The sequence below is a fragment of the Mobula hypostoma genome, chromosome 2 (genome assembly GCF_963921235.1).
Source record: "Mobula hypostoma chromosome 2, sMobHyp1.1, whole genome shotgun sequence".
Lineage (NCBI taxonomy): Eukaryota > Metazoa > Chordata > Chondrichthyes > Myliobatiformes > Myliobatidae > Mobula > Mobula hypostoma.
In genome coordinates this window covers 210,030,617-210,132,537 of record NC_086098.1, presented here as the reverse complement: position 1 = coordinate 210,132,537, position 101,921 = coordinate 210,030,617, and the positions used below count along the sequence as shown (strand labels likewise).

At 39.3% G+C, this 101,921-nt stretch overlaps 2 protein-coding genes across 5 annotated transcripts; one reads left to right on the top strand and one right to left on the bottom strand.

Moving 5' to 3' along the window:
* The first annotated feature begins 7,047 nt into the window (after window positions 1-7,047).
* Window positions 7,048-45,007, top strand: adnpb (activity-dependent neuroprotector homeobox b). Its single transcript, XM_063041465.1, has 5 exons — window positions 7,048-7,508; window positions 32,291-32,337; window positions 34,612-34,724; window positions 39,036-39,128; window positions 40,255-45,007. Exons 3-5 carry the CDS (start codon window positions 34,617-34,619, stop codon window positions 43,936-43,938), a joined length of 3,885 nt encoding a protein of 1,294 aa, XP_062897535.1. The 5' UTR covers window positions 7,048-7,508; window positions 32,291-32,337; window positions 34,612-34,616; the 3' UTR covers window positions 43,939-45,007.
* On the bottom strand, window positions 24,657-96,167 carry LOC134342844 (uncharacterized). Of its 4 annotated transcripts, none has more exons than XM_063041467.1 (5): window positions 95,653-96,167; window positions 71,331-71,402; window positions 61,019-61,120; window positions 57,382-57,513; window positions 24,657-29,966 (listed from the first exon to the last, which is right to left on the bottom strand). In XM_063041467.1, the coding sequence occupies exons 1-5, from the start codon at window positions 96,094-96,096 to the stop codon at window positions 29,811-29,813; spliced, it is 906 nt and encodes a 301-aa protein (XP_062897537.1). In that variant the 5' UTR covers window positions 96,097-96,167; the 3' UTR covers window positions 24,657-29,810. The 4 variants fall into 4 exon arrangements, with proteins under 4 accessions (XP_062897537.1, XP_062897538.1, XP_062897540.1 ...); XM_063041468.1 differs by having other exon boundaries at window positions 61,046-61,120; XM_063041470.1 differs by lacking the exon at window positions 24,657-29,966 and adding an exon at window positions 51,536-57,091.
* Window positions 96,168-101,921: the final 5,754 nt, after the last annotated feature.

Genomic DNA, 101,921 nt, shown 5'->3' with positions numbered 1-101,921 from the left:
CTAAAGGAATTATCTAAAATTCTCACAAAGATAAATTAAAATGTACCAATATCTATATATTCATGCAAATACATTATTTTCTATACTGACAGATCCCATTTGGGTATAGGTTTTACATGTTTCACTTTTGTGTCAATAGCCTCAATAATTCTATCTCTAGAATTTTGTATCCCTCTAGATTAGTAGTTCCCAAACTCTTGTGGGCTACCACCCCCTTGTCTCCAAGACCACATTCCCAGCACCCCCTCTCTCTTTTCAGCCATTACATTAAAACTATAAAGAATTTTGATTTACAACACACAGTGAAAGAAAATAGGAACTGGAAATTCAAAGTAGTGAAAAATAATTGCAAATATTATTCAAATATATTTAAAGCTACAAATAAAATAGTTCCATCAACAATTTAAGTGTGCATTATTAGTCCAACTATTTATTACTTCACTGGGTTTTCACCTTTTCAATGAGATAGATGGCCTTGGTGCTGTGAGATCAGCTTCTCATTGTCAGACTGAATGTCAGAAGCAGTCTCTGATCCCCTCATCCAGTAATTTCCAGTCTGTTTTGTCGATTTGCTAGAAGCTGGACAACTGCACTGAAATCGTGTTCTACTAAATATGATGTGAGAAAGGTAATAAAGAATATTTTGACTTTTTTCCACAGTGCAGGACAGAGATTTCTTTCTGCAACCAAAAGTCTTGATATGGTTTTTTGAACATCAGCTTCAGCTCAAAGTAACTTTGTAGTAAGATCAGTTCATCCTTCATCCTTCCTGTTAACTCCTCATTGCAGCTGTTTAGAAATAGATTTATTGCCCAATCTAGAATATAGATCGAGATAAAATCCTGAAAACACTCTGACCATGTCTTTATGCAGCTTACCCAGGTAGGCACGGTCTACTTGAAGATCATCATTTGGTATTCTTTCTTTCTCTCTTCCAACTCGAAGATGCTTGGAAATTAGAGAAGCATGTAAAAATGTCTCAGGCAGTTTCCTTTTGAAAGCCATCTGACTTCTGTGTGCAACAGCAAGCGTTCAAATTCTTTCTCAATACAAATCTCTCAAAATAGTTGAGAATTGAGAGGGTGGGACTTGATTTTATTTGATGCTGTGATAACAGTATTTAATGATTTGGGCAGCCGATCGCTGAGGTTTTTTTTTGCAACAAGGTGTTGTTTCTGAATTACACAGTGAACAGTAAATACGTTAGGTACAGCTTTCTCAAGAATATAATAACCCCACAGTGGCATCCTGTCGTTACTGGTGCCCAGTCTGTTGCACAAGCAAGAATGGTGTTGAGCGGAATGTCCTTCTCTTTGAATGATTGCTCTTTCCTTCATATCTGTTTCTAGTCATCTTGCAAATAACTTTTGAACCATGCTTTCATCTTTTATAAAGCAAACACAGCCAAAAAGCAAAGATTTGTTGCCTGGCAAAGTTGACAAATCCAACTCCAAAGCAAATTCTGGTGTCCTAGGTATGTTGCACAGTAATGTCTTCCACATTCTCAGACATTTCATCTATTTGTCTTTGAACTGAGTTGTCACTGAGTGGAATTGCTTTAATTATTTGGTTGGTGACTTATGCAAAACTGTACTCAGAACTTCCCTTACTGCTGGCAGAATCAGTTCTCCAATTGGGCTTTCCAGATTTAGCAATGAACAATGAAAAGTTGTGTGAAGCATGCAAACCATCACCGTTTTGTTATGAAGCACTAGCAAAAATGCTTTAAAGTGTTTTCCATTTCAGAAAATGTTCATGCAGTGGCTGAAAATAAGCCAAGTTCTTGTTTGCTTTATCAGAGTATGTTCTCTTCACATGTTTAATGACAATCATTGGCTTCACTGCCTGATTTGGAAAACTTACTAATACAACAGACAAATTGGCTGCTGTTTGCATGGTGCTGGTAGAAATCAGTATTACAAATACTCCACTCTATACTGTGCACACTTACTTTCATTTGGTTTGCTTCATTTTTATTACAGATTAATAGAAAATCCAGTTTTGTCATGGATTAATGACTACCGTCAATCATCTATTGTTTAAATCCAACCTCAAGCGCTGCGGTCAATAAAGGATGAAGTTATGATGTTACAATAGCTCAGGCAAAACCTGACTGCATGAAGGTACATAAAATGGGCAATGATAGCTCATTTGGGCTTTGGACTGCAGAAATGTGGTAAAGACCATTTAAAAGGACCGATTCTGAACTTTACCCCATTGAACACCATAAGCTAATTTGGAGGAATTGCGTAGCTGAAACATGCTAGCTAATAAAGTAGTGAATAGCAATAATGCACAGGCTGGGCCAAGAAATAACACTATTTCTGCAGTCCAGAATTCTTATGATATACCAAATACAGAAGCATCACATTGCTTTTCAACAACAATAACATGCTTTGAGCAAAGTCTAAGAGAATGGTGATTCGCAAGGGATGAGGTGATTACGTGATCATTGTACTCAAGTAGGAGACACTGAGGAGAAAATGAATATAATAGGTAATTAATTTTGTAAATAAAGCCTGTAAACTCTCAGCTGCCTCTCTCCCCGCCCCCGCCCCCAGCGCACCCTTTGTCTTTTCACTCCCTTATAATCTCCCACTGCCCCCACTGGACCGAATTTTTAAGAGTCATTCAGGAGAGCTTGCTCTCAGGGTTATCTCAATACCTTAATAATTGGTAGAAGGAAATCCAGTGGGTGTTTTACTTGGTTTTTACTTCAGTTGAAGAAATTTCTAGTCCTAGTTCCTAGTCTTTAATTGACATCTTCATTAACGAGACTCTGATTGTGATGGGAATGTAAACTAGCATTCTTACTTTTTGTGTAATTACAGGTTGACAAGTTTGTCTAAAATTGGTATGGGTTTTACTTTCAATAGGACATGCTTTGCACTTGCTGATTTATGCATGTTTGCATACAAAATGTCATATTTTTGAGTTCATTCTTTTAAATAGGATCCAAAAATGTTAACCTTCTAACTTCGCATTATTTCAGGTTATTTGTGAAAATTACACGGGTATGTTGATTGCATAGTCTCATTGAGAATTGCATTTTAAGTTCATGTAATTGATCTATGCTGTGATGTACAGTCGTGTTTATATGAATTGTAACATCAAGACATGATATATTTCAACTTATGTTAAGATGTGTAAAAGTTTCTTTCCTTAGTGAATTCGTGCTCCTTTTGGTTTTGTCTAAACAAAATGATTTTCTTTAACTAGATTCTTACACATTTGACCAGATACTGATCTGTTGAAAATAACTATTCTTGGACCTGTTATATACACTTGAATTGTGGTGAGTAAACAAATTATCAGTCAACAAATACCAAATTCTTTCAGACTTTTATGAGAGATATTTCCAACTGTCATGACTTTGCAAGTACTTATTCGATGGCTAACCTCTGTGCTGCCTTTCCACTAAGATTGTGAAAGGTGTGACTTTTTGTTCCAGTGGAGTAAGCAGACAACATAAAACTAAGATAACTTTCACCTTTAGCCACAATGCATGCATGCCTCATGTTGATTTAAATCTTTATTGTAACCTATTTTGAATGACCATGTAAAAGCAATGTTTATTTGTATATCTGTTGAAGATTTCAAGGCATGGTTGTCCAAATATATTCTAAGTAATGTTTTACTTAATCAATGAAAACACTGTGTTTAGAACAACTGTTTATTCCTAAAGTTCTGGATCTAAATGCACACAAATAAAATCTTTAGAAAGCCAGAAGTTGTATTTTTATCAGTTTTCACATCTTCTCTATTCTAAACCAGCTTTTCAAGCAATGGATCATATTTGAAGTGTGGTCATTATCATGCAAGTGAAAGTGTAAGCAATTTATACCCAAATGGAAGAGTAAATAACTACTTTTATTTGGAGTGTGGGATTTGGAATTCAGAACTAGCCAACAGGTCCTTGCTTTAAAATGCCAACTGAAGGGCAGCACCCCTTAAATTCTCTTAAAGCATCCATGTAAAACATGGTAATTCTAACATCTGTAGCTTTGTGACTCATGAGACAAACATGCTAAATTTGGGTTGGAAGTTTAATTAACAATTCATTTAGACTTCTGGGTTTGCTCACAAAGATGTGACTGTAGAACTTGCTCACTCTTTAAATGAGAATTGCAATGTGACGCCTGTGAAGCTAATAAAATGAACAAAGGGCATCAAGGAATTGATTAAATTCAGATTTTGATATAATGTTAACAGTTCATCCCAAAAGTACTGAGCTTAGAAATTACCTTAGCAATTGTCTTAAAACATTAATATTGATTGCATTACACTAGGCATGATTAGGACAACAGCAAGCAAAGTATAAAGCAAAGCATCTTGCCAGCGTGCCTCCATTTAATATTTTACTTAGAACAAATTAAGTTGAGATTAGAAATACTTATTCAAATCACTATAACACATAGTCAATGATTCTGTGTCCTTAAAACCAAAATGGGACATCTAATTATATACTAATCAAAACTACAATTCTGCAAAAGCATCAATATAATAAAGAAGACTAGATGTGTTGTACAAAATGGTGGTATATGAGTGCAGTGAGCATGAATAATCTTTCAAGCTAAGTTTCTGATCTTCCTTCATACAATAATTTGGGCAGTGGTTCATCAGGTAAGCTCAAAATTTTCTGAATAAAGAAGGATAAATACAAAACAATAGCCTTCTAATGTCATAGCCATTTGGAATCACCATAGATAAGTTGCTTGTTATCTTCAAATGTAAATAATCATGCCATCTGATCTTAGGTAAACATTTGTATCTTAAGGCCTTCCATTTTCTTTTCCGCTCTTTTTTAAAGAAAGCTAGCTTTGTAAAAAAAATAGTTTGCTCCAGTTGTTACTCTAATCTTTGAAACTATTAATTTGTTTACTTGGATGTTTACAGACGTTACCCTTGTTGGCATAAATGTGGTACAAATTTGATGTTGACACAATAATCCCATGCTTTGTATTTAACAATAAAATAGTAATTTTGTATTGCACAGGGAATGTAAATAAGTAAATGGTTCGTTTTAAGCTAAAGTGATTTGTGCATTGCTATTTTTCATCAGCTTTATTTGAAGATTCAACAGCGCTAACACTTTGCTTTGACCCAGAGTAATTTGAGATGAATATGGATGCAAAATCTGTCACTGGGCCTGAATGTCAGGTTGTAGACCTGATTCCAGATATGAGCCTAGGAAGATATTGTACAAATGGCTCTGGTATCTTCATTCTAGACAAAATGAAATCTAGCATTTCATTTGTCTTATAGATACCTAGATTGGTAAATAATTTTGGCTTTGGACTTTTGGGTTCAAATATTTTTTAAACAAAAAGATGTAAATATCATCAATGTTCAGAGAAGTGAAATTTTTAAGTGAATTATATCCAGTGAAATGAGATGTTTATATTTCTTGCTGGTATCCAAAGGAGACAAAACCAACGGTTGTCAGATTTGGAGATTTGTGGTATATTTAGTCTTTTTGTTTTTAGGAAAGTGAATAGATCATCTGAACCAACTCAAACATGAGGAATTCTGTAGATGCTGGAAATTCAAGCTACACACATCAAAGTCGACTGTACCTCTTCGTAGAGATGCTGCCTGGCCTGCTGCGTTCACCAGCAACTTTGATGTATGTAATCTGAACCAACTCAATAGGTTTGCCTTATTGGTAAAATTTAGGCATACCATATATTTGAGGAATAAAAATAAAGACATTGGATCACTGATTAAAGTCTCATTTGAAAAATTGGGTATTGGTGGTTCTATGTTTTAAAAGCAAATGAAAATGTAATTTGGAGGCAAATTGACATTTGAATAATCAATAATCTACAATTCATTTATTTTATGTATGAGGTACCTTTCTGAGATAAGACAGAAAATGATGGTAATACTTAGCAGGGCAAGCAGCATCTGTGGAGAGGAAAGCAGATTGGACTTCTCTGGCTTCATCATTTTCTATTGGTGTAAAATCAGATTTTTTGTTGTGATTGATTATGTTCAGGTTCCAACTACAATAATATTCATATTTGAAAAATTTCACAATTATATAATTGTCACATCACATTCACTATATCTCTTTGTTCAAATACATTAAGTTAAAAAAATTGGTTCTTGTTGAAAGTTGTGGTTGCCAGCTCATGATCTATATGATCAGAGATGTTGACCACTTGTTTAACCATGTTATGCAACTCAGAGTTAGTGAAACCTTACATTGTCTGATTTCTCACTGCACCAGTGTCAAGCTGCACGAATGTTGGGCTTTCATGTTGAATTGAATGGTTAGGTGCTTTAAGCTTCATCTTTTCACATCAAAGTTCAAAAATAAATTTATTATCAAAGTACATATGTCACCATATACAACCCTGAGATTAATTTTCTTGCAGACACACTCAATAAATCCATAATAGAATGACAACCCTAATGAAACAAACATGAAGAAACCTAATTCTGCAACCCTTCTGCCATCTTTGTGAGTAAGTTATTCACTAACATATAGCATGTCACGTGGCTCAAGTAAACTTAGCAGTGGGAAGCATCAGCATCATATTCTTGGTTTGTCACTTGCAACCTCCTGGTGTAACAAAATGGATGACTTCCCACCACCATCTCGGAAAGTAGTGCTGGAGCAGGCGGGAGGCGCAGTGATAACCCAAGTGCTGAATCAGGTTGTGTGCACATATGTGTGCTCCGGTCTGTGACTGCACGCTTAGCAGATGGAGGCGCCAGATGCCCTAGTTCGCACCTGCGCAGTGGCCTGCCCCGCCAGCAACTGGAGGGCGGGTGAGATGTAGCGCCCCTACTGGCTGGTCAATGAGCCTCGTTTTCACGCGCCTGGCAAGAATTCTCGCGAGAATACATTCAGGGTGCTTATGCAACATGAACTATTCCTATTGTTACATCAATGTCCCCCCTGTTAACCACTTCTGGAAAAAGTGGGATTGCTAATGGTGGGTAATAGCCTCGAAGTTTGGAGGAATTGCCCTGAAAGTAATACTCAACTCTGCTCTCTATTGGACAATAGTCCCCTATGCAAATGAGGCATACACGTCACTTCCGTTCTTTCTCGGTCGCCATTTTGGCCAGGGAAGGCTCTGTGAATTATTGTCGAAGAGAGAGTGAATTTTCGCCCCCCTCTTCCCCCTCGCCGGCTGCGCCTCAGAAAGTTGTTGGTCTGGAAGAATAGTTCGCTCGATCGGCTTGAGGTTTTCTCTCTCTTTTTAAAATTCCTGCAGCCGCTAGGTCCGGCAGCGTTCAGTTGTCTTTTCTCTCTCCTCCCCCCTCCCCACCTCTCTCTTTCTCTCTCTGCCTCTCAGTAAAGAGCTCCCTCTTCCAGTAGGCGCTGGAAGCACCGCCGCCCGGGCTCGATGTAAGGAGGGTGAAGCGGCGGCAGCAGGAGGAGGGAGGCCCTTTGTTTGCGGCTCGCGCTTCTTCTCACTGCTGCCGGTCCGGCCGGCCGGCTCGCTGGCGCTTAACTGAACAATTAAAACTAAATCTCAAACAAAACCACAAAGGTGAGATCGTTTATCTTTTCTACTAGCAAGTTTGATATAAAACCGAGATTTTTGTGAACACAAAATAGTCCAAGAGGAGAAATGGGGGAAAACCCAAACCGATTTTTAAATGTTTTTTTTCAAAAAAGCTGGAACGATGTGTGCGATGCATACAAGTAGTTCTCCTTTATCTTTAGCACTTTGAGGACAAAGATGAATCGACCTGAGGTAGAGATCTAGCTGCAGCGATTGCTTTATCCTATTTTGTATGCTGCCTTTTCGCACGATTAAAAAATGCATTAATGCCCGGATTTAATTTTCCAAATGCACAATTTGTTAGCAAACATCATTTGTACTGATCAATCATTTATAATTGTCAATCATTTGTGTTTACTGTTGTTCTAAGTTAGGTGGGGATTCGGAGATTAGTATAATTTACTATGTATCGATTTGATGTATATATGATAGGTCAAGTCACCCAATCGATGTTAGTCTTACCATTCTTAATCGTGGATTGCAATATTACCTAAAAGCTGGAGTGATAAGGTATTTTAGTCTTTTCTTAAAGGTGGCTCCTGTGTTTCGAGTTTTTTTTCTACGGATAAATTAGTTCAGTTAATTTTGAGCTCCCTCAAAATCAGCGTTATTCCAGGCGTTCAAAATATAAAATAGTAATTGTTACCTCTTACTCTCTGAGCATCAGTCGTGAATCTGATCGAACATTTGTTTACACGTTTGCTCAATACCTTTTCTAGTGCTCTATGGTCTTTAGACAGCATGTTCAACCAATCCAGACAGAAAGGAACGCCCTAGACAGAAGACGGGGTGGATGGAAACTGTGATTTAATTTATTTGTTAATTTACATATAAGTATTCACGTGAGTTCACCTCGGTGACAGTTCTGCATATTTTATGATGCTGATAATATTAGGGATGGGATAAATTGCAGATGATAATGTTAAAATGTGCACCTCTGGACTGGTTGCCGGCTGTGACGTTGCTGTAAAATGGCGCGAGTACTGATCCACTGCAGACCTGAATAGATTTAGGGATCCTCAGTTCTGTAATTGCTTAAGTAGGAAATGTTTAGCACGTGTTCTTTGGAGAAATCGTATCGTGATCCAACCCGTTATCAGGTTTAGTATGATGCAGAATTCAGGATCGGTGTTAAGGGAAAGACATTTAGAACTCTTGTGCATCAAATAAAATAGTTCATTTTTTTTACTGGTTCTTGGAGTTGTTTTCAAATCCATTTCAATTATACTGTATTTTTATGTAATCTGATGGTATAACAATAATTTCCATTGCGAGCACAGCTGCCTCCACCCTTATTGTTATGCAGCCATGCAGAAAAGAAAATCAATACTCGGTGCAGCAGGAGGCGCTCTTCTGAAGCTGGTTTTGAGGCTCCAGATGCAGGATAAGGAGTTATTAGTGAAAAAAAATGATTGTGAGGAAAGGGTTGACGCTCCCAATACAGCGCCACCTGTAGCTTAAATGGCGAAAATAGTGACTGAATACTTAGGGTTACAAATAAAGCACACTCTTGACATGTGGATTGCAGCAATACGGTTAATTCAATAAAACCTCACCAGAAATGTTTTCACTGTTCCAGTTTCGGGGACTCATAGTGATTTACTTATGGCCAAGCACCATATTGAATGTATCCATAAAATTGACACCTTGTTTTTAACTGGATCCATTTGATGACAATCAGTGCGAGGCAAATATGCATTGGTGGAAAATGATATAAGTAATTCATTTTGAATTTACAGAGTAACAACTTGCTTGAACTCAGTCAAGCTGTTTGGTTGCTCCCATTGTCTAGTTAAGGATCATTTGAGTTGGATGTTTCAAAAGATGCCTTGTCCTTTTAAATGTAGTGATTTGAGATATTGGTAGTAATCAAATATTCTGTCCCTGTATATAGCCACAGTTAACCTTCGAATGTATAGGAGCAAAAAAAAATTACTTTGATAATCCTGTGTGTTACACAAATACGACTGATCTTCTCATCTATTTGTCAGAGGATCAACTGTAGGCTTGGTTATTTCAATTTTGAATCATTTGTCAACTTTTTGTCATAAACTAATTTTGTTGACTGTAAAGGTGTTGCATTGTTTTAAAAAAAATACAGAATATAGCATAAAGTAGATGTGATCTAATAAATTGTGCAGAACAAGATGTCTTAAACTGTATTCGATATGGTTATAGGGAGAAGTTGACATATTACAATTGTCCATCAATATTTAGAAACAGGAATGCCTCCACCCCTCAACCAATGAAATAATAGGAAATGTTCCATTAATGCCTGACTCAGAAGAGCTGACCATGGCCATACATTGGCCATCAAAATTATATGCTACTTGTCTATGTGTATATTTCAGTTGTGCATTTGCCCAACCAAAAACCATTGAGCTACTAGCAGCCCCAGGGAATTGTGAGGATCGTGGTTATTTTGTTGCTATGTTGCAATTTGTGATGGTAGAACACATTTTCCAAAAATACAATTAATCCAGTCTAAGCACGAGAGATTCTGCAGTTGCTGGAAATCCCTTGCAGTACACACAGAATACTGGAGAAACTCAGCAGGTCAGGCAGCATCTGTTTAAATGAATAAACTGTCAAACTTTTGGGCCGAGACCCTTCAGGATTGGGAAGGAAGGGGGAAAATGGCAGAATAAGAAGGTGGGGGAGGAGGATGAAGTAACAAGCTGGGAGGTGATGGGTGGAAAAGGTAACGAGCTAGAGAAGAAGGAATCTGAAAGAGGAGAGTGAATCATGAGAGGAAGGGTAGATAGAGGAGCCCTGGGGATGTGATAGGCAGTTGAGCAGAAATGGTATGAGACCAGAGTGGGGAATCGAAGAACTGGAAAAGGAGAGGGATAGAATTATCTGAAGTTGGAGAAATCAATGTTCGTGCCATGAGATTGGAGGCTACCTAGATGGAATAGGAGGTGTTACTCCTCTAGCCTGAAAGTGGCCTCGTGGCAGAAGAAGAGGTCATAGACCAACAAATCGGAACTCATAGGGATTAAAGTGGTTGGCCATCAGGAAATGCTGCTTTTTGTGGATGGAGCAGAGGTCGTATTGCTTATAATTTACTACTAAAAATTTTTCTGGATTCTTCTCCCATATTATTTCCTTTATCTTTATTTGTATTCCACAACATTATTTTATCTTGATTTGTGAAACTGCAGGAATTTATAGTGGTTCTGAGCTTTTTAATGACAACTGACTGAAGTGATAGAATGAAAGAAGTTTGTGCTTAATAATTAGCATTAATTGGAGGTTGCCAAAGAAGTGACGTGATTGACTTTTGAGATTTTCATTCATTAGATGTGGATATGGCAATGAGATTTCATCCTGACTAAAATTGTTAGTATTCCAAGGGTTGCGCAAATGAATGTAATGGACTTTTTATGATCCCAGCTCTTTTAAATTCCAAAATTAAACACATTTATCATGTGAGTACTAAATTTCTAACCATTATCTTTGGCTCAGATAAAGACTTAGATTAAGTTTCCCTTGTGTACAATGTTCTCTTGGACTATAGTGGCAATCCTTGTGGAAATGATATCCCTTAAAATGAAATTGTGTTTTTTTTCTCTTACAAGAGGGAAAGGTTGAGGTAATACTTCAAGTATCAGTGAATTCAAGGTGTAGAGTTGGCTTGTGAAGATGTAATACATGAGTTTTTACAGATCTGATTAGATGAATCAATGTCAATATGTCATACTTTTCAGAGGTTCATTTAAAAAAAAGTCTTGATTGATCCATTGAATTATTCCAGTGCAGCTTAGCTCATTACATTGGCAGCAGTATTCATGTGAGTCCGGGCTGTTAATATCTTTGAAATACGGAAGACTACATTTGTGAAAATAAACAAAATAACGATGAAGTCATTTATTGGTTTCCATTTTGCATATTGCATGGGTTGTAGACTTCACCATAACATTTGGTTGAATTTAAAGTCCTCAAAAGAAATGAAAGCTTATTTGGCATATTCTCAGTACAGATAGTGATTGTCACTAAATTATTGAACTTGAGGTCAGTACTTTATCTTCCTATGCTAAAACTTAGTATTTTTCATTGATTTGAAAGTGAGTAGCCAAAGATTTAAATTGGATATTTGTGGGAAAGCTTTGCCTACACTTAGAAAGTTACTAAGAAACATCCTGAGAAGGTGCTATGTACACTATTCCCAGAAATGTTGAAGACTTTATTAATTTGAGCATAATCTTCATGACAAATCACTACAAAGCATAAATCAAGAATGTAAGTGAAATGTAATAATCTAAGTCAGCCATTGCAAAGCGTCCAGTGGCATCTTTGCTATATGCTACATGTATTTTAAAGCTGTCCTAACTGCTTTAGAAAGGAGTGGGAAGATTTTTGGTTAATTTCTTCATTCATTGCATTTAGTAGTTTTGCATGTGCATATATGGGAAAGATTGAGATTGTGTTTAGCTCATGTTTCTGCTCTTGATCTGCTAAATCCTAAAGGAAGATTGCAGTATACGGAGCTTGATGAAGTTAAAAACAGCCTTTGCTCTAATGCCCCTTGGTTTATTTCCTGATAGGCTGATCATCTGTCATGATGCCAAAGGATTACTTCAAATGAGTCCCTATCACTTCTTTAATCGGTCCTTTTGAGGTAGTGATGCGACCGTTAGAAGAGACTTCATCTCGTGTGTGAGGCATTGAAGGAGAAACGGTGTTAGAAACTGGCAATGATAAGGGGTGTGGCATGCAGATATCTGATAAAATAGCTGAAAATATGCATTGTAAATTGGGCACCATGGTAGCATAGGGGTTAGCACAACACTATTACAGCTCGGGTTGTTCTTGGACTTCTGAGTTCAATTCTGGTGCTATCTATAAGGAGTCTGTACATTCTCCCTACGGAATGCATGCGTTTTCTCCGAGTGTTCTGGTTTCCTTCCACATTTCAAAGATGTGCCAGGTAAGTTAAGTTGGTCATTGTAAATTAATCCTGTGATTAGATATGGGTTAATTAGGGTTGTTGGGGTTTGATGGGGCAGTGTAGCTCGAAGGCCTACTCCACACTCTATTGATGATAAATTAAAAATATTTTAATATTACCTAATTTAAAGAAAACCTAAATTACCTGAAGGAGGAGGACACAGCTGTAGTGTGAAATGTACAGGTGATTCAAAACCTTGGCCTTGTTGCCTTTTATTTTATATGCCTCGAGTTAAAATACATTGTTTTGAGGTACAGTTCTTATGCTTTTGTAAATTGAATATGCCACATAAGTTGCAAATTGGCGTACCTGGTGCTGTGGAGCAGGAATCATTTTGTGCTCATGTTGCCAGTGCGATGTTAAGAATTTATACTTGAGAGCTCACGTTATGACTGCCTTCATAGAACAGTCTCAGAAAACTTATAATACTGTGAGAAGAATGTTTTGATTCATTGTTGCTGTCCTGTGTAATTCCACCTTTTGGATCTAGGCTCTTTCCTTCGTCTCTTATCCTTCATAATGATGTACATCTCAAATACATATCCCTTGGCCTTATGTTTACAAAAGCAAGATCCCGAGTTATTTGACCTTCCCTCATTTTCCAGTTCTGGCTAAGTATTTGTAAAGTTTCTTTTACACTCTTGTGTGCAGTCATCTCTTTCTTGTAATGTAATAAAAACTATATGGTACCCAAAGCTGTAGTTCAGCAAGAGTTATATACAGTTCTAGCATCTATATTTAAAGCTTCAGCTATTAAAGAAAATGAAGCATTTTTGATCAGTTCATTAACCAACCTGTCCTGTTACCTCTATAAATCTGCAGATCTTAGCTCCAGGATTCTAACACACCATTTTGTCCCATGTTCCACCACACCATTTTGTTTCCTGTTTGTCTTTTGTCTGCCTTTCAAAGTGCACTATCTTGCATTTCTCCAGATTACATTCCATATGCCACTTTTCTGCTCAATTGATTAGACTACCGCTATCTTGGAGTCTAAAATGATCCTCCTCACTTTAATATCTATCCATACTGCCTATATTTTATTTGTAAATTATTGTACGTTACGTAAAGAACAATACCTTTTTTGTCACAAAACGTCAACTACTTTTAAATTTTCAAGTGTACTCTATAGTTTTAGACTTGGCAAATTTAAAGTTTAATCTATAGATTTAATTATAAGCCCCTAATTTTTAGTTATAAATTATCATCAAATCAATTATTTCTCTAAAACTCCCAACTTGTGGAAACTGTTCGATATGCATGAGCTCCCATAATGTTACTAAATTCAAAAGTCTGGTGTACAGACTTACATTTGTGATTATGATGAGCAGAACTAGCTTCCTTTCTCAACTTCTAGTAATTTTTTTCAGACCTTGGGGCTTTTGGTGCCATTTATTACAATACTTGGAGATCTGAAGGTAGATAGGTCACCTGGGTAATATAGACTACACCCCAAGTTTCTGAAAGAGGTAGCTGAAGAGAGTGTGGAGACATTAGTGACCTTTCCAAAAAAAAGGATTCTGGAATGGGTCTGGAAGATTGCACTCCACTCTAAAAAAGGAGGGAGACAAAGAAAAAAAGGAAATTACAGGCCAGTTAGCCTGTCTTCAGTGGTTAGTAAGACAGTAGAGTCCATTATTAAGGATGAAGTTTTGCGGTACTTGGAGGCGCATGATAGAATAGGCCAAAGTCGGCATGGTTTCCTTCCTTAAGGGGTGTCCTTTCCTGACTTACCTGTTAGGATTCTTTTGAGGAAATAACAGGCAAAATAGACAAGGGAGAATCGATGGATGTTGCTTACTTGGATTTTCAGAAGACCTTTGACAAAGTGTCACACATGAGGCTACTTAATAAGGTAAGAGCCCATTGTATTCCAAGAAAGATACCATCATGGGCAGAAGATTGGTTGACTGGCAGGAAACAAAGATTGGAAATAAAGGGAGTCTTAATTGGCTACTGCTCTGGCTAGTGGTGTTCCACAGGGATGACTACTTTTCTCATTGCATCAGTGATTTGGAGGACGGAATTTATGGCTTTGTGGCCAAATGCAGATGATATAAAATTAGGTGGAGGGGCATTTGGTGTTAAGGATGCAGGAAGTCTGCAGAAGGACTGACACTAGGAGGATGGGAAAAGAAGTGGCAGATGAATACAGTGTAGGGAAGAAGGAATAAAGGCATATACTAAATAGGGAGCGAATTCAGAAATCAGAGATGCAAGGGACTTCAGAATCTGACTGCAGGTTTCCATAAAGATTAATTTACAAGGTGAGTCGGTGGTACAGAAGGCAAATGCAATGTTTTAGCATTCATTTTGAGAGGACTGGAATGTAAAAGCAAGGATGCAGTGCCAAGGCTTTATAAAGCATTTGTCAGTTACAGTATTATGAATGGTTTTGGGCCCTTATCTAAGAAAGCATGTGCTGGTATTGGAGAAGTTCATGAGAATGAAAGGGTTTATATAATAGTGTTTGATGGCCCTGGGCCTGTACTCGCTAGTGTTTAGAAGGGGGGGGGTGATCTCACTGAAACCTATTGAATATTGAAAGGCCTAGATAGAGTGGATGTTTCCAATATTGGGAACAGCTTCAGAATTGAAGGATAACCCTTTAAAATAGAGATGAGGATTAATTTATTTAGCCAGAGGGTGGTGAATTTGTGGAATTCATTGCTGCAGACGGCTGTGGAGGCCAAATAATTGGGAATATTTAAAGTGTAAGTTCATATGTTCCTGATTAGTAAGGCCATCAAAGATTATGTGGAGAATGGCATTGCAATAGAAAATAAATCAGCCATTATTGAATAGCAGAGATGACTTGATGGGTCAAATGGGATTTTATCACTATATTGAGCGATTTCTCTGTATTTTCTAATTTATGGACATCTATTTAAATGGAATCTATTCATTACCCGGGACTCGCTGCGAGGAGGAGGAGGATTAATGGTCCAGTTAATTTATAGTGAAAATATGTGTGTGTAATTATTGATTTTTCATCTGAGTTTGTCCCTATTCTAATCACTTTTTGGCAAGTGAGATTCTGCTTTGGGGGTAAAATTGAAGATGATTTTTTAAACTGCTAACTGATAAAAAGAATTCTGAAAGAAGGGAGGTGGATCTATAACTTCAAAATTATTGAGGTAACATACAAAACAGGAAATTGTACTGCAGGAATTATTAATTTCTGAGATCATCCTGGGTTACAAGCATCTGCCCTGTGGATAACAATACATATGAATGAATGCACATAATGTAAAATTAATTTCAAAAAACTCATATGTGTTTTCATTCTTTCCTAAGAATGTAGAATGAGCTCATCTCTTTTAGCTAATGTCCATTTTGAGCTTTTCAATACAATACTGTGGCAGTGTGGTTACCATATTGAGTAACTTTGTGACTTAGTCTGTCATTAGGTAGGGCCACACCTAGAATGTAGACTGGTGGTGCACAACTTTCGCAGGAGAGACCACCTTGACAATAAAAATCGCATCTGAAACTTGGATGATGTTTCAATTTAACCATACATAGCCAGAAACTGATAATGTTTAGATAACAGAATTTTTGTTCATTAACAGATTTAGTTTTTGGCCAAATGGCTACTGAATAGACCAATAATGGTTTCATTTTGTTAAAGAAAAATACTGCTAATTGGGACATATTTTGTGTAGCTTCCTAAAATCAGTTTTGATCTACATCAGCTATAAGACTTCATGGCCAAGAAACTAATCACAAGGAATTGGCATACCACAGGTTAAAACTACATAATGTGTTGATCAATTTTGCTTGTGTTTCTGTGTTACTGCTAGATATAAATGAGGTATGAACATTTCAGTGCAACTATTTTGTACATTTTAATGTTAGTTTTGGTGTTCAGCTGAAGCACATAATACCTAGCCTCAAAATGAGTGCTATACAAAAGTCAAAACACATCCCCTAATCTCACAGGCAGATCATATCAAGACCACCAAACAAGCCTGAGTAAATGCCTGAAAAAATGTAGAAACACGTTGGTACAGTGGCATGCAAAAGTTTGGGCACCCCGGTCAAAATTTCTGTTACTGTGAATAGCTAAACAAGTAAAAGATGACCTGATTTCCAAAAGGCATAACGTTAAAGATGACACATTTCTTTAATACTTTAAACAAGATTACTTTTTTATTTCCATCTTTTACAGTTTCAAAATAACAAAAAAGGAAAAGGGCCTGATGCAAAAGTTTGGGCACCCTGCATGGTCAGTACTTAGTAGCACCCCCACTTGGCAAGTATCACAGCTTGTAAGTGCTTTCTGTAGCCAGCTAAGAGTCTTACAATTCTTGTTAGGGGGATTTTTGCCCATTCTTCCTTGCAAAAGGCTTCTAGTTCTGTGAGGTTCTTGGGCTGTCTTGCATGCACTGCTCTTTTGAGGTCTATCCACAGATTTTCGATGATGTTTAAGTCGGGGGACTGTGAGGGCCATGGCAAAACCTTCAGCTTGCGCCTCTTGAGGTAGTCCATTGTGGATTTTGAGGTGTGTTTAGGATCATTATCCTGTTGTAGAAGCCATCCTCTTTTCATCATCAGCTTTTTTTTACAGATGGTGTGATGTTTGCTTCCAGAATTTGCTGGTATTTAATTGAATTCATTCTTCCCTCTACCAGTAAATGTTCCCCGTGCCACTGGCTGCAACACAAGCCCAAAGCATGATCGATCCACCCCTGTGCTTAACAGTTGGGGAGGTGTTCTTTTCATGAAATTCTGCACTTTTTTTTTCTCCAAACATACCGTTGCTCATTGCAGCTAAAAAGTTCTATTTTTAACTTCATCAGTCCACAGGACTTGTTTCCAAAATGCATCGGGCTTGTTTAGATGTTCCTTTGCAAACTTCTGATGCTGAATTTTGTGGTGAGGACGCAGGAAGGGTTTTCTTCTGATGACTCTGCCATGAAGGTCATATTTGTGCGGGTGTCGCTGCACAGTAGAACAGTGCACCACCATTCCAGAGTCCGCTAAATCTTCCTGAAGGTCTTTTGCAGTCAGATGGGGGTTTTGATTTGCCTTTCTAGCAATCCCATGAGCAGTTCTCTTGGAAAGTTTTCTTGGTCTTCCAGACCTCAACTTGACCTCCACCGTTCCTGTTAACTGCCATTTCCTAATTACATTACGAACTGAGGAAATGCCTACCTGAAAATGCTTTGCTATCTCCTTATAGCCTTCTCCTGCTTTGTGGGTGTCATTTATTTTAATTTTCAGAGTGCTAGGCAGCTGTTTAGAGGACCCCATGGCTGCTGATTGTTGGGACAGGGTTTGAGGAGTCAGGGTATTTATAAAGCTTTGACATTTGCATCATCTGGCCTTTCCTGATGATGACTGTGAACAAGCCATAGCCCTAACAAGCTAATTAAGGTCCGAGACCTTGGTAAAAGTTATTTGAGAGCTCAAAGCTCTTGGGATGCCCAAACTTTTGCATGGTGTTCCCTTCCTTTTTCTCACTCTAAGATTGTACAAAACAAAAATAATACACTAATCTTGCTTAAAATGTTGAAAAGAATGTTTCATCTTTAACTTTATGACTTCTGGAGATCAGTTCATCTCTACTCACTTAACTATTCACAGTAACAGAAATTTTGACCGGGGTGCCCAAACTTTTGCATGCCATTGTATGTTTATCACAGGAGAAATTCATATTTTAAAAAAACTGGGGAAAGACTAATAATATAAAAACTGGTGAGGACTATAGCATGTAATTTCCAAGGAGGTGTCAAAAGGCATGTGGCCTCTTTGAATTCTTGCATTTTTGAAAACAAAATGTTCATTCTAGGGATATGTGCATAAGTCACTTATTAAAAAAAATAGATTCCCAGGTTTTATTTGAGTTTGCAATGCATTAGTGAGCAATAATGCATTACATGTGTTGTGTCTTGATAAAGGCAGTGTATTCCAATTCTTTGGTATAGTATGAGCCGAAGTTGGCCTTGCATGGTTATTCCCTGTCACGTGCTGTTTGCACTAGAACTGCATTCTGTGAACTGGTTAAAAATCCTGTGGAGTTCCTCTGTGCCCTCCCCACTCACCCATTGCCTGAGAGGATTATGCCATTCTTCTTTCTTAGCATGCACTAATTCCATTCTGAAAGAATTCTGGTTATATTGTGTTGTGAGTTCTAAGGGCTAATTCTTGAAGTTGACTGTGTGGAAAACTATTACGTGAGATATTCAACTTGGACATTTCTTTTGCTTGTGTAAGTACTTGGAAGTGCTTTGGGATTGGTGGTGTTGCATTTTTTTAGGGCTTTTGGGTGCATTTAAAGGGATTGTTAATGGCTGAAGAAAAAAAATGCATTCATTTCTATCCACATTTCAGCAATAATTCTAATGTGCATTAATTTATCTCCTAACCCTGCCTTCAACTTTTTTTTTGAACACTGGAATCTGGAATATTTGGCCATAAACCATATCGAAATGAGGCTGAACTTACCAAGTAACTTTCTTTTTATGCGGTATTTTACATCCTAACCTGCATATCTTTATTAGTTTTACAAGTTGAGAGATTTTTGTTTGATTCAGCAAACTTAAAAATGGATTGACAAGGTTAGCAGCCACTAAACATGTGCTGGCCTATTGCTAGAGCTTGTAAAATCACAGGAGACCATCCAGTCCATTGATTCTGTGCTGACTTGAATGATATACTTATTCCCGTTCATTTGCTCTTTTCCAATATTCACTGTACATCATGTTCTCTACAGTGCCATTTCAATTCCCCTTTGAAAGTCTTGACAGCTTCCATCATCTTTCTAAGATTTTACTGCAAATCTATTTTGTTTTCTATTAAGCAAAACTCTGTATACCTCACATCCTTAGCTATAAATTTAAGACTTTTTTGTTGAAATAATCACTTGAGGGACAGTTTTCTTCCGTAAGATTCAGTCAGTCTGCTTAAACAATTTTCCTAGCATTTCCAACATGTCTATAAATGTTGTGGTTGCTGGATTATGATTGGCTGGCAAGATGTGCTGTGCCCTCTGTATGTGATTGTTAGAAACTTAAATGTGTAGTTGCATTTTGTTAGCTTTGAGCATTTAAAATTCAACGCTCATGTAGAAAGCAGCTGAGCTGATGAATGGAACTTGGTCAATCTGGTGCTTTTTGGCATGTTGAATTTGGATAAAGCTGGAAAGAAGCATTAGACAATAGGTGCAGAAGTAGACCATTCGGCCCTTCGAGCCTGCACCGCCATTCTGAGATTATGGCTGATCATCTACTATCAATACCCAGTTCCTGCCTTGTCCCCATAACCCTTGATTCCCCTATCCATAAGATACCTATCTAGCTCCTTCTTGAAAGCATCCAGAGAATTGGCCTCCACTGCCTTCTGAGGCAGCGTGTTCCACACCTCCACAACTCTCTGGGAGAAGAAGTTCCTCCTCAACTCTGTCCTAAATGACCTACCCCTTATTCTTAAACCATACCCTCTGGTACTGGACTCTCCCAGCATCTGGAACATATTTCCTGCCTCTATCTTGTCCAATCCCTTAATAATCTTATATGTCTCAATCAGATCCCCCCTCAATCTCCTTAATTCCAGCGTATACAAGCCCAGTCTCTCTAACCTCTCTGCGTAGAACAGTCCGGACATCCCAGGAATTAACCTAGTGAACCTATGCTGCACCTCCTCCACAGCCAGGATGTCCTTCCTTAACCCTGGAGACCAAAACTGCACACAATACTCCAGGTGTGGTCTCACCAGGGCCCTGTACAAATGCAAAAGGATTTTCTTGCTCTTGTACTCAATTCCCTTTGTAATAAAGGCCAACATTCCATTAGCCTTCTTCACTGCCTGCTGCACTTGTTCATTCACCTTCAGAGACTGATGAACAAGTACTCCTAGATCTCTTTGTATTTCTCCCTTACCTAACTCCACACCATTCAGAAAAAATCTGCCTTCCTGTTCTTGCTCCCAAAGTGAATAACCTCACACTTATTCACATTAAACGCCATCTGCCAAGTTTCTGCCCACTCACCCAGCCTATCCAAGTCACGTTGAATTCTCCTAACATCCTCATCACATGTCACACTGCCACCCAGCTTAGTATCATCAGCAAACTTGCTGATGTTATTCACAATGCCTTTAAAATCATTGACGTAAATCGTAAACAGCTGTGGCCCCAATACCGAGCCCTGTGGCACCCCACTAGTCACCACCTGCCATTTCGAGAAACACCCATTCACTGCTACCCTTTGCTTTCTATCTGCCAACCAGTTTTCTATCCATGTCAATATCCTCGCCCCCAATGCCATGAGCTCTGATTTTACTCACCAATCTCCTATGTGGTACCTTATCAAATGCCTTCTGAAAGTCAAGGTACACCACATCCACTGGATCTCCCGCGTCTATCTTCCTGGTTACATCCTCGAAAAATTCCAATAGATTAGACAAGCATGATTTGCCCTTGGTAAATCCATGCTGGCTCGGCCCAATCCTATCACTGCTATCAAGATATGCCGCTATTTCGTCTTTAATAATGGACTCTAGCATCTTCCCCACTACTGATGTTAGGCTAACAGGGTGATAGTTCTCTGTTTTCTCCCTCCCTCCTTTCTTAAAAAGTGGGATAACGTTAGCCATTCGCCAATCCTCAGGAACTGATCCTGAATCTAAGGAACATTGGAAAATGGTCACCAATGCATCTGCAATTTCCAGAGCCACCTCCTTTACTACCCTAGGATGCAGACCACCTGGACCTGGGATTTGTTAGCCTTCAGTTCCATCAGTCTACTCATCGCCATTTCCTTCCTAATGTCAATCTATTTCAGTTCCTCTGTTACCCTATGTCCTTGGCCCATCCATATATCTGGGAGATTGCTTGTGTCTTCCCAAGTGAAGACAAATCCAAAATACTTACTAAATTCGTCTGCCATTTCTCTGTTTCCCATAACAATTTCTCCCAATTCATTCTTCAAGGGCCCAACATTGTTCTTAACTATCTTCCTTCTCTTCACATACCTAAAAAAAAACTTTTGCTATCCTCCTTTATATTCCTAGCTAGTTTGCGTTCATACCTCATTTTTTCTCCCCGTATTGCCTTTTTAGTTAAGTTCTGTTGCTCCTTAAAGATTTCCCAATCATCCGTCTTCCCACTCACCTTAGCTCTGTTATACTTCTTTTTTAATGCTATGCTATGTCTGACTTCCTTTGTCAACCACTGTGGCCACTTTCCCCCCTTTGAATCCTTCCTTCTCCAGGGGATGAACTGATTTTGCACCTTGTGCATTATTCCCAAGAATACCTGCCATTGCTGTTCCACTGTCTTTTCTGCTAGGATATCCGACCAGTCAACTTTGGCCAACTCCTCCCTCATGGCTCCATAGTCTCTTTTGTTCAACTGCAATACTGACACTTCTGATCTGCCCTTATCCCTCTCAACTTGCAGATAAAAACTTATCATATTATGGTCACTACCTCCTAATGGCTCCTTTACTTCAAGATCACTTATCAAATCCTGTTCATTGCACAACACTAAATCCAAAATAGCCTTATCCCTGGTCGGCCCTTGTACAAGCTGCTCCAAAAATGCATCCCGTAGGCACTGTACAAACTCCCTATCCTGGGGTCCAGTACCAACCTGATTTTCCCAGTTCACCTGTATGTTGAAATCCCCCATAACTACTGCGACATTTCCTTTGCCACATGCCATTGTTAACTCCCTATTCAACTTGCACCCAATATCCATGCTACTATTTGGGGGCCTGTAGCTAACACCTATTAGGGTCTTTTTGCCCTTACTGTTCCTCAGTTCTATCCACACTGACTCTACTTCTCCTGATTGTATGTCCCCCCTTGCAAGGGACTGAATCTCATTCCTCACCAACAGGGCCACCCCACCCCCTCTGCCCACCTTTCTGTCCCTTCAATAGCACGTATACCCTTGTACATTCAATTCCCATGTCTGAGCCCCTTGCAGCCATGTCTCCGTTATCCCATCAACATCATAGTTACCCATTCGCACCTGAGCTTCAAGCTCATCCGCCTTATTTCTGACACTTAGTGCATTCAGATATAGAATTTTTAACCCATTTCTCCTCTCTTTGTTTAAATCGCTGCCTATTGTGCATAACCCAACTCCCCAAACTCTCACCGGGCTATACGCCCCTTGAATTTTGTTGTCCTTATTAAATTTACTTACTCTTTCTGCACACTTAACTCCATGCTCCGTCAGACCATCCCTCTGCACATGTATCCTCCTTATTACTCGTTCCGCCTCACCTTTCTCTACTTCACACTTAATATTCCGGAACCGTGTAGTCCTCACCTGTCCTTTATACTTCATCTCGCTATCCTCTCTCACATTCTGGATCCCTGCCCCCTGCAAATTTAGTTTAAACCCCCCCTAGCAGCACTAGCAAACTTTCCTGCAAGAATGTTAGTACCCCTCCAGTTCAGGTGTAAACCATCCCGTCGGAACAGATCCCACCTTCCCTGGAACAAAGCCCAATTATCTAAAAACTTGAAGGCCTCCTTCCTGCACCATCCTCTCAGCCACGTATTGATCTGTATAATCCTTCTGTTCCTCGCCTCATTCGCACGTGGCACAGGGAGCAATCCTGAGATTCTTACCCTGGAGGTCCTACCCTTCAGCTTGGCACCTAACTCCCTGAACTCACTACGCAGGACCCCCTCGCTCTTCCTACCCACGTCGTTGGTCCCTACATGGACCACAACATCTGGATTCTTGCCCTCCCTCTTGAGAATAACCTGCACCCCATCTGAGATGTCCCGGACTCCGGCACCAGGGAGGCAACATACCATCCGAGACTCCCGATCTCCCCCACAAAATCTCCTATCTGCCCCCCTGACTATAGAATCCCCTATCACTACCGCTGTCCTCTCTTCCCTCCTCCCCTTCTGAGTCGAGGGTCCAACCTCAGTGCCAGAGACAGGACCACTGCAACTTGTTCCTGGTAGGTCATCCCCACCAACAGTATCCAAAACGGTATACTTATTGTTGATGGGAATGGCCACAGGGGTGCTCTGCACTCTCTGCCTGCTCCCCCTCCATCTCCTGACAGTCACCCAGTTGCCTATCTCCAATCTTTGCGGTGTGACTACCTCCCGATAACTCTTATCTATCTCTGTCTCTGCCTCCCGAATGATCCATAGTTCATCCAGCTCCAGCTCCAATTCCCTAACTCGCTCTGATTGGAGCTGCAGCTGGATGCACCTTCTGCAGGTGTGGTCATCGGGGACAACTGCGTTGATCCTGACCTCCCACATACTGCATACGGAGCACACCACTGCTCTGACTATCTCCCCCATTACTTGATACCAAATTAATCAGAATAAATGAAAAAGTACCTACCGACCTTACCTTTTTCCCTCAGCAAGCACGTACTCAGGCTCACTGATTACCTCTCACCGAAGACCTCCTACGCCGAAGCCCACTGAGCCAAAGCCCAGCACTCTGCTCCCGCGCACTCCACTGCCCGCACCTGAAAGTGGGCCTCTTTTTAAACGCCGCGCTCGCCGCTGTTGTCACCCGCGCCTTCGCAGTGGGCGTTATGCTGGTTGGATGAAACCAACAGGTAAGATCTTGAATTGCAGTGTCGTTAATCCACTGTACATATATGGCAATGTTTTGTGGGCAGCCGGCATAACTACAATTTCTACTGAATGCACTTTTTACGGACTACGATGGTTGCAATCTGCAACCTGTAGTTTCCCTTTAGGGGTGTGCTTCCAAATCATCTGCTCTTGTGGTATCCTGAAAGATTCGGCAAACTGGACTCTTGAAAATACAGATATGTTGGCCATTGCTGGAGCGGGTTTCATTCCTGATTGTAGCAGTGGAACCTGGACTTGAGAGCAAAAAATGAACTGGTCAGTTGATTTAAGAGCTGAGCCAGATTTTTAAAAAATCAAGGGCAGAGGACAACCAGTGTTTAACTCCTTAATCTGTGTCAGCCAGGATCTCTCACCTGAACCCATCGTGTCCCCTCACTACTACCATCAGGTGAGAGGTGCAAGAGCCTTGACTAGCCACACTCACCTCTGTGCTGAACTGGTTTCGTGGCTGTGCGCTCACTTTCCAGGACTCTGGTACGGTTTGTGTTTTTTTACTTTTTTTATTTTTTCCGCACTTTAGATGTTTAATGGTCTTTGTTGTGGGGTTTTTGTGAGTCATATTATGTTTTGTGGCTGCCTGCAAGAAGAGAAATCTCAAGGTTGTATATGGTATTGTATAGATACTTTGATAGTAAATGTACTTTGAAATTTAATTATCAGAGATCTGGTTTGTTCACCATATGTACTTGATACATCACTGTTCTTTTAGGAAAGTTGATGTGAACAGTAAAATAGACAGAAATCTCTTGGTGCTTGTGATCAGTTTCTAATTCAGGGGCTTATTTCCATGATTTTCCTGTGGAGGAAGCCATTTATAATTGAGCACCCAGATGAAATGCAGGCAGTCATGGAGAGAACGTAAAACTTCTTACAGGCAGCAGTGGGTATTGTAAAGCAATTGCTAACCACTATGCTACCATGCCACCCCGTGAATATTAAAATCATTTTGAGTGTGAAAATGAAGATTTGGAAGGTGCAGTCGTTGAAAGCATTATATGAAAGTCCATTATCTACACTAGGGGTCTCTGCAGATCTTGTTCACTTAGTCAATCAGAAGAACACACACTGGATATATTCTTCTGTCAATAGCTATTAGGAACCAAAACGCCATTTTATATTATTATAGTAGTAGTGGTAATGTTCTAATTTATTCTGTCTTCCATTGAAAGACATAATTTGTTACTCAGTTAAATGGTAGTTTTTTTTATATATAACTAACTATTCCCATGAAACTTTGGCTAATTTGGGCAACTGCTTAACTGCTACAAATCTCCAGATTGCTGCCTGATGTAGTAATGTAGCAATGCAAATTATCACATTTTCAATCATGCTTTTCTGTCAGGTGGTAAAAGTGCAAAATCACATATCTTTATGTTTATACACATATAAGTGTGCAATTGGATTTTTTTATCTATAAATTATAATAGTGCAGCTGAATCTTTGAAACGTAGCTTATGTTTTAAATGTTTATTTGTGTTTCTGTTTAATTATTAGAGATGTATTTAAATTTTGGAAGTGCTTTTTCATTTATGTTATTTAAATGTTGAAGAATGAATAAAACTGCAATAGTGAAATCCTTTGTAAAGCCACTTACCATGTGCCTAATTTTAAAGTGAGATCAGTACACTCATCAAGTACAACTTGGTGAAATTAAGGTTTGTCACTATTATGAAGATATAGCGATATTCCTTAGTTTTATAAGAATGACTTGGTCTCCACAGATGCTGCTAGACCTCCTGAATTCCTCCAGCCCTTTGTATTTTTGTCACTCATATTGAGTTGTATTCTGAGGTGAAGTTTCTTGCAGTCCATAACCACTGTTGTACTCTTTATTTTAGAAATCTATTATAGTAACATGCAGTTTTGCAATTGGTGAAGGAATTTGTCTCAAATTATAGATAATTTCAAGAGGTTTTTTTTGCAGGGAGGGAAAGATGGTTCTTAACAACTTCAGAATTTGGTTTTGAACATTACACAGTACTGTTTGTCATTTTGAAAGTCTTTTGAGAATAACTGAAGTTTAAAATTCTCTGAATCTGGAACGTGCCTGCTTTTAGAATAAACTAAAGCGTGCTGGAAAATGTGATTTGATTTGCTTATAGAAGGTATTATTAGGGAAGGTTTACTAAGAAGAGGGTCAGTGGTGTGCTAATATAATGCTAAGGATCAGAAAGTCATCTGAATTTTACATGGAATGTTGTATGGGTAATGACCTATAATATGCTGAAATTTAGAGTGTGGTGCCTAAGTTAATGGGTAATTTGAGCAAGTGGTATGGGGAAGTTGGCATTCTTACCAAGGTGAAAGTAAGGCAGTATTGTCAATCACAACATTGCTGTAAGATTAAGAGATAATACGCTTAATGTCCAGTTAGTGAGTTGTTAATGCCACAGTTAGCAAGAGTAAAATTTTGTAGCAATGTCTGAAGCCGATTACTGTATAGTAGGAGCAATTTTATTTCTCATGAAAGCTGGATGATTGCTGTAGAAGAATCGAAAGTTTGTTTAAAAAATAGTAAAAGCTGAAACCGCTATTGTTGAAATAATAGCACAAGTCTCTAACATAGTTTTGACAAGTTAGAAGGGTGGAATGAAAAACTATCTGAAGATGTTAATTTTGCTCAAGTCTAGAAGTCAGATGAAGAAGCTTTTCCATAACCTCACGTTAAGCTTCATTTGAATGAGGAACCATTAGCAGTAGGTCAGCGTGGAAACTGGGTGGAGAATTAAGGTGACAGGAAATTTGAAACTTGGCGTCACTCTTGTTGACTTAAATGGGAGTCTTTTGCAAAATAGTGTACCTGTTTCTTGTTACCTTGACAGAGGAGGTCACATGATGGATATTGAAATGAGATCACTAAATTGGAAAAGTACAGTTAAATTACTTCACCTGGAAATAGTGGTTGGATCCTTGGAAGGTAGAAATGGAAGAGGATAAAGCATGCATTTTGCATCTTCTGTATTTGCTTGTGAAGGTGTTAGGAAAACAGCTGTATAGGGTTGGTGTTGCTGAGTGCCATCGAGTTGCCATCAACTCATGGTGACCCCATAGATAAGTGTAGTTGTCCATAGGGTTTTCGTGGCAAGATATGGAAGGCCTTTTTTCCACGTGGATGCTGCTGCTGCCCAGGTTGGGACCTAGCCAGATTCGAACTCAGGTCCATCTCTCCCAAAAACCAGTGCTGATGCCACTGTACCAAGTTTGTTACGCTACTCTGGGGTTGTGAAAAAATGGAGAGTGAAGAGATTTTCATAAGATATTCTGCTACATTTCAAAAACTGTTTGAACAGTGCTGATCTGCAGTATTGTTCTAAAAAGTGAAGCAGTTTGAACACACCTACTGAAGAAAATGAGTTCCAAGTAACATTGTTGATTTGTAGCTTGTAACATTGAAGCTTATAGAACTTTAGTTTTTAAAATGACCTGTGTAATTTTTCATGATTATTGAAATGAATATTGCAGAATTAAACAAGATTTGGGAATCTTTTGGATCTTTAGTTCTGATTGATGTATGACATTCCTCTTTTAGAAAATAATTTTGTTGTTGATTATTAGTAAATAGTGTTTGGTTTATCACAAACAAGAGAAAATCTGCAGATGCTGGAAATCTAAGCAACACACACAAAATGCTAGAGGAACTCAGCATTTTTCGTGAGTGTTTGGTTTATGATTTTAATGACATGGGACAGCGTTAAACCCAGAGCAGGTGTTCCCAACCTTTTTTATGCTATGGACTCATGCTATTATCCGGGTGGCTCGTGAATCCCAGGTCAGGAACCCCTAGTCTAGAGTATGTACACTATAAAAGCATTCTCATCAGTTCCTTGCTGCACTCTTGTTTCTTCTGACACCAGCACTAATTGAGGAAATTATTCCTCCCAGATCTGATGGAATGGTGTAATTCTACATGACAGTCAGTGCCAGCTTGATACTGCTTGTCATGTAATTGCAGTCTTGATGGCAAACCCAAGAAGGTGTGTGCTGCCAGTGAGATGTTGAGTTCTATCTCAGTGGCAGTGTAAATTGAACTGAAATCCAAAAAGGCTCAGGAAAAAACAATTTGGGTTGGCCAAACTGTAGATGATACTCAGAAAAGTATGTTTACAATGCTGCAATCTACAATCTGAATTGAGGCATAGATGAATTATTACCTTGTGACTGCAACTATTGTTGCTTATTAAAAGTCTATATTTAGGTTCACAATGAAGAAAGACATCACAGATAATGAATGGGTGCTTACTGAAATTCAAGCATGTTTTTAAAATCAGTAAGCAATTTTTAAATGTCTTGAATGTTATATCCTCAAGTTTAATTTTCCAGTTTATGAAGCTGCTTGGACATTTATATCACTTTTAAATGTGGCTTCTGGTACTGCACGTCTCGTTGAAGCTTGTGTATGTGATGTATTAGTTTTAATGTAGAGGGAGAAGCTTTGGCCTATTAAATATGCCAAATCTGATTTTACAGCATTTTATTTTTATATTGCTAAGCAATCCACTGAAGGCTCCTATGTATGGATATATTTTCCCTTATACACAAATTGTTTGCTAATCAAATTCTGGTACAGCATTTTATTCTAATTTCAACCTGCTCCTGCTTTTAATGAGATGGTGTTTATGACATGAACTAGTTTATAATGGAACAAGTTGTATGTAGAATCATACTTCAGTTTGCACCCTTAAATAGGTCTTCCATAACATTTTCATGCTTTGTTTTTTAAGAAAGTACTAACAATGTTTTAGTCAGGTAATAAGTAATTCATAAGTTGCAAGAGGTCTGCCTCTTTATGAATTGCACACAATAGCAACATATTAAAGTAATGCATAGGAATGATGGCGTAGTGCTTCAAAATATCAAATTTACTTTCAATTTGAGCCCAGATATATTAGGGGTTAAATGTCGGACAGTTGTGTTGGTTGAGCCATTGAGTTAAGGACAATTTTAATGGCTGAAACACTTAGAATTTATACCTAAAGCTCAGTTATTTAGACTACTTAACGAAAAATGTTGCTCAGTGGCTTGATACAGTTGAGGGTGACGGGAAAAGAAAAATTGTGCACTGAACTAATGTCTGTTAGAGGTTTTTTTAGTGATTTCCAGTATAGACTAGTTTAATTTATTTGAATTATATTGGTAGCTTCATTGGTTAATTGTCTTTCAACTAAAGTTGTAATAAATGCATAAGATGGAATCTTTGTTAGACACTATATGGGTCAAGAAGAATGCTTTCCCCATAATCTTGTGAACAGGGTATTGTGATCATTAGATTTTGAGTGTTGCTATATAACCGTTTGTTTAATCATATGTTGATGGTTAACATCTGATAATTGTACCTCACCTTCATCGAGCTCATATGCAAACTTGGCTCGTCATCTGGCTCAGCTAAAAGCCACTGAACTCAGCAGTGAGAAGGCCACTTTTCCTGACAATGAACATTTAGGTCAGTATGATTTGGGTTCAACCAAACAGGAATGTTGAGATGTTTTGATTAACAGAACCCCTATTTGAGCAATGCTGTGTAAATACTGCCTATACACAATTATCCGTCTGCAAGAAGTAACAGATTGTGCACCGCATACAATTATAAAGAAACTGTATTTGCTAATTTCAGCTTTATCAAACAGTTATTAAGAGGGAAAAAAAGAGTCCGTTACAATTAAACCAGTCTAAATATGCAGATCGTTGGAGCCCACATTGTCCAAAAGCTGGTTATGACCATTACTCAGGGCACTAAATCTGATCAATCACCGGTAGAATTTTTCATCTTGGGCTTCTTCATCTCGCAAAGTACTGTTGCAAGCACGTCTTCCCGTTGGATCGAATCCTATGGCCACCTCTCTCGATCTTCTGTCTCCCCAGCTCTCTCCAGAACTTTCTCCCAATTCCACCATCCTGATTGGCTGACACAAAGTTCATGAGTTGAACATCATAGCCTGTTATCTTTAGCTGAAACCCAGACATTCTAAAAGCAGGTTACATTGCTTTTACAGAAAGCTATTAAATGAAATGCCCTATAGGATTAGCAGTAAAAATCTTAATCGGGGAATTACATTCTCCTCCCACCAAAAATATTCATGTCCTCATGACTTTGATATTTATCAAATTTTACATAATTATGGAATGCTTAACTTAATTACAATTTTTTGTACAGTTGAGTCACTTCCATGAGTTATAAGGTCTTGAGAGGTTCAAAGTTCCTCGGTCAGAGAGTTTGGAATTCTATTCCAGTGCCACCTGTAAGGAGTTTATATGTTCTCCCCTTGATCCGTCTGGGTTTCTCAGGATATGATGGTTTCCTGCCACAGTCCAAAGATGTACGAGTTTGTAGCTTAATACCAATATACCATAGAGAGCATTCTGACAGGCTGCATCATTATCTGGTATGGTAGTGGTGGGCTACTGCACAGGATCAAAAGAAGCTACAGAAAGTTGTAAATCTAGTTAGCTCCATCGTGGATACTTGCCTCCGTAGTATCCAAGACATCTTTAAGAAGTGATACCTCAGAAAGGCAGCGTTCATTATTAAGAACTCCCATCGCCCATGATATACCCTCTTCTTGTTACCGTCAGGAAGGAAGGACAGAAGCCTAAAGGCACACACTTGCGATTCAGGAACTGTTTCTCTCCCTCTGCCATCCTAAGTGGACATTGAACCCATGAACACTAGCTCACTTCTATTATTTCTGTTTTGCACAATTTTTAATTTAACTATATGTATTTTTTTTACTGTAATTGATTTACTTATTTCTTTTCTATGTTATCATGTATTCCATTGTATTGTTACCACTAAGTTAACAAATTTCATGACATGTTGATGATATTAAAGCTGATTCTCTTGTTGTTTCTGAACTGGTTGTTTTAAATTGCCCTGTGTTTATGCTAGTGTTAGATAGGTGGGTTGCTGGGTGGTGGGCTTGTTGGGCTGGAAGGGCCTGTTCTGCACTGTATCTGTAAATAAAATAAAAAGAAACAAAAATGCAATCTCGTGGAATACACAGAAGCAGTATTTTCATTTTGTTTGAACATGGATCTATTCTGTTCCTGTAAGAATGTGTTATATGTAGAATTTGCAGCAACAAAAATTAGGGGCTGCCCAATTGTTGTTGATTAGTGTTTAACTGATATAAGATTATCTGCATAGATGTCCAAGTTTGTTGCTAGTTTAGACAATATCACTCCGCTTATCGAAATGTCTCAGCGTTACTTTGAGCTGCTGGTTAAAATTCTAGTCCCCACTGGGAGTTGTAGTGCATCCAAAAACATGCTAATAACCCTGATTGCTGCCCTGTGTGAGCAAAGTAGATCAAAAAGATCCCTTGCCTCATGTAACTCTGCCAAGTAGATTAGTCAGTTATTAATCGTCGTTCAGTTGGTGGCTAAGGCCTTGTGTCCTTGCTGAGATGCTAGCCAGCTGCATGTAATGTTGCCTTGAGTAGTGTGCCTCATTTGCTGATTTCTCCAGATAGAGGCAGTATTTCTCTACCAAATAGGAAAACCAAAACCTGAATATGTGAGTAGGTTTCCAGGCCCATCTCCAGTATCAAAATATCTGTTGTCTTAATCATATCCACACCGATTGTAGAAAAAACATTAAAGTGATTAGTTATTAGTTACTTTCTATGTTCGTGTGATGCTGTGTATCAATCACCCAAAGCCAGATCCTAAAGTGAAAAAAAATGGTTAAAAGGAACAGTCCTAGAGCCATGGTGTGAACTGGACACCTTCTCATTGCAATGGTGAAGCTTTAGCAAAGCAAGAGCTAGTCTTGGTTTGGTCCTGAATCTTACTATTGGATTAAATAAAACTCTTCTATAAAAGTACATGGATAAAATTTCAAGCACATTCCCAAGAAGCATTATTGAGTATAATTGACAAAATTTTAGAATTCCTTTATCTCCATCTGATAACCTTTGATGAATATATTTTCATCATGGCCTTGAGTAACTTTGGAGAATACATCCATTCCCTATTTTACATAATTTTTAAAATATCAGGTGTACAATCTTAACTACCTAATGAGTGCACCAAAAATGTTTATTGTGAAGCACCTCTTGTAACTGTACCAATTGGCCAATAACAATGTCTCAAATTAGTTCCATGTGCCCATTTTAATGATACGTTATGCATTTCATTCTTATACATTTTTGTACAGTGGATTAGTTTGTTTCTCAGTTTGTGCTTTTTTTTGTTTTAATAATCTAAAGTTGTGTTTTATTTTCTACAGAGATCCACTTCATCAATAAGCTGTTAAATCTGGGGACAAAAGTTCAGGTGAGATGTTTTATTTAACAAATTGGAGTATTAACTTAAACCTTTTGCTGATCCAGGTATATGACATTTAATAAAATATCCTCCACTTGAAGCATTAAGTACTACATCTACTGGTACTGTATTTAGGTAAGGGGATCAAAATTGTGCACAGTATTCCAGGTGTGGCCTTACTAACAGCTTTGTAATATTAGGCCTAAGTACCTTCAGATCCTTAACTACTTTTTAAACCTTTCTGCTAACTTGGTGATTCTGTTGTATGAAAAGATGTGCTCTTTTTTTAAAAAGAGTTCTCAAAATTAATTTCTCTAATTTTTTTTTAGTATTGTTAGTCAGTTATTCTGTTTCCTAATCAATTTAAGGTGCTCTCTTTTTTTATTGTGTATTTGATTTATGGGCCTCACCAGTGCTTAGGCTTCATGTAGCCTAAGAAACTAACATTTGATGCAATATTTTTGTGCTATGTTTCATTGCTTTGCTGATTAATCTCAAAAGATTTGAACATTGACTAGGCATCAGTACTGAACCTTCATTTTTAAATCTCAAAGCCTTATGAAAGGTTAAGTGGGACACACTTGCAAATAATTTAAGCGTGTATTGCTTCAATTTCTTTGTCCTTGAGGCTTGTATTTAGAATAAGGTTGCAAGTTGTTTGTAAGTGTGTTGAGGGAAATCCTAAAATGAATTGTAATTTTTTTAGAATGTGCAAATGTTACCAGGTTTTACTTCCCGTTATATTCTGTGACTTAACCAAACAGAAATAAGTAGTTAATATTTAAAAACGCAAACAACAGGAATTCTGCAGATGCTGGAAATTCAAGCAACACATAAAAGTTGCTGGTGAACGCAGCAGGCCAGGCAGCATCTCTAGGAAGAGGTGCAGTCGACGTTTCAGGCCGAGACCCTTCGTCAGGACGAAGGGTCAACTGCACCTCTTCCTAGAGATGCTGCCTGGCCTGCTGCGTTCACCAGCAACTTTTATGTGTGTTGCTTGAGTTAATATTTAAATGTGTGTTTGGCTAGAAATTTGTGTTCCTTTATAGATTTTTAGCTAAGTTAGTTGAAAGCACAGCATGATTAATTCTAGCCTTTAACTTTCATGATGCCCACAATTACTGATTTACCTTTAACTATTCCAGAAGCTAAAATTCTTTTTAAAAACTACATTGTGATTCTATTTAGTTTTATGATATGAGGTGTTCTTTTTTTATAAAGATAGCATTATCAAAAGGGCACATAAGGAGCATGAAGCAGGAAAAAGCTGTTTAGACCATGAAGTGCACTTCTATCAGGCAGAACTACAGAATATCCCTCTATCGTATATTTCTGCAACTTGAATCATAAGCAGCTGTTGTTTGATGCACTTGGTCCTTTCTGCATCACAGAACAATTGTGTGCAATTTTGCTTTCAATTCTGTGGTGAAAATACTGTGAGCCACCTTTGCAATGTATAAGAAAAACAGAACAGTGATAAGTTTCCTGCTTTTTTTCTTGACAGACACAGTGCCTCTGCTTAGAACTACATTCCAGCAGTGTAACTGAGATGAAAAAGTCATTGCAGGCATGGAGTTCTTTCAGTATTGTGTTTCACAACATATCAGAAGTTCCCAAAAATGTAAATTGCATTCATGCCATAGTGGTGTCATAGCTGGGTTCGTTTCCATTTAATTCCACCCTGTCAGAATTCATCAGTGTTGTTCAATTTTTTATTCCTGGCCTTTATTCAGCTGAGTTTGATCAGTGTGCAGGTGGAGTGAGCTGACAACTTATGAGATGATGTTAATTCTTTGAAATTTTGAAAATAGTTGGTGGAATGGGATTTTAAGAATTTAAAGAAATTATGCACAGCAGAGAAAGCAAATGAGGATAAACAAACATATTACCTTCATTCTTTTAAACGCAAACAACAGGAATTCTGCAGATGCTGGAAATTCAAACAACATACATCAAAGTTGCTGGTGAACGCAGCAGGCCAAGCAGCATCTATAGGAAGAGGCGCAGTCGACGTTTCAGGCCGAGACCCTTCGTCAGGACTAACTGAAGGAATAGTCCTGACGAAGGGTCTCGGCCTGAAACGTCGACTGCGCCTCTTCCTATAGATGCTGCTTGGCCTGCTGCGTTCACCAGCAACTTTGATGTATGTTACCTTCATTCTTTTGGTAGCTTACTTGGGTTTGCTTAATGATTAAGAATGTCCTGGGTAAGTCATATCATACTTAATGGTATCTGGAAAATACTCCCGTCAGGGTTTACTTCTGCTCTTTTTGGTTTGAACAGAAACTATGTACCAGCTTCCTGTTAACAACCTTGCAAATCTAAGAAAAGCTCGTAAAACGGTGAAAAAGATCCTTACAGATATTGGATTGGACTATTGTAAAGATCATATAGAGGTAAGTAAAAATTAATTTTTGGAAGGGGTGAACTGGATGGATTGAAATCTCATTGCATCTTGTTTAAACTATCCTTTTGTTAGCTTCTTGAAATGTATTGTAAGTATACAATAATCTAAAATTCACTCTCCCAAGATGCAGAAGGTAAGCTGATGTGGGAAGATAGTTAACCTGACATGATTAATGATACTCTTAACTAATTTCATTATCAAAGTACATATGACTTTACTGTCTTGAGATTCATTTTCTTGCAGGCATTTACAGGAAAATAAAGAAGTACAATAGAATTTATATATAAAGACTGACAAACACCCTATTTGTGAAAGAAGACAAATGGTGCAAAAAAATGCCAAGTTGTTGCCTCCTTTGATTCTTCCACCAACAGTGGTGCCATCAGCAAACTTACATATAGTATTGGAGCTGTACTTAGCTACACAGTCATGGGTATACAGTGAGGCAAGTAGGGGACTAAGCATATAGCCTCATGGTGCACCTGTGCTGATAGCGATTGTGGAAGAGATGTTGGCTAAGAATCTACAACTGAGGAAATTGCGGATCCAGTTCCACCCACATCTTGGAGTTAAGTGATTAGTGTTAAGGGATCGATTAGTGCTGAATGCTGAGCTGTAGTCAATGAAGAGCATTCTGATGTATGCATCTTCATTGTTCAGGTGTTCCAGAACTGAGTGAAAGGCCAATGAAATGGCATCTGCTGTAGTACCTGTTATGATTGTACTCAAGTTAGAGCGGTTCTAAGTCACTCCTTCGCCTGGAGTTGATGTGCTTCATCACCAGCAACTCAGGGCACTTTATCATAATTAATTTAAGTGTTATTGGACAAGAGCTGTGGAGGCAGATTACCACATTCTTCTTGGGCTCTGGTACGATTGATGGCTGCTTGAAGCAAGTGGGCTGCGGGATTGTCAAAGTAAGAGATGCTTTCTTCTTGTTGATGCCATCGGGAAAAAGGTACAGGAGCCTCAGGACTCACACCACCAGGTTTAGGAATAGTTACTACCCCTGAACCATCAAGCTCTTGAACCAAAAGGGATACTTTCACTTGCCCATCACTAAAATGTTCCCACAACCAACAGACACTTGTAAGAATTCTTTATCTTGTGTTCTTGATATTTGTTGTTTATTTATTTCTTTTTGTGTTTGCACAGTTTGTTGTCTTTTGCAGTCTGGTTGTCCACTCAAGTTGAAGAGATCTTTCATTGGTTCTGTTATGGTTATTGTGCTATAGATTTATTGAGTGTGCCCTCAAGAAAATGAATTTTAGGGTTATATGTGGTGATGTATATGTGCTTTGATAATTTACTGGAAGTCAGTAAGCACGCTGGCCACTTGAGTCACACAGATCTTCAGTATTTAGCCAGGTACACTATCTATGCCAGATGCATTCTGTGGGTTCACCTTCCTGAAGGATACTCTCAAATCAGCCTCAGAGACTGAAATCACAGGGTCATCGGGGGCTGTGTGGGGTTTATGAAGGTGCCTCCACACCTGTTAGTCAAAGCAAGCAGAAAAAACATTGAGCTCATATGGGAGTGAAATTCTATCATTTTATGTTGCTTGATTTTGCTTTGTATGAACTGATGGCATTCAGTCACAGCTGTCAGGCATCCTTCTGTGATGCAAGTTCAGAAGAAACTCTTCTAGATTAGGTTATACTTGATACTAGCATAATATAATGTGCCTGGAGGTTTTCTCTGTTCTGTGATGTCATTTGTCGATAATTTATATTCTTTTAGGTAGAATAGTATTCTTGCCTTCCTAAACTAAATCAATGGGCACGTGCATTAACTTTTGTGTTTGTTAATTTTGGCTTTGGGGGTTGGGAAACACATTATTAGAACATAGTTTCTGTAGATTTTTAATTGGGGTGTTGGTAAATTTCTGTGAGCTCCCCTTTACCTGAAATGCCAACTGCTCAGTTTTGCAAATACTCCCTGACCTGCTGAAGTTATAACCAGCATATTTCATTTTCATCTCAGATTATTCACAATCTGTAATACAATATTTTCAGAAGAATGTAGCTTGTTTTTGACATTGGTTTGTCTTTTTAACGTCTTAATATTTGTTAAAGCTAATTGAGTCTGAACCAGGATAAATAGAATACTTATGAATCTGATACATTGTGAAGGTATTTAAATTTGGTCATTTGATAAGATCATTTTTCCTGCTTTAATTTAAGAGTTTCCGTGATGTACCACGAAAAACACTGCAAAACAGAATTTGTCTTGAGCCTAGAATAAGAAGCTAATCTTAATCTCCTTCCTAATTGGTTTTGTATATGCACTAAGGTATATCTTACTTTAACCACTCTCTCAACATAGCACTGCCCTTGGCTGCCCCCTCAATGACCTTTACTTCTTTACTTCTGTGTCAGTTTAACTATGACTGTCTTAAAACTTGCAATCAGGGATTTTCAATTAAGACTTTTGGAAAAGGTTGAATTTAATGAAGAGCACCATAATGAATTTATTGAAGTTATATTGTGTTTGACTAACCTGTTTGATAGCCCATATAAAAGGCTAGATAACGTGATCAATGCCCATGGAATTAAAGGGTCAGTGATAGCCTTGTTAGGAAATTAGCTTAAAGGTAAAGTATGAGTAAATAGCTGTTTTTCAGAATAGAGGATAATGGACAGTAGATATAGAACATGAATAGGAGGATAATTACCAAATGTTGATGTGGGAATTAGTTTTTTTTTGACATAAATGAGTTGGGAGTGGATATCCAGATAAAATTTCAAATAGTGCAGAACTTGGCATTACATTAAATTGTGAGGGGGACAGATACAGCCTGCAAAAAGATATGTGGTCAGAACACGGAGATGGCACATGAAATTTAATAGAACGAAGCACTATGGTTTAGCAGAAAGAATGAGACAATATATACCAAATGACAGAGTTCTTGAATGAATACGCAATTGTAAGTGGCTTGGCATATTGAGGGAGTGGTTAGTGAAGCTTATGGCAAAGAAGACAAAAGCAGGGAAGTTGTATAAGATCCTACAGGTTGTATGGTGACCCTGTGTAAGATACTGGTTTGGTCCAACTAGAGGTTGCATCCTATTTTTAGCACAAGAGTTTAGGAAGGATATTGAAAGTCCAAGACAATGTCTATTTAAAAAAAATTGGATTAGTTCCAGGCATGAGGTATATTAGCTGTTGAAGTTAAGATGCTCTCCTTAGGGCAAAGGAGGTTGGAAAGAAATTTGAAGATGTGTAAAAACATTATTTTTAATAGGGCAAGTAGAAGGTGATTTAAAAGGTAGAAAGTAATGGCTCACCAGCAGGTGCCTCAAAGCCGAAGTATTACAGATTTATAATTTGGTCAGTAGGTATAATAGGATCCTTTATAAGATAACTGGTTAAGATAATTTGTAGAAATAAGACCTATGAGCAAAAATGGGCTATTCAGCCCATTGAGTCTGTCTGCCATTCCATCGTGGCTGATTTATTATCCCTCTCAACTCTGTTATCCTGCCTTCTACCCATAACCTTTGACACCCTTACTAATCAAGAACCTATCAACCTCCAATTTAAGTATGCCCAGTGATTTACACTGCATAGCTGTATGTAGCAATGAATTCCACAGATTCACCACCCTCTTCACTAAAGAAGTTCCTCCTCATCTGTGTTCCAAAAGGGCGTCCTGTGTTCTGAGGCTGTGCCCTCTAGACCGAGACTCTTCTCTTCCCACCCCCCCCACCCCTGACTATAGGTAACCTCCTCTCCATGTTCACTCTATTTAGATGTCACCTTTTAGGTGGATACCCTGGCTGTCAGTGAAACAAGGTTTTCAAGGTTTTAGACAAATACCTGAAAAATTAAAGAATTTACAGTTGAGGCCAGTTATCTACTTGTGTGAGGGGGTAGAAGTAAAATTGTCTTTTGCAAAGTGGGTAGTTATGATCTGGTACTTAGTGCTCATAAAAGTTATGAAAAAAAAACACACAGGGTTTTGCTTAGTGTATAAGATTGACACCAGAGGGAACACAATTTGCCAGAGAATGGAATTGCCAGTAGTGCTCTGTTTGTTTAAATAATCACTTCTGATGTTAAAGTAATTGAATGATTCTGCATTGAACATCCTATTATTGGAAAAAGCTACTGAAGGTTTTATACACTTAATAACGTATCACTTTGCTGCTTAGTTCTAAGTGATTTGTGATTGAAACTACTTATGTTGAAAAGGGAGAAAAGGTTTTTTAGGAAGTTTCAGAACTTTTTATGATTAATATATTGAATGCTAGTATTACTCTTAATTTTTCATATGCAACAAAAAATGTTCTTACAGGATTTCAAGCAGTTTGAACCAAATGACTTTTATCTAAAGAACACTACATGGGATGATGTCTCACTTTGGGACCCTTCTTCTACAAAACTACAGGTTTGTTTGATTTCAAAAAGGTTATATCTAATTATCAGGAAGAGCTTTTTTACTACATTGTAACAGGAAATACTTGTTCTTGATGATTTGGCAAATGTAAGTTGGTAAATCCACTGTGATTAAAGATTTCATTTATTTATGCTGGCTGGTATACTGTATGGTGTTGGTGCGTGGCCAAGTGGTTAAGGCGTTCGTCTAGTGATTTGAAGGTTGCTAGTTCAGCCTTGGCTGAGGCAGCGTGTGTGTCCTTGAGCAAGGCACTTAACCACACATTGCTCTGCGATGACACAGGTGCCAAGCTGAATGGGTCCTAATGCCCTTCCCTTGGACAACATCGGTGGCGTGGAGAGGGGAGGCTTGCAGCGTGGACAACTGCTGGTCTTCCATATGACCTTGCCCAGGCCTGCACCCTGGAAACTTTCCAATGCGAAAATCCATGGTCTCGTGAGACTAACGGATGCCTATATACTGTATGAAATTAAAATTATGGGAGCCATTTTGTGGTAAAGTAAGAGATTATTGAAAAGGTGGAGTGAAAATTTTTTTTTCTCTCCTAAATTTAGTTTCCAAAACAAGCAGTCTAAATTTGGTGTAATAGCATTTGGTGTAATGAACTATCATATGAGCTGTTAGTTTTTTCATGCAATGAATTAACACTCAAGATCGATAAAACACTTTGATTAACCAAAAGGTGAAGTATTTTGGATGAAAATTATTGTACATTTGTGTAGAGAAATGCTCAGGCTATAATTCAAGAATGCAACATAGTTACAAATCAATATTGATTCCTCTCTAGATATGAATTGTGATTAAATGCAGTTGATAAATTTGTTCAGGTGCCTCCAGCCTTCTCATTAACTGGACTATCAGCCAGCTTGTAAATTTGAAATTAGTGTGTTACTACTAGTGTAGTTACTAAAACTATGCCATGGCTGAATAGAATGCTACATAATTGATTCAGAGTAGATTCTGGCATTACATTTCAAAATAAAACTTGTCATATGCATAATATCGGATAAATTATACAATACCCTACTGTTATATTTATATTTACTTCATGGGTAAGCTTAGATTGCTTTTTATTGCAAAATAGCTGAACAATTATCCTTTTTTTTTTCATTTTCAGGATTATCGTACAAAGCCATTTTGTTGCAGCGCTTGTCCATTTGCATCCAAATTTTTTTCTGCCTACAAAAGCCACTTCAGAAATGTTCATAGTGAAGATTTTGAAAACAAAATACTTATTAATTGCCCTTATTGCCCCTACAATGCTGACAGAAAGACCCTGGAAACTCATATCAAGATATTTCATGTCCCTCTCTGGAAAGTACCTAGTGGAGGCAAGAATGCACACCATGAAAAGTCAAAGCAGGATAGCAATCTTAAACTGAAACATGCTGATAGCGTGGAACAAGCAGTTTATTACTGTAAGAAGTGTACTTACCGAGATCCGCTTTATGATGTTGTCCGGAAACATATTTACAGAGAACATTTTCAGCATGTGGCAGCTCCTTATGTGGCAAGAACAGGAGACAAGTCAGTGAATGGAACGTTTTCTGCCACTAACGGAAGAGAGGATGGGACTGTGCACTGTAAACGTTGTCTCTTCATACCCAAAACTTATGAAGCCTTGGTTCAGCATGTTATTGAAGACCATGAACGAATAGGATACCAAGTAACAGCAATGATAGGGCATACAAATGTGGTTGTTCCAAGATCAAAACCTTTGATGCTGATAGCACCAAAACCACATGACAAGGCTTTAACTGCTGGAAATTATCAGAGTGTGAAAACTTCAATGCAGCAGAATATGAATCGCGTATCCATGTCCAAAAACGCACAGAATTCTGCTGTTAATCTTATGTCAGGTAGTGGTCGTCTGCCACCAAAATATGCTGTTTCATCAATGGCACATAACTATCCTTTGGGTCAACAAATGAGGCTCCCACTGCCAGGTGGTTTACCAGTTCCTCTTCAGCAGCGATCACAGACGGTAAAACAATTAATCTCTGGTGGCAATGGGCGTCAATATGGAGTTGGTGCTGGTGAACAGAGGCGACCATCTCAGATGCAATATAATGTTCAAGCGGGTAGCTTGACTGGGAACAGTGGATCCAGTCAATTATCAATGAAACAGTCACAGTTCAGTATTTCTCAAGCACAAAGGATGCAAGGATTATCTACTTCAGCGGTGAAGTCATTAGCTTCACCAACAGGCTTGAGTAATTCTGCTAGTCAGAGTCCTGCATTAGCTGGGTCTGCTGCTCAGAAGTGGAAGATTTGTACAATGTGTAATGAGCTTTTCCCAGAAAGTGTATATAGCATACACTTTGAGAAGGAGCATAAAGCTGAAAAGATCCAGGCAGTAGCTAATTACATTCAGAAGATCAATAGCTTCACAAGCAAATGTCTCTACTGTAACCGTTATTTACCTAGTGAAACGCTGCTTAACCATATGCTTATACATGGACTCTCGTGTCCTTATTGCCGGTCCACTTTCAATGATGTTGAAAAGATGGCTGAACATGTAAGAATCCTTCATATTGATGAAGAAGTGGGACCCAAGACTGAATCAACATTAACTTTTGATTTGTCTACACAGAAAGGTAGTCGCAGTAATATACAGCTCCATGTTACTACATACAGTACCTCTGAGAGTGCCTCTGTGGAGAATACAAATTATCGATCCCAGAATCAGAACTTGGCTTTTAGAAAGCCAGAAGGGCAGCTGCAGCAGCCAAAACCACAAGTGAAATCTAAAATAAAGCCAGATTTGAATTCTATTTCTCAAACTCAATTACCCTATAAAAATGATGTTGGCAAAACCCTTTGTCCCTTGTGCTTCTCTATTTTGAAGGGTCCAATATCTGATGCTTTGGCACACCACTTGAGGGAACGACATCAAGTGATACAAACAATTCATCCAGTGGAAAAAAAGCTTACCTATAAATGCATTCATTGTTTGGGAGTCTACACAAGTAACATGACAGCCTCTACCATAACATTGCATTTGGTGCACTGTAGAGGTGTTGGAAAAGCACAAAATGGTCAGGATCGAAGTCTTGCTCATGCTAAGGTAACTCATTCACCAAGTGTAATGCCTATGAAGCGAGAATATGAGTATGAATATGGGGACTTTGCTTTAATGAAAAAAAGGAAATTGGATGGTGAGGAAGCTGTTCAGAGCTTTACCTTGGGAGAGGATAAACCAGAGGAGCCTGTAGTTTTAGCTATCGATCCCAAGGGGTATGAGGATGAGTCCTATGAGGCCAGAAAAATGTTCCTCACAAACTATTTTAACAAGCAACCTTATCCAAGCAGAAGAGAAATTGAAAAGTTGGCAGCTGGCTTATGGTTATGGAAATCGGATATTGCTTCCCACTTCAGCAATAAGAGGAAGAAATGTGTTCGAGATTGTGAGAAGTTCAGGCCCAAGGTACTGCTTGGATTTAACATGATGGAGATGCGAAAAGTAAAGCATAACATGGACTTTGGGCCTACTTGGAATATGCTAAATAACAAAGAAATAGATGGTAAGGAACCTGCTACTTTAAAGCCAAGCATGGAAAAAGTAAATCAGAAACTGGAGAAGGGGAGAAGAGGTTTAAGTCTGGGGTCTGAAAAAGTGGAGGGAACTATTTTAGATTTGAGCTCCCAGATGGAGGAAAATTCTAATCCAAACTTGGGAAAGATGAAAGGAAAAGCTGTGAACCAGCGTTCAGAAAACCTGGAGGGCAATGCTTTAGACTTGAGCACTCAGGTGGATGAAAGACCTTCAAACACCAGCTCTGCAGTGGTGGAGGGTACACCATTGGATTTGAGTGCTCAGATGGTGGAGGAAAGTCCTTCAATCAAGAGCACTGAGATGGTAGAAGAAAGCCCTTCAAATATGAGTTCTGAGATGGTGGCAGAGAGTCCTTCAAATGTAAGTTCTGATATGGTGGAGGGAAGTGCTTTGGATTTGAGTTCCCAGATGGTGGAGAAGAGCCCTTCAAGTATGAGTGCCGAGATGGTAGAGGAGAGCCCATCTAATATGAGTGCTGAGATGGCAGAAGCAAGCCCTTCAAATATGAGTCCAGACAATATGGAGGAAAATGCTTCAAATACTTGTGGTGGTGAAGATTTGTCATCAAGTGAAATGAGTGGTTTGCAGAGTAGGGAAGAAACTTCTGAAATGGTTCCTGAAGATTTAAATAACGAATTTCGAAAGCCTGCATTTACAGAAAATGTATCATTGGGGTTGAAGGATGATGTTTCAAATATGGATGAAGAGTATCCTGAACAATCTTCTGAATCAAAAGATAAGGAATCAGAAAGTGAAGATTCAGAGGATCTTTCTGAATGCAAAGAAGCTGGTTCACCAGCTGAGGATGGACTTGTATCTCCACAAGCATCTGATCAAGAAGATGTTTCATCTGAGTTGAAGCAAGAATTTTGGATCAAACGACCATGGACAGATGATGTATCCCAAAGTGAAGAGGAGGAGGAGCCCCCTCGGACCTCTGAAACAAAAGCTGCATTGGAAAATGATGAGCAAAATTGGGGAGGGGGGCCACGTGAATGGAGTGGAGCACAGTTCCAAAATGAAGGAGAAAAGTGGGCCAAAGAACGGCCCGAGTGGAAAAATGTTTCGCCAGAAAATGAAAGTTTGTCTAATCCATTGTTAGAATGGCAAGGTAACACAGCAGATAGTGAAGGTGAGGAGCTTGATCAGCTCCTCGATCAGTCAAATGATGGTCTTTCTGATAATGTGGCAGAACCTGTTTGTGGATCTTCATCAGGTGTTGGGTTAAGTAGTCAACCTGCATAAAGTTTGACTTATTATGGAGCTTTGCTGTGAATTGTGTGCAGTATCTGAAAATGAAAAAAGCCAGTGTATAAAATCTGAAGGACTATTCAAAGGTACAGAATTACAGATGGGGGTTGGGGGGCAGTAAAATGCAACTGGTTTTGTTGCATTTTGCCCTCAGGTTGCTCTACAGTTGTACAAAAGTGGCATTGTAATTTACTTTCTAAATGTTTTCTCATTTACCTATGGTAGTGAAAGGCCAACATGTACTTACTGGTTAACAGTGTACTGTACTATAGATTTCAATAAGACCTTTAAGTTTGTTATATTCATTTACTCAGTCTGCGTAGCTGGAATGTATATTTCTACAGTTTTAGAGCCATTCTAAGTGAAGCTTATCGTATAGGTCTTGTGTACTTGTTCTAGATTTACTGTATGATTCACCTTTTTTTAGTGCCCCTGCTGTCAAATAAATGCAGCATTTAGTTCACTTGATAACTGCTTGAAGGAGGTTGTGCTGTAGTGTCTGTCAACATTATTATAAAACTAGTTTTTATTGCACATATCCTTATACAACTTTGGTAGCATTTGGCCAGTAGCTTACTGAACATAATAACTGGCCTTACTGTAATATGGCAAATTGCTGTTTAATGTATCCTTTGCTCCAATATTGATGGTTACTGGCATTTCAAATGTTAATGCATTTTTAAAGTCTCCCTTCAGCCTAAATTACTTACAGAATTAGGAATGAAATTCATAATATGCTGATTTGACTGATTTGTGTTTGGATCAGCGCACATGGTGAATTGGGTAAAACATGGCAAATATTTAGAAATGCCTACTTTTGCCTATTTCAAGGTTATATGTTAGGGATAAAAACACCATTATGGTGTTTGTATACATTGTATCATCTATGTAATAGTGTCTGTGTAGTAAATTTCATTTTTGTGATCTTTATTTTCCTTTGTACTTTTCATTTACACTTATGGAAAATAAAATGCTTTATCGTACTCTATTGTGTATGATATTTACATGCATTTTTACATTATGTACTTGACATAGTGGACAGTTTTAAATAAAATGCAGTCCCTATATGAGTTTCATAAAGACCATTTAATGAAATTCAACAATATTTTAAACTTAAAACTTAAATACAGGCTGTTTTGTAAGTTCACTAATAGATATGTTTTGTAATCATTCTTGAATCATTTTGAAGCTATAAATATTAGGCAGAAATTACTACTTTTTGTTTTTGGTCAGGGTGCACCTTGAATTACTGCTGCACCTTGGTTATGTTTTATAAATTTAGTGTTTGTGCATTCAGAGTATGCTGTGAGCTTTAATTGTTTGTGTAGTTTCTTCATGACTAATTAGTTGTAATGATTCAGTAATCCAGTGGCTATGTAAATCTCCATTGAAGTTGGATTACATGCATGGATAAATGTTAATGCATTAATTTGTACTTCAGTTCTGAAGATAACACCTTAACTCAAGTCAGATTAGGAATCTGGATTCCACTTTTTTCAGGTTCTACTAAGATGTTGAACTGCATCTTTATTCCATGTTATTGAAACTGTAAAAGCTATTTAATTTCAGATAACCCTTTCAATTTAACAGAAACCAGATTGTTTTTTGGCCGAACTATTCTTGTTTATGAATAAGTTTTTGCAAGGGAAAGTTTGAAGAATCCTGACAAAATTCAGAAATTAAGCAACCTTACTTATTTATGGACTAATGTTATTCCTGGTAAAGATGTGTACTGCTGTAATGGTAGCATTTACTGCTCATACTTATCTGTCCTTGAGCTGCATAGCTTGGTGAGCTAGCTGTATGGGTATTGGTCTAAATTTCTTCTTAGGCTATTTTCTTTACCTAAATGGGTTTGGTTTCAATCTCATTAGTAATTCAGAAAGATTTGTCTAACCATAGGAATTTAAATTCCCAGCTACAGTATTGAAAACTGAAGTTGCTAGGTCAGTAGTCAAGGCTTAAAGATTATATTTCTGAAAAAAATGTAAATGTAGTCTGCACTTGATGGATATGTTGGTTTTTGGGACTACTTCCAAACTGATAATATGGGGGTTTCTCTCTTTATAAACAATTTAGTAAGAAAGTGAAGTTCAAAATGTGATTACAGTGCATATTTACAGATTTAAATGGCTGAAGATTTACACTTGTAAGTTGTCCTAATTCTCGTGCACTTGGTGACATTCATTTTATGTGTCACAGTGCATTGAGTCGTGTTGTTATGCAGGACACGTAGTATATTAGTTGTTAAAAAAAAACTTAAGTGCTGTATTTTGTGGGGTTTTCTGTATGTTCTGATAATACATTTGTAAACTTCATTTTCTAATCACGAGCAATGCTATTTAGAATGTTTAATGTTGGCTGACTGCTTTGGGGGATAGAATCGGTATAATTGCTAGTATCAAAGTCTCTTTAAGCTCAATTGCTAACATATTGTCTTCTGACTCAAAAATTGCAGTTCCAGATTTTTTTGAAGCATCAAGGAATAGGTCTAATTGCAAAGAATCATCATGGGCTTGAGAGGCTTGAATGTGCACTAAATATATGATTGAGGAAGCAGTGTTTCTGAAATGATTTCTTAGAATGCTAGGCAGTATGTTACTTTCCTACATAACCTTACAAAAAATTTGTCACGTACATCTAAACATACAGTGAAATGCATCATATATGTCTGTGTGCTGGGCAGCCTGCAAGTGTTGCTGACACCAACGTCGCATTCTCACTACTTCATAATCCTGACTTGTATGGCTTTGGAATGCGAGGGAGAAACTGGAACACTCAAAGCAAACCCATGTAGCCGTGTGCAGAATGTACAAAGTACTTGCAGACAGGAATTGAACACCGATCTAGTACTGTAAAGCATTTCACTAACTGCTATAATATAGTGCAGCCTATAATAGGTTTAAATTATTCTGGAAATCAGCCATAGGGCAGGCAACAATGAGAATCTTTAAAAAATATATCTTGGTTTGGTGCTGCAATCCAACTCCTTTTGCTGTAATAAGTACAAAGAGTTGAAGTCAAAAATTGAATATAATTTCTTTGGAATTTTTTTGACATTCTTTTAGTTAGCTATAGCAAAGGATATTATACTAGGATCAGTTTTTAAAAATCTCTTTTTTAAAACTTCCTTACAGGCTTGCAAATGGTTCTATTTAGCATAGTAGCAATTAATTTGCCCTGGAGCTGAAGCTTGATTTTGTGTTTGGTTCCACCATTTTTATAAAACTAATGAAATTGAAAGTGGAATTTCTATCTTTGGTATCATTTACAGTTGAAGCTCCTCAGTCTTTTGAGCTGGTTTAGTTAATGGCAGTCAAGTTGTATGCGCACTGGCCAGAGTTTGTGTTAGTGTCACGGACTTTACAAGAACACTGTGAAATTAGGATGAAAATGCTGTACCTATTTGAATGCATAGAATAAACCCCAAAGCTTCATATAGCTGCTCTAGTATCTTGAAGGGAAAGGGTATTTGAGCTGGCCGATTTTTATCCAAGTTATTCAAATCTTGGACATTCAAAAGTCCTATTCCCCAGTTGAGGCAATAAACTGTATATATTGTATATACTGTAGTATAAGAGGCAAACTTTAATCTTATCAAGTTATGCCATCCATAATCACAAACCAAAAATAGATTAATCATTCTGTTGTGCATATTATATATTGGCCTTGACACCATTTTCCTGTTAGGCCTCCATACCCTGTTTTCCAAAGTTTTAAAGTCTACTGCGCTTCCATGACTCAAATTCAAAAAGATTGGTGAGAAGAATTTTTTTTTTACTTTGCCATGTGGTGAGACTATAACCCTTAGTGCTAACTTCCTATGGCAGGTAAACGTTCTGTGGCATCTACTTATCTAACCATCTTAGAGCTTGTAGGTGTCACAAGGTCATCTTCTATGCTTTTATTTTTCAGAATGTAAGGTCAATCTGTTTAATATTTTCTCATAAGGATGGATTTGTGGCAGGTGTCAGTAGGCATTGTATCTTCTCAGACAAAATGTCAACTCATCAGAAATGAAGAATTATATTTAATTGCTAGATTTGGAAACATTCCTGATTTTTTTTTTAAATAATGGCATCCCACTATATGTCAGTTGGTTGTCCTTTGCATCCTTTGGTACTAAATAGAACTACCTGGTGCTTCCAAAATATTTTTTCACGTCTGATCAAACTGCTAGCATCATATCTTGCCTGCGTGGATGCATATTCTTGGGCACAGGGAATGAGAATCATGGGTTGACAATAATGCAGAAGGAGTAGAATTCAAAACAATTCCCAGGAGGCAATATCAGCAACATGCCCAGATTTCAAAGGTCCATATTTTTGTGCTGGTAGTGGAGCTAGTCTTTGCTGATGAAATCTATTGTATTTCTCAACACCTGCAACATGAAAGATCTGGTCAGATAATGATCCTGCCTACTTTTTTCCCATGGCTATCAGGATAAGGATACAAGAGCTGTGATCACTTGTAAGTGCTCAGAAGTAACTTTTTATTGGAAGTCATGCCTGCAGTTCCAATCAAAAGCTCTTATTTATGTTCCCATGTGATGTTTGTAATTTGATTTCAATGGGTGTGGTGTATTAAGAATAATAAATTATTCTAGGAATATGTGATTGAAAGTATGGCAGTAGTGAAGATGACTGAATTTGGGATAAAGCGTTAGGCTGAAGTCTTTGATATCTTCTTCCATCCTGGTGGTTTCCTGTGAAGTGAGCTATCCAGTACATTTTATCAAGATGGTTGGATGTGGTTACTAGTCCCTCTGAGAAAAAAAATCATCTTGATTGCTAAGGAAGTAGAAATAGTGCATGGTTTTGACTGAAAATGTCAACAATTCCTTGTGCAGACACTGCTTGACTCAGTTCGTCCAGCAGCTCATTGTTGCTCCAGAGATAACTTGTCTTCTCCACTGAGTGTGCTTACTTCAACAACAACTGCAAATAAATAATAGTACTGAGGTTTAAAAGTGTTGGTTACCTTTTGCATATTTCCTAATAACTTGTGTGCTGGTCTTAGTTTTGATTACATCTCTTTGTATCTCCCTTTAAAACCTCAGAACTTTACAGCACAGGAAAGGACCTTCAGTCTATGATGTTGAATCAAAAGACCATAAAACATAGGAGCAGAGTTAGGTGATTTGGCCATCGAGTCTTTATTATCCCTGTCAACCCCATTAGGGCCTTCTGCCCATAACTTTTGACCCCCTTGCTAATTAAGACCCTGTTAAACTCCACTTTAAGTACACCCAATGATGACCTCCACGGCCAAAATTCTTGTCTCTCTTCTGAAGACCTTTGATTCTAGGCTGTGCCTTCTAGTCCTAAACTCCCTCACTATAGGTTACATACTCTTCATGTCCACTCTATCTAGGTCTTTAAATATTCAATTCAATGTGATTTCTCTCCTCATTCTTTTAAACTGCAATGAGTACAGGCCCAGAGCCTTCAAAAGCTTCTCATATGTTAACCTTCTCATTCCCTGGATTATGCATCACTGTTAGCTACTGGTGAAGTGCCTGATGATGAGAGAGAAAAACCTGGGAATTAAAGTCTAGTGACTGGGGGCAGAGGAGATTTTGAGGGATTAGATAAGCGTATATGGAAAGCTTGGCGCTGATTCACTTTTTTTTATGGGAGATCATAATCTCACAAATATGAAATTTTCTTTTTAAGTAATCTTCCTGCCTGTACATGAACCATATCCATTCCCTGGATATTCTTATGCCAAAAGAACATCTGCAGGCATCCTGACCTCTGCAAGGGACTGGCAGCTGAAGTTCCCCAACCATATCGCAGCCACCACCCTGCGACCAGACATTGCCCTTGTGTCTGGGTCTACTAAGCAAGTGGTGCTGCTGGAGCTGACAGTCCCATGGGAAGATAGCTTGGAAGAGGCCTTTGAAAGGAAGCTTTCCAAGTACGCAGGACTGGTCAGCAACTGTCAGCAGGCTGGATGGAGAGTGAGGTGTCTCCCAGTAGAGGTTGGTTGTAGGGGATTCACAGCCCGTTCCTTAGTTAGAGCCTTCAGCATTTTGGGCATCAAGGGAGAGAGGAAGAGGAGAGCCATCTGGCCACAAGCTGGGGTCTGATCAGCCCCGGCTGGGTCACCTGGAGGAGGTTGTATGATGTTGAAAGACCCGAAACATCTGACGATTCCGGGAACATCACTGAAGATGTGTCCAGAAGCATCAGTAGATGTATGTACACAGCATACCCATCTGAACACGTCTTGAATTTGCTCCTACAGTCACACTTGGCAGCATATTTCCAGGCACTTAATGCTCACTTTTTTTTTTAAAACTTGCGCTGAACATCCCCTGTATACTTCCCCTCATTTTTAGCCCACTTGTATTTGAAATTTTCAAGTCTAAGGGGGAAAAGATTCTAATTGTTTTTACCTGGTCTATTCTCTTTAATTTTATGATCTATTATCAGCTCTCTCCTCAGCATATAATTTATTTTTTATCCATTCCAGATACTGTGTGGAATAGACCTTTCTGGCCCGTTGAGCTGTGCTGCCCAGCAATCCCCCTCAATTTAATCCTAACCTAATCATGGGAAGATATACAATAGGCAATTAACCTACTAAATGGTAACCTCTATTTATAGTTCGTATCATCTAATCCGGGCATCATTTTGATAAACCTCTTCTGAATCCTCTCCAAAGCATTCCTCTGTAATGAAGCAACGAACAGCATGCAGAACTCCAAATTTTTATACAACTGCAACCTGAACCTATCAACAGTCAGCTTTATTATCACTGACATATGCCATTGAAATTTGTGGTAGTAGTATTGTACAAGACATAAAAGTTACTCTAAGTTACAAAAAATACTTGGTGCAAAAGAGGAATAGAGGTACTGTTTGTGGACTTTATAAAAATATGGTGGAAAACATTTTGAGTGTGTGTCTTTAGGCTCCTGTACCACCTCCCTGGGCCAGCTGGCGGTGTAGTGGCATCAACACCGGATTTCAAGGCAGATGGTCCTGAGTTCAAATCCAGCCGGGACCCAACCTGGGCAGCAGCAGTATCTGCGTGGAAAAATGCCTGGCAATCTGCTTCTGTATCTTGCCATGAAAACCCTAAGGACCACGAGGTCACGAAGAGTCGGACAAGACTTAATGACTGAACAACAAACCACCTTCCTAAACGTAATAATGAAAAGGCTGTGTGTTAGATGGTGAGAGTCCTTAATGAGGATGCCCCAGCACTGAAGGCAAACAGGCCGTATGCTATTTTTTTTTCAATTTACTTGTGTTGTCACTTTCAGGGAGCTGGAGACTAGGACTCCAAGATAACTTTGTACTTCAGTGGTTTATCCAGCCATTATATATTTGTGTTCCTTTTACATTTGCCAGGATTAAACTTCATTTGTCATTTTTCTGCCCAATAACTAACTGATGCATATCCTGCTGTATCCTTTGACAAACTTCACTGAAACTCCACAGGTCTTTTTGCAAACTTATTTTATCCTTGATAAAAACTGATTAATCCAAAATCATAATTACCTATTTGCTGTTCCTTTCCATTATATATATATATATATATATATATAAATTAAAATTACTCATGACCTGTACAACTCCCCCTTTCCTCTAATTTGTATATCATTGTTCTGGATCTGTTTGCATTAAACATGGAGTTATAGTGGAGTTGTATGTATACTGACCTGCACTGCATTTCAAATTTGTGTTCATTGTTCTGTTATGTATTCAATTCTAGCTAGATACATATGTCAAGGGACAACTTTTCAAACCCTGATTGAGTCCAAAGTATGCCCTTGATTTCTTTCTCATCAGTGTAACTGTTTCAAGATTGTTTTTTTGACATTCTTCGGTACACAAGTCTAAAGGGGAACAAAATGATTGTTGCTCTGGATCTGACAACGTAAAAAAACAAATCAGCATAAAGAAATACATGAAAATACGATAAATGTGAATACATAAGAATAGTCTACATACATACACTGACACATAAGGTGACTGACAGGAAATGGCTTAATAGGTGGAGATGTTGATCAGCCTGATGGCTTTTCTGAATGGTGGTATTGTAGATGCTGTGTAGCTTCTTTCCTGATGGAGGTGGGACAGTCCAAGAGCAGGGTTCATATATACTTTGATGCAGTTTTGCTCCCCTACCTTAATGTTAAAAGACAATAAGATACTGAAAGACTGCTAATTATCTAAAGCTACTGCCTTCATTAACAGAAACTCAATTTCAACCCTTTTCGCAGCTCAACCAAATCATTTGCCATTTGAAGCAAAATAATAACTACTTACCTCAGAGTTCCTTTAAAAATATATACTGTCTTTGGCTAATGTGCTGCTTGAACTTCCATTCAACCTTAATTACCTGCAAACTTGATTTTAAATGCTGCTCTTCAATATCATCTTAAAAATGTCTGGTTTTATCCTATCGATAGTAATTGATATTACTAGATATTCTGCATGAAAAGCAGAATCAAATATCGCTGTGATGATTGTACGCTCTGGTATCAATTGGTGACTATAAAGTATAAAAAGTATTCTTTATATATTGTTTATCAAGGCATGTTTCCTTGACACTTGGATCTCGCCTCAAGAAAATAAAACCTGTATCATGTTAACATTTATTATTTCTGAAAATGCAAGCAACCTGTTCCAAATTTTTTTCTCCAGTTCTGAAGTTTTCTTTCAGCTATCTCACTTTTTCCCTTGTGTGTACAATTGTTCCTCCACTAACCAATTCTTTATGCACCTCTTTTATCAGAAAATACCTTGTAGGATTATTCTACAATTGAATGGATGGAAAATCATATGGCAAAAGTATTTAGTTTAATACAATTACTGAGAGTCACACAGCTGAATTTTAAGGCATTGTAATTAGAAGTATCAATGATAAAAATATACTTTCTAATGGTGGGTCAGAGATTAGTGAAGAAAATCAGAATCTAGTGGTAAATGCTACTGTTTGCTAATTTGATGGATATTTAATAGCTTCAAATACTTTCATTCTGAATTGGCATGCTTGCTTTGGTAATTCAATATCAAAGTCTTAGAAAAAAAAACTCCAGTCCTTTCATAGTGTGCTTCAGTGTGTCATTCTTTAGCTGTTATTAAAGTATGCAGCAAAATTATCAACATTTCAACATGCAAATGCAGTTGAAATTCTCTGCAGTAAGATAAAAATAACTAACTTTTTGATTTGGCAATTACACAATGATCAGTAATTGCAACGGAAAATTAAATTTCAGAGAATTAAAAAAGACACTTAAAGGTTGATCTATAAGTATCACAGCTCACACTGTGCAATTTATCGAGCAGGGAGTATCACCAAATGTGCTTGAGTACATATTCCCAAAAAAAACTGCATTGAAGAACAAGGTGAATAACTGCATATAAGATGGGCTAAGTGTTATAAGATGTTTTATCTTGGCAATTTTGTACAATTGAATAATCCTTTATTGCAGTCTCTCCTCCAGTCAAGGAATTGTGTAGTGACGGCATGAAATTACAGAAGTCAAGCAAGTCTCATCTCAACCTAACTAATGGCTCATACTGGATACACCAATCTAATATGGCATATTTCTTTTTGTCTTTAGTTAACCAGGAATGTTGCGACTGAAAATCATTTCACAGTGCATCTTGTGCTGCTTTATGGGTGGGTGATTTTGAAACTGCTATTTTGAGATAAATGCCAATAGTATGATTACAGTCCACAGATTTTTTAGTCAAAAGTTAACCTTTCATAGCCAAAGGAGTATTTATCTGAAAAGTTACCTTTCAAAAAATTTCGTTGAACATTTCCAATTCTAAATGGTTCTAATTGGTGCCAATCCAAATATATATAGGAATCCATTAAACATTGATAATTTTGTATCAGCATTGAAATAGTTTGACACTTGAATGTTGTGATAGCTGGACTAGAACTGATGTTGGCTGTAAAGATTCTTATTAAGTCACTACATGACAGTGCTGGTCAAAAACACATCTTTTAAAGTGGCCATTCAAACTTGTGGTTAGTAATTAACGTGAATCAAATAGATTTAATTTGGTGGCATGGTTTGAAACAAAACCTAAAGCCAATATAAATTCTTAGTTCTCTGCTATAAATTTCAGGAGACAAATTCAAGTTCATATGTGATCAGATTTCTCTTTAATATGAATGCATGTAGTAATATGTGGCTTACTAGAGTCTAATCTTGTATGAATTATTCTGAGAATTGCATGGACACTTGATTAAAAACTAAAATTAGGGAAACTTTAAATTGGCTGTAGATGGGTATATTAAATTTTAAAAATTAAGTACAAACATCCTGTTGGTATGTGACTGATACATAGGCCAAACATCTTAGTTTATGCTAGTTAGAAATCCATGCACAATGTAGTAAATTAACAATACACTAGTATAATTCTAAATAACTGGAGTCACTGTAAAAATATATAATAAATCAATATTTGTTTTTGGTAAATGCAATAATGAAGTCTTTCAGATGAAATGAAGTACCACAAAGTATTAAAAAGCTGCACAAAATCCAGTATCCATAATGAGTCTTTGACAGTTCCGTTGAGCAGTTTACAACAGTGTAAAGTAACAGCTCCAGTAGATGAGTACCAATACACTAATATATAATTTTAATGTAGGTAAATCTTGGTGCATCTTTAAAAGTAAATTTTTCAATCTAATTGACAGCTAATAATTTAAAACTAAAAATACATAAGTGTAAAAAAATGCCAAATGTACAATTCTTACAAGCTAGTGAAGGACATTGGTTATGCTGGATTGATAATAGCAAATGAGAAGAATAAGGGGCAATTTGGAATGAATTACAAAAATACAACTCATACTCTGTAGTCCTATACTCTTACTCTCACCACTCGTTGCTATAACATAAAATAATTGTTCTATTAATTTCTATGCAAACATAGTTGACATTTCACAAACAGCTATTTTGCAAAGTAACATATCTCTCACCCAATCTATTTCAGAGATGCTAGCAAAAGGTTTGCTCTGCAAAACTATGTAGAAAACAAATTACCTTCAAAGTCTGTAAACATTTTGAGTGAAAAGCTGTTCTGAATTCATACAAATGGCAATTTCAATCTGACAAGCATTCAAAGTTTAATAAACTGATGCTCTAATTCATACTAGAACTGGGTGAAGGATGAAAGGTGAAATGTTTAAGGGGAACAGGGTGGTGAGAATGTGGAACAAGCTGCCAATGGAAGAGGTGGTTGCGAGTTCAATTTCAACATTTAAGAGTTTTGGATAAGTACGTGGAGGACTATGATCTGGGTGCAGGTCGACAGGGCAAGGTAGAATTACAGTTCGGTTCTGACTAGATGGGCCGAAGGGGTCCTTGTGTGGCTGTAATGTTCTATAACTTAATGAAGTTTACCTGGGAGGCTGAATTTATACAAATGTAACATTGTGCATGGCTAGATCGTATCACTTATCAATAGAAATACAACTTGCCAAATGCAACTGCCTATGGTTGCTTCACTTTACAGAAAGAAAAAGAGGTGCTTTCTGTATGTCTGTACTGCTGGGCAAGAACTGTGTACAGTTAACAGGAAGTGTGCTTTAACAGATAATTTAAATGCAGTTTCCGTGATGTAAAACTGTTCCTATTAATGCCTTGCAGAAGATAAAACCTTGGAGAATTGGTACTAAAAGGGTCTAGTTTTGGTTCGAAAGCCTGCACAAAATGAGTCACTTACTCGTTCTTTTTATTATCCACAAATTCTTAAGCATTTCATTTCTTCTACTCTATTCTTATGTTGATTTTAAAACTCCGGGCATTGTAAGCTTTACATCCTATAACAGGAAGTGTTATTTTTGGATGCGAAAAATGGCAGTTGACCTTTTTCTAGCAAATAAAATGCCTAATTTCCCATGACAGGAAAAGTGCTATATTCATAAGCATGAAATAATCAAGTCAAGTGAATATTAAATCAGTACTTGGTATTTAAGCATAGATGTGAAAACCAGTGTGGCTTTTAAGACCTATGACATGAAGGTGCACATGCTACCAATTTAGATTCACGTTCATAATATGGTTAACTGTTCATTGAATTATCACATGGGAAGTTATATACCAAAAAGCATAATATTAAGTTGCCTTGGCCAATGGAACAGCTGTGAGATTTTAGTGTGTTGTTGGAACTACAACTCCAGGCATTACAGGTTGAGTACCCCTTATCCAAAATGTTTGGGGCTGGAAATATTTAAGATTTTGGAATATATAATGAGATAGTTTGGGATCGCTATCATTTCCAACTCTGCATCTATATGCTACTGGTAAGCAGACTTTGTCTTACACTTGTGCACTTACACATATGTACTGATACACCTGTTCAGCACATCAAGGTTTTCATCAGTGACAATCTTGGCAAATTCATCAATTTCTCTGTCCTGTGGTGCAGACACTTTTATCTCAAATCTTTAAAAATTAAATGCCATGCCCTTCCATAAATTTCTGCAACCAACCTGCTGAATATTCACAATTATCTTCAATTTTCAGTTCAAGATAAATCTTTGTTTCATGATCAACATGCATTCACTCCAAAGTTGACAAATCCACTCTTTCAGGACACAATTGAGATCTTCATTTTTTGCTTTATGCTGTTTTTTCTACTTTATCATTAACTTCTGTTCATTACATATGTAAAATCACTTCTCAGAACTGTCCGTGGTGCGCAGAGACCTCCGTATCGCCGAGGAAACTTCCCAGTGCCTTATGGAATTTCGCATTTGTGACATCACGTCAGCACTCGATAACATTTTGGAATTTCGGATAAGGGGTACTCAGCCTGTATTATTTCATTAATAACCTACAATTTTCAAGTAAGACAACCCTAGAGTTTCTTCATGCAAGTCCCTTTGTACTTTGAGTTAGTTCATAGGATATCTCCACGGTTGCAATGAAGCACTTTACAGCTTTCGTCCAAGTAGAACTTAGTGACACAAACTGTAGAAAACTTGCAGTAATGCCAGGTTCTTCACGTTAACGTAAATAGTTTCCTCTTAGGCAAGAGCAACAAAATTACCCTCACTCGTTTGGTTTAAAGAATGTCCTGTTGTGATTTGCAGGAAAATAGGCTTCAGTTCGGTATAGGTTGGGTAGCTCATATGTGAAATTCTGCTGGCTGATACAGTTACGTTTCTTCTAGAAGAGGAAAAATCGTGTTACAGTTTGGACAAAATGTCAGCTGTAGCGCATGGAATGTTTCTTCCCTTATAGAAGCTAATGCACTGTGCAGGCTTCTATTGCATACTTATCACAAAACTATTTCGGGATTAGTCAGTTACCACCAATTTATCCCACCGCCAGAAAAAAGTTCAAATGAACCAAAGACATTTTCCCTTAAAAATGTTGATAGTGAACAGGTGACTGTTAAACAAATTTATAAATAAAATTTTCATGTTTATGTATGGCTTTGTGCTTTTACTTACATTCAAAAACGGTGCATTGATTGAATGAAGGAATCTGCAAACACCCCGAGACACGTTGCCAGAGTCTTTTTCTGCCTGAATCACTTGTTCCTCCAGCATAGTTGCACTCTGTTCAACCATCTTCACAAAAATCTGACAAAGATAAACTTGTGGGTACTGTAAGACATTTAAGGCTAAGAATCTAATATTTTTCACCTAAAAGCTGTATCTGGCTTTAATGTTGCTTTTGATTTCGGAAAATCTGAAAGGGAGTTAAAGTAAATCCCATCAATGCAAAATGATCAGTACAGAAGAGGGTATAAACTAATTAAACATAACAAAGGATTCCACCCAATTTATGGATTTGCAGACATAAAGGAAGCTACTGCTAGAAGTCTGTCTAAATATCCACTATGCTCAACTCTTCCACTGTGAATTATGCATTAACCCGAAAGTTAGCAAGACAGACTAACTTGCCACCTTCAGAAATAAATGCCTTTGTTTTAAGTGGATGGGCCCTTAGTTTTAAACAGTGTCCACCTCTTGGTTACAATTACTCCACAAAAGGAAACTTGCTCTTCACACTGATCCTGTCCAAGAATCCTCAGGAAATAGCCTGGAAGGTTTGCCAAACTAATATGTGGAATGGGCAAGCTGTCTTGGAGAAAGGTGGATAGGCTGAGTTTATATTCACTGGAGGCCAGAAAAAAGAGATTTGGCTGAACTTTACAAATGTGGAATGTTTCTATTTGAGAATCGAGAATCATAAGTAATTTACTTAAGAGAAGTAATGTTTTCTGAGGTTAGTCTTTCAAACTTCCTTCCAAGGCAAATTGAAGCAGACATTGAATATTTTTAAGGTACAGTAGTGGATAGTTGATAAATAGGGGGTAAAGGGTTACCATGGAATGCAATGAGATTACAAATAATTATTAAACAATTCCATAGTCTTTAATAAACAGGCTGAAGGACTGTGGCTTACATCAGCTAATTTGTACGTATAATACGTTTGAGGCTGCATGAACTTGCTGCTATCACCAAATCAGAAAGCAGAAGGCAACACCTACCCCTTGGAACAAATAAGCAAGCAAGCCACACAGACTTGGAAGATCTGAAATAATCTCACCATGCTTACAAAAACATTAATGGACAATATGAGGAAATGCAGGAAGTTCCCTGTTTTCTTTAGTCAAATTGTACTTCTGATCTATTTCATCGTAAGGCAAGATGGGACTAATTGAAGGTATGGGGAATCTAAGCATGGCTGGGTTTATTAAAGAGATGAAATTCTTCTAAAGGCCAAAAGCTTTTTTTATCTATTATAAAATGGCCTACTGACAATGTTCAGGCATTTTTGTCCCTAACTTTGGTCATGTGTACAGTCTAATGGCCTCACCTGAGATATCAGAACCCTTAAAACAAGTGTGGAAGCATATCGCCCTTGAACTTGAGGGATTGAAATGATTTTCATCTTAAGATAATGAAAGCTGTGATTTGTCTTACAAGATGCCAAAGGTTGCCAGTCATTTCCAAATGTAAGTCTTCAAAAAATGTTAACTTAGAACTAGTTGACTCCAATTTCATTACACTACCATTTTAAAGATTACTGCCTGAAAACATCCATTTCATTAAAGTTCTTAAATTATACAGATTTTAACATAACATCTTTAAAAGTCTTTTTAATTGTTCACAATGTATATTACATGGTGTTAATGAACTCTGGAATTGTAGATGATGCTTAAGATCTCATTTGTAATTTAAAAAATGGAAGGGATCTATGGACACCCTGATATTAGAATTTAAAGCAATAAAATCACTAAATCACTTAAGGATATTAGGATTTTTATTAGAATGTATTAGAGTTTTTTTCCAACTGGCAACCTATTATCGATTATCAGCTATTATAATCCCATCCAAGTAGCAATCAGGCATGTTGCCAGGAGAAAATAAAACTCGCTCTGATCTCCTTTGAACTTTGTACCCCTGCCTTTTGTCCATTTTTGCATTCTGAGGAATGTAAAGTTCCACTGCAGAGTCTATTGGAAATTAGTGCACATTTTGCAGTAATTATTTCAATTCAATTTATAGAAATATCCAACAACCTCAGATGCATTCCTACCACAAAGCATCAAACCAAATTCATTATTTGAAATTATTGCATAAGAAAAATAGGGCCCATTTTTTGGAATCTAATCAAGTAAAGAGATAACAAAAGCAGTCATGGGACTAACGGAGCAGTCCAAAGTCCTATACATAACATTATTGATGCTGATAGGGTGATACAGTAGTGTTGCAGTTAGCATAATGCTTTACAGTACCAGTGACCTGGGTTTAATTCCCACTGCTATTTGTAAGGAGTTTGTACATTCTCCCTGTGACTCTGTGGATTTCCTGCAGGTGCTTAAGTTTCATCCCACTGTCCAAAGATGCACCAGTTGATGGAATAATTGGTCATTGTAAACTGGCCTGTGATTAGGCTAAGGTTAAATAGGGGGTTGCTGGGCAGCATTGCTGGAAGGGCTTATTCTGCGCTATATTTCATATTAATATTACAAGGTTTTCTGTTTTGCAAGAAGGCAGCTGGACATTAATGGAAAGGCCTGATTAACAGGGTATATAATGTAGTTCGAGTTGAAATGTTAATCACAAACTTGGGTGGTTTCTGTTAGTTTTACCCATAAGTCTGTCTAATTTACAGACTTGGATTTCTTTTGTACAGAAGGGAGTCTAGATTAGTTTAGTAAGATGATAGTATCAAAGTAGGGATTTGGGTTGAGGGAAGGGGGAATAAAAAGGATAAATCCAGTGTAACAGGCCAGCATACTGGGCAAATTCAAATTTCTAATCACAGAAGTCTTTCTAAAAGTGTGTCAGGGAGAGAGAGTGGAGGATGGGAAATGGACAGCAAAAGAAAACAGAAGCATTCCTATCTCATCTGCCACACGAATGCACTTCTAACTACTGCTAGTATTGCCTCAGTTCAATGTGAATATTTTTACAACTGATCAGGTGCAACCCACTTGTTTCTGTGACTAAAATTTCAGCTGGAGTTACCTCATTAGCAATTACATGATGAATTGAGAGAATGGAATGATGTATATTGCTTAGTTTTTGCAACTGTTTCTCCAAAATGACAAGGATGCTCAGTTGTTTAAATATATTCAAGTTTGATACTGATAGATTTGTGGACATTTCAAGAATCAAAGAATAAAGGAATATTGAACTATGGAGAATAACCTCTTATTTGATTGAGGAACTAAATTCAAGACCTAATAGCTGCCTCCTGTTTCTTGTTATTGTATGCTATAAAGGACTTAAAGAGCAGAGGCAATCCTTTAGAAAAGCAAACCATCATCAGAATCCATTTAACATAGTTTTGTTTTCCGATTCAAGTTTGTCATTGTGCATGCTTCATAAATCAACCAACATGAGTGAGTCTTAAAAATTGAAGAGTTATTTGCAATAATATTGTCTGAGTCATATTGTGTCCTATCTAAACAAGGCTATCAACAACCCAGAATAGAGAACATGGAAGTGTAACAATCATCTAAATATGGTATTCCTAACCCATGTAAGAGTCATGTGAGAAGTCGTCAATCCATTTCAGATTCTGAATTCTAATATTGTATCACAACATTACTTAAAAATCGTTACAAACCTCCATTTTATCAATCTTAGAATATACCTTCTTCATTTCTAGTGCCTTGACCTTCAGTTTTGGTATACTTTCATCCAAAATTTGAGAGGAGTCATTTCGAATCTGAGAAATAAAGAAAATAACTGATTGTGTACAGGTAATCTAGCTATGGAATATTTTTATAAAATCGATACATAAAAATCTATTCTTTTGAAGTCTTTGTTCCCATTAGTTAATTTCTTCATTCAAATTAATGCCCCATGGCCTCTCAAGTTCTGAGCACCTCTTATACATAATCACGCAATGGAGGTTTCTAGCTGGCTCATTTTCAATAGCACATGCTTTGCAGACAGTAAAATGACACACTTACTTTCTAATGTTCTAGTCTAGTCTATAACTTACTCTGTACACTGATCACCAATTTCCAATGTGCAGCCTATAAGACATTTGCTCCTTAAAAATTAGAAAGATTCATTTCATGTTATTCTGTGCAAGGTACATTGGGATTATTGGCAGAAATTACACAAAGGTAGCAGTATGTGTCACCTAAAAAAATGCTTGCACCTCATATGAAACTAGAGAATAAAGTGGTATGGATTTGTTTTTTAAAATGCTTGAAGATGAAGCAAACTGTGCCAGCTACAGATCAAGTAACAAACTGCAGTGCCTGTCCACATCTAAATGCAGTGATCAAGAAGATTGGATGTTAACCACATGCAGCCAGAATGTCTGAGCTGCCCTCTTTATACAATACAATATCCACATATCTACAATATGTTGGGTATTTACTCAGTAAATATTCCAGAAAATGTTTGGGTTTGTCCTTCAAGTGCAAATAATTTTTAATATTTTAGTCTTATCAAACTTATGGGCACTGCTATTTTATTTTCACAGGTGGAGGTTCATTCCCTCAAATGCCAATTATTGTTAGTGATTTTTATTTTCCTTATACAGTATTATATTCTTAGAACTACTTTTACATTGAATAAAATATACCAAGTATTAGCTCCTGATTTAAACACTATACATCTCACCAAGGATTCTTCAATTTGATTGGTTAAATTGGTATATTTTGGCTTTTGCTGCTCACATGATCTAGACCCCAAATGAACGGTTCTGCAGCATTTTGACTGTTTAGTAATACTCTTCAGTGAATGCACAATCCAGACTCTTTTATGTTACTTGATTTATGCCAAGATGTTTTATAGGGAAACTACAGTATTTAAGTGTGTGTACACTCTGGGCAATTATACACCTTAAAAAAAAGTCAGATTAAGTCGGCACAATTAGGTGTGGCATCCTGTTTGATGCAAAACTCAACTGGAAGACATTGTAACTTTCCAAAGAGATACTTTGCCTCCACAGATGCTACTTGACCCACTAGGTTCTTCCAGCAGATTATTTTTGCTCCATATCTCATCATCTGTGGTCTCTCGTCAGCACTGTACATTCCCATAAGAATAGGAGTATACAAACATTCAAGATAGTGATGTGAATGTGAATATCACCAATCCTGTACAGATTAAATATCAGCAAATGTTTTTAAATCTTTAATACAATCCAGGACTTACGTTTCAAGATTGTTTAATAAGATCATAAGACATAGGAGCAGAATTAGGCCATTCCGTCCACTGAGTGGCTCCGCCATTATCTATTATCCCTCTCAACTCCATTCTCCAGCCTTTTCCCCTTAACCTTTGATGCCCTGTTTAATCAAGAACCTCTCAACCTCTCCTTTAAATATGCTCAATGACTTGGCCTCCATAGCCAACCATGGCAAAGAATTCCACAGATTCACCACCCTCTGGCTAAACAAATTCCTTCTCATCTCTGTTCTAAATGGACATACCTCTATTCTGAGGCTGTGCCCTCTGGCACTAGACTCACCCACTATAAAAAATACCCTCTCCACATCCACTCTATTTAGGCCTTTTAGTATTTGATAGGTTTCAATAAGATTTCCTTTCATTCTTCTAAACTCGATTGAGTACAGATTCAGAGCCATCAAACATTCCTCATATTGTTAACACTTTCATTCCTGGGATCATTCTCATGAACTTCCTCTGGATCCTCTCCAGTGCGAGAACATCTTTTCAAAAGTTTTAAGTTCTTAGATAAGGGGCCCAAAACTGCTCACAATACTCCAAGTGCAGTCTGACCAATGCCTTATAAAACCTCAACATTACATCCTTGCTTCTGTATTCCAGTCCACTTGAAATGAATGCTTACATTGTATTTGCCTTCCTTACCAACGACTCAAGATTGAAGACTACCTTTAGGGAATTCTGCACGAGGACTCCTAAGTCCCTCTGCACCTCCGATTTTTCAATTTTCTCCCCATTTACAAAAGTCCAAACCTTTATTCCTTCTATCAAAGCGTACACTTCCCTATGCTGTATTCCATCTGCTACTTTTCTGCCCATTCTCCAAAACACCCTAAGTCCTGCAGACATCCTGCTTCCTCAACACTACCTGCCCCTCCACCTATCTTTGTATCATCCACAAGTGTGACCATAAAGTCATCAAATCCATCATCCAAATCATTGACATATAATGTGAAAAGAAGTGGTCCCAACACTGACCTCTGTGAAACACCATTAGTCACTGCAACCAACCAGACAAGGCCCCCTTTATTCCCACTCTTCGCCTCCTAACACTCAGGCAATCTTCTATCTGTGCTAGTATCTTTCCTGTAATCCCATGGGCCCTTATATTGTTCAGCAGCCTCATGTATGGAACCTTGTCAAACGCCTTCTGAAAATCTAAATAAGCAACATCCATTGACGATTCTTTGTCTTTCCAGCCACTGAAGTCAGGCTAACTGACTTGTAACTTCCTGTCTTCTAATTCCCTCCTTCTTAAAGACTGGATTGACATTTGCATTTTCCATTCCTTTGGAATCATTCAAGTCTAGTAATTCTTGAAACATCATTATTAATGCCTCCATAATCTCGTCAGCTACCTATTTTGGAATTCTGGGGTGTACTCCATCTGGTCCAGATGACTTATCTACCTTCACACTTTTCAACTTTCCAAGCACCTTCTCCTTAGTAACAGCAACAGTGCTCATTTCTGCCACCTGACACTCTCACATTTCTAGCATTGTTAAAAGTCTCCTAAAGTGAAGACTCACTTAAAATACTTAAAAGTTTGTCCAGCATTTCTTTGTACCCCATTACTATCTCTCCACTGCTATTTTCCAAGTTGTCCAATGTCCACTCTCATCTCTGTTTTACTCTTTACATATCCAAAAAATCTTTTTGCATCCTCTTTTATATTATTGCCCAGCTTACCTTCTTATTTCATCTTTTTTCTATGACTTTTTTAGAAGCCTTATGTTGGTTTTTAAAAGCTTCCCAATCGTCTACCTTCCCACTATTTTTTTGCTATATTATACACCCTTTTTGTTTTTATGCTATCTTTGACTTCCCTTGTAAAACCCTTGTTAACCACAGTTGTCCCAACCTCCCTTCAGAATACTTCATCTTTGGGATGCATCTATCCTCCGCCTTCTGAATTGCTCTCAGAAACTACAGCCACTGCTGTACCACCATCATCTCTGCTAGTGTCTCCTTCTAATTAACTTTGGCCAGCTCCTCTCTCATGTCTCTGTAATTCACTTTACTCCACTGTAATACTAGTACATCTGATTTTAGCTTCTCAAACCGCAGATTGAATTCTATCAAATTATGATCACTGTCTCCTATTGGTTCCTTTATCCTAAGCTCCCTAATAACACCTAATCCAGAATTACTGTTCCCCTAATGGGCTCAAACACAAGCTGCTCTACAAAGCCATCTCATGTGCATTGGTCAAATCCCACCCCCTGCCCCGGGATCCAGTACTAGCCTGATTTACCCAATCTACCCACATTGAAATTCCCTACGACTATCGCAACATTGCCCTTTTTAAAATGCCTTTTCTATCTCCAGTTGTAATTTGTAGCCCACATGCTTGCTACTGGTTGCAAACGTGTATATATGCAGTTTCCTAACTCTATCCACAACAATTTTACATCTTCTGCTACTACGTTACCTCTTTCAATTTCATTTTTTACTAACAGAACCACCCCACCCTTTCTGCCTACCTGCCTATCCTTTTGGTTCAAAGTATATCCTTGTATAATAAGCTCCCAACTATGATCTTCTTGCAGCCATGACTCAGCAATGCCCACAGCATCATACCTGCCAATCTCTAACTGCGTGCATTCAAATATAACATCTTCAGTCCTGTATTCATCACCCTTTTCTATTTTGGCCCCCTGTTACACTTTAACTCATCGTACTGACTGTAATTTTGCCTTATCATCTGCCTGTCCTTTCTCACAGTCTCACTATATTGCATACGATTGCATACCACTGCCCCATACTCAGCCTCATCACTCCAGTTCTCATCCCCAAAAGATGCAGCAAAGCTGCCCGCAAGGTTTTTGTCCCTCGAGTTCAGGTGTAACCCGTCTTTTTTTTTTGTACAGTTCACATCTTCCCCAGAAGAGACCCCAATGATCCAGAAACCTGAAATCATACATTCATCAGCCTATACATCCTATTCTTACCCTCAGTGGGACAAAGCACAAGCAGCAAACTAGAGATTACTACCCTGAGGTCCTGCTTTTCAGCTTTCTACCTAACTCCGATATTCTCTCTTCAGGACCTCCTCCCTTTTTCTACCTACGTCATTGGTACCAATATGTACCATGACTTCTGGCTGTTCACCCTCACTCCTTAGAATGTTGTGAACCCGATCTGAGACATTCCTGACCCTGGTACCTGGGAAGCAACATACCATCTGGTATCTCTTTCACTGCCACAGAATCTTCTGTCCGCTCCTCTAATGATGGAATTCCCTATCACTATTGCACTCCTCTTCTCCTACCTTCCCTTCCAAGCCACAGAGCCAGACTTAGTACCAGTGATCAAGTCACTGTGGATTCCCACTGGTAGGGCATTCCCCTCCAACGGTATCGAAAGGGGTACACTTCTTCTTATTTTATTTCCTCTCTCTGCCAGATTATGTACTGTATTGCATTGAACTGCTGCTGTTAAGTTAACAAATTTCATGTCACATGCTGGTAATAATAAACCTGATTCTGATTCTGATTATTGAGGGAAATGGCCACAGGACTACTCTGAACTGGTTGTCTATTCCCATTCCCTTTCCTAACAGTCAACTAGGTACCTGCCTCGTGCAACTTAGGGGTGACTATCTTCCTGCAGCCCCCATCCCTCACCTCCTCATTTTCCCATAAGAGCCAATGGTCATCTAGTTGCAGCTCCAGTTCCTTGACACGTTCTCTAAGGAGCTGCAGCTCAGTGCACTTCATGTAAATGCAGTTATCAGGGAGACTGGAGGTTTCCCAAAGTTCCTACATCTCACACAAGGAACATACCACAAACTCTGGACCAATTCTCAGCACACTATATACTAACAGAAAACAAAAACTTCCTCAGACCCTCCACCTGTGCTTGCCTAAGCATGTTGGGGCAAAGCCTGACCACTCTAATACTGTCCACTCACAGAACTACTGCTCCACTTACATCTCGCTTCTTTTTATTGGCCCCTGCTGAGTGCCTAATAGATCATTATCATTTCAGTCTGCCAAAAAGTCCCAAAAGCACCCAGACTCTTTTTAAACCTCGTTGTGTCACCAACAAACGACCACTGTACATAAGGAGACTGACAGGAAGTAATAAAATAATGGGGGTGTGGAGGGGTGGGATTATTGATCAGCTTTATTGTTTGGGGAAAGTAAATATTTTTGAGTCTGCTGATCCTGGTGCGGATGCTAAATATCCTCCTCCTTGATGGGAGTCAGATAAGCAGTCCATGAGCAGGGTAGTGGGATCCTTCATGATGTTGCTGGCCCTTTTCCGGCTCCTTTCTGTATATATCTCACTACTTCACTACCCATTGTAGAGCCTTCCTGTCCACCGCAGTGCAATTTTCATACCGTGCAGTGATGCAGCATGTTAGAATCCTCTCTACTCTGCAGCTGTAGAATGACATGAGTATAGATGTGCATAGCTCATCTTTCTTCAGAAAGAAGAGCTGTTGGTGTGCTTTCTTGACTGAATAACATGTTCTGGGACCATGAGAAGTTGTGTGAGATGTGCACTGTCAGAAGTTTGAAACTGCTTGTAGTTCCCACTGCAGTGTCACAGATGTAATGAGTGGTGGGAGATCTCCTGAAGTCAATACCATCTCCTTTGTCTTGTTGACATTGAGGAAGAGGTTGTTTGCCTGGCACCAAGCCTTGAGCTCTTCCACCAATGTGCAAAATAAACATAATCCTCTGCTGTAAATAAGTCCATAAGATATTGGAGTAAAATTAGGCCACTCAATCCATCAAGTTTGCTCTGCCATTTGCTTATGGCCTATCCATTTCAATCAACCACATTCTCCTGCTTTATCCCTGTAACATTTCACACTTGACTTAGCAAGAATCTATCAACCTCCGCCTTAAATACACTCAAAGACCTGGCCTCCACAGCCACCTTTGGCAATTAATTCTACAGATTCACCATCCTCTGGCTAAAGAAATTCCTCCATCTCCATTCTAAGTGGACATCCCTCTATTCCGAGGTTGTGCCCTCTGATCCTAGACTCCCCCTCTATAGGGAACATCCTCTGCACATCCACTCTCTCTAGGCCTTTCAAAATTCGATAGGGTTCAATGAGATTCCCCCTAAATTCCAGTCAGTATAGGCCCAGAACCAAACCAAACACTCCTCTTATAATAAGTCTTTCAATCCCGGAATCATTTTTATGAACCTCCTTTGAACCCTCTCCAATGTTACCACCTCTTCTTAGATAAGGGGCCCAAAACTGCTCTCAATACTCTGAGGCCTGAACAGAGCCTTATAAAGTCTCAGCATTATATCTTTGCTTTTATATTCTAGTCCTCTCAAAATAAATGCTAACATTGCATTTGACTTTCTCACCACTGACTCAACCTGCAAGTTAACCTTTAGAGAACCCTGCACGAGGACTTAAAAGTCCTTTTGCACCTCGGATTTTTGGATTTTCTCCGTTTAGAAAATAATCAAAGCTTTTACTCCTTCTACCAAAGATGTGATGATACACTTTCCTACACTATATTCAACCTGCCACATGTCTGCCCATTGTCCTAATCTGTTTAAATCCTTCCACATCATTCCTGCTTCCTCAATACTACCTGCCCCTCCAGCTATCTTTGCATCGTCTGCAAACTTGGCCACAAAGCCATCAATTCCATCATCCAAATCATTGACATACAATGTGAAAAGAAGTGGTCCTAACACTGACCCCTGCAGAACACCACCAGTCACTGGCAGCCAATGAGAAAAGATTCGCTTTATTCCTACTCTTTGTCTCTTGCTAATCAGCCAATGATCTATATAAGCTAGTATCTTTCCTGTAATACCATGGGTTCTTATCTTGCTAAGCAGCCTCATATCTGGCACCTTGACAAAGGCCTTTTCAAAATCCAAATAAAAATATCCACTGATTATTCTTTCACTATCCTGCTTGTCATGTCCTCAAGGTTTACCCTTAAGGAAACGATGCTGACTTCGGCTCATTTTATCATGTGCCTTCAAGTATCCCGAAACCTCATCTTTAAAGATCGACTGCAACATCTTCCCAACCACTGAGGTCAGGCTAACTGGTCTATAATTTCCTTTCTTCTGTCTCGTTCCCTTCTCGAAGAGTGGAATGAAATTTGCAATTTTTCAGTCCTCCAGAACCATGCCAGAATCTAGTGATTCTTCAAAGATCATTACAATGCCACCACAATCTCTTTAAGCTACCTCATTCAGAATCCTGTGGTGTAGTCCTTCTGGTCCAGCTGACTTATTTACCTTCAGACCGTTCAGCTTCCCAAGCACCTTCTTCCTAGTAATAGCAACTGCACTCACTTCTCCCTGACACTCTCTAACTTCCGGCATACTCTAGTGTCTTCCACAGTGAAGACTGATGCAAGATACTTATTCAGTTCATTCGCCATTTTCTTGTCCTCCATTAGCACCTCTCCAGTTAATTTATATTTATTTATTGAGATACAGAGCAGAATAGGCTGTTCCAGCCCTTCAAGCCATGCCATCCAGCAATCCACCGAATTAATCCCACCCTAAGCACAGGACAATTTGCAATGACCAATTAACCTACTAGACTATGGGAGGAAACCGGTGTACCCGGAGGAAACCCTCATGGTCACAGGGAGAACATACAAACTTCTTACATAAAGGGGAGGGAAATGAACCTGGGTCACCAGTACCGTAAAGTGTTTTGCTAACCACTATGCTGCCATGCCACCATTCACGGCAGACTGATACCTACTCTCACCTCTCTTTTCATATAAATAAAAACTTTGGTATCCTCTTTGATATTATTGGCTAGCTTACCTTCATATATCATCTTTTCGCTCCTTATGGCTTTTTTGGTAGCCTTCTGTTGGTTTTTAAAAGCTTTTCAATCCTCTAACTTCCCATTAATTTTAGCTCTATTATAAGCCCTCTCTTTGGCTTTAATGTTGTTTTTGACTTCCCTTGTCAGCAATAGTTGTGTCATCCTGCCTTTAGAATACTCCTTCTTCTTTGGGATACATATATCCTGTGTCTTCTGAATTGCTCCAAGAAATTCCAGCCATTGCTGCTCTGCCGTTATTCCTGCTAGTGGACCCTTCCAATCAATTTTGGCTAGCTCCTCTCTCATGCCTCTGTAATTTTCTTTACTCCAATGTGATACTGATACATTTGACTTTAGTTTCTCTCTCTCAAATTGCAGGGTGAATTCTATCAGATTATGATCACTGTCTCATCAGGTTTCCTTTACCTCAAGCACCCTAAATCAAATCCGGTTCATTACACACCACCCTATCCAGAATAGCGAATCCCCTAGTGGGCTTAACCACAAACTGCTCTAAAAAGCTATTTCATAGGCATTCTACAAATTCTCGAGGGATCCAAAATCAGCACCAACCTGATCTTCCCAATCCATATTGAAGTCCCCCATGATTATTATAACATTGCCCTGTTGACATGAATTTTCTACCTCCTGTTGTAATTTGTAGCCCACATCCTGGATGTGCTTGAGGGCCTGTATATAACTCTCTGCAGGGTCTTTTGCCATTTGTAGTTTCTTAATGCTATCCACAATGATTCTACATCTTCTGATCCTATATCACCTCCATTTTTTTTACCAACAGAACCACCGCACTCCCTTTGCCGACTTACCTGTCCTTCAGATGCAATGTGTATTCTTGGATGTTAAACTCCCAACTATAATCTCCTTTCAGCTACGACTCAGTGATGCCCACAACATCAAACCTGCCAATCTATAACTGCGCTACAAGAAAATCTACCTTATTTTGTATACAGCACACATTCAAATATAACATCTCCAGTCTTGTATTCATCACCCTTTTCAATTTTGTCCGTTAAACTGCAACTCATCCCACTGACTACAATTTTGCCCTACAATCTGCCTGTCCTTCCTGACAGTCTCACTACACGCTGCCTCTGCTTGTATACCAACTGTCCAATCCTCAGCTCTATCATTGTTTCCTATCCCCCGCCAAAATTAGTTTAACACCACCACCCCCCCAACCCTGCCCGCAAGGATATTGGTTCCCCCTCAGGTTCAGGTGTTTAAAGATTAAAGTCTGTCACGAGCCTTGTGGGCCAAAAGGCCAGTGCTTATGCCGGTTTTCGTGGTGTGAAGCAACTGAGAGTACGAGACTGCCCCCGCCCCCCCCCCCGGATAGGACGCCAGTCTATTGCGAGGTTAACCCCCAGCAATTTTCCCCGTACCCATTCTCAGCTGGGTAGACTAATTGCCTTGCTCAAGGACACACACTCTGCCTCGGCTGAGTCTCGAACCCACGACCTTCAGATCGCTAGTCCAACGCCCTAACCACTTGGCCACGTGCCACATAGGTTCAGGTGTAACCTGCCCTTTTTAAACAAGCCATACCTTTCCCAGAAGTGATCCATAAATCTGAAACTTTGCCCCCTACACCAATTCTTTAACCACACATTCATCTGCCAAATTATCCTATTCTTACCTCCACTGGCAAGTGACACAGGCATCAAACCAGAGATTACTACCCTGAAGGTCCTGATTTTCAACTTCCTACCTAGGATTCTAACTTCTCTCTTCAGGACCTCCTCCCTTTTCCTACCTATGTCATTGGTGCCAATATGTACCAAAACCTCTGGCGGCTCACCATGTCCTTTTAGAATGCCCTTCTTTATAATTATATAATGTAATTACCCTTCTAAAATTGGGGTGAATAAATTGGCATATTCTACAATTCTACTACATTTGGTTTAAAAGGTGTTGTTGTAAAATGTACCATGTCAAGCATTCCACAAAATTCATCCAATCGAATTAACATTTCTTCAATGCTCTCCGTAAGTTCCTTAGCCTACACATGGAAAAACACAAACTGTAAAAATCAATTGGTATTATTCAAACAGCAGGAAGTTCTATGTGCTCAAACTAACAATTTTCAACCAATCTTATCAAACTATGCAAAATCATTCAGATTTATGTAGAATAGTTTACATATTATTCTCTGAAATGGTGGAAGAGGCAGAAACAATTAACGCATTTAGAAATTCCATGGAGACACACACAATATGTCATACAAGGCTACAGAACAACTGCCAAGAAGCATGATAACACTAAGCTTTCTCAGACAGAATGGACAAAATAGTCACACTAACCACTTGCTCTGCTGTAAATTTTGATAATTATGTAAAGAAATTAAAGAATGTGAAGAACTCTGTAATGTAAAGACATCAGTGTTAAATAAATCTACATAATTCACACATTCATTTTAACTTACAATTCAATTTTAATTATTTTAGCCATGCAATAAAAAAGGACTTATTCCAAATAAATTAAGAATTTAATAACCGCATTATCCAAAGCAGACTTTAAACTTACATGGACTAAATTATTAAAGATTTTCACAGTTTAAATTATGCATTTTTTCAGTCTGCAGTAATTAACAAGTATCAATGCCCTGATTTACTTTATTATTTTTCTAATGATACAAGAACATCCCCATGCCAAACATTTAGGCTCAAAATGAGTGAAAAAGCATTCAATAGTCTTACAGTAGCAGGGTGGAAGCTGTCATTGACCTTACGTGGCAAAGCACAGCTCTAATACCATATTCAAGTTTGCTGAAAACAATGCTGTTGTGGGCTGAATCAAAGGCACTGATGAATCAGCATATGAGGGAAATTGAAAATTTGGCTGAGTGGTGTCATAACAACATCCTCTCACTCAGTGTCAGCAAGACCAAGGAACTGATTGTAGACTTCAGAAGGAAACCAGAGGTCCATGAGCCAATCCTCTTTGGAGGATCAGAGGTGGAGAGGGTCAGCAACTTTAAATTCCTGGGTGTTACTATTTCAGAGGATCTGTTCTGGACCCAACATGTAAGTACCATTGCACAGCAGCACCTCTACTTAGGAGTCTTTGGAGATAAGGCATGACATCAAAAACTTTGACAAACTTCCATAGATGTGCAGTGGAGAGTATATTGACTGGCTGCATCACAGCCTGGTATGGAAACACCAATGCTTTTGAACAGAAAATCTTACAAGAGGTTGTGGATTCAGCCCAGTAGATCATGTGTAAAGCCCTCCCAACCATTGAGCACATCAACATGAAATACTGTCGTAGGAAAGCAGCATCCATCATCAGAGATCCCCTACTACCCAGGCCATGCTCTTTACTCACTGTTGTCATCAGATATAAGGTACAAGAGCCTCAGGACTCTACCACCAGGTTCAAAAACAGTTACTACCCCACAATCATCAGACTCGTGAACAAAAGGGGTAACTACACTCACGTGCCTATCCACTGAGATGTTCCCATAACCAGCGATCTCACTTTAAGGACTCTATATTGTTATCTCATGTTCTCATTACTTATTGCTATTTTTTTATATTTGCATTTGGACAGTTTGTTGTCTTCTGTACGCCAGTTGATCTTTCATTGATCCTGTTATAGTTACTATTTTATACATTTGCTGAGTATGCCAGCAGGAAGGTGCATCTCAGGGTTGTATATGTTGACATATATGTATTTTGATAATAAAATTTACTTTGACTTTTGTGATAAGGTGTGTTTTTAATGCATCTGAGTGCCCCCTTCATTAATGATTTTTTTATTTCAAAGGTATTAAAATAATCAGGAACATGCAAATAGATATGACACTTAAATCTAGTCCTGACAAACAATTCTATATATTTTCAATTAGTTATAGAACGGAGATTGGATTGTGTGGGAGAAGTTGGGGGCAGTGATGGAAAGAGGAAGGCTAATTTGGCCAAAACTGCATGCTAGTTTAAAAATATTTGAAAACAGAAATGCAAAGAGGGATTCAAAAAAGCAGAACCAATATAGTTTTACCAGACCAGGTACTGAAACTGCCATTAATTTGTTACAATATACTCTTGGTGGTTATTTTATTAAATACACCTGCACGTTAATGCAAATATCTACTCAGCCAATTATGTGAAAGCAACTGAATGCGCAAAAGCATGCAGACGTGTCAAGAGATTCAGTTGTTGTTCAGACCAAACATCAGAAAAGGGAAGGAATGTGATCTAAGTGACTGACGGTGGAATGATTGTTGGTGCCAGACAAGGTGATTTGAGTACCGCAGCAACTGCTGATATCTTGGGATTTTCACTCACAGAACTGCCACTTGCTGTATGTTTTGTAGAGTTAACAGAGAACAGTGCTACAGACAAAAAAAAATCCAGCGAGTGGCAGTTCTGTGAGTGAAAATGCCTTGTTAGTAAGAGAATCAGAGAAGTATGGCCAGACTTGTTCAAGCTGACAGAAAGGCAACAGTAACTCAATTATCCAAGTGTAACAGAAGTGGAGTGCAGAAGATCACCTCTAAACACACATCACATTAAACGTTGAAGTGGATGGGCTACAGCAGCAGAAGATCACACCGGGTTCCACTCCCGTACCTAAGAAAGAGTCCACTAAGTAGATATAGAATATGATAATTTGTTGTGGCTGCATAGGTACAAGTGGGATAGTCTGGTTTCCTCTCATATCCCAATATATGCCGGTAGGTAAATTGACTTTGTAAATTATCCCTTAGTTAGCTAAATAAAAATTAAAGGAAAATTAAATGAATAAACAAGCAAGATTAAAGTGCACGGGGGTGGAGGTGGGGGTAAATGTGATTGTTCTGTTGAAAGCTAGTATGGATCTATAACCTCCTGTGTTGTGGCTAGCAAGTTCTTCAGCCAATCAAGTTAATTTAACAAGAGAAACAAGTAAATCTGATTAATATTATTCAGTTAAATGCTATTCTAGGGTTTCACAAGATAGGCTGTTACAATAATCTGAAGTTGTGCCCCAGTTATACCAAGGTGCCCATTGTAAGTTATCATATCTATTGTGTAAGAAATTCCTCTTTTCTAGCCTTTTGACCGTAAATTCATAACCACAGGAACAGAATTAGGCCATTCGGCCCTTTGAGTCCTTTCTGACATTTGATTATGCCTAATTTATCCCCTCTCTATGCCATTCACCTGTCTTCTCCCTGTAATCTTTGTCACCATTACAAATCAAGAACTTATGAACCTCCACTTTAAATATACCTAATGAATTGTCCTCCACAGCTATATGCAGCAATGCATTCAACAGATTCACCACCCTCTGAATGAAGAAATTCCTACTGATCTTTGTTCTAAAGAGACTTCCTTTTATTTTGAGGCTGTGCCCTCTAGTCCTAGACTCTACCACTATTAAAAACACTCTCACCACATCCACTCTATCTAGGCCCTTCAATATTTAATAGGTTTCAATGAGATTCCCCATCCTTCTTCTAAACTCCAGTGAGTATAGGCTTAGAGCCAGCAAATCCTCCTCATACCCTTTCATCCCAAGAACATTCTTGTGAAAATCTTCTGGATCCTCTCCAATGCCAGCACATGCTATCTTGGATAGTGGGCTCAAAACAGCTCACAATATTCCAAGTGCGGTGTGACCAATACTTCATGAAGCCTCAGCATTACATCCTTGCTTTTATATTCTAGCTCTCTTGAAATGAATGCTAAAATTGAATTAGCCTTCTTTACTTCAATCCACTGACTCAACCTACAAGTTAACCTTTAGGGAATCTTGAACAAGGAACCCCAAATCCCTTTGCATCTTCGATTTCTAAATGTGCTCCCCATTTGGAAAATAAGTTTATGCCTTTACTCCTTCTAGCAAAGTGCATGACCATACACTGTATACCATCTCCCAATTTGTCTAACACCTTCTACAGACTCCGTGCTTCCTCAACATTACCTTCCCCTCCAGCTGTCTTTGCATCTTCCACAAACATGGCCACAGAGCCATCCATTCTATCATCCAGATCATTACATGTAACATGGAAAGTAGTGGACCCAACACTGACCCTGCTGAACACCACTAGTCACTGGCAGCCAATCAGAAAAAGCCCCCTTTTCATCCCACTCTTTACACTCTGCCAACCAACCAATCTTCTGTCCATGCTAGTATCTTTCCTGTAATACCATGCGCTCTTATCTACTGACTGTCTTTTGTCGATCCTGCCTGTTATTTCCTCAAAGAATTCCAACTGATTTGTAATACCATGCTGACTTTGACCTATTTTATCAAATGCCTCCTGAAACCTCATTCTCAATAATGGACTATAAAATCTTGCGATCCACTGAAGTCAGGCTAACTGGCCTATAATTTCCTGTCCTTTGCCTCCTTCACTTGGTTGTGCAAGTTCTGCTTTCCCTATAACACAGGTCAGTGCAGCACGGGAACAGGCCCTTAGGTCCATAGTGCTTCTCCGGATGCTCTGGTTTTCTCCCACACCACAAAGCTGTATGGATTGGTAGGTTAAGCAGACACTGTAAATAGCCCCTGGTCCTTCCAGGAAGGTGATGGGAAGTGGGGGGAGGGGCATGCAGATTAAAAGAGGAAGGGAGAGAGGAAAAATAAGTGAGATGTATGTCGGATTGGTGTAAATGGATTACTGATGGTTGGTGCATTGGCACAGACCCATTCAGCTAAAGGGCCTGTTTCCATGCTATTCCATTTTATGGCTTAGTGAATGAGGAACATTGAGTAAGAAAGGTTGAGAAAGTAGTCTATGATTTCACACAACCTAGCTTGACCCAGTCCACAATTTTTTTGGGTTAGAATTGATGTTTACAGATTATTGTGCGGCACACTACGCAACAATTTAGCATCCAGAGAAACACTGATCACCTTCTCTGTTTATTTCAAAAGTGTAAATAACCAACAATGGGCCCTATGGGTGAGAATAGGGGCACAACTACAGATGACCAGCTGAAAACCCCGGAAAAACATTCAGCTGATTATCTTTTGATTTACCCCCAGTATGTCTCCCCCACCCCACCACAGAAAGCCAGAGAAATTAAAAAAAAATTTTAATTAAAATTTCCTTGGAAAATAGAAATGTAATATTCACATCAACTGATGGAAATCTCTGCTCCAAAACCACTCAAAATATAGCAGTTCCATTTAGGAAGGCACTGACCTCGAGTGCTGACAATGGGAGATTGTAGAGGCGAGGTAAAAACAGTGAGAGAAGTATATAAATTAGATTAGATTCAACTTTATTGTCATTGTGCCAAGTACAGATACAAAGTCAACGAAATGCAGTTAGCATCTGACCAGAAATGTAAAGAATAGTGTTATTTACAAAATAACTGCGGATAAAAAGAAAGTGCTACAGCACATAAATATAAAAGTACTGAAACAGTACAAAATGGGTGCAAAACTGCTTAGCGCTATGATGTGATCGCAAATACCTACCATAAATCTCAAATTACCCACCAACCCAAGTGCCACTTGCCCCACCCATGCAGAATCTTCAGCATCTTAAACCCCATAGAACTGGAGAAGCAAAGTTAGCCAGATCCTGAGAGACACAGGAGAGATTGCAGATGCTGGAGATCTGCAGCAACACACACAATGCTGGAGAAACTCAGCAGATAGGCAGAATCTATGGAGGGAAACAAAGAAATTAAGAAAACCTACAGCACAATACAGGCCCTTCGGCCCACAAAGTTGTGCCGAACATGTCCCTACCTTAGAAATTACTAGGCTTACCTATAGCCCTCTATTTTCCTAAGCTCCATGTATCTATCCAAAAGTCACTTTAAAGACCCTATCGTATCCGCCTCCACCACCGTTGCCAGCAGCCCATTCCACGCACTCACCACTCTCTGCGTAAAAAAACATACCCCTGACATCTCCTCTGTACCTACTTCCCAGCACCTTAAATCTGTGTCCTCTTGTGGCAACCGTTTCAGCCCTGGGAAAAAGCCTCTGACTATCCACACGATCAATGCCTCTCATCATCTTAAACACCTCTGTCAGGTCACCAAAATGAACAGTCATTGTTTCAGGTTGAGACCCTTCATCAGAACTGCGTGCATTGCTCCTGATAAGAATCAAAGTTATTATCACTGACATTTGTTTGATGTTATGTTTGTGGCAGTGACAAGACATAAAAAATTACTATAAATTACAATAACAAATAGAGTGCAAAACAGGAGTAGGGAAGTGGTGTTCATGGACCATTCAGAAATCTCATGCTGGAGGGGAAGAAGCTGTTTCTAACATGTTGAGTGTGCATCTTCAGACTCCTCTGATGGTAGTAATGACAAGGGTCATATCCTGGATGATGAAGGATCCTTATTAATGGATGCTGCCTTCTTGAGACACTGCCTCTTGAAGAGGTCCTTGATGGTCGGGCGGCTGATGGAGCTGGCAAAATCTACAACCCTCTGCAGCCTCTTTAAATCCTGTGCATTGGAGACTCCATATAAGGCAGTGATGCGACCAGTCAGAAGGCTCTCCACCGTACACCTGTTGAAATTTGCTTGTCTTTGGTGACATATCAAATCTCTTGAAACGCCTAAGAAAGTAGAGCTGCTGGCACGCCTTCTTCACGATTGCATCAATGATACCCTAAGATAATGACACCCAGCTGCTCACCCTTTCTACAGCTGACCCGTTTTCTCCCAACTTTCCATTCCACAATCAATTCTTTGGTTTTGCTGATGCTGAGTACAAGGTTGCTGTTGCGACACCACTCAACCTATCTATCTCCTGTACGCGTCGTCGTTGCCATCTGAGATCCTGCTAATGGCAGTGGTGTCAGCCGTAAACTGATAGATGCTGTTTGAGCTACGCATAGCCACACTATGCTGAAAGAGTACAGCAGTGGAATAAGCAAACGAGAAGATGTTACTATTGATCTTCCGGTGAGGAAGTTGAAGATCCAGTTGCAAAGGCAAGTAAAGAGGCCCAGATAATGAAGCTTGTTATTTAGTACTGAGGGGATGATTGTATTGAGAGACTGCCTGAGGAGATTTCTAGTCATAATTTTAAATATTACTTAAAGCTACAGAAAAGATGTTCTTTTAAGACCAGGCCCATTACAGTCACAAAGGCATGGTAAACTCAAAAGGACAGGCAGATGAATAAGGTATGCTACCATACTAGAAGCATCTGAATAAGTGGCTGTTGCTTAGGAATCTATGCTCAAGGGATCATGCTAAGAAAAACAAAAGCTAGATTCAAAGATACCAGCAGCTGTACTCAAATCAAACATTCATTAGATCTCAATAAATTTATGCTGCAAAAATTTCATGTTATACCAGTGAAGAACCCATACAGAGTCCTGTTGATAAATTCCCTTTTGCCACTGATAATATCATAACAGTGTACAGTTTTGGTCACCCTGTTATAGGAAAGATGTGGTTAATCTAGAAAGGGTGCAGAAAAGATTTACGAGGATATTGCCAGGACAAGAGAGCCGAGTTGTAGGGCAAGGTTAGCCGGGCTAGGTCTTTATTGCTTGGAACGTAGGCGAATGACAGCTGACCTTATAGAAATGTTTAGAATTATTATGAAGAACACAGATAAGGTGGATGGTAACAGGCTTTTCCCCAGGGTAAAAGGGTCTAAAATTAGGGGACACAGATTTAGGGTGAGAGGTGAAAGATTTAAAAGGGCCAACTTTTTCACGCAGTGGGTGATGAGAATCTGGAACAAGTTGACAGACGAAGTGTTTAAGGCAGAAAAAATAGTATACAGTCGCCCCTCCTTATCAGCAGGTTCCACATCCGCAGGTTCAACCAACTGCTGATCGAAAATACTGTACAAGTATCCCCCGCTATCCGAAAGTAGAGTGTTCCTGTGAAACCTTTCGTAAGCCGAATCCAAAAAATAACCTACCGAATAACACATAAAACCTAAAATAACACTAACATATAGTAAAAGCAGGAATGATACGCTACTAGCAGAACCAATAGTAACATAGGCAGCTTTCAAGATTCCTTCTCTCTGCATGTAAATAGTACAAACGGTGGTCGCAGGCAAGTTCAACACACGCACAATGTCTTTATATCGTTCACCACGATCAAAACGCTTAATTACGTCCAGTTTTACGCTAAGCGTAACACCCTTATAAGCTCTCTTAGGCTTTTCTGATACCTTAGGACAAATCTTGCTAACGGATGCACAAAATAAATCGAGATAAAGCACTCTCGTTGCTCGGGGTGCGCGCTGCCCCTATAACGGACCGCTGCAAAACAAACGCTGAACGCTATTTTCGCCTTTCGTAACACCCTTATGAGCTCTTAGGCTTTTATATAAGGGACTTGAGCATCCACAAATTTTGGTATCCACGGGGGGTGGGGGGGGGTCCTGGAACCAATCTCCCGCGGATACAGTGGGCCAACTGTAATTTAAGAAACACTTGGACGGGAGGGCTTAGGAGCATATTAGGACTAAATGGCTGGGCAACATGGTGGACATGTTCTATGACTCCAATCTAATGTGATATATATATATATATAAGCATTGTGACTCTTGGGAGCTGAATGTCCAAGATTACACATTGTATCGGAGGGATAGGAAGGTAGGCAGAGGGCAAGGTGTGGCTTTACTGGTAAAGAATGGCATCAAATCAGCAGAAAGATGTGACATAGGACGGAAGATGTTGAATCCTTGTGGGTTGAGAAACTGCAAGAGTAAAGGACCCTGATGGCAATTATATACAGGCCTCCCAACAGTGGCTGGGAGGCAGACCACAGATTACAACAGGAAATAGAAAAAATGTGTCAGAAGGGCAATGTTATGACAGTCATGGGAGATTTTAACATGCAGGTCGATTGGGAAAATCAGGTTGGTAATGGATATCTCAAGAGAGTGAGTTTTGCATAAGAGATGGCTTTTAGAACAGTTTGTCATTGAGCCTACTAGGGGATCAGCTGTACTGGATTGGGCATTATATAATGAACCAGAGGCAATTAGGGAACTTAAGGTAAAAGAACCCTTTGGAACCAGTGATCACAATATGGTTGAGTTCAACTTAAAATCTGATAGGGAGAAAGTACAGTCTGACATAGCAGTATTTCAGTGGCATAGGAGAAATTATAGTGGTATGAGAGAGGAGCTGGCCAAAGTAAATTGGAAGGAGCTGCTGGCAGGAATATCAGCAGAACAGCAATGGCGTGTGTTTCTGGGAAAAATAAGGAAGGCGCAGGACATGTGTATTCCAAAAGTGAAGAAATACATGTAGCAAAATAGTACAACCATGACTGACAAAGGAAGTCAAAGCTAATGTAAAAACAAAAGAGAGGGCATACAACAAAGCAAAAATTAGTGGGAAGATAGAGTGAAAAGTTTTTTAAAAAACCTACAGAGAGCAAATAAAAGAATTATTAGAAGGAAAAAGGTGAAATATGAAAGCAAGCTAGCAAATACTATCTAAGTGGATAGTAAAAGCTTTTTCACCTACGTAAAAAAAGTAAAAGAGATGAGAGTGGATATAGGACTGCTAGAAAATGAAGCAGGAAGGGAGTAGATATATTAACACTGCTTATTCAGCTTATCTTTGTGCCGGTTTCCATGTTGGAATAAGGGGAGGGACCTGCTTGTTTTATGTAGTTTTACAATGCTGTATGCCGCACTGGGATTTAATTGCAGAGAATGTTCTAAATATTTCTGTTATTATAAGGGTTGGTGTCATATGTTCAGCTTCAGGTGCGGACATTGGATAACTCTCCCCAGCCCTAACAGCATTTAACGGTATTATATTGTTTGTGTTACATATTTTCTCGGAGAGAGGGTTTGTGATAATTCTGTAATGTTAGTTACCTGCCCAGCAGCTCCTTTTGGGATGGAAATGGGGAACTATGTGTCTGGTTTAGGGAGACACGAAGGGGGGTGGGTTAGGGTGTGTGTTGCTCTTGTTTATGGCTCAGACATGGTTTTTTTTGTGTATGTTGTGTTCTTATGAGGCTGCCAGCTATTTTGCATTGTTTACTATGTTTGTGTTCAACTCTAATAACCTCTTTTTTATTCTCATATGCAGAGGCCTTGCAGTAGAATGCAGCTGGGGGGTAAATATATTACAATAGTCTCGTGGAATTTTAAGGGCCTTGGTCATGTTGTTAAGAGGGATAAAGTTTTTAGACATCTCAAATCTCTATCTGCAGATGTGATTTACTTCTCATGCCCATGATGTGGCTATCCTCTTTAGGAAAAATATTCCATTTCAACTCACTTCCATGACCACAGATCCTTTTGGCAGGTTTATTATGATCTCTGGCACCATTAATTCGTTTCCGCTAACCTTCCTTAATATTTATTGTCCAAACACAGACGAGCCAAATTTTTTTAGGAAAGTTTCTGATTTACTTCCGGATGCCAGTAATTCAAATATAGTAATTGGCGGTGACTTGAATTGCTACCAAGATCCATATTTAGATAGATTGTCCTCCCGCCCGCCCTCAAATATCGTGTCAGTGTAGGTCCTAAATAATTTGATTAAATCTAGGAATTTAGTAGATATTTGGCGAGTTCAACATCTCACCGACAAGGATTATTTTTATTATTCTCACGTTCATAAATCTTATAGTAGAATAGACTATTTTTTGGTTGACTCTCATTTAATATTTTGTGTTACCAATACAAAATATCATAATAGATTAATTTCTGACCATAGCCCCTTGACAATGTCCCTAAATCTCTCCCCTTCCAAACAAATCTATTCCTGGCATCTTAACCCCTCCCTACTCACCAATAAGAAATTTATAGAAAATATCACCACCAGATTAAAAGATTTTATAGAAATTAACGATAAACACGAGGTGTCAGATTCCACACTCTGGGAGACATTAAAAGTTGTAATTCGTGGGTATATAATTTCATATGAATCTGCTGCTAAGAGGGAGAGAGAAGGGTGATTATTAGAGATTGAGAATACTCTCCCAACCCTCGAAGCGACATACCAAGCTTCGAAATCCTCTGAAGATAATAAAATAATGAAGCTTAAATATGAGTACAATTGTATCTTAGGTTATAATAAATAACCTCCTCTTAAAATTAAGACAAAAGCATTTCGAAATGGGGGTCAAGCCTGAGGGGCTCCTGGTGCGGCAACTCAGGGGCGCCCAGGCCCTAAGGTCAATTCATTGCATTAGATCGAGGGCGGGTAACCTGTTAACTAACCCCAAGGAGATAAATGACTGTTTTAAAGAATTTTAGTGAACTCTACACTTCTAAATGCAATGCCACTCAATCTGACTTGAATGTCTTCTTTGATTCTTTTGTAATGCCGAAACTTAGTGACGCTGCTAGGGAGGACTTAGATTGTCCACATCACATGATTTGTACCAGCAGGCCAACCTCCAGAGCACCATACAACATCAAAAGATGTAAGCATTCTGCAGGCTGCTCGGGATTGGAAAATGGATGTGGACTTGGAAAAAAAGCTTGTGTTTCCCCTAGACATCGCGGCTACAACACTCTGGCCAGACATGGTCCTGTGGTCCACAACAGCCAAGCTGGCATATGTTGTGGAATTGACAGTACCATGGGAAGATGGTGTCAAAGAAGCTTATGAGAGGAAAAAGACCAAGTACTCTGAACTGGCAACTGAAGCTGCCCAAAATGGCTGGAAGACCAAGATTTTCCCTGTAGAAGTGGGATGCAGGGGACTCGTTGCTACATCTACGACCAGTCTACTGAAGAAGATGGGGGTGAGGGGTCACTCCCTCCAACAAGCAATCAAGTCCTCGTCAAACGCAGCAGAAGAAAGCAGCAATTGGATTTAGATTAAAAGGAAAGACAACAACTGGGCTGCAAGATATGACAGGAGGGTATGGAACTGAGGGGGGTGTATCTGGGACGCCAGGTAGCACCGTTGAGCCCTCTGGAGACGTCGTGGGCTTATCAACGAAACGTCAAAAAAGGAGGGTGCCCACCTGATGACCCCGATGACGTACCTACCCTCCCTCCTTGTCACTACTCGAAGCCCACTGCCAACATCAAGGGTGCCAACTTACCATAGGGATTGAAACATCAAGACCTAGTAGCTCTACTCTACTGACTTCACATTGGAAGAAATAACTTCTGCCATTAAGTCATTTCCGTCTGGCAAGGCTGCTGGGCCAGATGGATTTGGCTGTGAATTTTATAAGAAATTCTGTGATATCCTTGCCCCACTTCTCCTAAGAATAATATCTTGCTCTAAGAGAGATAAAGCCTTGCCTAGAACATTGTATGAGGCTAACATTTCCCTCATTTTAAAGAAAGGCAAAGAGGAAACAGACCCGGCCAGCCCATTGCACTCCAGAATTTTGATAGAAAGGTAATTACTAAAATGCTGGCTAACCGACTAAATAAGCATTGTCAGCTATCATTCATCCTGATCAGACAGGATTTTTCCCGGATAGGTTCTCTTTTTCCAATGTCTGATGCCTCCTTAATACTATGTATGCTGATCATGGGAAAGCTAGTGGGGCAGCAATTTTGTCCTTGGTGCACAGAAGGCTTCTGACCAGATTGAGTGGCCTTACATGTTTGAGTCACTGGACCGGTTTGGGTTCGGGGAGTCATCTGTATCTTGCGTAAAACTGACATACGCTAGCCCAATGTGTTCTATTATAACTAATGGTGACAAGTCAACTCTGTTTCCCCTACACCATTCAGTTCAGCAGGGGTGCCCTCTCTCGCCGGCCCTTTTTGCCGTCGCGGTAGAGCCCCTTGCCCTAAAAATAAGAAGTCACCCAAATATTCTGGGTTTGAAAGTGGGAGGTATTGAAACACTTATTAGTTTATATGCTGACGATGTGATACTCTACTTACAAAACTCAGAAAAGTCAGTCCCTCTTCTTCTAGATTTAATCACCTCTTTTGGCAGACTGTCGGGATACTCAATCAATTGGACAAAAAGTGACCTTGTGCCCCTTTCCAACGACTACACGCGGGGTATTTTGGAAAGTGTCCCTTTCAAAGTAGTTAAAGATCACTCTACTTATCTTGGCTTGGTAATCCCCAAAGATCCTAAATTAATATTTAAATTAAACTTTGCAGAGTTTATTTCAAAACTTAAACAGAATATAGGAAGTTGGGAAACCCTACCTCTGTCCATATTGGTCGTATAAATTCAATTAAAATGGCTTCCCTTCCTAGGTTTCTCTATCTTTGTCAAAATCTCCCCATTTTTCTTACATCAGCCTTCTTTAAAGAATTGGACTCCATAATATTGTCTTATAACTGGAATTATAAGAATCACAGGATTTTGAAAATTCATTTACAAAAGCCCAAGTCTGAAGGAGGGCTAGGACTACCTGTATTTAGACACTATTATTGGGCTGTCAGTGCTAGGGCTTTAATGTTTTGGCAACAGGGGGCTCTGGATAACCTAGCCCCTCGGACTTCCTTGTGGCTATGTATGGAGTCTAACTCTGTTGTTAAGTTCTCCTTGGCAGCCATGCTGTTCTCTAGTTAGAGAAGCCTGGGACTTCAAAAAGTTTGAGTTTTGTTTTGAAAAATTCCGTCAGAATTCTAAATCAGATTAGGAGCATTCTAGGTTTACCAGAGACCTCTGCACAAACACCAATCTGTTTCAATCACTTCTTTTTACTCTCATGGTCAGATAAAACCTACCATGCTTGGAGGGAGAAGGGTCCAGTTTCTATTGAAGAACTGTACATAGAGGGATGGGTTGCAACATTTAGTCTGCTGAAAGAGAAATCTGAGCTGCCTCATTCGCACTTTTTTCGTTATTTACAAATTAGACACTACTTTCAATCTAAGATTTGTAATTTTGAAATCCTTCCAGGGAAACATTTTTTGATACTTTAAAGAACCCTCCAGGCATCTCGTTTCTAAGTTTGTACATTTGTTTGATAATTGCACTGTAACGTCCACTGTGAAGATTACAGACACCTGGAGAGAGGAGTTGGGCATTGAATTATCTGAAGCTGCCTGGGACAAGTGTTTGTCTATGATACAGGCTTGCTTTGTTAACAGCAGACACCAACTGATCCAGTTTAAAGTTGTCCACCGTCTCCATTACTCTAAACATAGATTGCACAGGATTTACCCTTCTGTCTCGCCAATGTGTGATAGATGCCAAGGGACAGAGGCCACACTGTCACACACCTTTTGGTTTTGTCCATTACTGACTGGATTCTGGTCCAAAATATTCGACTGGTACTCAAAGTCCTATAAAAGATCCTTCCCCTTGGTAGCTGGTCTCACTATATTTGGCTGCTCGCAACCTACTATTTGTTTCCCTGCAGCCATACAACAGTCCCTGATGCTGGGGATGATTGCTGCCAAAAGACTAACCTTGAGGGAATGGAAATCACTCTCTCCCCTTTCCTTTCGGAGATGGATGGCTGATACGATCTCAGTCATACAGATGGAGAAACTCAGGTTCTTGAGAACCAATTCAATTAAAAAATTTTTGGCTATCTGGGATCCATTTCTGGCCTACATGGACGAGGCCGGGGGCGGATGAGCGATTTCCCCCCAGCTGATTTCTCATGGCCCTCATTTGAGATTTAATGTTTAGTATTTTTGAGCAGTTTGTACAATAGGCATTCCTCTAATGTTATGTCCCCTTTTTTTTTTGCTTATTTCATTTTTACACATGTCTGAGCTGTATGTTCTTGTTGATTTCATTGTTTTTTTTAAATTTTGAAAATAAAGTATTAAAAAAATCATTGGACTCTGGTATGGTGCCAAAGGACTGGAAAACCGCAAATGTCACTCCATTCTTCAAGAAAGGAGGAAGCAGCAGAAAGGAAATTATAGAATAGTTAGCCTGACCTCAGGTTGGGAAGATGTTAGAGTCAATTGTCAAGGACGAGGTGATGGAGTACTTGGTGACACAGGACAAGATAGGACAAAGTCAGCATGGAAAATCCTGAGTGACGAACCTGTTGGAATTCTTGAGGAAGTTACAAGTAGGATCAATAAAGGGGATGCAGCGGATGTTGTATACTTGGGACTTTCAGAAGGCCTTTGATAAGATGCCACAGATGAGACTGCTAACCAAGTTAACAGCCTGTGGTATTACAGGAAAATTGCTAAGATGGTTAGAGCATTGGCTGATTGGAAGAAGGCAGTGAGTGGGAATAAAAGGATCCTTTCCTGGTTGGCTGCCAGTGACTAGCGGTGTTCCGCAGTGGTCAGTGCTGGGACCACTTCTTTTTATGCTGTATATAAATGATATAGATGATGAAATAGATGGCTTTGTTGCCAAGTTTGCAGATGACACGAAGATTGGTGGAGGGGCAGTAGTATTGTGGAAACGGGTAGGATGCAGAAGGACTTATACAGATTAAGAGAATAGGCAAGGAAGTGGCAAATGAAATATAACGTTGGAAAAAGCATGGTCATGCACTTTGGTAGTAGGAATAAATGTGCGGACTATTTTCTAAACGTGAGAAAATCCAAAGTCAGAGATGCAAAGGGACTTGGGAGTCCTTGTGCAGAACACCCTAAAGTTAACTTGCAGGTTGAGTTGGTGGTGAGGAAGGCAAATGCAATGTTAGCATTCATTTCAAGAGGTCTAGAATACAAGAGCGGGGATGCGATGCTGAGGCCTCACCTTGAGTATTGTGTACCGCTTTAGGCTCCTCATCTTAGAAGAGATGTGCTGGCATTGGAGAGGGTCCAGAGGAGGTTCACAAGGATGATTCCAGGAATGAAAGGGTTATCATACGAGGAACGTTTGATGGCTCTGGGTCAGTACTCACTGGAATTTAGAAGGATGGGGGGGGGGATCTCATTGAAACCTTTCGAATGTTGAAAGGACTAGGCAGAGTAGATGTGGAATGGATGTTTCACATGGTGGGAGAGTCTTGGACAAGAGGACACAGCCTCAAGATAGAGGAGCATCATTCAAAACAGAAATGTGGAGAAATTTCTTTAGCCAAAGGGTGGTGAATTTGTTGCCACATGCCGCTGTGGAGGCCAGGTCATTGGGTGTACTTAAGGCAGAGATTGATAGATTCTTGATTCAACATGGCATCAAAGGTTACAGGAAGAAGGCTGGGAAATGGGGAGCAGCTATGATTGAACGGTGCAGCAGGCTCAATGGGCCAAATGGCTTACTTCTGCTTCTATGTCTTATGGTCTAAAAAGAGCAATTTAAGTTAGTCCCACTTACCATCCCTCCATCCACAGATCTAGATCATCTCTCTCAGATTCGCATTGGGTACCTTTTAAATGCAGGAAGATCACAGCCTCCAACTCTTTCAGATAGATTTCCAGATTACCAACAAGCAATGGCTAAAGAAAGATTTCCTCAACTGATCTTTAATCCTTCCAACAATTAATTTAATTCTTCAAGTGACACCAAACCATCTCACTGCTGATTTGTGCTTCCAATTCATCACCTATGCCTCTATTAATTTTGTGTAACTCCATCAACTCTCCCATTGTTTGTTATTACAAAGAAAACTGCACTAACCTGTCCAGTCTCTCCTCATAATTCCAGCCATGGCAACATTCTCCTAAATCTCCTCTGCACCCTACTCAGTGCAATCACATCCCTCCAGTAATAGTGATCAGATTGTAAAATGTAAAATCCATACAGGTTACCTAAAATACAGTACCCTCATCAATGCTTTCTCAAAAAGTTCAATTGTTAGGAAGGTGGTGTAGCTCCTGAAAGTCTATAATTAACATATACCATTCCATATTTGATTTGTACTGACGATCAGAATTCTTCCAATAATTTACCCATTGCCTAAGTGCTGTGGTCAGTCTTCTCCTTTCATTGATAAATCGTATTCACTAACTTCCAGTCCACTCACATCCCACCTGAAAGCAAAGTGGATTAGAAATGACTGTGGGAGTCTGCTTTATTTCCTCTGAAGTATTTTTATTTTTAAAAAATCTGGGATGCACTTTATTCAGGTATGACAATTTAACCATTCCATGAGATCTAGATTTCTTAAAATACCCTCTAAATATTTTACCAAAAACTTCACATTCTTTCTCAATGCCAAATCTGAATCATTCCCAGTTTTTGGTGCAGGTACAAACGAAGTAATCATTTAGAACTATGAATATGACTTTACTTCACCAGAGGCCTGCCTTTTGGTCTCTAATGGGATTTTCACCCTCCTCTCACAAAAATACCTAAATGTCTCTTTTACCTGCCAATATTTTTCACGCACCCACTTTGTCTTCTGTTCTACCATTCTAATTTACATTAGATCTTCTGTATTCCTCTATTTCTTCTGCAGCATTGAGCGCTTGATATTTATAGTAATTTTTCCTCATTTTGCTCTATCCTACTGTCTATATTCCTCAACATCCATGATTGGTGAGTAAGAGTCTAAATTTGGGAGCATTCTATTTTCTATTGTTAGTAACATATTTGGTCAGAATATTACTATCTTCTTGAAAGTCTCCCACATTCCCATCACTAACTCATGCTAAAATACCTGCTACCAGTACATTTTTACCAAATTACATCTCAGCCTGTTAGAAATAACCTTAACCTAATTTTGGAACTTTATTGCTGGTTTCAGCTTGTCTTTTTCCAGAACTATACTAAAATGGACAATGATCAAAACAACTATTGCTTCCAAAAATGTTCTTCCACTTGTCCAGGTTCATTCATTAAAATCAAATCTATGAAAGCTACATCTTTTACTACTCATGCTACATATCAATATATAAAGTTCTCCAGAATTTTGTGCGTTCTGCACTTTTCAGTTATACAGTCCTGGTTACAAATGTTGAAATCCTCTGTTATACTGCACTTCGCAGAAAACCTGTCAACATGTTTGCTCTTCAACTCAACCCATACAGCTTCAGTCTTGAGCATTCTAACATGTCCCTGTATCCAACGTTGTTACATTACTTAACTTGACCATTTTGTTGAGAATTCTTGTAACTAGGAAGTATTTAGCTATCTGTCCTACCCACCTTCAAGTTATATTTCAATAATTATCACAATACCACACTCCCATCTATCCGTACTCCAAAATCACTGCATTTCCAAAACCTCTCACAGAGGTACCTCTTGCTTCCAACTTCAGATCTATAGTTGTTGAGGCCGATGCAAAATCTGTAGATGCTGCTACAAGTGAGCAGATGGTGCTTGAAGCAGCAGCTAGGTTGATAGGCAGGGCAGGGCGCTTCTTCCACTTTTTATATTGGGCTTGTATGAAAACCTACTTACTGATCAAATCCTCCTGCTCCATTTTTAACACTCATGGACTGATCAAGAGCAGGAGATAGCTAAGATTTTTAATGTCTCTATCTCCTCAGTGTTTACCTCAAGAAATGAGAATAGTAGCGAGATCTTACAATTATGTTAATTTTGAGGAAGGAGTTATTTGCAGCTTTGAAGTGCATTAAGGAAGCCAAATCCACAGGGTCTGACCAAGTACAAGGGCCTCTGGGAAGCAATCCCAGAGGCCCTTGTAGAGACACTTGCTTTATCATTAGCCACTGGTGATGTTCCAGAAGACTGGAAAATAGCTAATGTTGTTCCATTTTTCAAGAAGTGTAGCAAATATAGGCTAAGGAATATGAGCCATTGAACTTAACTTCAGTTGTAAGCAGTTACTAGAGGGAATTCTGAGGTGCAAGATCTAACATCAGTTTGATAGTCAAGGCCTAATCAGGAATAGTCAGCATGGTTTTGTTCATAGGAGGACATGTCTGATAAATCTTCTAGGTTTCTCAAAGAAAGGGGATACATGAAGATAGGTCTGTGGATGTCACCTACATGAATTTTAGTAAGGCCATTAACAAGGTCCCATGTGGAAGACTGATCTAGAAGGTTAGGTTGTATGGGATTCAGGGAAAGCTAGCAAGGTGGATTCAGAAGTGGCTCAATGATAGTAAACAGAAAGTGATGGTTGAAAGTTTATTCTCCAGCTGGAGGCCTGTGACTGGTGGGTGCCCCAGGAGTCAGTGTTGGGAACTCTTGTTATTTATGCTAATGACCTGGATATGAATGCCTGTGGCACAATTAGCAAGTTTGTTGATGATACTAAATTTGGGGGGAAGAGGATCTTATAATAATTAAGTTGATTACAATGAAATGCAAAGAGATGTTGATCAGCAATGTTCCTCTAAATTTTTTATAGCTGCATGGACCAACCATTGCCCTGAGCAGGAAATTTTTGCATTATATAATTTTTCCAAGTGCCTGAAAAGTGCATGACACTTTAAAAAAAACATTATATAAAATAAAATTATAACTGCATGTCAAAAAAGGCTATGTGCGTGGGAGCATTTCAGTTACAGTACAGCCGTGCACCCACACAGCTTACAGAGAACAGTGTTGGTTAGTTAGGGAGACGAGCTGAGAAATGACAAATGGAGTTCAACTCAGATAAATGCGAGCTGATGCATTTTGGACAGTCAAACTAGAGTAGGATTTATACAGTGAACAGCAGGACACTGACAAACGCTACAAACAAGAGACCTGGGTGTACAAGTCCACAGTTCTTGAAAGTTACTGAGCAAGTAAACAGGGTGATAAAGTAGGCATTTTGCTGGCTTTCAGCAGTCAGGGCATCTGGCTTAGAAGTATGTTGCATGCATTGCTGAGGCTGCACTTGGAATATTATACACGGTTTTGGTCACCTGACTATAATAAAGACATTATCAAGCTGGAGAGCGTGCAGAATAGATCTGAGGATGCTACCCGAGTTACAGGGAGAGATTGACCACAATGGATATTTAGTCCCCGGAGCATCAGAGAATGACGGATGATCTCATCAAACTTTATAAACTTATGAGGTGAATGGATAAAGTCCACGGTTATCATCTTCTCCCCCAGGTGGGGGAGCCCAAAACTAGAGGGCACAGATACAAGATAAGACGGGAGAGATTTAAAAGAGACCCGAGAGGTAACCTGATAGGGCAGTAAATACCTGGAATGTGTGCAAGAGGAAGTGGTTGCAAATGCAATATTTAAGAGGCATTTGTGCAGGTACATGGAGGGGAGGGTCTTGGAGGATTATGGGCCGAATGTAGGCAAATAGGACTAGCCAAAAGGATGCTGTGGTTGGCATGAACCAGTTGGTCCGAATGGCCTGTTTCCACACTGTATTACTCTGTGATTCGCTGGGCCAGGATTCTCCTTGTCTGATCAGTGGGGATGTCAATGTGTTCAGAGATGATTCTTGATTCATTTGTCTTGCCACGACAACACAATGTCCACTTCTGGCATCTGATGCTGGCTGTAAGTAATGTGACACTTAGCATAATTATAACCCCATGCTGAGGGTGCTGAACCTGAGAGAGAAAGTTGACATTAGCTCAATTATCCTGCTAGTGGACTTGGAGGAGACAATATTGGCACCATCACTTTGGTGTTCAGACTCTTTGCTCAGGCATATAGGAAGGCAGACTTTATTGTTGCCTACAAGATTGTTGCTGGGTTTGCAGGCTTAATCTTCACACTCTTTTATTGACCAAATAACTAAAGGTTTGGTTGGCTTCGTTGACATCCACCTTCCCTGAAAGTCCAGATTTCCAGAATTTCTTAGACTGAAGTTTTTATGGGAAGGAGTCATGTTGTACAGCAGACACAACTTAGTAGAGAACTTTGCAGATGTTAAGTGCAAGGCCATTCTCTTCTATAGCTCATTGAATGAGATGATAATGAATTAGAACTCAGTCTCAAACATACTGAAAGTAAGCTGGACCTCAGAATTAGAATCAGGTTTAATATCACCAGCATTCTGTATGTCATGAAATTCGTTGTTTTGTGGCAGCAGTACATTGCAATACATAGTATACATTAAACTATACATTACAATAAAATATATATAATAAAAATACATTAAATAAGTAGTGCAAAAAGAGAGAAAAAAATATACTGAGGAAGTGTTCATGGGTTAGTTGTCTCCAGAAATCTGATGACACAGGGGAAAAAGCTGTGACTGAAATGTTGAGTGCGTGTCTTCAGGTTCCTTACCTCCTCCTTAATGGTGGTAATGAGAAGAGGGCAAGTCCTGGGTGATGGGGGTTCTGAATCATTGATGCCACCTTATTGAGGCATTGCCTTTTGAAGGTGTCCTGGATGATGGGGAGGTTAGCCCATGATGAAGCAGGCTGAGTTTACAACTTTTCTGCAGCTTTTTCTAATCTTGGGCAGTGGCCACTCCATATCAGACAGTGATGCAACCGGTTAGAATGATCTCCAAAGTACATCTGTAGAAATTTGTGAGCATCTTTGGTGACATATCAACTCCCCTCAAATTCTTAATGAAATACAGCCACTAGAGTGCCTTCTTTGTAATTGCATCAACATGTTGGGCCCAGAATAGATCCTCAGAGTGTTGACACCCAGGAACTTGAAACTACTCACCCTTTACACATCTAATCCCCCGATGAGGACTGGTGTGTGTTCCCTCGACTTACACTTCCTGAAATCCACAATCAATTCCTTGGTCTTAACGACATTGAGTGCAAGGTTGTTGCTGTGATTCCACTCAACCAACTGATCTATCTCACTCCTGTGTGCCTCCACATCAGCATATGAAATTCTGCCAGCAATAGTTATATTGTTAGCAAATTTATAGCTGCCATTTGAGCTGTGCCTAGCCATACAGTCATGGGTGTAGAGAGAGTAGAGCAGTGGGCTAAGCACGCATCGCACCAGTGTTGACTGTCAATGAGGAGATGTTATTTCCAATCTGCACAGAGTGTGGTTTTTTGGTGAGAAAGTCAAGGATCCAAGAGGGAGGAATAGAGGTCCAGGCTTTTGAGCTTTTTAAGAAGAACTGAAGGCATGATTGTGTTGAAAGAACTGTATACCTTGGTTCCACATGGAGACCAAAGATTGCAGACTTTCCTACTTCTATAAAGAAGCTCCAGTCCACCAATTATGATACAAATTAAAGTGAAAATGAGTGTTGTGGAGCCACTGGTTCAGATTGTGGCTTGTATGCCATCATGGAGCAAGACAGAGACGAATTTCTGCTCTCAACCAAATCTAAGAAAGCAGCTTTACAGATATAACTAGAACATGGTTTTCTTTTTACTATTTTTTAAATCAGCCACTTGTTTCTTCTGATTTCCAAATCCTTACAATGACTCTTCCAGACTCATTTACTAAACCACCACTTTAAACATCTAATTTTGCCTTTCTCCCTCTGAAATTGCTGTCAGGGTTCCATATCTCCAGCAAACAAGTCCCCACCAGTAAACATCCCTTCAAGAAAATGGTGTTTTGCCCTACCACCTTTAGAACTGGTCAAAATTCTCTCACCATCCCCCTACTTCTGCACTCACTAGGATGTGACACCAGTCGTACCTGTAATTGGAAGATTAACAACTTTGAGATCCTACTTTTAAATCTCATCCATAACACTCTGTACTTAACATTGTCATACTATCTAACTGTACCCATAAGGACCACATCTCTGGCTGTCCATCCTTCTAACTCAGAATGATCGACAGCTTCTCAGTGATATCCTTAACCTTAGTAGCAGGGAGGCAACATTCCATCTTAGAGTCATATCTGAGGTCATTCAAATACCATTCTGCCCTTCCAGCTACTGAATGCCCCAACTTGATACCTCAACTCCCACATACCACATCCAGCAGTCATCTAAGGAGCTGTTGCCTTCTCCACTATAGAGGCAAACACCCACTGGAGGGTGTGATATACTTAGACTGTACCTGTCGGTCTTCTTTGGCTGCTTGCAAATGTTTAGACTTCAGGTTGACTATCTCCTGAAACATATCAGATAATGCTCAAGGTCTGAAATCTATACTTGGCACCACTTTCTGCCCACAGAAGAGCATTCTATATTTTCAACCGGGCACAGGATGTGCTTTCAACATGAAACACAGAAACATAGAAAACCTACAACACAATACAGGCCTTTCGCCCACAATACTGGGCCGAACATGTACTTACTTTAGAGCTTACCTAGGGATACCCATAGCCCTCTATTTTTCTAAGCGCCAGGCACCTATCCAAGAGTCTCTTAAAAGACCCTATTGTATCCACCCCCACCACCGTTGCCAGCAGCCCATTCCGCGCACTCACCACTCTGCGTAAAAAAATTTACCCCTGACATCTCTTCTGTACCTACTTCCAAGCACCTTAAAACTGTGCCCTCTTGTGTTAACCATTTCAGTCCTGGGAAAAAAGCCTCTGACTAGCCACATAATCAATGCCTCTCATCATCTTATACACCTCTATCAGGTCACCTCTCATCCTCCGTCGCTCCAAGGAGAAAAGGCCAAGTTCACTCAAACTATTCTCATAAGGCATGCTCCCCAATCCAGGCAACATCCTTGTAAATCTCCTCTGCACCCTTTCTATAGTTTCCACATCCTTCCTGCAGTGAGGTGACAGAACTGAGCACAGTACTCCAAGTGGGGTCTGACCAGGGTCCTATATAGCTGCAGCATTACCTCGCGGCTGTACCATTTCTCTCCTTGTTATAATAATGGAAAAATCTAACAGCTCAGGCCAATGCTCAATAGGTGATCTTTTTAAAATAAAAAATGCTTTATTAATTAAAAGTTATTTTCAATCAATAAATATCTTTTCAGAAAATCTCCTTGCTTTTCACTCTATTGGAGCTAGACTCTGTGTTTGAAGAATTAATTACAACAAATTTCAAGTGTGGGACAGACTATTCCCTCCATATCTCTAGAGGCTAGACTGCTGCTCTTACAAAGCTTTTGTGTTGGTTTCAGCAACCTTCAATGTATTTCTTAGAAAGTATCCCTGCTGCCTGAAAAATGACAGTTGGTAGTGTTTCTTTACAAACCTATTGTCGCACTGCAACACCAACACGTTTCAGGCAGACCAAATTGATCATCCAGCAGTACTTGACATTCATCTTGGTAAACCTAGTGCTGGGATTGTGCTTGTTGGTATACTCAAGGATACGTGTATCAACGTCAATCGTCCTGGTTGAGGAAATCTTGAAAGCTTCTTCCAGTGGTCGTGAGTGCCTCACTGTCCAAGATGAGCTCTCCACCGTTTTATTTATTTGCAATGATAACACCTCAAATATTCAATTAAATTGGGCAGCATGAAGTTTCAATGAAAATGATTTCAAACATCAATTCACCTCTCTCTCCACAGATGCTCCCTGATTTGTATATTGCCAAAACCTTGTTTTTAAGATACCCAGCTTCCCCACTGTTTTGCCTGATGTTAAACATAAAGCAAGCAAGTTCGAGATGATGATTACTTTAAAACCCTGCAATTTATACAAGAGGTTTGCTATACTGACAACTTGTTAAAATAGTGATTAAAACAATGGTTAAAATATGGCGTTATCTGCATCAGGCCAAACTGAGCGGGTCCAGTCCGACCAACGTACCTCTCGACAGGGATCAACTTTCAGACTCGCCGACAGCATCTGCGCGTCCTGTTGCACCACCCAGCTCTGCATCTTCCCGGCCGGCGGGTGTGACCCTAGGATCCCCCTCCGCCCGGCCGACGGATTCAACTCCGAGCTCCCGCTCCCCCCGGCCACTGAATCTGACCCCAGGCTGTCGTTGCTCCCCACCGGCAGGTCGGACTGCGGGCTCCTAAGGGCCAACGATTCCAGCCCCAGGCTCCTGCTCCTATCGGCCGATGGGTCCGACCTCAGGCTCTCACTGCCCTCGACAGGCGGCTCCGAGCCAGCTCGCTCCGAACCGGGGTTCCCGCTGCCCTCGGCAGGCGGCTCCGAACCGGGGTTCCCGCTGCCCTCGGCAGGCGGGTCCGACCCGACTGGCTCCGACTCCGAACTCATGTTCTCTCCGGCCACTCTCACCTCCATCCTGCGCAATCTCCCCGCTTTTCTGCCGGTTACCTCGGCGACGGCACGATCACCTCAACTTGGCGCTAGTACCCGATGCGCAACCCTGCAAATGTCTCGTATCTACCTCCCAGGCTGCAGGCGGCGCTAACACCGGCCGTATGGGGGCGGGGGAAGGGGAAGGGGGCACCAGCAGCCATTGATTCAAGTTCAACAACGATGCAGCAGATTTTCAGTGAGCAGTACACAGTTTCTCTGGCTGGAGTAAAACAATCCAACCCCAAAATTGCGGCCATAATTAATAGCCTGGTTAAGTCACTAAGTTCCACAGGAAAATAAATACGTTTTGACTGTAATATTTATAAATTGCAACAACCTTGAACTTCTATCGATATAAATAGAAGGAAGTTTAAGTCGTCACCACTTGCCAAAGAAGAACACTTAGAACTAACCAAAGCATTAAGGTAAATGGGAATAAAAAATACAAAAAAAAAACAAACTTAACATTCACAAGGCCATGCGACAGTCTCAGGAAAACTGCACCAACACCTCGGGTCTGAGGCCTTTAATCAAAAATGCTTGGGGTAAATACTTATTTAAGACGGAGAGCTCCGAGGATTAGATATTTAAAAGGGGCAGGAAGGGAAGTAAATGAGGTGAGGATTGGTATTACTAATCAGGGATAGTATCAGAGTTGCAGAAAGGTAGGATTTCGTGGTGGGAACATCTACTGAGTCAGTGTGGGTGGAATGTCAGAAACAAGAAGGGTGCTATTCTATTCACTGAGGAAGGAGTGTCACAGGTGATTTAATTTTAGAGTTTTTATGAGTTATAATATGTAACAATAAGTTATATCTGTGTATATACTGTACATATGTATAGTTATATAACATATATCTTAGTTTTTCGAGAAATTTACTAGGACATTTGATGAAGGCAAGGCAATGGATGTTGTCTACAAGGCCTTTGTCAAGGTCCTACGTGGGAGGTTGGTCAAGAAGGTTCAGTCACTTAGCATTCCAAGATGAGGTAGTAAATGGAATTAGATATCGGCTTTGCAGGAGAGGCCAGAGTGGTAGTAGATGGTCGCTTCTCTCACTGGAGGCCTGTGACTAGTGGTGTGCTACAAGGATCGGTGCTCGATCCTTTGTTGTTTGCCATCTATATTAGATTAGATTTAACTTTATTGTCATTGTGCCGAGTACGGATACAAAGCCAATGAAATGCAGTTAGCATCTGACCAGAAATGCAAAGAATAGTGTTATTTACAAAATAACTGTGAATAAAGTGTAAGTCCTACAACACACAAATATAAAAGTACTGAGACAGTACAATACGGATGCAATACTGCTTAGTGCTGTGATGTGAGGTTCAGCAGGGTCACAGCCTCAGGGAAGAAGCTCCTTCTGTGCCTGCTGGTGTGGGAGCGGAGGCTCCTGTAGTGCCTACCGGATGGGAGGAGAGTAAACAGTCCATGGTTAGGGTGAGATGCATCCTTGATAATGCTTTTTGCCCTGCCCAGGTAGCGTTTATGGTAGATGTTCTCAATGGTGGGTAATTGGGTGCCGATAATCAGCTGGGCAGTTTTTGCCACACGCTGGAGTGCTTTGTGGTCCAATATGGTACAATTGCCATACCACACCAAGATGCAGTTGGTGAGTATGCTCTCAATGGTACAGCAGTAAAAGTTCGTCAGTATTCTGGGACAGAGGTGAGCTTTCTTGATGCTCCGCAGGAAATAGAGGCGCTGTTGTACCTTTTTGATCAGAATGGAGGAGTTCAGGGACCAGGTGAGATCCTCGGAAATGTGGACGATAATGTGGTAAACTAGATCAGCAAATTTGCAATGTCACCAAGATTGTGGGTGTAGTGGACAGTGAGGAAAACTGTCGAGGCTTGCAGCGGGATCTTGACCAAGTGGAAAACTGGCAGATGGAATTTAACACAGACAAATGTAAGATGTTGCATTTTGTGAGGACCAACCAGGGTGGGTCTTACACGGTGCATAGTAGGGCTCTAAAAAGTGTGCCAGAACAGAGGGATCGGGGAAACAGATCCATAATTCCTTGAAAGTGGCGTCAGTAGATAGGATTGTAAAGAAAGATTTGGCACATTGGCCTTCAAAGATCGATGTATTGAGTACAGGAGTTGGAATGTACATTGAAATTGTATAAGATGTTGGTGAGGTCTGCTTTAGAGTACTGTGTGCAGTTTTGGTCACCTTCTTGCAGGAAAAATGTACAGTGCCTATAAAAAGTAGGCACTGCCCCCTGGAAGTTTTCATGTTTTATTGTTTTACAACATTGAATCACAGTGGATTTATTTTGGCCTTTTTGACACAAAAAGACTCTGCGTCAAAATAAAAACAAAATGAAAACAATTTTCTACAATGAGAGGCATTGATCATGTGGATAGTCAGAGGCTTTTTCCCAGGGCTGAAATGTCTAGCACGAGAGGGCATAGTTTTAAGGTGCTTGGAAGTAGGTGCAGAGGAGATGTCAGGGGTAAGTTTTTTACGTAGAGAGTGGTGAGTGTGTGGAATGGGCTGCCGGCGACAGTGGTGGAGGTGGATATGATAGGGTCTTTTAAGAGACTCCTGGATGGATACATGGAGCTTAGAAAAATAGAGGGCTATGGGTAAGCCTAGTTAGTTATAAGGTAAGGACATGTTTGGCACAGCTTTGTGGGTCGAAGGGCCTGATTTGTGTTGTAGGTTTTCTATGTTTCTAAAGTGATCTAAATTAATTACAAATATAAAACACAAAATAATTGATTGCATAATTACTCACCACCTTCAAGTCAGTATTTAGTAGATATACCTTTGGTAGCATTTACAGCCTTGAGTCTGTGTGGATAAGTCTCTATCAGCTTTGCACATCTGGACACTGCAATTTTCCCCATTCTTCTTTATAAAACTGCTCAGGCTCTATTAGATTGCACAGGGATCATGAGTGAACAGACTTTTTCAAGTCCAGCCACAAATTCTCAATTGGGCTGAGGTCTAGACTCTGACTTGGCCAGTCCAGGACATTAACTTTACTGTTTTTAAGCCATTCCTGTATAGCTTTGGTTTTATGCTTAATGTCATTGTCTTGCTAGAAAACAAGTCTTCTCCCAAGTCAGTTCTCTTGCAGACTGCATCAGGTTTTCCTCCAGGATTTCCCTGAATTTTGCTGCATTGATTTTACCCTTGACCTTCACAAGCCTTCCAGGGCTTGCAGTAGTGAAGCATTCCCACAGCTTGATGTAGCCGCCACCATGCTTCATGGTTGGAATGGTGTGTTTTTGATTATGCCTGATGGCCAAAAAGCTCAATTTTGGTTTCATCAGAGCATAGAACTTTTTTCCAGCTGACATCAGTCTCCCACATGCCTTCTGGCAAACTCTAGCCAAGATTTCAGCTGAGGTTTTTTTTAATAGTGGCTTTCTTTTTGCCATAAAGCTGCAACTGCTAAAGCACCTGGACAACAGTTATTGTATGCATAATCTCTCTCATCTCAGCCTCTGAAGCTTGTAACTCCTTCAGAGTTGTCATGGGTCTCTTGGTGGCCATGTTAGATAACCTAGAGCACAATACAGGTCCTTCAGCCCACAAAACTGTGCCAAACACATCCTTATCTCAGAAATTTCCTAGGGTTAACCATAGCCCTCTATTTTTCTAAGCTCCACATACCTATCCAGGAGTCTTTTAAAAGACCCTATCATATCCGCCTCCACCACCATTGCTGGCAGCCCATTCCATGCACTCACCACTCTTTACGTAAAAAACTTACCCTTGATATCTCCTCTGTACCTTCTTCCAAGCACCTTAAAACTGTGCCCTCTTGTGCTAGCCATTTCAACCCTGGGAAAAAAACCTCTGACTAACCGCACGATCAATGCCCCTCATCATCTTATACGTCTCTATCAGGTCACCTCTCATCCTCCATCACTCCAAGGAGGAAAGGCCGAGTTCACTCAACCTATTCTCATAAGGCATGCTCCCCAAACCAGGCAACATCCTCGTAAATCTCCTCTGCACCCTTTCTATGGCTTCCACATCCTTCCTGTGGTGAGGCAACTAGAACTGAGCACAGTACTCCAAGTGGGGTCTGACCAGGGTCCTATATAGCTGTAACATTACCTCTCGGCTCTTGAACTCAATCCCATGATTCATAAAGGCCAATGCACTGAATGCCTTCTTAACCACAGAGTCAACAAATTTCAGATCACATGCCGGTGATAATAAACCTGATTCTGATTCTGATTCTGATCCTAAACCTGCACACCAGCTTTGAATGTCCTGTGGACCTCGGACCCCAAGATCCCTCTGATCCTCCACACTGCCAAGAGTCTTGCTATTAATACTACATTGTGCCATCATATTTGACCTACCAAAATGAACCTCTTCACACTTATCTGGGTTGAACTCCACGACACCCCCAACCTTCGTGTCATCAGCAAATTTACTAACCTATCTCTCCAATTCTTCATCCAGGTCATTTATAAAAATCACAAAGAGTAGGGGTTGCAGAACAGATCCCTGAGGCACACCACTGGTCACTGACCTCCATGCAGAATATGACCTATCTACAATCACTCTTTGCCAGTTCAAAGCAATTTCCCCTTGGATTCCATGCCTCTTTACTTTCTCAATAAACCTTGCATGGCGTACCTTATCAAATGCCTTGCTGAAATCCATGTAGACTACATCTACTGCTCTACCTTCATCAATGTGTTTAGTCACATCTTCAAAAAATTCAGTCAGGCTCGTAAGGCACAACCTGCCTTTCACAAAGCCATGCTGACTATTCCTAATCATATTATGTTTCTCCAAATGTTCATAAATAAATCCTGCCTCTCAGGATCTTCTCCATCAACTTACCAACCACTGAAGTAAGACTCACTGGTCTATAATTTCCTGGGCTATCTCTACACCCTTTCTTGAATAAGGGAATAACATCTGCCACCCTCCAATCCTCCGGAATCTCTCCCGTCCCCATTGATGATGCAAAGATCATCGCCAGAGGCTCAGTAATCTCCTCCCTCGCCTCCCACAGTAGCCTGGGGTACGTCTCATCTGGTCCCAGTGACTTATCCAACTTGATGATTTCCAAAAGCCCCAGCACATCCTCTTTCTTAATATCTACATGCTCAAGCTTTTCAGTCTGCTGTAAGTCATCCCCACAATTGCCAAGATCCTTTTCTGTAGTGAATACTAAACCAAAGTATTCATTAAATACCTCTGCTATCTCCTCCGGTTCCATACACACTTGATTGGTCCTATTCTCTCACATCTTATCCTCTTGCTCTTCACATACTTGTAGAATGCCTTGGGGTTTTCCTGAATCCTGTCCGCCAAGGCCTTCTAATGGCTCCTTCCGGCTCTCCTAATTTCATTCTTCTCTTTCCTGCTTGCCTTATATTCTTCTAGATCTCTATCCTTACTTAGTTTTTTGAACCTTTCATAAGCTTTTCTTTTCTTCTTGACTAGATTTACAACAGCCTTTGTACACCACGGTTTCTGTACCCTATCATCCTTTCCCTGTCTCATTGGAACGTACCTGTGCAGAACTCCATGCAAATATCCCCTGAACATTCGCCACATTTCTTCCGTACATTTCCCTGAGAACATCTATTCCCAATTTATGCTTCTAAATTCCTGCCTGATAGCCTCATATTTTCCCTTACTCTAATTAAATGCTTTCCTAACTTGTTTGTTCCTATCCCTCTCCAATGCTATGATGCTATGATAAAGGAGACAGAATTGTGATCACTATCTCCAAAATGCTCTCTCACTGAGAGATTTGACATCTGACCAGGTTCATTTCCCAATACCAAATCAAGTACAGTCTCTCCTCTTGTAG

Excerpts from the sequence above, each read along its gene's own strand:
- adnpb (XM_063041465.1), top strand. The coding sequence starts at position 34,617 with ATGTACCAGCTTCCTGTTAACAACCTTGCAAATCTAAGAAAAGCTCGT. Across the intron at positions 34,725-39,035 it reads ATTGTAAAGATCATATAGAG|GATTTCAAGCAGTTTGAACC; the intron begins GTAAGTAAAAAT and ends ATGTTCTTACAG. Across the intron at positions 39,129-40,254 it reads CTTCTTCTACAAAACTACAG|GATTATCGTACAAAGCCATT; the intron begins GTTTGTTTGATT and ends TTTCATTTTCAG.
- LOC134342844 (XM_063041467.1), bottom strand. The coding sequence starts at position 96,096 with ATGGAGGTGAGAGTGGCCGGAGAGAACATGAGTTCGGAGTCGGAGCCA. Across the intron at positions 61,121-71,330 it reads TTTGTGGAATGCTTGACATG|ATTCGAAATGACTCCTCTCA; the intron begins GTACATTTTACA and ends TTTATTTCTCAG. Across the intron at positions 29,967-57,381 it reads TCAATGCACCGTTTTTGAAT|CCAATCAGGATGGTGGAATT; the intron begins GTAAGTAAAAGC and ends ACTTTGTGTCAG.